The 144,179-nt window shown below is 41.6% G+C and overlaps 2 protein-coding genes across 3 annotated transcripts; one reads left to right on the top strand and one right to left on the bottom strand.

The window, feature by feature from the left end:
- The first annotated feature begins 43,683 nt into the window (after positions 1 to 43,683).
- Positions 43,684 to 116,184, top strand: SNAP91 (synaptosome associated protein 91). 2 transcript variants are annotated; one of them, XM_075145403.1, is made up of 30 exons: positions 43,684 to 43,836; positions 62,803 to 62,945; positions 64,028 to 64,103; positions 65,901 to 66,003; positions 67,935 to 68,028; positions 69,249 to 69,360; positions 70,813 to 70,919; positions 72,259 to 72,300; positions 75,888 to 75,958; positions 76,375 to 76,380; positions 77,329 to 77,356; positions 79,314 to 79,423; positions 80,567 to 80,667; positions 85,657 to 85,671; positions 85,817 to 85,987; positions 93,585 to 93,692; positions 94,218 to 94,472; positions 94,680 to 94,757; positions 94,865 to 94,936; positions 95,400 to 95,483; positions 96,344 to 96,427; positions 102,578 to 102,715; positions 103,974 to 104,123; positions 105,496 to 105,526; positions 106,735 to 106,846; positions 107,705 to 107,728; positions 109,876 to 109,959; positions 110,026 to 110,130; positions 113,951 to 114,051; positions 114,851 to 116,184. In XM_075145403.1, exons 1-29 carry the CDS (start codon positions 43,707 to 43,709, stop codon positions 114,041 to 114,043), a joined length of 2,727 nt encoding a protein of 908 aa, XP_075001504.1. In that variant the 5' UTR covers positions 43,684 to 43,706; the 3' UTR covers positions 114,044 to 114,051; positions 114,851 to 116,184. The 2 variants fall into 2 exon arrangements, with proteins under 2 accessions (XP_075001504.1, XP_075001505.1); XM_075145404.1 differs by lacking the exons at positions 76,375 to 76,380; positions 93,585 to 93,692; positions 94,218 to 94,472; ... (3 more) ...; positions 96,344 to 96,427; positions 107,705 to 107,728.
- Positions 116,185 to 134,987: 18,803 nt separating this feature from the next.
- Positions 134,988 to 136,466, bottom strand: PRSS35 (serine protease 35). Its single transcript, XM_075148039.1, has one exon. It carries the CDS (start codon positions 136,449 to 136,451, stop codon positions 135,210 to 135,212), a length of 1,242 nt encoding a protein of 413 aa, XP_075004140.1. The 5' UTR covers positions 136,452 to 136,466; the 3' UTR covers positions 134,988 to 135,209.
- Between the last annotated feature and the right edge of the window lie 7,713 nt (positions 136,467 to 144,179).

The following is a 144,179-nucleotide window of genomic DNA, read 5'->3' as shown; positions in this document are numbered from 1 at the left end:
CAAATATATTATATATAAAATATATATTATATAGAAGAATATATATATTCTTACCATCTCAGAATATATATAAAAAATATATATATAGATGCTGTGAATATATGTATGGTATGTTTTTATATATATATCGCTATGAAATACATATATGAAATACATATTAAATTCACTTTTACCTGAACATATATGACCTCGTTGGAAACTGACACATAACAGATCTACCTTGTCAGATATCTCTTCCTAAGTACATAAGTTTTGACAAATATATATTTTTTAAAATGGTGCTGTTATTAAGAAGAAATAATTTAAAATGCAAAGAATGTTCAGAGTGTTTTCCAGGTGAAATGCAGAGCTCATAATGGAATTTATTACCTTGGGTATTCATTATCTCAGCCTGCAAGAGATCGCTCATATTGTCCATGACATTAACATTCGGCAAATACTCCAAAATAAAATATTGTTTGATATGCACGCCAAGTAGCTTTTTGTCTGAAATAAATATTTTAAATACATTTAAACACATATATCTGATGGCGGATTTATTTATTCACTGATTTACTTAGAGAGGATTCAGAGGACATGAATAGGGAGTGCTAGACGCAATTTGTACAAATATTAAATGAATTCTCTGTTAAAGCAACTTTTGTATATATACGTTCTTAAACACCTTGTTGAAACAAAATCTTTTTCTTTGAATTTGGACCTGTATTAGTAACGGATGAAAACCAGGGCTATGTAGTAACTACAGAACAGGTGGAGGCTTCTTTTCCTGGTGCCTTTTCTGCTTTTATCAGAAAAAAATCCTTGTGTTGACTGGCATCAAGCTGGCAATCTATAAGGGATTCAATGGCCTTAAAAGGAAAGGCAGTTTTAAAGCCTGCCCTGGCTCCCTCTGCTACCTGCAGCAACTTTACTTTGCACTGCAAGGGAGTCGTGTCAGTTCTCAGCTGATGCCGCAGTGCCGATAAACACCTTCCCGTCGGTGGGAGGGAAAGAAAGCATCTCTTGACACTGCAAGACCTGTGCCTGCTCAACCAGACCAAGAGAAAATGCCAGCTTCTGAGGATCCATCCTTTCATTTCAGTTCTTCAAAGAACTGTAGAGCTGAGATGCCCTTCACAAGATTGCTTATATCTATGACCAAGGAAACAGCGGAGGAGCCGTGCTTGTTTTTCCCCACACTGAGGCCAAGAAAAAATTTGTCTGAAGAAAAATTGATGGAGCTTTTCTGAAGAGGTTACTATTTTTCTTCCCTTTTCTGCTGCAGTCTCTGTTCTCTCTCATTGCTCTCTTTCCATGGCAGGAGAGCAGGTGCAAGGCAGACACTTTGGCAGATAAAGATGTTCTAGTACTATAATTATAATCAACATTTCTGTGTAAAATACCCAAGGGTTTCTGCATCCACAAGACATATAGGAAGTTCCACACAGAGTTTTCAATTCCTTGCTCTCAGTCATCATAAATACTAATAGCTTTAATATTTCAGAGAATTTCAAATGTATTATTGGGGGGAGGTAATATCCCTGGGAAGTACTGGCTTGACCAGGCTTAATCCTTCCTTGCATCCAAGATGCCCTTGGTGTAGCGGAATGGGAGAGGAAGCATCGGGAATATTCTGCAAAGGCTGAGATTTATGAACAGCCCCAGCCTCCCAGCACATCCCTTAGGTGCCTGTGGCAGCTTTGTATGTAAGGCTGATGGTGGAGAAAGAGCAGAGGCATGCGTGGCCTAAGGCTTTGTTATTTTCATGGGTTTTATGGGGACATGGGATTTCCTGTCGCAGGCCAAGTAGCAGGACAAATCTGGATGGATCTCAAGGACAGAAAGCAGTGGTGGCGTAAGCTTTCTGGGAGCGCTCGCTCCCTGGAGCAGGAGGACACGGGGTTTGTGTCCTCCTCTGTGCTGTGCATGCAAACCGTAGCGACAGTTGGGGTAATGGCTTTCTGATGCAGACACAAGAAATTAGTTCAGCTTAATAGCACGCCTCAGTGAACATCGGAACTGAGGATATAATTTTCAACAAATCATTTACTTCAAAAGGTTCATCTCTGTGTGTGCGAGTGTGCACGTTTCTTTACTTTTGTAATATAACTGAAGAAGCTGAGGAATACTTGAATTTTGTTTGTTTATTTAAAAACATTCATCTCTATTTTTAATAAATTATGCACAAACTGGTTTTGCAGTTCCTCCTAACCAAACTGAGATGTGTCAAGGAAGTCTGTCAGTGAGATGGACAGACTCACCACGTCTCTCTGCTCTCTTGTTGGACTGCTATGATTAAGTTTCCCATGAGGACATTACACACATTCATATTTATCGGTTAAGATTTCTTTCCCCTGAACATCTCCAGTATTGTGTTTAAGGGTCTTTGTTTCCATAAACCAGCATTCCAGTAAACAGCTGATAAATAAAGAATAAAGGCAAACGCAAAATGTGTGAAAACCCCAGCTTTCAATGTGGAGCGGAAGGAGTCTGCTAGCACTCAGGATTAAAAAAAGACCGTAGGAGCGTTTTTAAATGGAGGATTGAGGACAAGATGACAAGTGCAGGAGAGCACGCCAGTCGGAGTGACTCATTATCGAAAGGGTGTAAAACTGAAAACACTCTGCGTGCCTGAGAGAAGATGACAAAATCCAGATAGGAAGCAACGCAGATTGGTGCAAACGATCCAAAGAAAATCGGGCATACAAAAAGGGATTATATTAAGTGCTCTGTGTGAGTGCTGGGAGTCTAAGGATGGAGATTAGTGAACTGGAACATTTAATTTTAAACGTTTGTAATAGTAGGCATCTGCTAGAAGATAATCATTGGGGTACTGTAATACAGTAGAGTACAAATATATCTGAATGACAGAGAAGATTATGCCATTAAAGGAGCAGTAGTCCTTGTTAAAAGAAAGTTAAGTTTCAAACTGGTAACAGAATGAAAATGTACCATAAAATCAATTTGGGTTGAAATTCCCTAGTCGAGAAGGAATGATAGTCAAAACCCAGTTGTCCTGTACTAGAGGACAGCCCACCCCATCCCAAGGCAGTGGAATGCCAAACAGTGGAACCAGCCCCGCTCTGCAAGTGCCCGTCCCTCTCTGCTGACGACAAGCTGAGGAGCCTGCCTGGCAAGCTCTGACAAAATTCTCACTTGTTCAATGAGTAAAGTTAAGCATGATAAATCCACCTGATGATGGAGGCTGTGCTGCTAGTGACTTGACCGGATGGTGACAACCGCTGCAGAACACCCTCAGATAAAAGGCTGCAAGGCTCAGGTAGGTGCAATGGGAGACTTCAGCTGTTTGCAGGAGGATTAGAAAAAGTTTGTATCATGGTATTATTCGGACATGACAGTTTTAGGTAGTTTTACTTCTTGGCCCAACTAGTCAGATGATCCACAAAAGGAAAAGCCGCTCTAGATTTAATCCTGAGCAGTCTGCAGAAGCTATTTCTACATATGACTACAGAGGAATAACTCTGTAGCGGTGAGTCTGAGGTATTCAAATCCAGTATCCCTGCAAAAAATGGAAAAGGCGGCAACATCCCAAGTTCAGGAAGAGAGCTGCTTACAAACGATGAAGCTGCTCAAAAGTAAATGACAAGAGTCATAAAAGAATAAAGTAAAGGTAAATGTTTTATACGAGGGGGAGTAAGCATGGCTTGTATAGGTGGAAGTCACACTTCACAATGTACTTAACATTGTTTAAGATATCAACAACTCATTAAATGCAGATATGAAAATGAAACAAAAACCATGACTATACCAGCCTGTGAGCCATTGGTGAAACTGTGTCTTGAGTATTGCATGGACTTTTGCTCCACTGATGCAGTATAACTAGAAAACGTACGGAAAGGCAGCAATTAGGATCAGAGACTGGAAACACCATCTAGGCAAGGGGAGGAAACATAACAGGACTCTTCAGCTTAGAAAAAGGTGACTTAAATAATTTTGTTGGATATCTGTAAGTCATTAATGATATAGAGATAGTAAACAGCTATTTCTCATAACCTAAGATCTAGAAGCATCATATAAAATGGCCATGTAGCAGGCTTAAAATTAACAGAAAATGCTTTTTCATATAACGTGTAATTAAATTGAGAAACTCATTGCCACAGGGTGCCACAGAGACCAAAAGCATAGAGAAGTTTTAAAAAGTATCAGACATAGATAAGGTAGATACATCTGAGCCTTCTCAGCATCCAGTGTCAGAGACTGAACTGGGCTGAAGTGGCGCCCTGCCTAGCCGGGGGTAGCTGTTCTTACGTTCTCACCAAAGTCACTTAAAAGTTGGAGTGAAAAACAGGTTATTATTTTCTCCACTTCTACCCATCAGATAATAACCTTTGATTATTGCAAACTGGGCTGGATTCCAAGTGATAATTTCAAGATGAACAGTTCCAGCTAAGTTATCATGTCCTAGGGGCTCTCATTTGTAAATGGAAAATAAACATGAATACCAAGTCTTTCTTAACTGAATGAAGCACAGTGGCCTCCTGTCTGGTTGTTTCAATGAAGATAAACATCTTTAACTCGTATGAAATATATCCCTTTCAATGCGCAATTCAATTATTTCCACTTTCACATTCTTCTGTTATAGTGAGAATTTGGTAAGAAAAAACATTAACAGTAACAGGGTTATTTTCAGACCGATGCTTCCCCTTGTCGCAGTTGGTTACTCAGAAAACACAGAAAATAGTCTTGTGCTTATCTGCCTTTTTCTGGTGGCTCGGTGCATTCTGTGACTTGTCTTGAGACACCATGAGCCAGGAATGATAAATTTAATTAAGCTCCTTAAGCAACAGCGTTCTGACTCAGTAAACATTAACACTTCCCCTTATGCCTGAGCAAACACAAAGATCTGATCTCAGCTTGGGAATAATTCAGAGTGCTAATACAAACAACACAACTTCAGCTATTTTTACAAATGGTCCTGAAAGGTTTTCTAGCAAGTGTTGATCACACGTCTCACTTAGGAAGGTAATTTTACTCTGTTATTCTGTATCTTATGAGTGGAACCTCTTGTGTGAATACATGAAATTATTTCTTTGGGATAAGGAGGGGGGATCTGTGCTGAGAAGCCTCTAAATGGTCCTACCATAGCTAAAAAAAAAAACAACAAAACCCAACCCCCCAAGTAACCACAACTCAAATCTGCAGGTATTCCCCCGTGACATGCAGTAGGTTGGATTTTTTACAGCCCCGCCGCTACGGTCTGGAGGGGCTAGAGTTACTTTTGTCCAGGTTTATATCTGGCCAATCTACATTTTACATGGATATATAAAAGTCACACGTACACAGGCATGTGCATGGTTATACATGAGTTCATATATTGATTAATGAGGGCCAACATTGGCATACCAGCTTTTCCTAGAAGTTTCAGGTGGCCATATCAGCACAGGGATTGCATCTCTGTACCAGGCCACTCACTTGCTCACGCTGCCCCAGCAGACCTTTCTCCCCATCTGAGGGGCTGTGTAACGCTCCACTCTTCCGAATTCACTTTATTTGTGTTGTTTTTTTAACCGCTGGCGGGTGTTTGATTGAGGTGGGCAGGTGGGGACGCAGAGGAACCGTACAGGAATTGTCCATCCTGGTACTGTGGAAGCGCTGTACGATTGCACACGGTTGGAGCTCCTGGGACTCTTGGGGAAGGAGGGCTCTGCTCAGGGCATACTCAGAGAGGAACAGCATTGCAGCCATTAACCCTTTAACTCATTCACAAGAAGAGGATTTGGAAGCAACGATGTGGTAGAGCGATGGCTTACCAGTGGCAGCACGGCTGAGGTCCTGTGGGCCTACTGGAGGGTCTGTGATGCTTCCCTAGGGGTTTGGGCAAGGCAGCTTTGGAGCGCTGTGGGGATGCGTGCGTTGCACACTGGCCCAGTGATGCATCAGAAATGAGTAATTTTAACTTAGAGTTATTAAGACTGACCAATGAAGTTGGATCTCGTTTCACTTTTGAATTAAGCCATGTTTAATCTCAGCAGTGAAAATATGGTAAAATGGCGTTTTTTGTTGTTGTTTCTTATGCCTTTGATTACAATGTAGAAAGAAAGCTGAAGGGGTTTCTAAATTGTCAGTATTTCTGTAAAAAGAAACCAAAGCACCTGCACCCATTTGCACGGAAGACATCAGGTCTCGGCCTGGTTACTTGCCTTGATACTCTTTATTATTTCTATTTCATCCAAACTGGACGCAAAAAAAACAGATTAACTTGTTGAGGTTTTGTGCTTGTCATTTTGTGTTCTACCGTTAAGTGGCAAATTTCATGCTGCAAAATCTGAAAATAGGGAAATGCTTGCATCCAATTCATTCCACATGAATTACATGAATACATGTATTTCAAATGTATTTTCATTTGAAATACAAGACAGGAATATTATTTAAATAAGTCTTTGAAGTTTTATGAGCACTGAAGGCTCAATTGACCCAATTAATGTTCCGTTCAGTCAATACATCATCTAGTCCTTACCCTTTTCCTGACTCCAGACTACATCTTGTTTACAAATACATACATGTTTAGCAATCAGCCTTTTTGGCCTATGTGAATTTTGTGTCTTGTAGGTTCTGCGGGAAAGCGCCGACTGGTTTAAAGGATCCCTATTATTTCACTATCTTTGTTTGCAACTGTGTTTTGTTTCCTCTTAGGAGTCCCACTCTCATTCATCACGTTTCTTTTGTTCCCTTTTATTATCAGGCTGTTGTCTCAGAGAACATGAGCTAAACACCAAACGCCCCTTTGTTAGTTAGTTGTCCTTATCGTTATCATCAGGATCAGTTCCCTTTCCATTTTCACATCTGACCAGCCTTCCTGAAAGTCAAAATTATATTACAATTAGAAATGCCCGTAGACGTAATGTGCACAGGAACTTCCTATTCGTATCCACAGAGTTGTGTATCTTGAACTGAGCAGAAAAACAAATCATTGCGTTTGGAGAGCTAAATTCAGGGATAAGGCAGGGTGGGCCACAGACTGCTGTGGGATATGTCCATCTTATCTGCCTTATTTATCGGCTGAAGAGGGGTTGGTGATTCTTATAAACCAGCTGGGAGATCTCAGCTGAGTTCTGCCCCAGGATATAGCTGTTTAACTCTTCTCTCAGGCTGAAAGAACTGAAACTTAGGTCTTCAACTTCCCCAGAAAATGGCCTAATCGGGAGGCAACAGGCCATCCTGATGGGGGAGGGAGAAGGTTTCTGACTCTCCTGAGGACACTCTTTCTGTTGTCCAGAAAAGTATTTCAGGATTCGCTGGCCATAAGGTAGAGGAAGGGATCTCCTGAATCTGCAGAGGCGAACAGGTCACGAGAGGACAGCAGGAGCCCTCTCAGCACCTCAGCTGCATCAGCCAGGGAAATGGGTGTAAGGAGGGAGACGCAGGGAAAAACACCTGGAGGGTCAGGGGGAAGAGTGGCCGGACAGGGAGCAGAGGCACTGGGCTGGCAGGAGGAGGACACAGCCATCGGGTGCGAGTGCCTTACTGCCCAAACCTCCGCCTGCAGTCCACGTGAGGAGGTTGCTGTCAGATGCATAAACGTAGCTTAAATCTATTGGCATGATTATCCTGGGAGTAGGAAAGTCGCACTGTTCTCAAGATCCTCATTCACAGGTTAGGTAGTTAAAATGTACTTCGTAGTTCAGATACGTATGTCTGTTTTTCCTTTGCTTTCAAGACTTCCTTGTGCAGAAACATTTCCGACACCATCTTTTTTCCTCCTTGAGAACCTCCCTTGCCAACCATGTCACTGGTACGGTGGGTCTCAGAGCTGATTTTACCTTATTCTTCTGCTCACTTACCTTCCCTACATTCAGTTTCTGAGTTCCAATCTTAACTCCGCCTGTCAGCATTTCTTCAATATGAGAATGACCTGCCTTTTCTCCAGAGATCAGGGGAGAAAAGAAGCCGAATGTGTGCTGGCTGAATCTCTTCCCTCATTATCTCTGCTGTCAGTATGAAACCTTTCATTTTTTTCTTCCTCACTGTAAACCTTGAGAGTGTATTTTGATAACCTCAGCAATTCTCTGAGCAGATCTGGCTGTACCTTCAATCGACACAATGCGCAAAATGAGGCAAGGAAAGTATAGAGTTTGCAGGTACAATTACTTGTAATTATAGAGACTGCTTGTCTTTTTGTTGCGCAGCACCTATGGAGAGACTCAAGGTAAGCAGTCTTTTAGAGGATGATCTTTACGTTCTCTCCTAACCCATGGAGATTTTGTGTAACATTCTTCTTAGGCTGCATATTTCCATAATGTAAAATAAAAATAGATTGAAAGTACATTCCTTGCTCCAGGTGCACAAAAAGCATAGCGGGAAATCTGCAGATCATTATGTTGCACCCAATACCCTGTATATTGTTTCTCATATAACCTTTCCTTTCTGATGAAGATTTTCTGTGTCTATAAGAAAAATTCTGTAGAGTTATTGATGTTTTGATTTATTTCTTTCCAATTTTTTAATAGATCAATATTAGATGCCAACATTCATAAGCCAAATTTCACTGCCTGTGCTAATACTGATTTAACAAGAGGGCAGTGGAAGAAAACAGCAGTTGGGATCGAATAAGGTCAAGACTTCTTAATGATGAAATTATATCAAAACTGGAGTCACACCCTGACAAGAAAGAAAATGACGTAAGGCTGGTCCTGGGGATTCATTCAGTTCCCAGAGCATCCCATTGCATTGCCATGAACCATGCTAGGCTGAGCAGTGCCGGTGCCTCTCTGACCGCGGGATCCTGCTCCGCTGCAGATCACGTGCTTCTGCAGGACAGTTTGCACAATCTTATGCAGAAAGCGTAGAGCCCCAAAATTACGAATTTTTGTTCATAATCTCTGATTTTGTGTGTCTCAAGCCTGAAGAGCCTTACATAAGATATTTGAATGCCTTGAGCCTGGTGAATAGACTAGTTTTCAGTAAGTAAGGGATGCTGACACTTTTTAAGAATGCGTGACACAGAAACAGATCAATTTGAGGTTATTTTTCTTATACCTAGAACAATTGCATTCTAATTCTTTTCCTTATTTGAGAACTGACTATTTTACTCTTTATCCCATTTGATACCTTAGGGCTGACTCTATATCATATAAACTGAGGAAAGAGATTATACAATGTGGTTGCTGTGTTCCTAAGTCAAAGTGAGTTTTGCCATCAGTGAGAACGGCATCATATCATAATTCCCACGACAGATTGTGATGACAAACAGGATTACAATCTGCAGCTTAGTGTAGGAAAGAAATAGTGGAAGGAAACAAAGTCTTAAGAAACAAAGATCCTGTTTTCTTTCAGCTAGATTTAATAGCACAAAATAAAGCAATGTCCTGAGAATTTCAATTTGGGGGTCCCTGACAGGCATCCCTGAAGTTTTTCATCATCTCCTGTTTGTCACAATCGCTAAAGCATCAAAGTTGGGGTTTGCTGGCTGTGCAAGTACAACTATATGCGTTACATTTCATTATACGAAGGAGGAGAAATAAGAAATCTGAAAAATGGAAACCTAATAACTGAATCTAAGGTAGAAGAAAAAAATGTAGGTCCCAGACCTGTGATTAAATCTCCCCTAGTTAACTTCAGTGGAGACCAGGACTCACAGGCGTTCTGGAGCATCTAAGACAACAAAAGCTGAAGCTCTGTAATGTCACAAATCAGGAGCCATCTTTAACTTCTCAGCCACGCAGAAAGCCTCAGAAAGAAAGCCACTAGAAACTCTGTTCTAGCGCAGATTTATTTACTCTGGGCACTTGATTAAAAATCTTTTTAATGATAATGTTTCATTTGAGCATATTCTGCACTTTAATGCTTGCTTATTCTCTTTCCTGCTCTACTAGCTTAGACATGTTAGAGATGAACATCTTTTTTTAAACTTTCTACAACCAAGTCATTAGTTCAGAACCAACTGCCAGTGAGGAGCAACTCCTGAGTTAGGGTCTCACACCTTTTAAGTAAAGCACTGCCCTTTAAATAAACTGTACCACATTATAGCTATAATTCCCATATGGGTATCCCCTGGAAAAGCATCATCAAAAAGATATTATTCTTCCCGTGTTCAGATCAGCTCACTGAAAGCAACTGCCTTTGATTTCAGACTTTGCTGACCCTTCACTCAAAGTATTCTTGGGGATCGCCGCCATTTCAGGCCAAGGTCCAAGACTGCAGAAGTCCCATGACCTCTTGAAAGGATCTGGGGACAAATCCTCCCTATCGCTTGCCATCTTTTGTGGCTCTGCTTGAGCACTGTAAGTTTTTGCATCCTCCATGCTACCCACAGAAGGGAGTAAGTGACGGTTTAGAAAGCTAATTGCATTTCTAACAAGAAGTCGGGGAAATACACCCTCTCTTCTCAAACTGCGAGGTGTTTCATTCGATGTTTTCTTCATCCCCTCTGTGTCTCACGGAAAGAGGAGTGGAGGAGCTCTCACACAAAGCAAATGCATTTACAGATTTGCTTTATAATAAAAGCAATGCTTTCCCAGTCGTACACTAACAGTTTAATTGCACTATGAATGCATGTGTGACTTGTCTTAATGTATCTATTGAATCACTGCTTGTCTAGGGAACCTGTAATTGTCAGGTATAAAAGGCAGAGTGATCTAAAAAGGCTCAGCTGTGATATTTAGTTGTTTTGATGCTGTGCATCTTTGATACTTTAACAAAATCACAGCTCAGCTGAAAGAAGTATCAGGCATGGAGGACGATTAACTGCTCTCAGCTTGTGCACGGATCCAATGTTGGTGAGACTTCCCAGGTCTTGCAGTTCTGTGAAGGGCTGGCTTGGTTCCCTTAGGATGTAGAATTCACATTTATTTATATGTTTATGATTATATTGCTCTTCAGCTGCTTCACATGCTTGCCCAACATAGGCCAGCAGTTAACCAACATATTTTAGCATTTCTCATCTGTACTGGGGACACAGCTATTAATTGTAAAAAATAGGTTCATGTTTAATATTTCTCCTTAGCATTATATAACTTCCTTGAGAATGTGTCTCACTTAACAGGAGTGAGAGATTATATATGAATGCTCTAACATCGTAAGAATGAGTTAAGCTCACACGTGTGTGCCTTCAAAGGTATGTTAACTTAGAAAGATGCTGTCAGGTAATTTAAGTCCAAAATAGTATAATGCAATATTTAAGTATATCTGAGCATATCCCTTTCTCTTAGCTGAACGTGGTTTTGTCTACCTGCTTAGCTCTTGTGGAAAATTTGGTCAAAGCATCAGAAGTGTTTTACAAAACAAACTGACAGCAGAAAGCCTTTAGGATTTATTTTAATATTTCAGATAAAGCAGCTTGTGCTGAGGTTCACATCCATAGTACCTGAGAACCAAACCAATTCCCGGTGCTTTCACATCATGCCGTGAATTTTGTTCTTCACATTAAGCGAAGCTTTCTGAAGCTTCTGGAACGAGTTGCCCAGAGAGGTGGTAGATGCCCCATCCCTGGAAACATTCAAGGATAGGTTGGATGGGGCTCTGAGCAACCTGATCTAGTTGAAGATGTGCCTGCCCATGGCAGGGGGGTTGGACTAGATGACCTTTAAAAGTCCCTTCCAACCCAAACTATTCTATGATTCTATGAAGCAGCAAGCTTTTCGTTGCAATTTTTCATTAGCAACGATAGTCCAGAGAAAAAAAACCTACTGGCTCTCATTGTGCAATATGACAAGAAAGAAACAACCAAAGATGGTTGTAGCTCATGTGGAAACCGCTGGAGTGCACTGGGCGATCCTGACCCACCCCAGCAGCCGCCTGTTCAGGGTTACTGTGGCCACACTGTGATGTCTGCCCAAAATCCACTCCAGTGATGGATGTAAGCTAGCCGTAGGAAGCCTATTTCCACACCGAAGGCAAAGGGATTTAAATAATCTGCTCCCATTTATGTAATTTAAAATTCAATACGCTAAAACTGATAATTAGTATTTGGTGCAATCTGAGAACAAAATGCCCTACCGCAACAAAGAGGCAGAGTTCCCAAACCACAGTCATCAATAACTTCAATATCAATTAGGGTCTTTAGGGAAAGGCCTGATATAGGTATCATAAGTAATAACTGTGGAGAGAAAACAGGACTGGTAATGCAATTACTGCCAAGATACACAGTAACTGCTTTGCAATCTGCTAAATTTTGTAGGGCTTAAATACACCCTGAAGATCAGAATTAAGTGTTGGTGAGAGAAAAGCTGTAGATCATAGGGAGAGAGTAAAGGCACAGTGAACCATTTAACAGTGGTTGGGGTACTACAACCAGAAATGCTGCTTTCTTTGCAACTCTCCGAATGCTTAGAAAAATCATCTGCTGAATCACATTGTATCTGATCAGGATGCAAATCCAAAAACTGCAAATCATGTAGCTGAAAGGGAATTTGATTTACGGCTGCTTGTCAAGAGGAAGCTGAAGATGAAATAGCCATGATGTGCTGTGGGCGCTGGTGACGGTGGCAGGCACCAAGGGATGTGTGGTACAGTGGGTAGCCCCGAACACCCACTGCCACAGTGGCAGGGAGGGCTCCCCAAAGCCGCTGCCTAAAAGCCTTTGGGTGAAGTTCTCACATGAGGCTCAGATTTTCTCCGTAGACTTCAGGAGCATGAAAGAACCAGCTCTCTGCTCAGCCTATGTAGAGAAAAAGAAAAATACAAACCACAGCAACAATTTTTCAGCTGGCACGGAAGTTTTCTTTTTCATTTTTATAAAATTAACACAGGAGAATGCAAAGTGGTGCCTACTAAATTTAAACATTTTCAAGTGTACAGGCCTAGAGATTTCACACCAAGGACTTTAAAGGAAATACATGAAAAGATCTTATAACCACTAACACTAATATTTCCATGTATTGAAATATTTCAATGTATTCATTTGCAATATTAAATAGAGGGGAAAATATATGGAAGGTCATCTAATAGGCAAAACACTGGAATGGTTTCTATAAGACTGTAGCAGCAAAGAGGTAGAGGCTAAAAATACAAGTAATCAGTGGCATGGTTTCATGGAAGGTAGATCTTCTCAAATGAAATTTTACTGACTTTGACTCGGCTACAGTTTGGGCAATAGCAACAATGTGTCAATACCATCTCTTTGGGTTTCCGCAGAGCATTTATATATAATTTTATGTATATATATAAAAAATGCATATATTTATATTTATATATTTAGACCTAAAAGCTTTTATCTGGTGAAATTAAGAAGGCAAGTGGTAAATCCAGACGTTCATAGACAGGTCTCAAGCTAGATGAGAATGGAGACCGCCGATGAACCGGGCTGGTTTTGCTGGGTCTCCCAGCATTCAGTTTCTAGTCCAAGGCTATTCAGCATTTATGTTGATGATTCACAGGGTGAGTCACTAAGTCTTTGCTGACAAGATTTTGGATCTCAGTAGATTGCATCAATAACACGTACTAGGAATCGGCTACTTAGTGCTCTGGATCTGCTGTGTACATGGTCCTGATGCAGTAGGGTTTGTTCTAACATCTGCAAAAGAAAGATTCAGTTATTGGGGGGAAAAGCTTATTTTTACACTTCTTCAGTGTGAGAGAATATGCTGGAAATGAGCAACTCCAAGGAGAACGAAATAGGAAAGGGAAACATGGGGGAGAAGCCAAATCGTGGTGCTCCTGCAGCCGTAGGAAGGAGAGGTCACCTGGGGAGGGATGTGGCCTGTGAGCGAGGAGGCAAACCTGCCCCCCATGCAGCCCAGCTGGGAGAGCGCCCGCACTGCACCGGCCTTGAGAAGAGACCCAGAAATAATTCAGAGATTAGGAAAAACCTTTCACAAAAAGAAGCTGGGAGGTGACTCGATAACCATGTCTCATATGGAGAAGCTCCTTGGAAATAGGAGCAAAATGCGGTCCAGGAATTATCAGCTGAGCTTAAATGAAATGAAGATTCCTTTGAACAGAAAGAGGAGTGAATGACTGAACACTTCACCCAGGAAAGCAATAGATGCTGCTCACGTGCTTTCAGATGAATTAGCTGTCTCCTTCCTGCTGGTGACTGTGGTAGGGAAAGCTGTGCGTGTGTCTGCATGTGTGTGCATTTGAAATCGGGGGCTCACCCCATATACCCACTGGTGGTCTTCTATAGAGAAAAGGAAACTCGCTGCTGTGCTCTTAATGCTCATAAATTTTGCAGCTCTGCAATGGGACAATGATTATAATAAAATCTCATGCTTCAAGGCTTCAGGGTCAGGAAAAAATAACACCCTCCATGCCACCACCAGTACATGCTCCAAATCCCCCTGGGACTTAACGGGAGAGTTTTTTCATTTTCCACAAGCTCAGGCATGCTGGGCACCTTGGGAACTTTCTGCCTGCCTGTGCAAATGGAGATGGTTTTACTGCCTGAGTCATACAAACCCACCCACAGTGCTGCTAAGTTTTGGAAAACGGGTGATGCTCAGCCTATCTAAAAAGCATCAGTTTGATATTAGGTGTCCTGGGATCTGCAGGAAGGCAGGTGAATTTATCTGGTACCCTGCTTTGGACTTAATTTCTGTGAAGAAGATGATAGAAAACAAATTCCAAACCGAAGCTGAAAATATTCTCCTTTTTTTATACGAATATTAATTCAGAGGGGATCATTGGTAATACAGAAAAGCAAATCAGAAGAGAAAAAAAAGACTGAATGGCTAAAGGAATGGGAGGACAGATGAAGTTCAGGGAAAGCTATAAAATAAAATTGCTATTACATTATTAAACAAACAGAAAGAAAGATAAGATACAAAATTGTTATTTAATTCCAGCAGGCTAGATAAGGGTAGTGGCCAGTTTACTCATCCCACCTCTCCTTTCTGTTTTCCTGTAGTGAGCTGACATTAATCAACATTTCATTCCATTGGACAGTAATGGAGAAATGTACTTGAAAGAAGAAAATATACTAATACAAATTACAGAAAACTTGTGAACATGGAATACAGCTGTTATTTAGACGTATCATAGTAATCATGTATGACCAGTAGCAAATATGTTAGAAGAGGGATGCTTAGGATATTTTACTTTGTGCTAAGTGAGAGAAGAAGCTGTGATATCTGAGCTTGGATATCGGTTTATCTATTTTACATATAATTTATGCATCTGCTCAAATAAATGTTGGTGTTAGTCAGAATCCTTGAGACTACATTAGCTTTGCCACCACCTCATGGTCAAAAGGAAAGAAACAGATGTCAAGGACATGAAATGTCTAAGCAACAAGAGCTACTAAACCCTCACTTATTTAACAAGATGCAACTTCTCAAAGTGCATTTTGCTACAACGTTGAGATGAGTTGAGCATAAGCGGAACATGAACCAGAACAAGATCCAGACTCCTGAAAGCTGCAGATGTAAAGCAATATCCCTTTATGTTCCCCCTGTCTTTTTGCCTTCTCCTAGTATGAAGACTCTATATGAATTTTTGGGCTGAGCCAGCTGAGCCTTTTTTATATTCTAGTTCTGCACTCTGTGTTCAATCCTTACTGTGGCAAAACTCCCAATAGAATTATTATTGATTTCATAGCTAAAGCGCGCTACAGAATACACAAGACAATCCTTGATTTCTGGAGCTTATAATCTATGTTTAATGAGAGACCTGTGCTGAACAAAGTCTTAAAAGTCTGAATTTGTGTTTGCAAAATAAATTTGCCCATTCTGTTTCCATATCCATGTGGTACTTTCCCCTTCTTAGTCCCAGAAACAATCACTCAGTATCAGTCAATATTCATTGACTAAAATGAAATGGAAATGTAATGGATGGAGAGGAGTCCTCTCAGATGTAATACTGCACGTCTGAGTTGAGGATTATGAAAGCAGACATTCAGACCCAGCAACAAGCAAACTTCCCAGCCCCTGCTCTTAACTGAGGATACACAAAACTTCACTTCAAAGTGTACATTTAAGTTTGCAAAAAGAGTAGTAGAGCTGGACCAAAGTATAGTAGCTATGCTTGGGGACAAATTGCCCGCCTCTGGGTAAGTACTGCAAATGAACCTCCAGTGTTGTCAGTACACCACTTTGTTGTTTAATCTTAATCAGTCTCAGTTTCCCCTTTTCAAAATAAATGACCTATTTCAGAGAGGAGAGAAGCCTGACTGGACCTCTGCAAAGTATTTAATAAACCCTCCAAAAAAATATTAGCTCAACTGTACAAGGAAGGCATGGTGAGGGGAATTTCAAGGTGGCCATAGCGGAGGAGGAGGGAAGGAGAAGGAGGGATGGAGAATAACAGAACATTGTGCTTGAAGGCAAGCAAATGATTTGAGGGAGGGTATTCTGAGAAATGCTGGAGGATCACCACTGGGATCCAGTTTAATGGCCAAGTCTGGGGAATGCACTAGCGGGTCAGGGGAGCATCCGGCTAGCAAGCTGGAGGAGATTGATGACCCTAATAGCAAGACTCCAGGACAACAGGTAATAGTGTGAAATGAATTGAGAGAGGCCTTGACCTCACGTGTGGTCCACAATGCCTGTTTTCTAGCCTCCCTGGTATGCTCATAACAAGCAACGGCAGAAGCCTCCAAAGCTAGTCGAGAGACACAGTCTGCCCCAAGCCACCTGCACCATTGCTCAACCCCCTCACCCCTTCTCCGGAGATCCCATCCCCTCACTTCTTTCCTTGCCTGTGTACTCCCTACTCATCTTTCCCCTAATCTCACCTGGCTCATGCCTCTGGATGGCCCTCAGCAAGCTGATGTTTATAAGCCCTTTACCCTTTACCTGCGATGTTCTAGCCCCAATGGCAGCTGGGCATTTTGTTGGAAGCCAAGGAGGGAAAAGCTCTGGGCCTATCTTCAGGGTAGGGAGGTGAAGGCTAAAAGAGCACGTCTTCCTCCCAAGCCTGTGACCACATGGCTGGGAGTCACACAGTCTATTGGGCCTGATGGGAAGCTCTGTTGAGCAGGAAATACCAGGTAGGGAGAAGAGCTGTTTAAGCTAAAACACAATGTTGGTACAGGAATGAAAAAGGATAATATGTCCACAAATGAATCTAGGCTGGAAATTAAAATCTTTCTAAGCTTCAGAGAGGCACAGGAGCAAAACACCATCCTAATAATGGTTGTGAGAATAAAAAACAGTAATTAGATTTTAAGATAGAGCTTCATCAGTTTATGAATAGGATTACTTTACCTAATTGCTTGCAAAAGCAAAAATTAGGCTTAATGCCATACGATCCTATGCAACAGCCTATTCAGACTGCCAGGTCTTCAGAGCAGCAATGGTCCCTTCCCGTGCTCTTTCAAAGAGCCAACATACTACATCCATGACCGTGGTAGGGCTTTTTTTGTGCTGCTGTATTTTAAAAAAAAATCACCGGCAGGGAATTAAACAGGAAAAAATAGTTGTGAAGCTCAGAAAGGCTATTTGATTTTGAGGGGATATACAGAATCGTGTCTTGGAAGAAGAAGTTGTGAAATCTCTAGCACCTCATGGCAGACAGTCTGTTTGCTGGGGCTGCCCCGGGGTGCAGCCACAAGCCAGCAGCCTCAGCCGAGCTGCTCCAGCAGCAAGAAGGGATTGCTCCGCTCGTGGTTGTTTGGTGCCATCTACGGCCCGATACTCGTTCACACATCCCAGGATCATTTTACGAAGGCAAGATGCAGATGTGTTTTAATGAGATCAGCAACTACACTGATATACAATGCATCTATAAATACATCCATGGATATTCATGTATCACTTCTCTGCCAGCTGTTGGACGCTACCAGTGAGCTCCTAAAGACTGTTAGCAGCTTCTGGAGTTACTTAATACTTTTCAGATTGGCCTTTGTAGCCAATGCACAGGATATTAATTTGGGGTATGGAGTTAGGAAACTTTACTGGAGAAAAGGAACCACGGTGCCGGAGAAGATACAGCGTCTGTTTTTCTACACGAATGATGTATTCATTACAGCCATCAGTTGCCGTGTCAACCCCTTCTTCCTCCCATGCATCCTCAAGGACGCGCAGCAGTCAGTGCCACGGCCAGAGGTCGTTGTGTTGTTTCGGGGGATGCTGTCTGGCCGTGCCCATGGCTTTGCAAAGACGGCTTTCAGATGTAAAAACTACCGAGTGGCTAAGCAGAGGCCTTGGCAGCATCGTTCATCCCCGGCTGTGCCACAGCATGTCTATGTGTCCATCTCTTGGTGAGCAATGTCGGCAGTGCTGCCTATCGACTCCCTCCCAGCAGCAGCTCCTCGGCGGGGGGCAGCCAGCGGTGCCGGCAAGGGCATGTGCACAAACCCAGCGCTGCCTGGAGAGCTTCCCCATCCCGAGGCAGAGGTCTGTGTCTTCTCTCTCCTCCCTCTTGGTTCAGTCCCACTGTCTGACTCTGCGTTTGTAGACAGCTGTGAGGCCTCCCAAAGTATCGCTGGAGAAATTTAGGGCACACCAAGGCTAGAACCAACCCTGGGGATGCCTAAACATCCTCTTGAAATGAGTCTCTCTCCCAGATGACATACAGGGAAGGATGCAAACACCTGCATGTAGATGTCTGCATATCTAGGTCTACATGTGGGCCAAGCATCCAAATTCCTACCACCACTGAGAGAGGGCATGAGTGGGATGCAGCGCCCACGCACAGGCACCTTGTGCCATTCGAGATGTCCCTGTGTATCTCACTCATCCACACAGAGCTGCCACACATGATAGCGGGACCTGCAGGAGACCCAAACCCTTCTGCAGCAGGAGCTGGATGTTCAAAAGGCTCTAGATGCCTGTGTGTGGGCAATAGCAGGCACTTAAATTCAGGTGTGTTGACCTGAAGCTGAATCCCACTGACCATATTGCTATCTTTTCAGAGCTACTGAAAACACGCGACCAGCTGGTGCAGTCTCTATATAAAACAGACCTCTGAATTTCCTCCAATTACTCATAATATTGTGCCAATAATTTCTACTGACATAATTAACAGCTACAATGCCAGGTAGTCAGTTTAGATTGTGGGAACTTCTACTGAATTTAAAACAAGAAGGATATTTTAACTAATTATTTAAATAGCCAAATGACTCAAAAATTCTCTACAGGTCCGTATCTATAGTCTCAATCTCATGCAGTGCATCTCCTGACAATATCAGTGAGGTTTCTGATGTAATACTCAAGTGAAGAAGGTGGTGTGCATCCGTATGTTATCTGTGTGAGCCAGAGAACGGCAGTGAGAGATGCATTCCCGTATTTTGACTAAGATCAGCTGTTTCACAGTGATAACAACATTGCTGTAGACTACAGATGAGCCAGAATTTTACTACTTAGAGATTTGAAGGCTCAAAATTTGAAAGCCTCTCACTATTTGTGACGTTTACTTTGCCAATAGGCCGTAAATTACTTTGTTGGATTTTAGAAAATGACGATACTTAGAAAGAGGTATTGCTTCCAAGTACTCCAGCATCTGTAGGAACCAAATGTCATGAACCAATGCTAGTTATCTAAACTGTTTAAGAGATATATATAATAGAAAGCAATAAATGTAGCTGGGGAGTAGGGAAAAAAAAAACCAAAACAGTTGTGTATTGCCGACATACAAAATATACAAGAATATTAAAGAGAAAAAAAAGCCAACTGTGAATATACCAAAAGCGGGTGCAGGATCACTGAAAGAGAGAGTTTAATGCGATGAAGCTGTCAAATGACAAAAACATTGTAGTATCAGGACTCAGTATCAGGACTGGGACTTTCTTCTCAAGGTGAGTAGATGTAACATTGCAGCAGCACTTATAAAGAATTTTGATGGCTTTGGTAATATTGAAAGTACAGGAAATAGGATTGGATATGGCACTGTCGAGAGTGTCTGAATTTGGTCAGTAATAGTAAAACTGTCCCCTAATAGTCTCATAATCATAGCAATTTCTTAAGAGATCTTTTACTCAATTATCCTCTTATTTTCCAACTTAGGCCAGAGACAGAAATAAGGCTGGACCAGGCAGACCTCTCTGACATACTGTCATTCTCCTCCTGCCTGATAGAAAAGGAAGAAAACAGAAGAGGGGAAAACAAGGTACAATGAGCTTTAGAAATACAGATATTTTCACTGAAATGACCATGTCGGTATGCTGCAACTGGCATTGTTTGTGGTTTGAGTATGGTATATAGAAGCCTTGAAGAGGTGCCTGGCTTTGGAAAACCAAATAGTCAGAGAAATAACGTTTTAAGCTTTACAAGTGCCATTACTTTAAGGGTAGTAAACATTGCGGCCAGCCTCAGCAACATACACCTGAAATGATGGGTTTGGTCTTCTTCAGACGACAGGATTGTAATACTTGGCTCTTACAAGTGCATTTATTTCAACAGGAAGGAAAACCTTTTTCAGTTTTGGTTAAGGAGATGAAGAAGCACTGAGACTAAGTGAATCCTTTGGATCATAGGTCATGTCAGAAAAAGCAATGCAGAATTCGTACATCCTGGGTCTAATTATTATGGGAAAACACGGCAATTTTATGCAAATCAAACGTGAAAGTAAATGCAAGTATATCAATGCTGTGTTGTCTTCCTTCCTGTTTCGATCTCAGCATATTCATACCATTTTTTTATTAGGCTGGTCACTATAGTATAAACAGGTCCTAAATCCTTGCAGTATATGTCCTAGATTTCTTTTCTGGATTTATGGCCTGACATCTACATTCCTGTAATTAGATGATGAACTTTTTAGCCTAGCCATTTATAAGGAGTTTATAATTTGCCTTCTGCATGAGGGTGTCCCAATCTGGGATCTGTAGCCCCAGCAGAGACTCACAGAAGATCATACGATGGTATAACATCCGTCGGCTCTTTCACAATATTGCTCTTAATGCAGCCTACCCTTCTTTTGACATTTTTCACACAATATAGACCCATAAGAGGATGGAGGAGGGTTTTTCCCATTGCCTCAGTGCAGTGATTTAAGTTGGCTGTCTTGTCTTCCTAAGCTCTGTCTCTGCTCAGCGGCACCAGACAGGCCCCAGCATCGGTCACTCCTGGGCAGAGGCCAAACTAAGGCACTGTGGACCAGGTCCTGAAGGCTTCTGCCTCCCAAGAAAGACCAAGAGGACCAAGCTCTGCATTTGGAAGGCTAGGGCAGAGGGGTATTCACATAATCTTTGTTCCAGAGTGAGGTTGTTACAAACTCATTTTGGAATTTAAGGGTTTTCTGAATGAGAAAGGCATATAGCGGGGGGGGACAGGGGTGTTGATAACTTGGAACCCACTCATGTATGCATTTTTTTCTCTCCATGCTCACAGGAGGAACTGGTATTTTCAAAGAGCTAAAGCATAAAATTAATCATTATTGTTTGACTGTTCTGATGGCTTCACTGTGCATACTCACTATCATCAAAAATATTTGAAATATTTGATGTTGAAATCCTTTTGGGGGATACTTCATGGACTTGCTGATCAATTGTACGTTTGTGGGTTTGCCTATAGGTGTGCATTCATCTTGGATGTATGTCCATATTTTACTGAATTACGTTTGTACCTTAGAGGGACCTCTTGCATTTCATGATTCGGTGCCTCAAAATGAAAATCTAAATGAAAACAGGAAAATCAAGTGTGTGCTTTCAGTAACTGCAGCCTTATCAGTGTATTTGCTGTACTTGACCTTTAAACCCAGAATATTTTTTATTATAGCAAATGTTCTAGCTCTTCTTAACATGGAAGGGGTTAAATAACTCATCAGCCTTTTATGTGCAGGGTATGCTGCAGAGATAGAAAGGAAAAAAAACATTTGCAGGTTTGTAACATTTGAACATGTCTTCATTAAAAGAAACTAGTACGTAGCCAGCAGCCTCACTTCTGGCAAGGCATCTAAATGCAGCTATACAAATAAGCCAGTTTCTGAAGTTGAAGCAATAGTCAACCCTGCTGAAGCAGAAGAATCTATCTTTTCTCTTGGCTCATTGACAGAGATGCAGTCATCTCCAAAGCCCAGAATTATCGACTGCTGTTAATCCTGCTTCCCTTCACTGAGAACGCAGATGACCTTCAGTTTGCCCCATCTTTGACAACTTTGCTCGCCTTCAATTACCAAATTTGCATCCGTTCTTTTGGCGATATCTGGATCACTAGGATCTCCCCTCTCAATCTGCTGTTTTCCAAAGCCTGTGATGCAGCCCTGGTTCCCGCTGTACGTGGGGTTGTGTCCCAGAAGTGTTCTATAATTAGAACTGACCACACAGATGTGCTTCAAGAGACTATGCAGCTGAGAAGCAGAAAATACTCATTTAAAAAAAAAAAAAAAGTTGGTTTCAACTTGCATCATTGCTGCTTTCTGTTGGCAGCTTTCCTCCACGATATTGCACATCACTTGCCTCCATTCATTTGAGCAGAGGTAATTAATACCTTCTCCATTATTAAAGCCTCGAGAACAGAAGATGAAATTCTGCCTTCGTTAAAGTCAATGGCAGAACTCCCATGAACTTCAGTTCCTTGAGTATCAGGCCAAAAGGGTTCATTAGATCGACCTGTATATCACTGATATTGATGTTGTGTTGGACTGCTGCCTATCCTCCAGATGGCATCCAAGCTGTGAATCCAAAGGGACAGAAAATCCACCGCTATCTTTGGTGGTGACATGTTCCCATGATTAGTTACCATCTCACTAAAAAAAATCGTATCTTTTATCCTATTAAGCTTGCCCAGTTTAAAATTCCAGGCACTGAGTTTTTAATAGCTTTTTAATAGCTTTCCACATTGAAGAGACTTATCCTACCTATCGTATTTTCTCCAGAAAGATGCTGATTCACTGTAATTAAATGTCTTTTTAAAATTCCAATATCTTTAACTACCTCAAGTAATGACTGCAATTTCGGGCATTTTGCCAGAAATTATCTCGTTTCTGTGTCTTTTGCCTGCACTTTTTTCCATTCTCCCCTATCTATCTTCTGAAAAATGTGTACAAAGGACTGTGTGGTGTTTCAATATCCATCTCACCAGCTCCACCTACAGCATTATCTGCCCACACTTCTGCTGACTGCAACCCCATCCAAGCATCCTGTGTCTTCTCACGTTGAGCTGCTTGTCTGCTTGTCCTTACATCCTCTCCTGGACACATCTCCCTTATATAGACACAGTTTGAGTACATTGTTCCTAGAGGTATAAGACTGCTTTGGGCTATATTAAGATATATTTTGGTGCAGTTAATCAAATAGTTCAGATCAGTGTGTATGATAGCTCGGTCCTCATCATTATTTATCATATTGCCAGTCCTCGTCCTCTGCAGACCAGGAGCGTTACAGATCTGTTACAGATCACGGAGAGCGTTGCGTACGCTGCAACCATGCATCCCATGTAAAGCCCCGTTAGAAATACTTAAATTTGATAGTAATCCCTGAGGACAATTCAGAAATGCTCCATTTAGCTTGTTCTCAATCCTGTTTAAATAGTTTTTATTGGTATTTTGTGCTACTTAACCATACTCAGAAAGCCAGGTGAATGTCCTTACAAAAGTCCCTCAGGTGGCGATCACATTGCTACTTTTATCAACTAAAGTTAGAGTCTCATAGAAAAATGGAATATGTGGGGCCAGGCTCCTGTAGCCAAGACTCCTATGAAGCTGATGAAGATAAGGCTATAGCAGTAAATGGAAAAGGTAAAGAATTTGCCAGAAGTGGGCAAATACGGAAAACTAGAGAAATGCTGTTTGGACTCCAAGTCATCCCAGTTAAAGGCAAACTATATGTATTTACTTGGTGTTCTGTATAAATACAGTTCTGAAGTCAGGCAGCAATGCTTGACATTTTATACTAGCCATCAGAGCCTTGGTACCTAATCATCATGGTCAGGTTAAGGAGAAATAACGATATGAATAAAGATATCTTGTACAGCAGGTAAACAATTTACAAAGGCTTATCTCCTAATACAATTATACCATAATTAGCATTTCATAACACCACTTTGTGTTTGACACTTCTATTGCAGCTGCTGTTGCATAATACTTCACACTTTTATAGCAAGTTCCACCTGAGAATCAGACCCTCTACCAAGAATAATGAGTCGAGCTCCACAAAACTGCCCTGAAGCAGACCCTGTGCTAGTCCCAAACTCAAGATGATGAACGGGAATGACAGCAAGAATAAGGAGTGCCCAAGGTCACTAAGAAAGTCTATGGCAGAACCGATTCTGGAACTAAATTTTCTATTTCCTTGCCTTAGGCTTTCACCACAAGACTGTTCCTCTCCAGAGCATAACACTGGAAAAAACCCAAACCCCACCCCCCCTGCCTTTTGTTAAGAAATAATTTCAATATTTTGCATGGAGATGCCCCCAGGATGTTAGTGCATTAATGTGCTAAAGAAGGCTTAGGTAGCACACAGAGTTTGCAAAGTCAGGCTCTCAATATTTGCGAAATGCTAGAATGAAGGTTTATGTGCAACCAAATGATGGTATTTTTCTGAAGATCATTCTTTCTGTGCACTGAATAAGTGCAAATAACTGGAAAAAAAAATCATGCGCAATCATGTAATTAAAGAGTGTTTCAGGGTCATGTAGCCAGTCTAGTTGTTGTCCGTGTGACTCCTGCTTCACTAGCTCCAGAAGTTACAAAATGTGCGGCGAATGAGGCAGGGGACTGCAGGCAATTGAATGCTGCCCTGGAGAGATTGGTGCTATCTCTCCTCTGTCATTTTTCATTTTCTTGTGGCCCAACGGGAGACATCTGGGTCTAAATTAGAAAAGGGCTGAACATTCACAGCTGCACTTAAAATTGCTAGCTGCAATTTGAACACATGGAAAAAATCAGGCTCTGAGCTTCTAAAATTGGGCACCCAAAATTAGACAATACTTGATAATTCCGGGTTTAACATCTGTTCTTCAAGTCTCTCTGTCTCAGGTCCCCGGGGCATAAAACTGAGGGAAGAGTAACCTCAAAACAGAGCTGTAGTGATATATTAATTAATGTTGGTAAACAGTGATGATATTGCAAAGAGATCATCGTAGTAAATCTCATGAGGAGATTAATAATTCAATAGAGGATTTGAATAATTGTGTTAATAATGTGTAAGTAAGGCTTGAGCTTACTGACAGTGGAATATTTGATTACCTTGCCCCTCAGTGACATCTGTCCATCCTCCAGACAAAATGAGGCAGGAGTGCTGTGGGAAAAAGATGTGACTGTGTCATTAGGTACAGTATTATTAACTGCACTCACAAGTGAGCTAAAATCGAGGTACTCTCCTAATTTTGGCACTCCCTAACTTTTAAGAGGCTGAATAGCTCTTTAAAAGCTTTACCTTTTTTTTATTATATGCCTCTGCATACTAAATTCTATGTATACTAATTTTTTTTAGTGTAACTTGGGTGTAATTGCCATACACCCAATGGCAAACAGCAGCTCCCATGAACTTGCAATTTATGTGACGAGTACAGTGAAGATATAGAAGGTAAGCCAGACTGCTGTTGTGAGCAGACTGAAATATCACGTACTCGTAATAATCAATAACACCCCTTTATTTTAAGTATGTACTTTTTGTGCTGCTTTCCTCTGCTCAGGCTTATTATTTACTATGAAAATCACATGTTGCTGCTGCTCCTGAGAAGCTGCTAAACTTTCCATATGGAAAAATCTTTGGTCTCATGGTGGGAGCACAGGCTGTTACACACGACATACAAACCGCTGCCTTTAATTACACAAGCGCTGCCTTCACAGCGTTACAGAGCAACATGCAGAAGGTCCTTGACATCCCACCGGTGGGTTTTGGCAGACCGCACCCCAGGAGTGCCGTCCCAGCAGCAAAACCAGAACACGCTGATTTTAAAGGGATTTTTGCTGACCAATGCAGGGATATTGTGTTTCAAAATATGCATGGCGGAGGGATGCTAACAACTGCTAACCACCACCGTGCTGCCGTTCCTCCGCCCCAGGAAAAGTCCTTGTAAGGCTTTGCCACCACTAGCTTCATCTTGCCTCTTCCACGGGCCCTCCCTATCGCCAGAGGGAGTTCCCCGGCAGTCTAGTGATGCAGAAACCCCCCTCCCATTGTCAGAAAGCACCAATATAATAAGGCTGGAATTTTTTTTCACTGATAGTCATCAGCCTGTTTACCGGATAGCCCTTCAGCTGCTGCTTGAAAACCAGGCTATGCAGACCTGTGGCCACGACAGACTATGGGGTAATATTTCGAAGGGACGATGCAGCTCGATGAAACACTACATTTCTGGTTTATCTTCTCTCTAAATGGTAAAATAATACGAGCTCCAGTCGATTCTTTCGACGCCACCAGCCAGCTCTCTTCAGCTGCTTCCAGGTATCGGCAGCCCCCGTTTCAGTTTGGGGCCAGACCTTGCAGACCGACTTCCGTATCACTAGGAAATCGTGCCAGTACCTTTACTGATTTATGTCTACCCAAATAAGAACAGGGCTTTTTGCTTTTAAAAATCAGGTTTTTATCCACATGCAAAATTGCATAATGACAAAAACTAGAACCCTGTTATCTATTCCAACACCAAAACAGGTACATAATATAGCTTAATTCTGATGCCAGCTTGTAATGAAATAATCTGATTTATATTATTTCTGGTCTAACGTCATACAATAGATTTGAATAGGCTTTTTTTTACAGTATGTGTTTTAATTTGGAGAGGAAAGACTTTTTCTTCTAGCTTCAGAGAACTTTTAAGGCAGTCAGCCAATATAGAAGGTGTATTTGGAAACCTTCCCTTTGTTCAATTAAGATAGCTGGGAGCAATCCAGATTCAATGCAATGCTTTCTTTAACCAGCTCTCATCAAATTTATTATTCATTTTTTTAGCCTAGCTTTCAAATAAAACTGATGAGGATGTTAAAAAAACCATTCAGATGAAGGGCTGACTTCATCTCTCAAAAAGCAAGAGAGCCAAGGTTAAAACTGTCACTACTAGGAGACCTCTATGATATTAAAGAGACACAATAAGAGCAAGCTAAAAATGGTATTTCAGGATTAACTCCATTTTTTTGTGTGTGTTTGCAGATTTGTTACAGAACCAACTCCTACTTATGTTAGGTGACTAATCTCATTGCAATGTAATAACTCGCATAAGTAAGGCAAATAGGACTTAGCCTTCACTGACTGTTAGCCCACTGAATTAAATTATAGTTTATTTTAATAACTCTTTAAATATATATACCCTTATCTTAACAACTGCACTGATTTATATTTTCGATATTTGGTCCTACCAGTGACAGAATGAGTTGGATTTTAGAGGAAAAAGTCAGGAAGAATAACTATGTAAATAATGTCAAACAAGCATTGCTTGGCATGCTCTGAGCACTGTCATCACAACTGAGACAGAAAGCAAGTATATAAAATCAATGTCATATTTAACTCTGCTCTTACAGATTTTTAATTAAAAAAAAGTAAAAAAAAATAGCATCTCCCACATGTGCACAGATTGGGCTCAATTCAGGTGGTGAATTGTTCCATGATTGTTTTTTAATAGCAGAATTAGTATTATCTCTAACTGTGACTTCAAAACCTGTAGCAAGGATGCTGGCTAGCTAGTGATAAAATACCAGTTTGTTTTATTACAGAAACATGACATGGTAATCTGGAATGAAATATGTACCTTATTGGTCATCCATCAGTATGCAAAAAAAAAAAAAAAAATCAGAAGGTAAAATAATATTTATCAAAGTTTTATATTGTAAAGAGTAATATTTATCAAAGTTTACTTCCCAGAAGTGAAAGCATCGCTTTTTTAAACTAAAGGAACTAAATACAAGAAATATATGTATATTAGTCAGCAATCAAATGCATCATGAAGTCACAGAAGGTACTGAATTGCAGAGAGAAACATTAAATGAAATGAAGACTATTTTCAGTTCTGACAGATTATGCATCAGCTAATCGTTGCAAGAGTGTTGGAGCAGTGTATGTCGTGATGATCTATGCCTGCCACTTCTATGCAAGTTCAAAAATCGGGGAAAGGAAATCTAAACAGGAAATCTAAATATTCAGGATATTCTCTTAGATTTAAATTCTAAAACTTTTATTCACATCAAAGAATAACTTATTGCCTTCGTAGGACCATTGTCAGCGGTCACCTTCCACAAGGAACTTTTCAGTAGATACACACAGTGACCTGTATCTTTCCTACTAGTTACTTCCCTGGTGCTTACATATAAGCAAATTAAATCCTATTCTCCTTCAAGGAAAGATTTTTTTCCAAGTTTATATAAGCTTAGAAAAAGCACCGAGGGCCGCTGTCCGGGCACATCTTCATATACTTCCTATGTGTGGTGGTGCCTTCTTGTTTTGTGTGATCGTGATCTCTAAAATCTCCCTCGCATTGTGTGTGCTTGTTTGCACACTTGTGCACATGCACACGCACACAGAGTCCCTCACCAAATTTTCTTCTGACAACCCCGCTAGCTAAAAGGCACTAGAGCTGCCACTGGGTCTAAGCGTCACCAAGCTGGGTACAACAGTACAGAGCGTCTTTTCTAAATTTTGCAGACAGTTTCTTCTCCCAAGATAAATAACTCTGATTTACACTGGATGAAGATCTTAGTGTTGTATTTCGAGTAAAATCTGTCATATTGAAGTCGACTTGCTGAGGGAATGGGATGGTAATATTAAGGTAAAACCCTTTTACTTATCCTACACAGCCACATGGACGGGGTGGGGATTAGCCTGTGGGGTGCCTGAGCAGTGTGAGAGAGGAGTCCCTGAAACAGCTATGTAGACAGCTGAATAAATCACAGTAGCTTCCTCTGCTGTAATATTACTGGGTCATGTAAGTAGCGGGAGATAAAAGGACATGGCACAAATAGGTCAGAAACCCTCCTGACCGTCTCTTGCAGGGAAGCAGCCACTACTGCAGCCCGCTGGAGGAGCAGATGTCCTGTTCCTCCTCCATCTGCGTCTGTGAAACGGAGGGGATTTCCTTTCCCTTCTCTTTCCCTGCCTCTCCCACTCAGTTTCAAGGAAGAATATTAGAGCCCATTTACTCAGGATTTGTGGAGAGCTCTAATTTTGCTTCCCCTAAAATCTCTTTTCCTTTTAAAAGGGGACTGCAAAGAAGGACAACCTGAAGTATTTTCAGCAGCTCAGCAGGTCTCTGGTTTTGTGACCTTTGATACAGCCTGGAGCCTTTATTGCTGCCAAAGACCAGGTGTTCATCCTGCACTTCAGCAGCCTCCAAAATTGTCAGCATTAGGGAACTGGTTACACTCTTGAAATCCCTGGTGGAAGTGTATGAAGACACTGGAGAGGTTCCAGTATGTTATGTGCTTTCCAGAGTTAATACCTGTCAATTGCTCTATCCCATTGACTCTGCTTCACATCATTCATTCAGGGATAACAACTGTATTAACAAGGAAGTAAAAGCCATGAATTTTTAATTATATTGGTGAAGCCGGGACTAAGATTAATCTTAGGTCACTTCAGATGCCCGCACCATGGATATGTGTGTGTGAGCTTGTTACCTGGCTTCCCTTTGGTGTCAAGGGAGAGAAATATGCGGGATTCATCTGATCTTTATGAAGACATCTATTTTATGATAAGATGGATTGTACCTCAGCATTGCCACTTCTTGGCTAATAAGCAGATAAATAGCTCAGATAGATGTCCCCCTTTTGACAAATGAATCGCATTCCTAGAGCTGTATCTCCATCTCTTCAAACCTGTGGTATTGCCAGAGCAATGTACTCTGCTGTAATGATGACAGGAGCATAAATGAGAACTAAACCCACACATAACTTTGAAGGAGGTTATAGAATACAGAAACAGCCAAAGACAAAAGACATCACCCTTCTGAGTGAGAACTGGAGAGCAATGTTTCTGCAATGATCTTGTGTTTCCCCAGTTACAGGTGTCTAGCTTCTTTTCATTTTTTACCCATGTTTCCCCCCCCACCCCGGCAGTAATTATTTTTCTAAGGAAATTTCACATTATTTACTCTTTTCAAGATAATATTTACATGTTAGGTACTGTAAAAAGCAACATGAAAGTATTACTTGTTTAGGCAACCCCCTCTCAAGAAACTATCCCCGAAGTATCCTCAACTGATTTCAAGCTGAGTATGACTCAACTCATCTTTTTTAGATCATTAAATGTTAAGTAGCTGGTTTTTTACTTGTCCATCGAGTGGGTACTTGAAGCAGATTCACTGCAATTTTTATTATTGTTTTAAGAACAGCCCATTTTATTTTCTCTTTGCTGTGAATTTTTGTAATTTAATATTGTCCTTTTGCGAGAACAGAAATATAATGACCCAAGCTGGAATGTATCCAAAGCCATTCAAAAATATTATCTAATTCTTTATTTGCTATGTATGTTACATGGAGAAGAAATGCTTAGTTATCCTTGCTTTAAAAAACCCGCAACCTGAAGATGCATTATGCAGTTGAACAGGTATCTTAGCTATCTAATTTTCCTCCAAAATGCCAAAAGAATTTTCTTGTCGCTGTGATTGAACATGAGCCAGAACCAAGTTTATGGACTCACAAAGCTTAGCGATCGTGAAGAATCCACCTCATCCAATTGTCCAAAATCAGCAAATTTCAGTGCAAAACTTAACGATGTCTCAGTGAGTTTCAGAGAGAATTTTTATTTGTTTACAGCTTTGTGTCAGGGTTGACAGCAAAGGTTATAATTAAACTTGAATTCCAGACCCGTGAATAAAGGAATTTCTGAAAGTTTTGATAAACCTCTGCAGCAATGCCAATGACAAAACTGTAATAAAAAAAACATTATTGTATCTGGGTTCTTTGGATTCCTGCGTTTGTGTAGGATTTTGCATCGTAAAGAGAATGTGCTTGACTTTCATGAAGACTTCTGTCTTCCTTAACCCCCCTCTGTCTCAGAAGAATCATGTCATTCTTACAGAGCCTTTGTGCAAGGTCTTACACTTATTGTAATTCAGACCATTGATTATGAATTAAGACTTTAAGACCCAGGTTCTTTTACATCTACATCAAACACATACAGAAAATCTGCCAAATTCTAACATTTTATATTCTGTACTTTTATATACCCTTCTCTTACATTCCATGCTCTCATAAAGCATCTATATGAAAACTTTCTACAGGAATACTGGGCCAGAGCATGGCTGAATTGTAAAACAAGGCAACCAAACATTAACCCTCCAAGGTAACTAGTGCAGAGAACTGTAAGTGTGCAAGGGATGCACGGGCAAGGCTGCCTGCGTCTGATTTATTTGGGTAAGGAGGTGTTACCTCATGATGTTTTGCTGCCAGTGCACAAGTAAGCTTGAAGAGTTCTGGTTCTGTTTTTCCCAGTTTGTGAGCCAGTGATACAGGAGCAAACTTCTTTTTCTTCCTTCAGAATTTTTTGAGGCAGTTCAATAACATTTCAAGGATGTCTGAGTGCAGTGAAGAACCAACACACTGAAAATCAGACCACGCAGGGGCATTCCTGCATTTCTCATCTCATCCAAAGAGTCTAAATGCTATGGTAATCTCTAACAGCTTGAATTAACTCTACAAACTGCTCTGGCATTTTAAATAAACGCTTACCACATAATTTAGGCCTAGCTTCATCAACACGGCTGAGCTATGGTTTATTTGATGCATTGCAGTGACCACTAAAATTCTCTTTGGTGCCTGATATAGGTTAGAAAAACCATGATGAAAGGCTGCAGTGTCCCCCTTACTGTCATTCATGGTTGAGATCAACCATCTTTTCTACCCAAGGCCTGGAAACAGCGTGCCATCCATATATTGTTTTTATTCCAATAGAAATACTTGTGGGATGATCCTGGTAGGTTTCCAGATCCTTATGAGTGGCAAGAAAGGGCGGCAGCAGACTGGAAATCCAGCCCCGCTGTTCTGCTCAGTTCTTTGTTTGCCAATGTAGATCGTCAACAGCTACTTTTAATCTTCAAAAATGGGTGTTTTAAATTAATAATGATGTTGACAAGATGCAGTCTAAATGAGTTATTCCACTTCATTACATCTATTCCAAAGTCATTATCGGAGATCAGAATGATTATCAAGCATTCTGGATATCAAACTTTCATAATGGAGTCAGTGAACCCTCCAACATCAGTCTTGAGAGAGAAAGAACAGTTCATCCCTATCGAAAAATGTCTTTAACAATGATACTACTATTAATGTACTTAAAATGCATACATTCCAGGTTTAAAGGAATGGTATGCACCTTCTGTCTTTTTCATGAGTATTTATCAAATAACTTTATAATTCCAGTGAAATTCAGTGTAAGTAAAACGCAGTGTCTAATCCAGACATACAGAAAAGGCTGTTTATTCCTATGAATGCTTACTAGAGAGACATAAATGCATATCATTAATTATTGAAAAGACGTATAAATATAAGTATGTTAGCATTATGCAGTGGGTTAGCCTCCCTCTACACTCAAACTCATCAAGATGAAACACCCACAAATACTGAGTGTTCTGCCCTGATCTGCCAAGTCTGACACTGTAAATGCAAAAAAGATGCAAAAGGATAAACTTCCATATTCTCCTGTTAAGTACAGCTGTAAGACTCATTAACTGCCATTTATACAGCTGAAAGCCACACGTATGCATCCATGTGCTTATTCATACTGTCTGTACACCAAAATCTAGATAGAGTATAACATGGCATATGTATTTTCTATGTGACATCTTTGATGTGTCTTTTCAAATTATTTTTTTCACCGAGCTGCGTTTTCCTGCCCATTTTTAAACTTACTGCTTAGAGACTTACTAGTAGAATTGTTTCACATTAAACAAAATAGCCCTTCACTGGTTTTGCTCCTTAGGTTTCTAGCGCCGCAAACAGCTTATTATAGAAGGTCGCTAGCAGTGCCAGCAATGTGGTAAGCACTTCCTCGACATAAAGAGAAGGCAGTCCCTGGGGGTAATAATACTTACCTTCCACACAGTGAAGCTGGGAGGTTAAATTAGCATTTGTAAAGCACGTGGAGCTCTTTGAATGGAGGACTAAAGCAAAGAAATGAAGGCTAAAGCAAAGTACATTGTGAAGCAAAAATGTCAACAATCAATGCTATTCAATAACGGCCATAATTTTTCTATTAGCAACACACGGAAATGAGACTGCTAGATCTGGATCACTTATTATTTTAGACTGAAGTCTTCAATATAGGCACTTAATTATATACCCAGGGATATGAATAAGTAGCCCAGTAAACATAGTCAGATAGGCAATCCCTGTCCACTCTTGGTCTCAATCCATGTTTGCTTCTAGAGGCTGTTCCTCTCTTTGAAGCATAAGAACTTCTAATCATCTTTAGCCTCCTGCTCCTGCAGGCTCTACTATGCTTTCTTTTTCTGGCCTTACTCTGGGAGAATATGATTATCAAGCCACTTCCCTTATCACAGCTCTTCCTAGAGATCATTTTCGCCATTTTGCCTGTCGGAAGCAGGATTTCTTGATGAAACCATGCATGCATGCATATGTAAGTGTACATGCTTAACAGCATCGCATTTTCTAGTTCTAGCTTTGAATTCCCTACTTCACCCCAAATTTAGTACAATATTAGCTCCCACATATGTCATTTCTAATCTGAGGCAGTGTAAATAACTTGCTCCTGTCAATCTTTGGATCTTAAAAAAACGCCACCACTTTCCAGAGCTGCAAGATGCTCATAGTACCACCACTTCCAAGGTGAGCGCTGGCACTCAGCACTTCTAGAAAACAGCCTGTCTCTCGTCAGATAGCTAAACAAAGATTGAAAAATCTCAATAATACTGGGCTCGTTCTTCTCATAGGCTGAACTCAACATGGCATCAGGAAATGTTTGGCTCTTTTTCTGAACACAAAGTAATTAACAGGTAATTGTTTTCCTCTTAGAGTGAGCATTCTATAGCAGCAGGATAAACACAGTTTGGCTTAGTTAAAGATGATGTTTAAACACCTCTTTTCGTATTTGGTATATTTTTGTATATTTTGAGCAGTCAACATTGTTCTTACCCAACTGGACAAAACTCAAGGAGAAATTTACTTTGATGCATATTGTTTAAGTAGTATTTTAGTTTACTAACTAAGGTCAGGTCCTGCACCTGTTGTGAAAATTACGCTTTCTTGTGATAGCCTACGAGGAAACATTCCTACCATTGTTTTAAGACTAAAATAAACTCATCTGCCAAATCCATGACTCTGTTTTTTATAGTCAAGAAGTTGAGGGCTGCTTTTCTGGATTTCTGTTCCAGTATAAGCAGCTTTGCTTAAATAAGAAAATCATCCCACAACCAGAAGATACAAGAAAAGAAATGGGGAATGCCCCATAGGCAAGCAAACATGGCCCAGTTACGTGCACTGGATAGAATTGCTGAAGGAAGAGCAGCAGTGAGCATCAGCATTGCACTGGGCAATGCCTATGCTAAATGCTCACCTGCATGGTGTGTGTGCAAACATAGGAGTGGCCAATTTTCCTCCTGTGCTGGAATATACGTTTTTTCCAAGTAAGTTGTCATTATCAGACTGCACAGTGAGCTAAGGAATGGGCAGGGGAACTTATACTTGTCTCTGTTCATGACAGTTCTCTGCGTCAGGACTGGAGATTGCAAACAGCCTGAGTACAGTCCTGACCCTGTGATAGCCAGTGGAAAATCTCTTCTGGCTTGGCGGCAGCTTGAGCCAACCATCCTGTGCAAAACAATGCATCTCTCTCTCTACAGAAATAGTAGCAACATCTACAGCTGGGCAGAAAAAAATGCCAGAAATAAAATCCTACCTCTTACAGATGCTCCTGACAAAGAAAATTATTTGTCCTCTTCTGCTTCCTCTTTTATCAAATGATTTAGCTAATTTGGAGAGGTAGAAAAATTCTTGCCCTTTATGGAAAGCAACCTACAGCCATGGTCCCCATATGTCTATCGTGAAGGGATACATGGACCTCTCTATCAAGAGGACAGAAAGAGCCTCCTAACATTCCAGTCCATTTTCTCAAAATTCTTTAAAGAGGACATGAAAATCAGAATTTAAGCAGTCTTGTAATGCCAGTGTCATCCATGCCATACATAGAAATGAAAATCACACCCCGGTCCTGTTGGTGATATCTGATTATAAAGTCGTAAGTCTGACCAGGTCTTTCCACACAGTATCACACTGGAAGTTCAAATATGTTGTTTGCCTGCTATGACCCCTAATCCTTTTTCAGAGTAAAAGCTTTCCAGCAAGTAATCTTATAGGATTTGCTTCTAGATATATGCACTTGACTGTATTAAAGTGTTGGTAATGATCCCAGTTTACCAAGCAATCCAAAATCAGAAAGGCTTAGTCCTTTATATGGTTGTGACGCAGTCAACATTGTGCAAGACCAATTAAATGTATAATGCATGAAGCCAAGAAGAAGGAGTTGACTGACTACATCCCACCATGGAAATGGCCCTTAGGTTGCCACCTGAGGTCAGTACAATCAAAAATGTCCTCCTGTGGCTGGACAGAGTCAGTTAAAGAGCAACTTCAAGCTTGGAAGAGTAGGGAGTGAGAACATATCAAGCCATACCGGTCACGCTACCACTTCAAAAGCACAGCTGAAGAATTTGGTCTTACATTAGCAGACTGACCTTTATGCTCAGAGGCCTCAGCAAAATTATAATGTGCACTGAAAATACCAGAACTATTAAAAGATTAGGGATTAAGTATTGCTAAAAACATAGGAAAAAAATCACTGTGATTGATATACATATCTGTATATGTAAGTTTTAGCATACATTCATGTATCTAATTGCCTAATCCAGATTCTTTGCAAGCGAACAGAGGTCGTATTTGGTCATAAGGTATTACAAATCATAATCTCCTTCCCCTATTAAATATGTGCTTATCTTTTTTTTGCTTAAAACATATTCTACCCTCTGGGTTGAAAATTTTACTTTTATTTGACATGTATCTGACATCTATTGAACCTCTGCTGAACAAATCTGTCACTGAAATTATAACTTCAGAAATTTCTTAGCAGACTTTGACAATACTTTGCTGTCACTTTACTGTACGGCTGTGTATTTCTGAGCCTGGAGCAGCAGTAGATGGGGCATGCGGTGTGTGGCTGAAAGCTCAGTCCTGGAGTTTAAATGGTACCGCACTTCCACCGACTGTGAGGAAAATGCATTATGCTGAACGCCAGCAACCTCCTCCTTGTAGTTCAACTTCTTTCGACAATACACCAAGTTCTTCTTTGGTTAAAACCTGCTTTCCGGATGCCGAAAAGCTCAAATAAACAGTTCACGTCACCTAGCAGTGCTCTTGAATAGGAGGTGGGTCGTCCTTCCTGGCCCTGACTGAAGGCCCACTGTCTTAATAGCTTTTGCCTAATACTCTCTGTCCATCAGCTCCTGCAAGATACTGGACAACATGTAAAACAAAAACATGCTGTAAATGCACATAATTTACCGAAAAGTATTCAGCACGTTAAAGTTACTGTTTAACAGCAGCCCCCCTTTTGCAGAAATGGACAATTTGCCACCTAGATTTGCTGCCAAGAGCCAGAGAAGTAGGTGAGAGACCAGGTTTAGGCTTCAGGACAGCAGCTATGCTTTACTGATTTAGCAGAGCAAAGAAATGAAATTGCCTTCTCTGACAGCCTTTTCTTTTTGAAAGAAAATAGAGAAGCTTTCTCCTTTGCAAATCATTGCTAACTGCTCCTCAGCCATAGTTTGCGCCACTTGTGCTGCTTCCCCTCAATGTAAGCTACAGCAGCGTAATGCTTGCACTGGCAGCGCAGACAGAAGCCGGACAAGTGACAGCCAATGAAGCATCCCTAGTTCTGTACATGATGGCCATAGCCAGGATACCAACACTATTGTATTAAAATACAACTATTACAATTGTACATTTATTGCAATTATTAATACAACAGCAACTCACCACTGACAGCAAAATGCTGGCACTTTGTCAGTATGAATGACAAAATAATGCACCTTTACCAAAAAAAGTTCATTTTGCTTGAACAGAAAAATTTAATGACCACAAAGCCAAGATAGGTTAAAATTCTGTTGTCTGTTCCATGGATCACAATTTCTATGGCACATGGAGAAATGAAATTTGGACTTTATTTCATACAGCATCCTTCCTTCTTTGAGGAAATGATGCAGCTGTGATCAATGCCTTCAGAGTTACTTTGTGTTCGAAGACAGGACCGTCAATCAGTCAATGAGTAATAAATTTTAAAAGTCAGTAAATTAATCTGTTTCTCTATACTCCTGCAAATCTATTTCATGCTAATGTCTGTGAAGAGTAGCATGACTTCACCTAAATTGTTTGACAGATGTTCCCCTTCCTACTATCAGCAGCTTCAGTGGAATATTAAATATTTGTATTTAAGCTGACCTGTGGACTTTCTTCAATTAATTCTCACATCTGTCTAATATCAATATAAAGCTGCTATTTCTATTGAATATATTAGAATACACATTACCTATAGAAGCCGCAAGTTAGGTAGCTGTCCTGGTTCCGGCTGGGACAGAGTTAACTTTCTTCCCAGTAGCTTGGGGGGTGTGCTGTGTTTTGGGTTTGGTATGAGAGGCGCGTTGATGGCCCAATGATGCTTTGGTTGTTGCTGGGTGGTGCTTGCACCGGGGAGACTTTTGGTTTCTCTTTTCGGCCTCCCATGCCCTGCCACGTGCAGGGGAAGCTCGGGGGGGCGGGGAGCACAGCCGGGGTGGCTGACCCAGCTGGCCAATGGGGTATTCTATACCATGTGACGTCATGCTCAGTGTAAAAACCAGGGGTCAGGGTGGTTGGGGGGGTGGTGTCTCGTCCCCCGTTCGTGACATGCGGTCGGCAGTCGTGGGCAGTTGCATTGTGCATCGCCTGCTTTGTATATTCTGTTATTGTTGTTGTTCTCATTGTTATTATTACTGTTCTACTTTGTTTTATTTCAATTATTAAACTGTTTTTATCTCAACCCGGGAGTTTTCCTACTTGTGCCCTCCCGATTCTCTCCAGGGGGAGGAGGGGAGGGGTGAGCGAGCGGCTGCGTGGGGTTTATTTGCTGGCTGAGGTTAAACCACGACAGTAGCTTTTGGTACACAGACTTGTTTAAATAAATCTGTAAAATAAGATTAGTGCTCAGTATAAAAGAAAAGGTAAAAAAACCCCCCAACTTTAAGCCTAGCCTGAGTCTGTTGTGTGGAAGTGCAATACACTTCAAAACTCCAGACTTTTGCATTGGAGACTCTACCAAGATTATAAAATTAATGACCAAAATCAATACCAAATAGTGAGGAGTTTCACGGGTACTGACTTTCATCGTTTCAAGACTTTTGTCCCATTTCTGATGTGTATGTCCATCTGTCCCATTTCTGGTCTATTAACCTTAGTGTTATTGCCAGACCCAAGCCAAAAGCTACTCCAGCAGCAAAAGTTACCCTTGTGATGTGGATGACTGGGTCTGCTAATGCATCAGACAACAGAGGTCTCTAAGATTACACAGATTTTAAGGTTGTCCTTGTGGGAACCAGCATGATGGATAAGGGGAAAGAATATAGCTGGTTGCTCTGTACAGAACAGCACAAAACGTGGCAGTTACCACCTTTCTGTAACCATCAAGTCTGCAATATGCCAATCGCTCCATATTCTGCAGAACGTGACCTCAGTTTGACATGGTTTATGTCAAACATGACCAGTAAAAGAGTCTGTTAGCTATTCTTCGTATAACTTTCTCCCTCATATTAATTCTCTCCCTTATCTAAATTATCTTTCTAATTTCTGAAGTTCTTCAAACACACAAAAAAGGCATTTCCTATGGGATGTACTCACACCTCCTAGCCTGTACCCTTACCACTGTGTATTGTCATTCGCTTAGATTCACACATAGGAAAAGTAATTCAAGTGGTCCCCCAAAATTTAATGAATACTGTACTTGGGATGTATGAGCACACCCAGGCTACATCCTTCTCGAGCCATAATTCTGACTGCAAAATTGGCAGCCTGCTTTAATTTCTCAATCATGCTTTTTATCACAATAACCAAAGGAACTACTGGAACCGCTGCCAATAAGGAGAGTGAGTACAGAGGCTGCATGAATTGTCACGGACAGAAGCCACACAAGACCAAGCGATGAGGTTATGTTTAACAGCAGAAGCATAGAAACTCCCGGGTATTTCATAATTTGGGCATCTATTGGTGTTTTGCAACTTCTGCTGCAAGTGCCGTAGAGGGAGAATACTGCTACCTACTTGGCTCCATCAACCTGATACAAAGTTAGGAGGATGCTCCTCCTTTGAAAAGTCCTTCCCCCCCCCCTTCCCAGAGCTATACAGACCTGTTCAGGACTGCTGCTATCGCTATGGTTACAGCCAGACTCTCCAGGGTGTCTGTTTGTACCACTGGCCCTAAGAGCAAGAGGGAGAAGCAAACCAACGGCGCTGGGCCTGACGCTGGCTTGGGCGTAAACAGGATGGGGTCTGAACCTCTGCCTGGGCTGTGAAGGCAAGAGGAAAGGACATCAAAGCTGGCTGAAGAACTGGAAGACCCGAGAGGAAAAACTGGGAAACAGGAGAACAAATGGAAAACAAGAACTTAAGGAAATACGGTGAGAAAACCCTAACTTAAAGTGCACGAAATAGAGTCCTACATGCTTTACATCACCTGAGACACGGGCACCTGTGGTGCATAATTCCGGTGTGAGGTGTGATGAATCAGCCTCTAGACATGCCTCCTTCCCTCCACGTGGGTGCCTGAAGGTGAGATTAACATAGACCAACTCTTTTTTCTCATTTCAAAATCACTTAAGAATTACCTTTGAGCACTTGTCTCAAAATGGCTGTTCAGCTTGTCATTAATATACCTTCTTTCCTTTCGGGTATTCATTATGAAGTTGAAAGCACAGTTACAAGAAAAAACCCACAATTCTAGGTTATACTTAACAGCAAGAACCCTTTCCAGCTGCTTATATGGCCCTTGTCTAGACCTCCCGGTGCATCCCACCAGCCAAGCTGCGAACCTGGGATTCATAGAGCCAGCACTCCAGGTGACTTCTCAGGACTGAGTCTAAAACTACCTTGTCAAACGGCAGCCCCAAGCCCCTCTCTATTTAGGCCTGGGCAGCTCCCTCCATGGTCTTTCCTTATTCAGGATGGTTCCTATTTCCTGTGTGGCTTTCATTACAAATCTGAACTCCTGATTTGTGGAGTTGTTGGGGATTTTTTTGGGTGGTGGTGGTGGTTGTTTTTAAATCCAAAAGCAATACACTTTCAGTAGATCACATCCCTTTACTTTGAATTTTAAGAGTACTGATGTTGTCTTCTTGTCTCACCCTCTTAAAGCATCTTAGGTTTTCAGAAAGATCATCATGCACCAAAAATTCAGACAACATGCTTGTCGAGAATGAGTTTTGTCTGAAATACCTCTTGAACCTCTCAGGGTCAAGTGATCCTGGTTTTGCTCAACAAAATCTTTGTATGGAGTGGTCAATGGAAGTTCATCCACTGACTTTAACAATAAATACAGAGGAGCCCCATGTAGAGCAGTACTGACCAAACATGATACAGATGTAAATAAGACACATTTTCATAGTGGTTTGTATTCATGACACCAGTTATTTGTTGCTGAATATGGTAGATAAATTAACATCTTAAAAATGCTTCTGAAATTACAATCTTGCAATGTGTTCCTTTTGCATACTCCAGCTCATGACTTAGCAACCTGCTGGCTTATAACCAAAATACTGGAGGATCTCTTTTTTCTTTGCATTTAAATTCAGTTTGCAATACATACATTTTAAGGCAATAGTACACATTGTCTAACTTATCTTTTGCTTAAATATTTTGACAATACGAAAATCTAAAATGAACTGAGTTTTAACAATCATAATTTTTGGTGACACAGCCGAGAATCTCAGTGACAGAAGCTGCTGAAAAGAATACGGACTAGTCCAGACCTTCACATTAAACTTGGTTCAGAAGATGTACACTAGACATTAATAAAAAGTTGCACCACTAATTAAATACTTTGCCTGACGTAAAGTTGAAAACTATCTTGCTTGGGGAAAGTAAAGCTACTCTAAATTTCTGCTGGGTGAAATCAGCAAACTCCAGAACAGTTTGTGTATTTTTTTTTCCTATAATAGATCAGTTAAAAAAAACCCCTCCTGTCTTTTTGAAAGTCAAGCCATTCTAAACTCCTGTCAGTATTACCAAGAAGGGTTCAAAGTCACTTTTAATGCCAGTAATGGAACATGAAGTATCTGTAGATCCCAACTGTTTCTTTCCCCTGAAATCAATTGGCACTATGACCCCAATCACTGACCGTGAAGTACAGAGGGAAAACTGTGTGTGTGCCTCTGCTAAGACATACTTCTAGCTCCCCCAAATCACCCCATTAATGATTAATTTCTAGGCACAGAAGTTAACATTTCTGTGGTAAATGAAACATGATTTCTAAATATTACTAAAGTTTGTCTGTACTTAAACAGTAGACTATAGTAATGCTAAAGAACACAGTGTTATATTGTCTCTCTGTGCAGCTCCAGCATTTATTCATTTGCCGCTCATTACTGAATGGAGCTGACAAGCACGGACACTGTGGTTATACACATTCTCACTGTTGGAATATGGGAGTCTCACTTATGGCAACATTCAAAGTTGCAGACCCCTAATGCTTATTGATAGCAGTTAGCGACATACACTTTACGCCTTTTTTGAAATGAAGTCCCTCTCTGTATTCAAACACTGCATTTGAGAAAACATCTGAGCCTTGAAATCCAAGTATCTCTATCTGCTCTGCAAAAATGAAGGAGATTTAACCAACATCGAAAGCCTGAAAATTCAAACACCTTTCTTCAATGGACACAGGCACCATTTGAACAGTTATTTTGGAAAAGATTTTCCATAAAAACGGTAACTTGAACTTTTGAGCATTGTTTTAACAGGATTCCCAAGCTTTCAGGCTACCTCGGACTTTAAAATCTCTTGGTTGTTAGGTAAAAAAAAAAAAAAGAAATAGTAAAAAAGCTGCTGTTTCATGCTGTCACAGACCACAATCCCTCGTCAGTATTCCGCTCCTGGCATAATAAATGAAAATGGTGCCGTATGTCTTTGTATGCAACACAACCCAATTATCACATCATATGCACAAATCTTCAATACTGACTGTACGTACTGTTTTCTTCAGCTAATTAATAACACGCGCTTACATCGTCTTCTGAAATTTGTTCTAACGGCAGCTCGAAGTAATTGCTAACAGTACCATTTCATTTAGACCCCACCCACTTAAATCACTTTACTCGAAACTAAGTTCAGCCAATTTATGGTAATGTATGTACGCCACATTTCTCAATACTCCACAGATCACTCCGTTAGGCTTCAATTACACAATAAAATTGTGGCAATATATCCTCCCTAGCGTAGCGCTGCCTTGTAACCAAGACCTTTAGGATATCCTAGATAACAGAAAGGGGCATAATTCGGGTATTTTTGATAACAACAACATCATCAATAAAAGGTTCTGGAGAGATCTAGTGTATGTGCAGTTTTGGGAGCCCTCAATGCATTATTACAAGCGTTAGGGACAGGACCACGCTGGAGACAGGGGAAGCATCAGTGGCTTCGGCTCCCCCCATCCTCCGGGCCCCGCGCATCCCCACCGGGCTCCCCCAGACGGCACCCGCGTGGGAGCAGCCCCGGCCGCCCGCCCCCGCTGCCACCTCCGGGAAGCGGGAGGCGAGGGGGGGGGGTGGCAGTGGCGGCCCGGGCCGCGCCTCGCCCCACACCTGCGGGCGGGCGGGGCGCGGCGTCCCCTTTAAGAGGCGCGGCCGGGCGGGGGGCTCTGCCCCGCGGTACCGGGCGGCCCGGCCCGGCTCGGCCCGGCCGCACCGCGTCACCTGACTGCGCCGGGCCACCGACCTGCGGCGGCAACGGCAACGGCAGCGCCGCTCCGCTCCGTCCCGCCCTCTGCACCGGGGTAGGGGGCGGCGCTGCTGCGGCAGTAGCGCGGGGATTAGGCTGCGGGAGGATTAAGCCGCCGGCTGGAAATAGCAGCGGCGGCTCCCGGGCGTGGACGCCCAGCGCATCCCCGGCGGCGGGAGGGGGCAGCCCGCCCCGCACCTGGGGCTACGGGGGCCAGGGGGAGGGAGGGAGGAAAGGAGCGGGGGGGGGGGGGCTGCTGCTGCGCCGCCGGGCGCCTCGCCAGCGGGCAGCGCGGCGGGCCGGGCCGGGGAGCGGTCGCGGCGAGAGGCGGCGGTGCCCTCCCCGGAGCGGCGGCGGCAGGAGGACGGGAGGGAAGGACGCACTGACAGGTCGGCCGCTGGCGCTCGCTTCATCCTCTTCTCGCCGCGCCGCCCCGGGGTGCTGCATGGCGCTGGGCGCCGCCGCATCCAGCGGCGCCCCGTTTCCCGGCGCGGGGGGGTCCCCATAGGGGCCAGGGGGTGGCGGGGGGTGGCGGGCAGGCACCGGCAGGGCATAACATGGCGCAACGGTGCCATAATCTCCCACCGGGGAGGCGGCGGGGCGGGCGCTGCGGTGGGGCCGGGGCGCGGCGGCGGCTCCCCTGCCGGCCGGCTCGGGGGCCGGGCGCTGCCGGGGCAGGTGGTGGTGGTGGTGGGGTCCTTTCCCCCCCTCCCGGGGGCTCGTACGTTATTTGTGTGCAGCCTCCTTCTGCCACCATCATTATTTCCCCTTCATTCTCTCCCTGCAGCGTGTAAAACACCCTTCATTTTTGCCCCAGGCGGCTTCTAGTGAGGCGAAGGCTTACACAACGGGGCGGGGGGGCTGCGCCTCGGGAGGGGCCGGGCTGCCTGAAGGACCATTGTGCGTGTGGCGTGGCTGTGTGTGTCCGTGCGTGTGCGTGTCCCTGCCGTGCCCCCTCCCCCCCCGACGCCTCCCCTCGGCGATAAACCCGGAATCTCCCCTTCCCCTCCCGTGTTTTCCGCCTCTGCAGAGCAGGCAGCAGCAGGCACGGCAGCGAAGATGTCGGGTCAGACGCTGACAGATCGCATCGCAGCTGCTCAGTACAGCGTTACGGGATCAGCCGTAGCCAGAGCCGTCTGCAAAGCCACCACGCATGAAGTGATGGGGCCCAAGAAAAAGCACCTGGACTGTGAGCATCCCTTTTTGTTTCACCAGCGAAGACCCGGGGCTGAGGAGGCTTTTAGTGTGCCTTTGAGCCGTCTGACTCTCGCGCTTGCTGTAATCCAGCTCGCAAACCGTAAGGGTTATGAGAAATCTCCAGGAGAGGACGAATTATTATTGCATTTCTTCTCTTATTGCATAATACTGCTCTTTCGGCCATTTTTTTTCTTTTTTTTCCTCATGACCTCTTGTCTTTTATCCATGAAGGCAGTGCGAAGCGTGCCTTGAGCAGCAGGGGGTTGGAAAGAGGGGAGGGAATTGGACACAGGGCAAAATGGACACGCGCTTATCACTGCCTGCTTTGGTCAGGATTAAGCTAGGCAGAGACATAAATGCTACTCCAGGAGGTGGCCAAGCACTGGTAGGAGTGCGGCCGTCTCCACAGCAGACTTCTGAAGAGGTTTAGGTGGTGGTGTGCTTAAATGGCAAGGCACTTGGATAACGCTACGGTGTAGATTGGGACAGCCTTTGGAGAGCTTAAGGGCTGTTGTTGAGGTCCCAAATATCAGAGAGCAACTTCATGAGCTGCCTGATGGTTTGCATCATGTTTCATTGAAGATGGCTGTAGCTTTGTCTCAAAGATTTGTGATCTATTCTGGACTGGCATTAGCTAGTTAATGCATGAAACAAGGTTGAAGTCAAAATGTTTCTTAAAAAACAATGAGCTAGTGATGTTTTGTCTTGACAATTTTATTTCTTTTCAACCCACTCAACTGTCAGTCCCTACTTAGAGACACCAAGGAATAGAATGGTGAAAGAATGTAATTGCATGATGTTAATTGGCCTTGTTTACGAGTAGTAACTCTGTCCAGCATTGAACTCAGTAGATCAACAGCAGGTTTCAATGTCTAAAATTAAGTGTTTTTCCCATTTTTTTTTGGACATGGTAAGAAACACTTTGAAGTAAAGATCAGCAGGTTTTATACCAAGCAGTCTCTTGGCTGCTGGCCATTACTAAGTAATGCTGGTGCAGGTGCCTGTGAGTACAATTCTGATGATGCTGTATTTCTTAAAAGGAGGTGGTATTACTTCTGGAGAATAATTCCAGATTTCAGTGCTAATGACTTCATAGCTAACCCTTAAAGTGGCAAACAGCATGTTGGTCTTCCAGTATATCTAAATACTCTTGTATATATGTCTAAGAGATGCTGATGTAAGCAGCATTGATTGAAGACTGACTTGAGTCTAAACCGTTGTTTAAATAGATTGGCTGTCTTGATATCCTGTATTCTCTCTTGTTTTCTTGCATATTTTAAAAAATTATCTTGGTTATTGATGTCTTATGTTGCTGTTCAGTGGCTGTCGACACTTCTTAATCTGTAGGCTGTGTCTGGACAGTCCTACTGTATCTGTTACTAGAAGCTTTAGCTTAAAAAAAAGCCTAGCTCATGTGTTTAAAAGCATGCTGTGTCTCTGTGTGTGTATTTTAATATATACATGCACACACACATACACACACACACACACATATACATAAATAAAAGTACTATCTGGAATAGGCAGGATTAAAGTGAGGTAGAAATAATTTACCAGTGCTATATTAAGGTCTGGAAAGGGATTGTGTTTGGATATTGGTGCTAATACTACTACTTCAGAAAATGAGCGTGGGAGAGACTGAAGCTGGTAGCATTCCATGCAATTTCATACCCACCTGCATGTAAGACACACAAGAGGAACAGAGATGATCATTTCCTGGGAAGATACCTCCCTGATCATTTTTCCTTCTATTTTCCAAGCTGTATATAACAGTTGAGAGTTTAACTAACTGGTATCATTAAAGACAGAATCTTGTCAGCGGGAGATAAGCACATTCAAAATTGTGGACTATAAATGAAAATCAAGTTCATGCTTTAGAAGAAAAAATATTCTCAGGCTCTTAAACCTGAGGCATCTCCTCAGAATGGTTAGGCAATTCCTTGGAACTCTGACGTATATCTTGTGAGCAAGTGTTTAAATGGGCCTTATCTATTGTAATGAGAGAGTAAATTAAAAGTTCATCCTCTGAAAGAGCAATACCCCCATGCATGCAGGACGTACTACTAGGTGGAAGTATATCTGAGCCATGTGTCTGCATTTCAAATTGGATAAGTAGCGTTTAAAGATGTGGAGAAGGGAGAGAAAGATAAAACTTGCCAATGCCTTAAGATAAGTTTTGAGTCAAGGTGCGAAGGATTTAATGATAAAAACTTAAGGTACCAGAGCGCGATGGTTGGAGCGATGCTTTATGAAGAGCTGTAATTCTAGCATTGGTGTGGGGGGTTCTGTGTCCTTGGGGAACTCCATAATTTTACTTGGTGTCCTAGTGGCCAGGTGTCATGTCACACAACCTATCTTCCACTGCTCTGCTTAGCAGATGGGCTTTGTAAATTAAATGGAGAGATCAACTATTTAACATGAGTTAGGTAGGCCTGTGGGGATGGGACACAATGATGCCTGTCCTCATATGTTTTCTTACAGAAGATACTAGTTCCAGAGGATTATAGAAAGATGATAGGTGACAAGGTGTGGGGTGGGTTTTTTTGGTTTAGGTTTTTTTAGTGAGTACCACTTAGAGGGAATTTGCTCTGAGGAATAAAAAGCATGATTTGGGTATGAGTACATGTGTGTGAGGAGAGGAGGAAAGAACAGAATCAATGTCTTCTGTGAACAAAAGCTGAGCTGCTACGTGTTTGCCTTTGTGCAGTTTTCTGTACTTGCCTAGCTTACACATGCAGGCTTTAATGTGGATGCTGCATAGTGGCTGTCCTTCGGCGTGGACTCTGGGTGCTGCACAGGCTTGTCATGTGAAGAAGTACTAAAGTATGATTAGGTTGCTATCCTGTACTCATTACTAAGATTTACCATTTTCTTGAATTCCAGCTCTCGTACTAGTGAATTTCAAGCAACTGCGGGAAGCCATGCCAGATGGCATTAAATGCGTTTTCCAAGTCCCTGTGGGGAGAAAAGGAATGTAAATCTAGGATGCTCTGATGGTTTGGGGCAAGCAGTTGCAGTTGGCACATTAACAGCTCTGCCCCTTTTGGACTTAACAAACTTGTCGTCTTGAATCCATATCATTGTGGCGACTTTATCTCCCTCAGCTAACCATGTTGTGTTACATAAATTACAATTAGATACAGCAAATGAGGAAAGGATTTCCATGGAGAAGTGGGCATTAGAAACTTGATTTTGCTGCAGTGAGAAGGGCCATTGCAGAGTGGGTGAATGAGATATATGGGCTATGTTAAGGATATATGACCTATGGTAATTCAACTGGGAGGACGACCTTAGTGCATAGCATAGAAGTTTCATTATCGCAATTGTTCTGAAAGGTATGTTAAGGCTTCATGGAGGGTTTAATTATGTGGGGCAAGTAAAAGCCAGCTTCCAGCCTCGAATGGGGGCAACTCTGATGATATCGCCAGGCAGAAGCTTTCAGAGAAGGGAAATAACTTGACTTTGAAATGTTAAAACACATGATAGATGAGGGAACAATAAGTAGATCTGAACTCAGCTGCTTTATAAAGGATCTCGCTCAAGCTTTCATTTAGGGAAGTGGATTGGAAACCAGTGAGGTTGTTGCATCTGCAGTTGGTCGTAACAAGTTCCTGTTTCTGAAAGTGATCAAAATGGCTGGGATTTTCCTTGACTTACTTTGTTGAGGGAATTGCTTTGCAGCAGGAGGAAGTTTTGGAGTGTATATGCTAAAAAGACCACGTGGTGCCTCCTTACTTCTTCAAAATAACTCTCATAAGGTAGAAGGCCCTTCCGGAGGCCTGATCAAGAGCTGGGAGATTTTCATGAAATATGGGAACAAAGCAGATGAACATCAGGACTTGTTTTTTTTGTGGCTGTGGAGATGACCTGTGTATCTGTAGTAACATCTTTCCGTCCCAAGTCTAATTTTGCACAGTTGTATGTGGCTGACAAACAAAGGCTCTAAAAGGAAATTTATAGCCTAATTCATGCTGGTAACTGAACTGCAGAGCTGGCATCAGTGGTTTGTTTATACAGACACTTGTCCCTGCAGTGTTTTGCCTTTCTCTTGCAAACTGGAGGGATGACCTAACAAGTTTGGATCACTGTGGTCTCTAGTGTTGAAACAGAAGTGGCTGTTGACCAAAAGCAATGGGTTAAACTTTTTTCCTAGGCTCAGTAAATATAAAGGTGCTAGATCCCACAGGTTAGTCTTAGAAGCCCCTGTCTTATTCCTGAATAAGAATATGTCTGTCTCTGTTTTTTGGGAGAGGTGGGGATCAGTGGAGCTATCTTGAGTCACTAGGCTTCAGTGACTACTAAGGTTAACTTGGATGTGTATTTCAGAAGTTGTTTGCTGTTGAAGTGATTTGGGGAGTGTTCCAAGTCTGTTGGCACTTGGGGCCCTTTCCTAGCGGGAGTTGTGCAGATGTACGAGTACTGCATTGCTCTGCAGTCCAGGTGACACTTTGTCTTTACGACTGTGGAAGAAAATTGCCAAGAGTGGAATCCCTGTACAAACTGAGCTTAATCCATCACACTTTACTAAAGAAACTACTTCTGTATGTCCCACTGTATCTTGTATTGCAGTAATTTGTCACAGTTTCCATGTATGAGAGAACTGACCTTGTTTAAAAGTTAGCATTGATCAGCTGTAATACAGTGTCTTTTGGTTTTTGTTGACACAGCTGGGGTGTATTCTAAATTGTGAACTCCTCCTTGTCACCCCAATGAATCTCTTCCACACCTGAAAAGAAAACATCCCAAGCAAGCAATTCTTTTCTTTAATTCATTAATGGATATTGGATTAGCACTTTTTTTTTGTGTGTGTGTGTAAGGATTCGTCATTAGTCTCTATGTTGAGTAGCTCTCTGTTTCTGTGGGCTTCTCATGCCCTTTCCCAAAACAATATTGAAGACTCACTTCATTTGGAGGTGTGTAGATCTCTGAATAGGTGTAGGAATGTCTGTCATGGGTAAGGGGAGCTAATAAGACGGCTTTTTAGATTAGTTGATCGCGAGTATTTCAATGACATTAACTTTCAATTCCTCCCTGGCCCCATACTGTTTTTAAGGCATGTGTAGTACCAAGAGAAGGCTGCCCTTTTAATTAAGCTAAGGCTTACCTAAGTAATAATTTTCCAAATATGTTTGAAGCTGGACAGAAGTTTGAATTCATGTTAGGATACAAAGATTAAAACATGGGGAGGATCACTTGATCTTGTGCGTCTGAACTGTTCTGTGTGTAAGTCTTCTTTTGGTACAATACCTAAGGAAAGGAAAGGGAGAATGAGGGAACAGAAGAGTGGGTAGATAGTGTAATATTAAACTTTCTTTCATCCAGACAATGTTACTTGATCAAGTAAGTTGTAAACTTGATAAAGATTTAGTCCTGCCCTTCTTCCCCTTGGCTTTTCCTCAGCTGAAGGCATGTATTCTTAGTCTGTTTTCAATAGTCATCAAGATCCTTCTGTTAAACATGCTTTGTCATGGATGACAAATTCTGGGACAAGTCAGGTCTTTCTGCTGTGTTGACTTCCATTAGCAGACCTTGATAATGGAGTAGCCATGTCTTTCTTCGAGGCCCCTTGTGAGATGGTCAATATGACAGTGCCAGTCCATAGTTCTAATCACTTCTATTTAGTATTTGAATATGTTTCATAGCAGTCTTATAGTGTTAATCCCTTAGTTCCTGGGTGGCAACAATTGAACATCTTTTAAACAAAAAAATCTGCTGTTTGATTTTCTGTGCTTTGATTTGTGCCTCTGATTTCCCAGCCTGGCTCTTAAACCCTCCATCTTCTGTGTGCCTTAACTGGGCCTGTCCCACTAGTGAGGAATTCTGTGAAGTCTCCAAGACAGTGCTCTGTTGGTGTAGTTGGTCCATGCTTCTGTGTCTCTGCTCCATGAAGAATCCTCTGAAGTGCTTACAAGTAGATGACAGTCAGGATAACTCTGAAGGGCGTAGAGCATTTTGGATGCTATTCGTCTTCCCTGCTTCTTGCTGGATGGAGAAATTGGTAGCCGAAGAGGAGAATTCGCTGCCCTCTTAGTCCCCACATCTGAAGAAATGGTAATATAACAGAGGCACACCTGCCTCTAGTATTTTTCTGCCTATGTTCAAGATACTCGAGACTACTTCGCTCTTCCTACCCTGTTTACCTTCCCCCCAGTACTGGGTGTCCATGGCAAGGTGTTGGCTGCAGGGGTGGCCTCTGTGAGAAGAAACTGGGGAATGCTCTGTGCCAGACACAGCTGGCTCCACAATGGACCCACAGCAGGACACAGCTGAGCCCATCCACCGAGCTTGTGGAAAGCCCATCCACCAAGCTCCAGGAAAACAAACTTAAAGGGTAGAAAACACTGGACAGGCAGAGGAGGAGAAGGGAAAAACTGAGAAATGCCAGAGGGAACACCAAGGTCAGAGGTGGAGCTGGAGGTACTCCATGGTGCTGGAGCAGATATCCCCTGCAGCCTGTGGAAGAGACCGCTATTCTCAGAGGTCACAGCTGCAGCATCCCCCACTGCTACGAAAACCTTGCCACGTGCACCCAGTATACACCCTGCCCCTGAAGAAAAGAAGGGGAGAGGCCTTCCTCAGTCAGCTGTGGACACATGGTATTGCTGAAGGAGCTGGCTCCAGTGTTTCCGGGGGTGGGGAAAAATTGGGGGTGGGGGGATGACATTATATCCCTTCCCTTAGTCTTACTGTAGTCTGAAGATGAGTCAGTGGTACCAAACAGTATCATTAAGTTAACATGCCCTGTTCCTTTTTGGAGCTTCTTTTCAAGGCATAGTTCAGGATGCGGGTAAGGGTGGAAAAGCACAAGTTCTGGTATATGCCTAGGGGAAATACAGTAGTCTCACCAATGAGTGTCTGATGAAACTTGAATCTCCAAACTTCAACACATGGTGTGCAGATTAGGGACAATATTCTGCCTGGCTTGGAAAGATGGGTTTCAATTACCAGGAAAACTAAAAAGCAAGGAATAAAGCAAGCGAGGAAATCAGGGTCTGAATCTCTCACAGGATGTCTAGTGTGCTGAAAGAATGGGTCATCTAGCATGGGGCTGAACCCTGAACTCAAACTAAATAATATGACAGAAGAAGCCTTCCTAGTAGCTTTGCAGACAGTGATCTGTAGCACAGGGCTTGCAGCAGTACTGTTGTTCCTCTGAGTCAGCAGTACCAGCAAGATTGCAGTGTGAAGCTTCATTGGTAAGTTGATATTAGAGTATCCCACCCCATCAGACTCAGCATGGTTGCTTGATTTTCTTACTGGCCAAAATTTTGCTTGGATGAGAGCTTGGTGGCTTAAATAAAACTTGAATAAACCAGATGTTGGCAATTGCTAGAAGGCAATCAGAATACTTGGCAGAGGCTAGCTTGTCGCTTTGCGGAGTGTGGTTAAGTCTGCTTTTTCTGGAGTCTTGCAAACCGCATGCTAGACCCTTAAAACTGTTTTTAATACTTTTAATCTTGCTATTTTGATCATGTTTACTTCTGCAGAGCTGCTTGGAAACTCTGAAAATTAATACAAAAGTTTTGCAAGGGTGGGCTCAGAGGTATATTCAGTAGTCATAGCTGGTAGCCGGTAAGCTGCTTGTGCTCATAAAAAATTCTTCTCTTTAGGTTGTGAAACACATTTGCTGAAGCAGTTGAGAGTTGTAGTCCACTAAGAGAGGGAATATACCAGCAATCTGGACTAGCGCCACAAATGGTATCGGACATCAGCCTTGAAATGTCACCATGGATGTAGGTGGAATACTAGAACAGTGTTTTTTAGGCTGCTGGCAAATGGTGCATCCACTGGGCGTCTAAGGCTTGCAGCTTAGTCATAGGCACAGTATAGGAAATGGCAGCGCACTGTATTACCACTGACTTCCAGACAAACCAAGTCTAAATACCCTTCTGTTCCTCTTCCCTGTCCAAGATAATGCGATCTCATGCTTTGTTTTAGATTGTATCTGTATCTTAACTTAGTTTAATGAAAGAGATTGGATGCTGAAAAGTCCTGCTGTCGGGCTGATGTTGTGTATTTAAGTAATCTGTACTTTGGCCACTTGAGCTGAGGCAGTGTGTCAGTTGGTTGCCTTTCCTAGAGTCTGTTTTTTCTAGCTGTGATAAAACTCAGATGTGTTATAATGTATTTCTTGTAGAGGAGACTTTGCGAGTACATAGGCATGATCACGCTTGAGAGGCCACCTTGCCTCTCATATGTACTGAGAACTGCAAGTTGCTGACAGGACGTGTCTGCAGGTTGGGTCTGACTCGTGGCAATCAACTCTTTTCTTGGTCATAAGCCAGTATGCAGAATTACCACAGGTAGAAAGCAAGTTGGTAGGAACTCCTGTGTTGTAGTTGGGCCACAGAGCTCTAACAAGTCAGTTGAGCCATGTGCTTTGCCAAGGTGGCTTTACTTTCTCAAAGAAGGCATGAAAAAGAAAGCAATGTTCTTTGCTAGTTGTTTCTAGGTATTTAGGAGACTAGGGTATGGCTGAGATGTGAAACACCAGTAAGGATAGATTGGAGAGTTTGGTGCCCACTTGAGCTAAGATTGTTCTACCATATATTTAAAAGACCAAAGAACATGTCTTTTCAAGAAAGTGTCTTAAACTTTGCTGTCCTAAAGAGGTGGGACAAGACTGTGGCTTGACAGTATAGTCGATCACTTCAAACTGACTCTTGGCTTGGCATGAGCACGGATGACACAATGGCAGCGGGTGCTTCCATAGCAGATGGTCAGCGGTTAGCCTGCAGAGCCTGGCAGGCCTCTAGTCCCCCTGGCATAGTTTTGTTATGTCACTTAAGTCTCTCTGATAGTTTACAGAGTGTTCTAAAATGGTCCTCCATAAAAGTGAGAGGAAGACATGACTGCTCAAAGCATGAATAAAACATGCTGACTTGTCGCCCACATTCTTAAAATGTATGCGAGTTTACAAGTTTAGAGGGAGGTCCTCAAAATAAGGCAGTGATTGGTTATCTTGCCACAGCGCAGGGCTGCACTAGCTAGAGCATACATCTTTATACGGAACTGAAGAGCCCACATAGATGCACTTAAGTGGGAGTTCAAACTGTTTTTAAAAAGACTCTTCCTTCACTTCTCTTTTCAGAGAGTGTAGGACTTGTATGAAAGGGGGAAGCCAGTTGGCCTGTTTCCTGGCTCTGAAGGCTGCTATCTCTCATTACGTAGAGGTCAAATATAGATGTAAGTTTTAACATATCATTGCATCAGTTCTTCAGCAACTCTGGAGTTTTAAAACCTAACCTTTTCAAATGGAGACTTGGGTTTGGATCTTGCTGCATGACTCTGGAATCCAAAGTACGGTTATTGTGCCTGTAGCTCTTAATCTAAGTTTTATAGCTTCATCTAAACCTATTTATAAGAGAACGTACATTCTGTTAAGGGGTAGCAAGCCAGAGGAAGCCAGCATATCTAGTGTGCCAGTGTTTTGAAAACATGTACATTTTATCGTGAGTGATGTTTCGTTACTGGCATCTGAAGCAGAATGCTATTTTCGTATGTAAGCCTTGCCTGTGACTTTCCGATCTTTCCTTCTAAGCCATTTAGAGTCTTTCTAGTTCTGCTAAACTTGATTTAAACTTCAGATTGCTCTGTTATTTGTGAATGGCAAGAGTATTAACAGGTGGAGTTTGCTATGTTTGGAATAGGTGTGTTTAAAGAACTTCCTCTTGTTTATCAGGAAGCTGGAAGTTGCTTAGGCAGTATTATGAGAAGCTACCTTTCAAATCTCACCTCCATAGCGTGCTTAGGAGTTTAGCTGACACGTCTGGGTGTTCCAATCTAGAGATCTGACTCTGCGCGAAGCTTTGCTGCCTGGATGTGAGCCTTTGTGATGGATCCCAACTTCCCCACTCATCAGTGGCTTGATAGGAGACTTCCACTGCCAATGGCAAACGCATCTTCCAGAGGCATTGGTGACTTTGAACTGTTGGATAGCAATTTACTACTGTCAGGTTTTTTTAAATGTTAGTAGTCCGAACTGAATCTTCCGCCTCTCAGGTGGATGTTCCATTGAGTTTAACAGAATTTTTTTGCAACATCAAGAAATCTGCAGTATATGAAAGGCTGCAGGCTCATGTTGAAGAATAAAGTCTACTGGTAGTTGATGTTAGTGTGTTCAAGATTTCTGAGACTTAAACTCACCTGTCTATGTGGCAGAAGCAAAGTATTCTTGTTTAACTGGGTTAGTACAGGGGAACATAAAGGAATTGTATGTTTGGTTTCATTTTTTTTTAAGCAAGGAGAGAGTAAAGCTCCATCTAATCATGAGGGATATTAGTTTGTAAAAAAAAACTGTTTTAAGGCACAGCGTTCACATATGAGGTAGCCATCTGGTTTTAGGAACTCTTATGGTCTTTCTGTTACATTATAGATACATAGATACAAGACAAAACGGATTTAAATTGTTGTACCCATGTTATAAAGTACTTGCTGTTTAGTTGCAACTGCTTCAGTATGCCTCTAGGAGGTCATACTGTTGCACCGACTGTATGAACAGGTTTGCATTACCCTTGGTTTCTTTTTCCTACAGATATGTTCATGTTTTCAACAGGACAGTCTGCATATTTGTGGGCATTTCATTCCCAGTTAAGAATTTCAACCCATGCTAAGCTTCTGATGGCTTGTCAGCTCAACTGAGTGCATGGGCTCTGGCCTTGTTTGGTTATTTTTCAGGCTGACCCTACTGAAGGTTAGGTTGTCCCATGATGTCCACTGACAAAATAGCTGGACTTTTAGAAGAATCTGGCTGAAACAGTAGAAAAAATGCAGACCATGGTCTGGATATTGAAAGATAGATTTGTCAGCTGCCTACTGTCAGCCTGCCTACTCGACTGACCTGTTTCTAGCATACAAGCTGTAGCTAAATAACACGTCACTGAAGTTGCTTGCATGTTGTCTCATCCCCACCCTTTTTTTTATGTATTCCCAATGTGTAACAGTTAAGTAGTGCAGCTGAAACATCAGGCTGCTTCTATTATATTTTCAGTCTCATTCAGATTTGTAGTGGATTACAAATTGCTGTTCTGGACAGAGTTGATAGGCTAGCGACAGCTTCACTTCTACAAGTTTATTAAAAACAAATGATTTTCTGAGGAATGTAGATCATTTGGGGTGGAAAGGACTAACCAGGGTTCATTCTTCTCAGAATAAAAACGACAGCAGCATGGCAACTGAAATAGCTCATGTACTGTGCCTCAGTTGATTACCACTTTCTGCCAGATGTGGTTGGAGTGTAAGATCAGCCCAACATGTAAAGGCTGATTAGAAAACACTCTAGTGCAGAGATTACAGTAAATGACCCCATGCTGCTATGGAAAACATGAAATCCTTACTTTTCTAGTGTAACTGTGCTATTCTGGATAAAAGCTGCAGCTGATCCTGTTACTGATATGCTAGTAAACAGCCAAGTGATAAGAGTTACAAATTGATATAACCAACAGGTAATGTTAGGGGTTGTTCACCCTCATGGAAGGATAATCACAGGCCACGGCTGGAATTCTGGTATCCAGTTACAGTAGTCAATTAACTAGATCTTATTGGCTTTTCTCCTTCTAAGCAATAATTTTGCAATGATATACCCCCTTTAAACTTGTTCTGTTGTATGCAGCAAGACCTAGGATGCAACAGGACTGTGGCTTTAATGCTTGCATGGATGGAGAAAACAACTCTAGCCTTTAGAGGAAATTGAATAAATGCTTTGAAGGCTTAGTAGAAGATTGGCTGATAGCTGCAGTTTCATATTTCTTCTCTAAATTAATGTGTATTTTGGTTAAGGCTTCCAGGTTTGAACTGCTGAAGGAAATGGCTTGTAGAATGAGGTTTGCTGTTCGGGATAAAAGTTCCTTTTTCTGCAAAAAGTTATTGTTCAAATGCTTAACACACATGCTACTTCTAATGTTAGTAGGGTTTTTTCCATGTCCCTGCCTCCCCTAGTGTTTGGCATCTAAGATGCCATATTACCACAGGACGGGGAATATGATTTCTCCAAGACAATTGCTTTTATATTTTAGCCTTGTAACCATCGGTTGGTGTCCACCAAATGCAAATGGCATTTTGTACATCTTAAACTATTGAGAGCTGTGCAAAAAAGGTGGTACAATGGTGATTTGTGGCTCAGCTGCTACTTGCAGTAAACAAATAAAATAGGGAAGTGGCACATCTAGCTCCAGAATTACTTGATGTTTCATATCGACATAAGCAGAACTGCTCAATTATTGTCTTTGAGCAGAAAAACACACATACCTGAGCTATTCATGGAGCAGGATTTGGATAGAGTGAGAGTCTGGAATGGGGTCTCTGGGTGAGAGGAGAGGAACATTAGAGCGGTGATTTCTCCTCTTCCCCCTGCTTTGCTGAACTTGTATTCTTGCCCGAGACAAATTCTCTGGTATTCAAAGAGTGAATTCTGTACAAGCCTGAGCTTCCTACTACTTTGGACAGGGGAAGGATTCCATGCTTAATAACTAAGGCTTTTGCTACAGTGAAGCTGCTTGAAGAAGATGCGATGACTGTGGTCGGGAAGAAACCAGGCAGGATTCTTTGACCATGGGGCTTTTTCCCCTTTGCTTAGTGTTCTGGCTTCATGTGTGTGGGGCTAAAAAGCTGCTTTCCTTAGTACATTTGTACTAGGGAGTTTGTGTAGCCTGTCTTCTGGATGACAGTTCTATTGTTCCAGATATTTAATTCCCAAGTAAAATTGAAGCTTTTATTTTTCTGAATAGTTGGATCATGGGTGTCAGTAAGGTCTTGGACTTTGCCCATAAAATACATTCATCACTAATTAATTAGCAGTCTTAAAGATCATACTTAAAACCCCAATGACTGCTGCTTAAATTTGAGCTTCTGCAGCTGGCCTGAGTGTCATCTTTCAGTTGTATTACCCTCAAGGAGAAAACTCAAATGTAAACACTAAAGGTAATGCACACTATTCTTCCCTGGTGTCAGTGGAGCTATAAGTTTTTGGGAACTTTTGTTTTAAGTAAAAGGTATTCATAGTTCATGGAACTTGAAGGAGTTGCTTATGGCAAGAATTTTTTAATACGTTATAATCACACTTTTTCCCCATTATTAGTACTTAGGGAAACAGCTGCCTTAGTTACATCCTTTCAGATCCAGTAGAAGACAGAACTGACAGTTGGCTTCCATTTTCCCCTTTCCAAGAGAGCTGGACCTGAACCTCTCAGGAGGAAAAGCCACATGTATAAATCATTAAGGACCGAAAAGGACACAAATCCAATGTAACTGGTTTAATACTGCTAATGAGCTGGGGTGGTTTTTGCAGATGACTTAAAGGCAAACATCTTGCCTTGATATGGTGGGGAAGGAGGGGTGCAGACTATACAAAAGTGCATTGGAATAAAATCCAGCAATGTGTATGGGCAGTAGATTTTTCAGCTTTATTTTCAAAACAGGTATTTGGTGATATAGGAAGTGGTTTGTATTTAAAAAGGAGTAGTGTGATAAGATGATTCTAAGGCTAATTAAACTCTCAGTTTGAGAAATTGGAGGAAGCTCCAAGAGAAATTTGCTGGTACTCAGTCATCTGCCCTGTCTCTCTGGAAACTCTTCATGTGATTGATAGGGAAGAAGAAAGGCTTCTTCTCTTCTGCAAAGCACTTAATACTATGGGTAGTATGAGTATGCCTATGAGTAGGCAGAGAGGAAGAAACTATATATAAAAGGTTGTCTTGGTGTGGGATGCAGTTGTGTGGTTCAAAGAGTGACTGCCATGACCTCTCAAACTTCAGGATCTGCAGCAAATATTTGTCCTCACAGGAGTCTGAGGTGTTTGGGAAGAAGGTCTGTGAAGTAAGGCTGGAGAGAGGAGGTGGCAGTCCCCCTAGTGATTTATAGTCATGAGGACTATAGCTGCATTACTGGGGAAGTCTTTATAGTATCTGGAGAGCATGCGCTCTGCGGAAGATTGTGTTTAGGTTTATTGAGTTGACATAGGCAATATCTGGAAGATGCTGGACTTTGATAAAGGGTAGGCTTGCTGGGTTCAAGGTGAGATGTAGTAACTCTTGAGGTGGACTTTTGGGGAGGAAGGAGGAGACAGCATGAATTGCTGTTCTGCTTGGGGAGATTATTACAAGCCAGATCATGATACATGTTTGTGGAGACAGGGCAAGCTGGGTGTGAAAAGAATAGATGGTAAACTTTAACCCCACAGATAAATTCCCTACTCTCATTTGTGGAATTGCTTGATAGTCAAAGTCAACAACATTAAAATCATCTAATGTTCCATGAACAATTATCATAGAAGCAGAAACGGGTAACTTTGTTCTGCTTTCCAGTACTGTTTTGTGGTCAGACTTCTGTAGGCCTGGAAGTTCAGCTCTTGCGTTGGTTAGCACAGCGGTGTAGTAGCTTCCTGATACAGTTCTGTGCCTTGCAAAGGAGGACTTCTACTGTTACTTGCCTATTTAACTTTTTTGGTTGAGGCTTTTAAACTCTTACTTTAGGGCACTTCTTTCTGTTCTTGACTAGCCTGGATTTGGAACGATCCTGCATTTCCTTTTCTGTAGGTTCAAGGTGTTATTTAAATACTTATAAGCCAGAAAAATAACTTGTGAAGACCATTGTAGTGTTCAATGTACTAGGAAGGGAGGTCTGTAAGGGGGTTACTCTCAGATTGATTTGGCAAAGTTTAGGAACTGACTGTATAAGACAGCTCAGATGCTGAGGCAGCTCGCCTGTTAATTCAACCTGGAATGACAGCTGCTCTTAAGTTGGCACCAATACCCCTCTGAACAGAGAGGTCTTGTGCTCTGCTGCTGTTCCTCTGCATACTGAAATGTAAATTGTGAATAATTAACTTTGAACTGGGGAATCCCAGGTCTGTCTGTTAAACAATTGAGTAAAAAGAACCCAACAAAACCAAACTAGAAAAAAACCCTGCCCAGATCCAGAATACAATCTGAAAAGGTAAAGGAATAAGATTCTTTAAAGTGTTGTAGATTCTCTCTCATTAAAAAAAACCACCTCAAAATCAGGAAGTAATTTTTAATGAGCCTGAGGAAGTCTGAAATTCTTAAGACAGTGAAACTTTCTTGCTGTTCTCTTTTTTTACCTTAAGCTTAACAAACACCAAAATTAGTTACATCTTTTAATGGTCTTTTTAAAAGGTCACAAAGAGCTAAGGTGTCTTAACTTACTTTGGTCTTCCTCATTGAACCCTCTGCTGATCTTCCTCAGTTTGGCAGGTTTGTCTTTTTATCAATGAAAGTGTTAATCATACTCTAGCCTTGCTTCTCTTCCCTGAATAAGTTGCAAATGTCTTAAGGCTGGGTCAAAAAATTGGCTAGTCAAAGACTTTAAAGGCTTGTGTTTAGATTAAAGTTCTGTTGTCAAAGAACTGACAGCCATTTATTCCTTTTATGTGCATAGGTTTTGTATCTGAAAATTTAACTAGAAAAAGTATATTCAAGTCCAAATTAAATGTATAATTTAAACAAGGATCTCTAGACTGAAGGAGTGTTCAAAATAGCAGCTAGCAAGATGTGAGGAGAGGAAATGAGAGAAATCATGTACTGTGATTTGCCAATTATAATTTAGTCCCATAGTAAAAGAGATTCAAATGAAGGGTATAGGTCTTCATTCTCCAACTTCTCCACTTGTGTGAAAGTCGTGGTGAAAGCACTGGCTGGTATTGCTGTACCATTCCCGGTTTCTTACTCTGCTTGGAATTTGTGTTTGAGCTCAGGTTTTGGGTTTGGGGATTAGTTGTCAGTGTATGTGACATGGATGCCTGCAGTAGCAGAAACTTCATCAGGTAGGTGCCTTTAATCCTTGTTTGTGCTACTTCTGTGTACCCCAAACAGAATCACCTTTGTAAGATTGCTTCATATAGCTTCTGATGGGCTGTGCTTCAGCTGGTACTTCTTAAAATGATCTCTTTTGTATTAACAAGTCCACCTGGGATTTGTTTGGGAGACTCTGAACTTCATTGTCTCTTTTGAAAACTAAGTTTCTGTCCCACCAGTAAATGTCTGAATCTTTTGAAAATGTAGTTTCTAGATTTTCTTTTTTCTTGTATGCGTTTCTTTTTCCTTGTACCTGTTCTTCCCTACCACACTGAAGGCAAATGAATTTTGCCAAGTCTTATTTTAAAATTCAGCTTAGCCACCAAACTCTGCTGCTCAGGGTTTGTTAAAGTTAGCTGTGCTTCTGAGTTGCTCCAGATGCTGATGATTGCTGGTTAAGCTGAGACTCTATGGTATTGGGGAAAGAAACCCAGGAAGCTTGAATTCCTTAACTTTGTGGTGTGACTTAATGGGAAACAGCTCTGCAAGAATTAAGCCCCATCTCCTCCCCCCCCCCCCCCGATGATGAGTAAAATCTTCATGCATGGTTTAATTCCTTTCTGTGCACTGAAAGTTGTAGGCTTAAATTTAATCATACCTCTCTGCTCAGCACGCTATAATTACTTGTGTCCTGAAACATTCAGAGCTGCAGACTGAGATGCCGTACCCTCCAGCAGTTTGGAGAGGAGGCAGAAATGACCGAGTGACTTCAGAAGCAGTGCCGCAGTAGTGTATAGGAGTAGTGCCTTGTGGCCTCCGTTGCCAGCGTTGCTGTGGGTGGACTCCTCTGAGGTTTCATTAGCTAACATCCACTGATGGAATACACAATGTATAGCACCCCTCTTCCATAGTGAGCTACGTACTGAAACTTAGGACTGAAAGTTTGCAAATTTGATGCATGTTTCCTTATACTAAGGACAAATGTTATTGTCTGCAGTAAAACCTCTGAATGAGGTAAACAGTGAGCAAGCCACTTGTGACTTGCTTCTAGGCTTTTACAAACCACTGTCTTCTCTAATGCATTAATCAGCAGTACAGAATAAAAGATTATTGGCCTGTTTGTACAACAAGATCAAGGAGAATTGTTGGAGCTCTGTGAGCTTGAACTGCTGTCATTCAATAGCATGGCTTTACTACTTTGTCTGCAGAACTACCTCCTTCAGAGGTAGTATTACTGAGGTTATAGAAGTTAACTTTACATTTCAGAAGGTGTTCTGCAAAAAAAACCCCAGTGCCCACACCAAAACAGCACCCTGACAACAAAAACTTTAAAATCAGAACAGATCACATAATTTTTGTCTTCTGTCTCATTACAGAAAATCATTCCACTGACCTGAAACTGAAGACAACTTGCAGCTTTTATGCCCATACAAAAGACAATTTTGAACACAAGCACTGCAGTTTTCACATGCTTCTGACTGAGCCATAGATTTCTTGTATCTTAAATGAGTCTGTTTAATAGAAGTAAAATACCTCATAAAAGTCACCTGCCATGAATTAAAAAAAAAAATTAAAAAACTTCTGAATGCTTCTGGTACAGCAGTGTGGATTTCTGAATACACCAGGTGGTTCTCAATAGCTGATGTGACTCATTGGTCTGTTTAGACAGACCTGTCCTCTGGACTTTTCCTGCCCTGCAGAGACAGAGTCAGTACTTTCACAGCAGTCTGAACCTTGGCTTTCTGCTCTTAGCAGCATTAATGCCCTCCATTATATGGGGTTGTGTTGGGGAGGGAAAGTAAGTCTGTAAAGTGGTGACCTTGCTGCCCAGGTGAACTGAACTCCTGTAGAGTGTTTACAGCAGACTCACATAGTTTAGGTGTGCAGGGATCAGTTAAGAATAGCCTGTCTGCTTCAAGGGTAGAATATTTGTCATCACTGAATGGCTTGAATAGTTGGATGAACATTTCTAGTCTGGGGGGGCGGGGGAAGAAGTAAGTGGAAGATCATTAACAATGGTTACTGTCCTCTCAGGGAAAGTAAAAGATGAGTATTTTCATTAGTAACACAGATAATGCTTAGTCTAATAGTTAAACTTTTTAATTTTTAACTTTTTCTGCTTAGGTCTTCAAACTTTAAGCCTCGACTCTACAATTAAGTCTGTATTCTCTGCTCTTTGTGTTGCATGAAGTCTTCTCCTGAAGTCTTGCTAGGGCTGTGTTTGGCATCACATGGGTTTTGGTCATGCAGTTACAGTATGTAGTTTCCAACTGTGTCTCAAAAACTAGGTAATAGCTTGTAGAAGGTCATTGCTGGCTGCCTAGCAAGAGTCTGTAGCTAATAGGTGATGTAGTAAATCAAAGATCCTAACAGCAGATGTGGGATAGAGATGCTAGTGGAAAGCTTGCTGCCCTACTGTTTTTGTTTTAAGTACTTATCTTAATTTCATGTACTCTCCTGTGCAAGTCTACATCTTCTTAATGTACAGGATACAAAGCTGTATTTTATTCTTGTTCCCTAAGACAGTCTAATGTCTTATTTCTTCTATGTAAGGTGCAGTTGCTTGCAGAAGACTATTATTCTTCAGTATAAACTAATATCTATCCTTGCCTTCTTTCCTACTGTTGAAGAGGTCTTAATGCATGGCTGAATGCTGTCTAGGACTGTAGAGACTCTAGGAGGTGTGCTGTAGCATGCTGATGAAACTCTAACCTCTGAGATGGCTAGAGTATCTGTTTCCAGTGATACCTCCTCTTCCTGATGTGACTGGGTTCAGTGTGCTTGGCATATTACCTGTAAGTGAAGAATTCAATAATACTTATTCATCTAACCCAGAGGTAGTGAACTGCCACAATTAACTTGAAAACCCATAAGCAGTACAGTCATGAGATGTTGTGCACCCTAACTTCATCTGGGATGAAGATGGAGAAAGGTTGGGGCATAGCTCAGGGCAGAATTGTTGGAAAGCTAGTACTGTTGGATGAAAGAGTCAGACCAGTGTTGCTCTCAGCATGTACTAATATAATCTCAGTTTTGGGGTTTTTTTTGTTTTGTTTTTTTTTTTTTTTTTTAGATGTAGAACATAAGTACTGAACTTGCTGTTTGTCACAACCATGGCCTGAAGCCTGGTGGACTGAGAGCTTGGCTGTGCTGTGAACTTTTTCATCGTATTTGTAGCACCTAACACTTTCCTTTTCTCTCTCTTACAGACTTGATCCAAGCAACTAATGAAACAAACGTGAATATTCCTCAGATGGCTGATACGCTTTTTGAGCGAGCAACAAATAGTAGCTGGGTGGTCGTATTCAAAGCTTTAGTTACCACACATCATCTAATGGTTCATGGCAATGAGGTAAGTGTAATCAGCTTTCTCTTGAGACCACATTGGCACGGAGCAAACTCCAAGCCAAAAACATTAGTAGTGCAAAGGCATCTCTTCTGAACCAGTAAGGACCTGAGAACAAAGGGCAAGAATGATTCTTGATGAGGAGCAAACTTACCTTTAACAACATAGTTGGAGGCATGCCGATTATCTGTCTCTTCATTTACAAAACCGTAGCATAAGGGCAAGCAGCAGCCTGTTTCAGGATGTTGACAATTTATGTGCTATCTGAAAACAGAGCTATGCAGAATTAAAGACTACCTGGGACTTTTTGACTAGAGTCAAAGCTGATGTTCTGGCACGTGTGTACTGCCATCCAAATAGCTGCCCTCTTTGCATGAGCATTAACATCTTCCTAGAGCTGTAAATTCAACTTGATAGCCTTTTGGATTGTGTCTTCCTTGCCCTTGCTTTTCATTGACCTGTATAGACTGGTATGTCTGTGTAAAACCAAAAAGCATACTTAAAGAGCTTTAGTATGACTGTGAAACAATTCCTCCCTGGCTGTATATAAAGTGTTTTCATGCAATGAACTTCTCCAATGTCACAGCATAAATTTTTACTCCTGTCCTATTTTTCCAAGTTCCAAGTTTTGGCCAATATTCTGATTTGCTTTCTGTAACTGTTTCAGTCTGTTAGTCCCTGTTCTTGATGTGGGGCCTGCTTGTTATTAAAACAGGCCCTTGGCTTGGCTGGAACTGAGGGCTGCTGGATTGAAAAGTCTGGGACTAGCCTGGATATGCTGCTTTGCAAGCAGATAAATCTTGTGCTTCCTCAAATCTTTTTGAGAATTAACCATTTTTACTGCTCCTTCCACAATCTGGTTTGTATTTGCACAGAATCTATTTATACAGTAGGCTATTCAAGTAGAGATTCAGGCTAAACATAATTAATCTGAATGGATGAAAAATGTTTTAAGGAAGGTATTGCAGGCTAAAACAAAAATCTGGGTTTTCATGTGTGTATGCTGGAGCTAGACTGGTAATCTTCCTGCTAGGAGGTACAAAGCCTTCAGATACAACCTGTGATAAGAAAATAACTTTGTGTTGCAGAGATTTATTCAGTACCTGGCATCTAGAAACACATTGTTCAATCTCAGCAATTTTCTGGACAAAAGTGGATCTCATGGTAAGCCTGCTCATGTCTATAATCTTAACAAGATTCCAAATAAGATACTATTGTTAGTTTCATTCATAAGATGCAAATAATATAAGAAAGTGCTACTGAAGCCTTTTTATAAATCCTTAATGAATACAGGAGTTCAAGTCAACTGCTGGACAACTTCAGAACAATGTTTCTCAGTTCCTGCAAAATTTTTACTCAAGAGGTGAAACTCTACAACTCCCTTAGAAAGTGCTGGTTGAAATCAGGGCTGGGCAGGTCAGCTACCTCCTTAACTGTTATGGGAGTTAAGGATGAAATGGATAACTTTCCTTTTAGTTTTTTGGTTCTTACTCAGTCTTAAATGGTAATTTGGTTGCTTGGGGACACTGCACTTTTTAGGAATTGTCTATACAAATGTTTAATTCGGGGAGGCAGGGAGAAGGCACCAAAAGAACTAGCTGGTTTTGATTTGAGTAGTGAATTTGGAAGATCTAGGTGAAAATTAAGGAGTTCTCTCTAAAGCTTACAACTTCTGCTTCTCTACTTTGACTCTGGAATTATTAGTGAATTTTCTGTTGCTTCACTTAACAGAGAAAAAGCTTGTTTCATGGTAGCTCTAGTAGAGAAGAGAGGAAACATAATTCGGCAGCTGTCAGACAATATTTGTAGACTGTATGCAGAATGCAGGAATGCTACAATAACGGGCAAGATTGAAGCAATGCCGTGTTATTCCATCTCTCAAGGGAGACGTATGACATCAAAAAGACTTCAGCATCTTTTAGAAATGGTAACACAGGGCAGGAACAAAGCCAAACAAGTATTAAAACTGTGTGTGTCTAAGCAAAACACACAGTTGGTATTTGGCAACAATGAATTCTGTTAAATGCATGCTTTTGTGTTCTTTGCCACTTGCTTTAAACTTAAATTGCCATTTCATAGATAATACAACAGTGTGTCATAGATAAGGAGGCATCAGAGTTGGTAGTGTTAAGCCTGAGTTGTCAGAGATACTTAATGTTGAGAGATATTAAGGAAAAATACAGTCAATGACTAAGTTAAGGGATGTGGATTTTAACAGAGGTAGCAAAAAGGGACTTGTACTGAAGAGGAGGATGAGTTGCCTTCTGCACACGTTTCTATAGCTTAGAGGAAGAAGCTTTGAAAGAAATACCTGAAGGATAGACCGTAATACTAACTGTTCAGAAGTGTTACAGGCTTGAAGGTCACTGAAGTTTGAGGTTGCTTGTACAGTATCATGTGCCTTGAAGATCTCTGGTGTGACAGTTCAAAGAGGGCACTAATCTCTTTGAATGCCATCATAATTTCTTTGTTCTGATAAACCAAGTCAGGGGAATTTCGAAGGTCGATATAAGAGTTGAAGGGACTGACATATGTAAAATAGCGGGAATGTTTAAGTTGAAATCGATCTTTAGCCTACAAGTCATGTACCAGTTAAGTATAAACTTTCTGTTAACTTGGCATTTTTTCCCATTAATACAGGGGTAACTAATTTCGCCACCAAATAATGTTACCACATAACTGTGTAGGAGCCACTAGCGGGTTTCCCTGGGAACCATGCCACTGGTGCATTGGATAAATCTGTTGGAAGCAGAGAACAGTGGTAGATTGTTTTGGTGCAGCACTACTGCTTTTTCTTCAGAAGCTGGAAGATGTCTTGTGATTCCTGTTCTGTATGTGTGGTTGTCTACTGCAATAGAGATCACATAATCTTAGGGCCTATTGACTGTATATTATCATTTACTAAAGAACCTCCAAACAAGCATGAAAATTAAATGTAAAATATGTAACTGTTTTTTGCAGGTTATGACATGTCCACCTTTATAAGGCGTTATAGTAGATACTTGAATGAAAAAGCATTTTCCTACAGACAAATGGCATTTGACTTTGCAAGAGTGAAGAAAGGGTAAGCAAAGCTTAGATATATAAACTGATAGGGTTGCCTGACCCATGGAAATCTTGTTTGTGGCATTACACTTAATTTTAGTGTCTCAATGACTCAGTTCTTATGTTCTTTGTTTAGCCACAATGAAACACCAAAATGGTTGGATCTCTTAAGTATTTGTAATGGGTTAAAAATTGCACAAGGAGGGGAGGAAGGACTGTGGGTAGTAACGCAAATACTGAAGACTAAAGTAAGGTGCCTTGCAGAACTGGGAGCTTTTAGTGCTAGGGACTATTATTAAATTGTGCTGCAGCGAGACTGTGTTTAGGATTTGGAGAAGGAAACACTCTGAAACTATATTTAGGATGTTTCATTACTCTTCAGACCCTTTCCATAAGAAAGATGACTGATTACAAAGGAAAACTGAAGTGAACACCTGAAGTTCTTAGCAGACAACACAGCAAACAGTTATAAACAGAACAGAATAAGGTTGTAAACTATTGGTTTTATTTCCCGCAAGGACTGTGTTTAAAAAAAACCACACAAGGACTGTGTTAACCCAGCCCAGAGTAGTATGTTGGTATTTATCAGAACATTTTTTTGGTCTGTCTCCTCTAACTTCAATGGCTCTAGATTCTCTCTAGAAGCACAGACAACACAGCAAGTGGCTTAACACCCACTGAAGGTGCAGCTTAATTGACTGCATGCTAAAGATGTCCCTGCTAATCATTGGTTGCATGCAGGATCGTTCTGGCAGTTCTGGTGTATTCTGCAGCTTGGGATTCTGAGCTGCTAATGCAGGCATCGCTGCCAGGCTTTCCTCTCCTGCTTTTCAAACTGTTGTGTAGCTGGATGCCATTCCCACAGTGGGGACCACAGTAGTTATCTCTTGAACCTATCTGGAATACGAATCATTAAGAAGTTTTTGACGTGAAGACTAGCAGCTAGTTGGATTGATATTTCAGGCATGGTTTGATCCAGCAGGCTGCTGTAGTGCTAGCATCTTAAATTCCCTTTGTCACCTAGTGCCTTCAAACACTTCATGTTAAATAAACATAAATTTGAGTTGCTGGAAATCCTTCTATTCCTGCCTTGCTATATTTTCCTGGAAAAGCTTTCTGTGTGTGTTATTTCTGGTGCTGAAAACAAGATGCTGCCTCAGAGTATAGCATAAAATAAGTAAAAATAGTAGTATGCATTCCCCGAGAGGAGATGCTGTACTTGTCAGTGGCCAGAACAGGGCAATACATAGTGGTGGTTGTGCAGGTTTGTGATATTCAGAGATAAAAATGGGCATGCGTGAAGACTGGGCAGTTAAGGAATGCTACACATCCATGACTGCTGCATGATCCTGTTGGAGTAATGGTTCAGGACTGATAGGGCAGGTCAAAGTCAGTGCAAGTGCCATGAAGGAGTAATGGAATTTAGTACCCAGGAATACTGAGGAAAGAAGCTCTAAGCAAAGATTGCCCTGATTTAAATTGTCACTGAATTGGCATGCATATATTGTGACATTTGATGGGGGAAAAAAAACAACCTATAGAGTTTTGTCGTCAGTGACCACAGACGTGTCATTAAAAAGTACTCTTAGCAATGAGTTGTCATTAGTTATTCATAACAAACTTAATGCACAAAGACTATCAGTTCTCTAAGTACTTCTGCAACAGTATTTCTTGTCCAGTTGTTTAAACTCTGTCTTCTTTCCATAAAAAGATCAATCTCTTGCATTCATCACTCTAACACAAAACCCTTCTTCACCTGCTGTCAGGGAGGGTCTGCTGAATGAAGTATTTTCCATGCCAGTTCTTGTGATGTTGCGGGAAGCAGGGGAATCAGACAGTGCTCCAGATATTTGAAATGGGTTACAGCAGCTTTAAGCTTAAATTTAGACAACAAATCAGTTTGGGGAGAGGGGAAACACCATGGCTTCTAATCTGTATTCCCTCTTGCAGAGCTGATGGTGTAATGAGAACAATGGCTCCTGAAAAGCTACTGAAGAGTATGCCAATATTGCAGGAACAAATTGATGCACTACTTGAATTCGATGTATGTATTGAAGCTGACCCAGCATTAACACTGGGCAGTGACTTATAAATGCTGCATTGTCATTAAAACATTTCACCTTGTAGGTAATGCTTTACTGATCATCCCATTATGTGGGCAAAAAATCCCCTTTTCAGTATCCCACTGAGGTAGAGTGAGGTGAAGGATAGCCCTTTCCTATATGTACAAAATGTGCAGATTCTACTTTTTTTTTTTGTAGAGAGGGTAGGGGAACAGTTTGGGAAATGAGCACTCTTGAGGAATGCTGGCTCAGAGAAAGAAATGGACCAAGCAAGGAGACTGAAGAATCTTTTTTTCTGTCTCTTGGCAACCAACTTCTTTTTGGGGGGAGAGAAAAAGCCGTTAAAATATCACATGTACATTGTTTGGCTTCCTCAAAACCTTCATCTGGTTTTCAGCTGTAAACTGGATTGGATAAACTTTAATCTAGACTATTCATAGAAATAAGTGTCTGCAATATATTATAATGTAATAATGTTATGAATGTTGGTGGGATTATTTATCTGCCTTAAGGATAAAAACAGGAGTCAGTTATTGTAGGAGGTACAGTGTAACATTGCGAAGAGGTCTTTGAAGGAATCCATCTTGAAGTTGTTCTGTTCTTGGTGGGCAGAAGGACACGCACCCAGATGGAAAGCAGGGCCCACTACAGCTTTCAGAGGAAAGCCTTAGAAATACATGTCTTGCTAATGTGTGTTTGTTTCTTAAATGGCATAGGAATTGTGATAATGGTGTTGGAAGAGGAGATATTTTTTAATAAAACAAAGATCTTTTAATAAATAAGCACTTATTTTCTGCCCAAGTTAATGTGAGAACTGGAAAGGTCTTGACATCATTAACCCAACTGTATTACCTGGTAAACCACTGAGGCTTTGTTTAGCTCTGTTGTGAACTGACATCTTTTGTCCAGTTTCATTAAAGCTTTGTTAATAGCATCTCTGCTTTCCACCTCTGTGATAGGTGAAGGATTCAAGACTAAGATGTTTACTGTTGATGGGGATACTCCTCTGCTGTAGTGGATTATTTTGGAGTGGTGAAGAGAGCAATCCGTGATCTGCTAACTGAAACCTTTGTTTGGTTTCTTTGTGTGAAAGCTGGTAGTCACTGCTTGATTCTATAACAGCATCAGATACCTGGTGCATGTTAAAACTTCTGATTGCATTCAATAAATCTGCTGTAAATAACTGGTATTTTATTTGTAGGTTCATCCAAATGAACTGACAAATGGTGTCATAAATGCTGCATTCATGCTTCTATTTAAAGATCTTATCAAACTTTTTGCTTGCTACAATGATGGGGTTATTAACTTACTAGGTAAGTAATCTGGTGTTTATATCTCACATATCATGAGCAAGTGAAAAACGAGTTTCAGATCTGCTTCTTTTTTTTAATTAATTTTCATTAAAACTTAATACATTTTTTCTTGACCATTCTATTCTGAAGTAAGAGAAAACTTTAAGCTATAACCTCTTACATTAGTGTTCATCTGAGGCTGGATTGTCATATGCCCTTAAAATTGTACAGAAGTCTACTTAAAGGCATTGAGCATTTCTGTGCCTAAAGAAATGTACAGTGCTGTGTGAGCTTCCTTAATGTGTCCTGCAAGGTTAGCGAAGCAACTTTTGCTATTTGATTGTGTTTTTAAGATGCCCAGATTCTTCTGTTATATATGCTATGTGATAGCCTTATATGAAGTAATGTACTCGTGAATAACATTCCTGATCCATTCTATGATCTGAAAGCATGACTGCCAAAGCTGGATCGCCTCCAGAACCCTACCTACTGTCAGCCTACAAAGTCTATAGGAGCACATTCTGAAGCTCAGACAGCTTGGCACGATCACCAGCATAACACACCTTAAACTGTCCCCGCAAAAGGCTTTGTTACGAAGTCTAAAACCAGGAGTTGCTGTAAACTGCAGGAAATAACATAACTGACCCTGTAGAAAATGAGCTTCAACTATTAAAACTTGTGAGCATGTCAGCTGGTCTATAAAGACAGCTAAAAACTGAGGTTGCTTGGCCAGTGTGACTGACCTAAAACTCTGGCTGCAACTACAACAGGAAGAAACAGAGAGGTTACAGGGACTGAACAGGCAAAAAGATGTTCTTGAGCTGTAAAGCTCAGACAATTTTTTTGTATCCATGTTTATCCATGTTGCAACACTTTCTATGGTTTCATAAAAGTAAGTGCCTGCTGTTTTGACTGAAACTATAGGCATAGGAAGCTTATGGAGCAGATACAAATGTGTTGGGCCTAACAATTGCATTAAGATTTCGCTGTCTACTGCTACTTAAAGCGTAAGCTCGGGTTGAAATATGTGGCAGTTATGCTTGGTAATGGACACGAACCAACTTTAGAGAGCTACTCAAGTGGAAAAAAAGTACTGTTCTTTGGAGTGAAGACAACTTGGGAGAGGACATATATTAATATATGTTTAAGTATCCTTAATTACTTTGAATTTTAACTTTGGTAGCTACTTCACCCGCTTATTTTTTGTCTTTAAAAACCTGATTTACATCACACACAATGCTATGGCTGGTTGGGGAGCAATTTTCCAGTCTATATAATTCTTCAGCAGCTCAGCAAGCCCAGCTTCTAAATTCTACTAAGGACTAGGAATGCCACTAGATTAGTGTCCAAGTAGAAAAATGTTAATGGAGTGCAATATTCTTGAAACGTGATTTTCCTGAAAACTAGAGTTGCTGATGAATGCAGACCTAATGTAAGATATCTTAACTGAAATTTGCCAAATTATTTCTCTAGAGAAATTTTTTGAAATGAAAAAGGGACAATGTAAAGATGCTCTTGAAATCTACAAACGATTTCTTACTCGAATGACCAGAGTATCAGAGTTTCTTAAAGTTGCAGAGGTAAGTGACTTCCAGTCTTCTGGAGTCTGGCACTTAAGTATTTTGTGAAATTTTTTAGCCTATATAAAATATTAATTGCACATGTTAAGCATTTGACTCACTGTGTATAAATGTGAGGCAGTATAGAAGTTCCTGGACCTGCTTGTTCAGTTCTTCTTGAACTAGTTAAGCCCTGCTTAAGACTTCCACATGTCTCTACTGTGCAGCCAGCCTCAACTTTCCTGGTAATGTAACAGGTGACATGACTTCAACTGTATCAATATTTCTTGGAAATGTTGTAATAAATGCATGCTTCTAGGACAGAGTTGAACATTAGAAGAAGATATAGCCATTAGGAATAAAAGCACAATGGTTTTATAAGTATGCTTTTTAACTCTTTGCAGCCAACTACAAGTTAACTGGAATGTGAGATCTTCCTGGTTTTGATCCTTGTTATCATCCTCTTATGTGGATAATACAAGTATTACATGGTTAATTAACTCTTTTGCTGGGCTCATTTGTGGTAGTTGGCTCCTTGGCACAAGATGCACATTTTCCATGTTTTATGCTTCATTATAATGGCCAGCAGTAATGAGCTGAATAAAAAGTTTGTTCCTTTGCTAATTTACTTGACTATTTATGAAGGAACCTGCTAGACTCTTGAATGGCATGTAATGTCTGATGCGAATGTTGAACTTGAGGGAGTGAAGTACTTTAGACACCTATAGGTCAGCTTTGCAGGACAGGGATTATAGTGACTATACTTCAGGATTACTAGATGCAGTGGAGCTTGTTCTTCTGCAAAAGCTAAACCAACAGGCACTTTGAAGAGCCACAGTGAAGCAACAGGACAACTAATAGAAGATTGCAGACTTAGACCTCATCTTGCGGTATTTGAAATGCTAGGAGAGAAGGGCAGAACAACAAAGTGACTTGAGCCTTAGCAGTTTTTAGTGATGTCTTCTGGGATTTGCTCACTGGCTGGATTTCAGACAACTTCATTAGGATAGTCAGGTATCTGGACAGTATGTGTTTGGCAGTTCACTAATGCTGTCCTCTGAGACAACAGTGTATGGCCAGAAAGGCTTGCCTGACTTGCAGTATGGAGTATGAACTTTACCTGGGTGGAATCAAATTCCCTTTTTTTTTCTTAATGGATATTTTTCGTTAAAAAAAAAAGCTGCTGCAGGTTGTTGAAGGTAGCTACCGGAAAGATGGGCATCTGCACTTGCTAACTTTGTAGTCTTTTTCTAAAAATAAAGTGCATTATAGGTTGAAGAGCGTACCACAGTTCTAGTCAAAATTAGTGCCTGCTGCAGTGGAATAACGCACTTAGATTTTACCTCTTTTATATCCACAGCAAGTTGGAATTGACAAAGGCGATATCCCTGATCTTACACAGGTAAGCTTCTCTTGTAGTCTTTTTGGATCTGTGTAATAACTAAAAGTTCTGTAATTAGGAAGCACACCAGGAATGTAAATGTTGGTCGGAAGTCATACCACCTAACATCTTAAAGCCCTCCCAACTTGCAAATAAGAACTGCCCAAAGCTATTTTTGAAGACTAATATAACTAAAATGATGTCTTTCACGATGTCTTCTGACCTATAGTTGAAGGGTAGACTGTTTTGCTCTTTCCTTGCTAAAGGACAGATTTTTGCAGCTTGTAGCTCAAGTTCATTTTTGACGACAGACTGCGTAGAGATTGTGGTGTGACTTGCTTCATAATCTCTCCCTGACACAGTCTTGGTCCAGAGATGAAATTGAGCCGTACTAGCACTACTGTGTTGGTCTAGGTACAGTGAACTTGAAGTTTAAATGCAGAAGTTGTCATTTGATTGCTGAACTTCTCTGTCAGTATGCATCAAAACTTTTAACATCTGTCAGTATGCGTCAAAACTTTTAACATCAAAATTCACTTATGCTGTAGCTGCTTAAATTCTTTTATGCTGGTCCATTTTCAATATCGCTTGCAAATTGGCCTGGGTGCCTGGCTTTGTGTTTAAAGTGAAAAGGATATTTACTTGGAGGAAGAGATCCATGCTGAAGAGTTCACTTGTGGCAGTTTTGATGCCAGTAAAATTGGAACTGAAGAGCAGCCCAAACTGCCTAACAGTTGTAAATCCTAAGTGTTCATAACCTATGAATGTGTAGTTTTTCAAAGCCTCTTGAAAGCTTGGTTTAAATCAGCATCAGAATAGTGGTTCTCTTGGTTAAAAAAGCCAGTTAAAAATTCTTAAAGTGAGACACGATGTGAAGGTGGAGAGTTTTAATCTTTATGGGTTTCAGATGCTATGGGGCTATGAAATCTGGCCACTCCTTTCAGCAGAGGAAAGCTTAGACTTCTAGCAGTGTGTGGAATACCAAACCTAATTCTGAAATAGCTGAAGTAGTATGTTCACCTAACTCTGTACCCCAGGGGCTCATTTTTAACAAGGTCCAGTCAGTTATGAACTGAGTCCTTGAACCAGAAGAACTCACCTTAAGCTCAGTTAATGAAATAAGCTTTATAAATTCCTGTAGCACTTTTATCTGCTTCTGCTTGTGTTGCATCAGCCTGCTGGAAAGGCTGCCTGCTGGGACTGCACAAGCCCTGTTCTGCATCATCAGTCAGTGCTGCACTTGCTCAGTGGCACCTTAGTTACTGCTACTGGAGTGTCCCTTTCACCTCATGAACCAATGCTTTAAAAATATAACAGTCCCTCTGGGGGGAAGAGATCTACAATGATCATCTAGTCCAACTGCCTGACCACTTCAGTGGTCTTCACAGGTAGTCCCTCATAGCTGTATTCTCCCAAAGGTTACTTGGGACTCACTTGCTAAGGCTAATCTGCAACATGCGGTAGATTGTGTATAAGACCTAGGCAGTGTACTTCAGTGAAAAATAAATAAAAGGTGAATAATAAATCTGAATTTCAGCTAATAAGTAATATATAATTGTATATAATGTCAATGTTATACCTAAATTTCTAAAGCAAGCCATGGCAATAGTCAGTAGTATTCCACAAGAAGCTGGTTGTGTTGACACTTGATATGCGCACGTACTCTCCAAACAAGTCGTCACAGTACTGAAATACAAGTTGATAGCTGTCATCTTTGAACTTTCTAGTTTGGCTGCAAGGTTTTGGAGGCTGAGGAGGCATCTTGGCAGCTAAAGAGCTTGGCTCGTTTCTATTTATTAGCAATTCTTAAAGTATGGCAGTTTTGCCCCAAATAGCTAGTGGGCAACCCATATCTAAGGTTCCACCACATTGCTGACTGATAAACTAGTCTAATGTTGAAGCAGTATCTAGAAGAAATTAAGCAATGTTCAGTGTTGCAAATTGGATACCAGACAATATTTAATTTCCAGTTGTTGCATTGTAGAAATTTTCTGAAGCTTCCTCTGTGAATTCTGTTTGATAGGCGAGTTTCATATTACCTTGTTGGCTTTTAAGAAACCTGTGAATAATATATTGGAAAGCTATTTAAAGTGTGTAGAGGTAACTGGTAACAGCAAAGAATGGATTTATTTTTTTTAAACATAGCTTTCTGCTGATACGATTAAGTAGGCACAACTTGTATCTTATGCTATAACCTTTTTGAATATGTAGAACTTTTTTTTTTAAGCAAATGAGAGCCTTTGCTCATCTTTTTCGTGCTGCTGGAGAGTTCTTGTAACTAAGTCACTTGTGTTTAACCAAATTCTTTCTTGTGCTCAAATTAGTTGAAAATTAATAAATATGCTTATAAAGTATATTTAAACTCAAACCATCATTTAAGGATTTTTTGAGCATTTTAAGTTTCTGCATGTGTTAAGTTACCTTACTGCTCAATTTTAATGCCAAAATTAATATGCAGACACTGTAAGTACACTTAACTGTGCATTGGTGTTAGCAGGTACTAAGCATCCTGAAACATCTGATTTAGCCAGCCAGCTGGTTTTCAGCATACTGTACATAGGAGCAGTGGATAGTCTGTTTTGAAGCTTCGCAAACAGACTTTTTTGATGCATATGTATACCCTAAAATTAAAGACATTATTTATGAAAAACACTGTAGGTATTGCTGTCAGGAATTGTGGTTGATCCGAAAGAGACTGATAAAGAGAATTCACCGTTTAAAGACTGTACCATTGATGAACTGGTAACCCTGATGAAATAATTGACTATTATATGCTACTGTATCTCTCAAGGGTTTCCTCCTTGCTTGTTGATCTTATAGGAGTCTACGTATCTAGACTCTATTTTTATACTGCAGTAGCTAAGCACACTCGTTTGCATTTACAGCTACTTTTCTTATCTACCATCGTAACAGCAAGTGCATGCCTGGGGGTATTGCCTGACCACAAAAAGGATGCTTAAAATAAAACCTAAGGTCAGGGAGGCTTGGAAAAGCTTAGTTTTTGTACATGTCTAAAATAGCGATCTTTCCGAATTTTGAGTTAGCTGCTGGGCTCAGTAACCTGTGCCTGTCTACCATTTTGAGAAGAAACAGCTATAAGTTTTTGTGATATTGGGAGTCTTGAACCAAAGGTAGCTGCTTTTGGGGGCATTGGAAAGGCCTTTTAATTATTTGTTTTGTTTAGACTGCAAATATTATCTAACCCTCTGGTCATGAAAGAGGTGTTGGAGGTCTGACTAAAAGCAAAACTGAAAGGATGACTTTGAACCCATTACTCTTAAAATTAACCCTGTGGATGCCTGTGCTGTTGTCAATGTTTAACACTGACTCAAAGCATGATCAGCAGCACATCCTGGATTTAGGCTTCAGGCACTGTTTAGTAGAGGTAAATGTTTTCTCTCTGCAAATTTGGACACAGTATTATCTTTCAAAAGCTGTCTTTGCCTGAGTACTTCTAGCATGGAAGTCCACTGTTTTCACGGTGGTGTAAATAAAATAACAGCATGAGCATGCACATGGTGGACTTCAGGGAAGTTAGTGCTGGATTTTGAAGTATCATTAGGTCAATGTGTTGTGTTTAGAAGTGTAACTTTCTCTTTGCTTTCAAGGCTCCTAGCAGTCTCATGGAGACCCTTGAGCAACATCTAAACTCACTGGAAGGAAAAAAACCTGGCAACAAGTAGGTATATATGTTGTACCGTGTATCAAGGCATAATAGTAACAATGTGAGACTGCTGATGTTTAGGTTTGCCTCCCCCAACCGCCTTTTGTCACTTAGCTGGAAAATAAGCTGTGGTAAGACTAGGCTTTTCCTTTCCCTTACAAAGGTGTCTTATGGCAACGTTTTTTTCTTACCGAGGGTGGGGGGAAACAATACCTCAAACAACTAGACACTTTCCAAAGTGAAGTAAAATTAACTATGGAAAACTCCTAGAAGGAACTGTTTTTCCCTGCTGCTAAGGCTTTTATCATCAAAATTGATTTGTTTTCTAATGACTTTGCATCTTCTTACTAGATACTTGTCATGGCTAAGTCTAGGAAGGATTAAGCTAAACCTGTGTTTTCTCTTTTACTGTTGCTTTCCTTGCAATTTAGCGAAGGGTAAGTACATATATTTACATATCACTTGCATGCAGACATGGTTATCTTTTTTTTAAGATGGCTTGAACAATTCGAAATAGATATCTTCTTTAAATTGTGCCTAAACTGTTGCTTGCTTTTGTGTATAGTCATTAAGTTATTTTTAGTCAGTTCTGTCTTAGCTCCAGATCTTCTAATCAGTTCTACAGCTCCTTGGACTTATCCAATTCAATAACCTATAGGATGGATGCTAGTTCAATACTGGTGCAGTTCTAACTTCAACTCCTCCTTTCATCTCTTAGATCAAAGCAGCTCTAAAAATATGTAGCAGTATTTTCATACCTCATAATAATGAAAATAAATAAATGCACTGACATACATTTTAATTTACGATTAAGGCTCTGTCGGTTAGTGTGATTTTCTTGCATGTGGGAGAACTTTCAGCTTGGACTTTCCAACTAACTGTTTCCATACTTCTAAATATTACTATTTTAAAGTAACTCTGACTTTCTGTAAAAGAATAGTAGACTTTGAAAATTCGCTGACACATCCTCAGAAGACTTATGTTAGATAACTGCTTCCGTATGGGTCTTATTCTGCTGCTGTTGCATGATTTTATAATATGGCGATGTCTTGCCCTGATAACTCTTTCCTACTGGCTCCTGTAGGCCCTAATGCAAGACACTTGCATGCATCTCTGCCTTTCCTCCATTTAGTAGAGCTTATTTAAGAGGCAAAATAATCCTGTGCTACCAGTTAGGTTGAAAGATTCATTTAAGCTTTGAAGTAACAATTTGCATTCCTTGTCTGAAGTGACACATGAAAGTTTGAGAAATGGGGAGGGCATGCGATTGTAGAGATCTTCAGAAAGGTGTCATGCTTAGCTTTTGGTCTTTTTGCATGAATTTTGATGACTAGAAACATAGTTTCCAAAAGTATACTTATCTGAACCCCCCCTTTTTTTTCTAGATCTGGGGCTCCTTCTCCTCTGAGCAAGGTAAATACTGTCAGTTGCTGTACTAGTTAGTTCTTGTTTAGGTGGTATGCTTTAGAACATCTTAAGGGCATAAAGAGTTAAATTTCCATCTCCTAATCTGCTTTGTAGACTTTGCCACCTAGGCCCTACCTAAGTGACGAAGTTGCATCTTTAAATGGCCTTGTAAATAATGGCCCCATAAAAGCACTTGCTGGTCTGAAGGGCCGTAGTACTTACACCAGTGCGGGATTTGATGGTCACGCTTTGTGAAAACATAAGATACCCATAGCTTTGTCTCAACTTTTTTTTTTAATCCTCGTGTCAGTGAGCAACTTTCTCCGTACTATTTCTCCTCCAAATTCTTCATTCCATTTGCAGCTTTTTAGGAGGAAGTGCTAACTCTTTAAAAACCATATTTTTGTGAAAAGCCAAGACAACTTTCATCTGATATACCTAATTTCAGAATTGACCTTTATTAGTGAGACTGCTCACCTTAATCTAAAGCAAGAGTTGCCAGTGAAAATGTCTTGGTTTGAGTGTCAGATAAACTAATGAGCTTTACGGTGTTAGTAATAGTGGTTTCTGGTATCCCTGAAGCATTGCCAGGTGCCATAGTTCTGTGTCTAATAACAGGTGTTGTGAAGGAAAAACTCAATGAAAACTTCTGAGTCTGAGGAAGATGGTTCAATGGTTGATTCTAGTGAAAGCTCTTAAATTTCTTTCCGAAGAGCAATTTTTTTTTTTTAAAGAACAGACGAACAAAAAAACCTCTTATCCAATACAGTAGCAGTTGGTGAGAACTACATTATGGCTCAGAAAGTGTTCTTAAAATGTTAAATAACGCCTTCTTCCTTGGTTCACATGAGGAATTCGGACCAAACCTTAGTAAAGGCTTCAGGAGAGACTAGAAAGCTTATATCCATCTCCTGCTAGAGTTGTGATGATGGGATGGCGGTAGAAGAACTCAGAAGAAAAATCCCTTCAAATTTGCCATTCTTTTTCTTTCTTGGAAGTGGTCAGAATGGCAAACAGTACTAAACGTAGGACTTGTTTCATAGGAAAAGGATATCTCTAGTGTGTGAGATACTGTAACAAAGCTTGTGGTATCTTTCAGAATTAAATTGACACTCTTCAAGGTAACTTGAGTCTTCAAGTGCACAGAAGAGTTGCAATATACTCTCCTGGGTGTCTGTCCTTGCCATGCTTAAGGTATCTTTATCCAGAATTGGAGGAGCTAATGAAGCAAAATCATAGGCTGAGCTGCCTTTATATCTTCCCAAGGACTTAACCCTTAGCACTGTTGATGGCTCTTTAAACTCTCTTCAGTCTGAAGGTTTACGTACACACTTTTAACTTGGTTTCTAACCATTTCTCTTCTCCCACCATTTCTATGGTTAGAGTACTAAGGTCCTGTTGTGGATTAATAGATACTTCATTCTGTGGACAAAATGAAGGGTCTGACAGATGTAGAAACAATCTCACAAAATACTTTGTTCCTCCCATCTTCAGTGGTCTTAAAACTGAGAGGAGGGACTTTGCTGGGGAGCCAACTATTTTCTTGGAACTTGCTGAGAATCCTTTGACACATAGGTACTGTTAGTTATCCTACAGGGGATTTTAAAAGGCAGGTAAGGCAACTCCAGATCACAAGTCTGAGTTAGTTGCCCAAATGTTGGGTGAGCCTTGAAACCAAGGGACTAAAGGTCACATGAGACGGGCCGCTGGTGCTCTGAATGCATGCAGTAGGCATTTCCTCTTGAGCCAGGCATTGCTAGGTGGAGTCACCTTGGAGTTTCTCTACTCCACCACCCTCTGAAAACTTAGCCCAGTCTTTGTTAAATTCTTTCAAAGGGGGGAACAGTTCACAATAAGATGACCTGATGTCAGAATTAAATTTTTTAAAGTATGTGAATCTGTGCTTGAGTTGTTTGTGGAGAAATGTTGGTATATTGAATGTATATTTAAAATATTTCTCCAGTCTTCTCCAGCCACAACTGTTACATCTCCTAGTTCTACTCCAGCGAAAACTATTGATACATCTCCTCCAGTTGATCTTTTTGCAACTTCATCTACAGCTGCACCAGTCAGGTAAGTTAAAAAGCATATTTGGGTTACTGAGCTTGATGTAGATGCCAAAGTCACACTTGTAACAGGAGGCTTGCCTGCAAGATTTTGCTTTACAGGTAGTGTACATCAGTATTGAATGGGCTACATTATTCTACCAGTAGAGATCACAAATGAGCTGTAACAAAAAAAAAAAAATTGTGATTACTCTGATTTGCTTTCAGTGGAGTAGTGATGTTGTACCATTCCCAACATAAACTTTTAATAGAATAGATTGAAGTAATGTGCAAATCCAAAGTAATCTTTGCTGACCTTCAGTATTCTGTTTCTAAAACTGCTGAATTAAGATTCCTTTTTCTTGCTGTTCAAATCGGTTAATGAAGCACAAAAATAATGAACTTTTGGAGGTTAAAATAAAAAAAAAAAATTGACCAATGAGAAAATCTGAACCTTGCTTTCAAGTCATAACCAGAACAAACCGCTGTTGCTTATTGTAATGAGCAGAAATGGAATAACTCTAGACATGTAAAAGCTCTGAGCTTGAAGCAAAAGTCTGAAGACGTGACTAACTTCAGTTAAACGTCAGGTGAAGTACTTTACTGAAGAAAGAGCTTCTATTGTTTATTATTTAAATGTTCTGCGTGAACAAGACCTTGTTTCCTAAGCAAATATCTGGCTCGCTTAAGCCATAGAAGTTTTACCAACTCTCTTCTACCTAATGCCTATTTATTGCCTGGAAATGCATGTTTCTTGCTTTCTGACATGGCACAATGAAATATTGAAGTAGAACGGAGCTGTTTTCAGTCGCAGCAGTTATTCGCTTTGTTCTTAGGAATTACCTGGGATTTTGGTTTCGGGGTTTTGTTTGGTGTTTTTGTTTGGTTTTTTAGGATTGTAAAAATCTCATAGATCTGTTATAATGTCATTATCAAGTAATGGAAGTAAGTTAAGGTCCTGTCCTGGGGGTAATATATTGTTGGCACTTACTGCAGTAAAGGTGTTTATGGCCACTGCTCTAATCCTAAGGCCTGAAAAAAAAGTCTCTTGATGGTTTCATCAGTCATCCAAACTAAGGGTAATTCCTACAATCCAGTAATGATTTTTTTAACTTGATTAAAATGGTCAGATTCCTCCAGTGTTTAATATCTGTCTTCCTTTCCTTGGCAGCTCTTCCAAACCATCCAGCGATCTTCTGGATCTTCAGCCAGATTTTGCCGCTACTGGACAGGCAGCTCCAGCAGCCCCTGCTGGAGCCACTTCATGGGGAGGTAGAGAAACTTCACTGTCAGCACCTCTTCTTGCAGTCTCAGTCTCCTTGGCTGGCTGAACTGAAACCTGGCTCTTTCTCTGCTAGCACAGGATGTTCCCAGCTCACTCCCAGGCTTCTGCTGACCTGACAGTCAGGCATCCCTTCGCAGCAAAAGGCTACTCCTTTTTCCAGGGATATGCATAATAGTATAAGCTGCTTATAAGGGCCTGACTGCAAAGCTGGGGGGAGCCAGGATTATGTGACTAAAAGTGAGCAGGAAGGAGATGGCTGAAGGTGAACAGGTAGGGTAGACACTTCAAAACAGAAGAACTAGAACTGCTCATGTGCTTATTGGCAAGGTGAGGGCAGAAACCAACTCTTCTGTTCGTAGAGCAAAGCCCACAGATCAGTAGGAGGAGGAGGAGTAAAAAAAATCTTTGAAAACAAAAAGGCACTTAAAGCCAATGGTGGCAAATTAGCTCTGCTGCAAGTGTGATTATCTCTGACAACCCTTAACGTATTTTATTAAAATCTTCCTTGTCTGCTTAGAATAATATTATGAAAATAGAAGTAGAGGGCTAACTGCTTTCAAATAGGAATACCTAACCAGCTCTGAAATCTGAGCTCTGTGGTGAACTGAGCCTGTTGTTCCAGGCAGCACCAGCAGCTGGTGATCTGAAGAGGACCGCAATAAATGTAGGCAATGTTCACTCCTGTCCTGTGAAGACAAGGAATTAGGCCAGTAAATGTGATTTAACTTACATAGTTGTAAACACACTCTGGTGTAATCTTAAGAGATCTTCACTTGTGTGGCAGCTTAATGAGCTCATCAGCCTGCTCATGGCGGGAATGCTAGCTGAGTCATGCTGACTCTGCTGTGAATGCTAATACTGGGTACTAGTGGCTTCTGCATTCCCTATTTCTGTTCTTAATTTTAGTTCGTTAAAGATGACATTGTATCTCAGCCACTTCATCATGAGAGGATAGCTATGGCTGTCATGTAGGCCATGTTTTGCATACTGTTTAATCTGTTGAATTGAATTCTTTTTTTTGCAGAAATGTCAGTTTTATTAACTGAAATGTAATCTTATCCAGAAAGCAAGACCAAAGAGTCATCTATTCTAGGATGTTTGGGACTAATTATTCTGCAATTTTTGATTGTGTCCTGTTTGTCTTGCTTTGTCATTGCCAAGTACTGGAACACAAGCTTTTGAGATGTTGGAAAGAGCTCAGGCCTCTCAGCTAACTTCTTTAAGCAGTTGCTCATTTATGCAGAGTAAATAGCCATTAATATTGTAAAATATTGATTCGCATTGCAATTGAAAGCTGATTTATTTGGTTTTTTACTTTGCTTTTTTGGACAAAGCACCTGTAGTTTGGAACTTAGGTGTTTTTATTCTCCTGAATTACTGAAAACTTTAAAATTTACTAGTAATGCACTATTCCTCTTACTCCACAATGGAAAAGGACAGCTAACTTTTTTCCTTTGGCCAGGATTATCGCTAACCTCATCAAGTATACTTCAGTCTTATCTTTCAGAATAGCATTTTGGTAACTTAGTAAGCTTCAAGTTTGTCTGCTTTACTGCTGGCAGGAGTCCAGGTATGATGACCTGTTACTGCACTGGAATCTTGCTGCTTTTTTTTGCCTTTTTTTTCTTTTTTAAACTCTTTTAAATAATTGCCAAATACCATGTCAGACATGCATAAATTGAGAACTGGAATGGCTTTGTTGTAAAAGTACCGAAATTTCCATTAATGTTTCATCTGGTAATGAGAAGACCTTTGAGCCTGTGTTACGGGTTGTTTTTTTAATTTACTTATTTAAACTAAGTCTACAGGATGAAGCTGGTAGTCATTATAAATTGTGTGGTCTCATAGGTACTGCAGAGCCTTCTAACTAGTGCAGGTGAGGCCACATCAGCAATATTGCACCTAGTTCTGGGCTCTCCTGTTTAAGGGAGAGGGGGTTGGCAGAGGGGCTACCAGGACTCCAGGGATCTAGAGCACATCTGCAGAGAGAGATTGAGGGAGCTGGACCTCTGCCATCTGGCAAAGAGGAGGCTAAAGGGGACTCTTAATAGTGGCCTACAACTATTTGAAGGGGACTTACAGAGCAGAGGCAAAATCTTCTTGGGAATGATAGTTGATTATAATGAAGGGTAATAATTGCAGCTTCAGAGGTTGATTGGACATGAGGAAAAAATTATTTCACTTGGAGGGTAGGGCAATACTGGAGCAGATCCCTGATACGAGCTAGCGGACTCTCTATTCCTGGGGATTTTTCAAGACCTGACTAGGCAAAGCCATGACTGCCCTGATCTGGTGTTGGGCATAATGTTCTGAGCAGGAGGCTGGACAAGATGACCTTCCTTCCACCCAGGGCTTTTGGGAGGATGTGTAAGAGTGCCTCCCTGCTACTTGTGCTTCTTCGTCTTCTTCAAAACTCTTCTGGCTCACAGCAAGTTAACGTGGGAACTCATGAGAAAGAAGTAGTAGGGGGAGGAAGCGGGAAGAGTTGCTGCAGTTCAGAACAGATAGGAAAATGTGAATATCAAATACTTCAAGATGCAGCATCAAAATGTCCTCAGGACATAAACCTCAGGAATACATGTCACCAACAAACAATCCTGCTTTCTCAGTCTCACTGGCAGTGTAGATTCTCTGTATTCTGGCATATACTGTATATTCAGTATAGTACACTGTATATTTAGTGCTATATACAGTACACTGTATATTTTGTTGTATACCTAGGACATTTCTGAATACAACAAACATTATCTAGCAAATTAACTGTAACTTGTGAAAAATCTACACTTCTGTGCTAACAGGTGGTGATCAGGGTAGGGTAATAAGTTGCCTGCAGCATATCGCAAGGTGAATAGATAGGCATTGGCAAGCAAACTAGACTAGTATTACAAAAAATACAGTAGGTCAAATTCTGCATGCTCGCGAGGTTTGACTTTTGGATATAAAAGCAAATTGACTTGAATTTCTGCTCTGAACTACCTTGCAGTGTGCCTTAGAACATGGATTTGCTACTAGTTTTGTTACTTTAATATTACTACACAATAAAGCATTGGTTTTAATCCTTCCCATATTAAGAGTAAGTGTAGACTGCCATGCTGGATGATTGTAATTTCACTCTATTGTGATCTATAACATAACTGGATAACAAAAATGCATTGAAGAATAAGCTAATGGAAAGTAAAAGTTTGCCAACAGTTGTTTATTTCAAGTCTAGCTGTGAGACATCCACCTGGTGTGCGGTAATGAGATACCAGAGTGCTGCATTTTTAATATACTGTTATGCTCTTTCAGAATGGTATTTTGACTTACCTCAGCTTGTGCAGTCACGCTCAAGTAGAGCTTTCCCAAGGAACCAATTACGAAAATACCTACATGTGGTTTCTTGGTGCCTTTTTAACAACTGTTGTAAAATAAAGACAAACTTGTGAAGATTGAGCTGTGCTAGCTCAAAGCATTTTGCTTCCTACATACTGACCCATAGTAAAGCATCTGGACTCTGTGCTTGCTGTTCAGTGTGGATCAGATGAACCCATGACCCTGTTACGTGTACAATGAATCTAGGAGCAACACTGAGCTGCTGGTTAGTAAATAGGTAGTTGTTGAGCTCAGACTATTCTAACTGCAGTATAAAAATGTAATAGGCCAAACTGGTTAGTTTTAACTGGTTTTTATAGCTTGTAGTTGGTTTTTATGTGGGCAAAGCTTCCTCTGTCTTTGAGCTCAATCTGATCTCAGAAGACATCAAATTGTAGGAAAGTCTGTCATTAAAGATGCTTCATTGGCTTCCAAAAGCAGTTGACTAAGGAACCGAAGTTGCAACAGAGCCAACCTGCTTATGCTGTCAATCATTCATACTCCTCATAGCAAGTGTTAACAGGAGTAGTTGTTTTTGCATAGTATGCTTGCTCTATCACAAGTGCAGGAAAAACTTTAAATAGGAGCTGCTCTCCTATTTCTTTTTTTTTTCTTTTTGCTAAACAGTTGTCTCAAGTACAAGAACCACAGCCTGTCTGCCTCTCAGAATATACTTGGGGCAGTAGGGATGTATTGTATCCTGAAGTAACTTAACACTGTATTTGCAAGCTACTCTCTGCTAGAGTACCCTGGCTTCAGTGCCAGTTTTGTGAAGGGTTCTAGGGCTGATGGATGGATCACAACAGCTCACTTTGGCAGAACAGTAAGCTGAATTCTGTCCACTTTTAATGACTGTAATGTTGATTTTGACTGTTTTCTGACTACTTTGGTCTAGCAAATATTTGCAGCTAAGCAGAATTATCTTGAGATTCTCTTTGGTATCCGAGTATGTTCTGCTAATAGCTCACTGATTTAAATAAGCTTCATCTATGCCTGTTTACTGTATTTACATGTGAGCACTGGGGTTCATTGGGGCTCACTCTTCCCATGTATGCTTTTACTTGGTGAAAGTCTTGAAACTGTGTGCTGTTACGCCCAGGAACTTACATTTAAAATTTTCAGTTCTTGGGGGATGTTAGCTGTTCATGAACTTCAAAGTCGTCTACCTACTTCTGGTCTTACTCTCACACTGCTAAGCCAAATGCAAGAGAGAACTAGTATAGTGGTGAACTGAACTTCTAAAGAAGTGGTTCTTGGCTTTACCCTGGAGTAGTGAAAGGTAGGACACCTCCCTGTCAACCCTTACAGGCCACTACTTGGTTCTCTCTGTTACAGTTTAAGAAAAGAAAACCAGATGTATAAAACAAAGTGATAAATGCTACCAGTGTTTGAACATCTTCCTGATTAAATATTAAGGAACTTATCAAATATGTACTGGTGCTGTTTTGAATAGAGCTATTAAACAGAATGAGCTTTGTCATGTAACAGTAACTTCTTGAATGTTGGAAAATCCTAGACATGTCACTTAGAGAATGAACATATGGCTAATGAACATCTTCAATCTGGCAGTTCTACTAATTGGTCTGTTTCTTTATTCTGCTGTCATTTTAATGGACAATCACTAGACCTCTTGGGAGAGGGTGAGTAATATTTTTGATTTCTAAGACTTCTGAATGTTAAGACTCCTTATTAAAAGCTCCAACTTTCTGGAGTTGGGTGATTGTGGTCTCTCTCCCTCTTCCCCTTACTTTTCCTGTTTGATCTTCATTATATGGTTGCATATAGATAATCTGGCTGCACTTTCCGGTGTTACCTCTGAGCCACAGATTTCAGATCCATTTGCCCCAGAGCCTAGTGCAACTACTGCTGCAACTACTGATACTACAACTACTTCAGCTGCTGCCGCTACAACTACAACTCTTACTGCTGCCACTGCTGAAGTGGATCTCTTTGGAGGTTAGTTTGGGTGCTCTAGTGCTCTACGCCAGCTCATAAGGTAGATGAAGCAATATTGAGTTCAGCTATTGTAACAAGGCCTCTAATTTAACTTGCTATACCAGAGGCGCCTGTGTGTTGGATGCTAGGTGGAACAGCAAATGTAAACTGTCCAACTACCTCTGTTTGCTGTGCTTTTAGCTAATAGACCTCTCTGCATATATATGGAAATGGAAAACTGTATACACTTAAGACTGAGTTACCTTATTGCTGAACAGCTAAGAACATTAGTTTTCAGGTCCACACTGGGGTAAGCAGGTATTCTTTCCACATTATTCAATAACTATACACTGTACTACAATTTCTGCGAAAAGCAGTTGTTCTTTCATAGTTATTGCACTGCAGAGGATGGACATGGCAGCTTCCTGCCCCCTCATTACATGTCACGCTTGAGCTGTGTTGTGTTTCTTTTGGATCTTTCCTGTAAATATAGTATTGAGCCAGCTGAAATTACTATATTTCAGCATTCTTGAGTCTGGGTTTTATTTCACATAGTATTAACACTAAATTAAAGTGGAGTGAACTTGTACTGAGTGCCAGCTACACAACTATGTATAAGAAACATATTCTTACGGTTTAGTTATGCTCTTTCAGTCTGTGATGTTAGCAGCTAACCTCTTGAGTAAGCATAAAGTCACCCCTGTATGTTGTCAGCTTTCTTGTCACTCTCATGGAGCAGGAGGCTTCTCAACAGCACATCAGAAATTGCCAGGTTTTCAACACTATACCAGCCCAGGTTAATGGAGAAATGTTCTGATTTACAAACTACTGAAATGTTTGAGATCATCTGACCACTGTGTTTTTCTAGTTGTCTCTTCCTCTGATGCATACTTCCAGCATGACAGTGGATGTCAGGAATTAGTGATAACTTACTTGCTATCAAAACTGAATTCCAGTATATTCTCTGTGGGGCTGTGTTTATCTATTGCCTCTAGTGACAGGAGTGCTGGAGAGGTCTCCTACATAAACAGTTTGACTGCAAAGGTGTTTCCTAAAGACTGAAAGTTCCCAGTTAGAAGTTTTGTTTAGGACTGACTTCAACAGGATTGTTGAAGTCCGCAGTAAAACTGCTGAGAAGGTGTAAGAAAGGAGTACAACTGCTACCTGGTACTTTACCCCTCCTTTTACAAAGATGGATAATAGTCCAAGTGCTGCACAATGAGGCAATTCAGAAGCAATTTTAAAATAGTTGTGGGCAGCGGATCTGGACACCACTAGGAGTAAGGGAGTCTGATGTTGGTTACTCTCAGCAGCCTGTTGCAGAAGCCAAGGCCTGTGCTCATTAACACCTCTGCAGATGCATAGCGTGTGAAACTTCTGGTGTGTAGATGTTGGGGTCAAGACTGTCTTGGATACAGCACTTTCAAATTGCATTATTAATTTAGCATAGATATGTGACTTTTTAAAAAATCAAACAATAGTTAAATGTCTAGAAATCACTGTAAACTTGCAACTGGATTAGAAAAACACCTACCCTTGCCTATTCTTCCAGTACTACAGCAGCAAGATGTACCCTTCTTTTTTTCTACCTTTTCCACTATTCTGTGCCTGGAAAAATGGCTGCTACCAAATCATGTGTCTACTTCCATGTTTATGAAGTGGCAAAGAGCTGGATGCCTTTAGTTTCTAGAGATTTAACTGATCGTTAGATTACTTAGTGGCACATGTTAAGAAGTGGAGTTGCCTTCATCTTCCAATGTGGAAAGAATTTTACTTTTGCAGTATCCAGACTTCCATGACTCAATCTTTTCTTTTAAAGAGAATGTATTTTGTTGCTGAAATACTATAAATCTCCAGTGGATTGTATATTAGATGAATACTGACACTTTCCTAGAACACTTCAGGAAGAAGCAAGGTTTTATTATTTACAATAGCATCAAATTTCTGGATTTGAAAACCTCTAATTCTCAAGAAGAAAAATCTCTAAACACACTCAGCAGTGAAAGCACTTTTGCAGTGCCTTCAAGGCACCCACAGGCCCAACCCTTTTAAGATCCTGGAGTCCATACTTGAACTTCTATCTCTCTATTTATGTTTTTTTTTTGTTTCTGTTTTGATTTTTTTTCCCTGATGCCTCTGCTGTAAGTGATGTCCAATACTAACATTCCTTGTTACTTTAACACTATGTACACTGCAATAAGCAGTAGTTTTTGGGCAGACACTGTTGCCCTCTAGCTTTTGCGGTGCTAGGCATGCTGACACTTAATAAGTAGGTATTTTCCTTTGAGGTCTGCTAGAGATACAGTCTTCAGAGCACCTTAACTTTTTGCAGCTTGCCAGTTCTTAGTTGCCTTACACTGTTTGTTGGGGTGAGGTGCAGTAGGGGAAGGTACAGGAGCAGTCATCTCAGGAGAAAGAATGTAAAGACTCTGCAGGGAGTGGCTGAGTAGGGAAGGGAAGCTGAAAGCTGCAGGAAAAAGGCAGCCAAGCTGATGGAAGAAGCAGAAGAGGAGACTTTGCAGGAATGACTGTTGACTGTTGCTCTCTTGCACTATATTGCTGGTACTTTAGCCGATAGGAGCCTGCATGCTGCCTATGACTGGGCTTTGTCTTTAAGAGGAAAAGCAGCTCTGCATTATGTCTTCATCTCTAACATGGTCTTGGAAAGCAGGTGAGAAAGGCAGGATTGATCCAGCATAGCTTTTTTGAAGAATTCTATCATCTGATTAATGGGCAAGCTTTCAATTACTTGGGCCAGCTTGAAGAGTTCCTTATCTTGTTTGTAAAAGAAACAAGAGGAGGCTGTTTTCAAAGTGCAGCTGGAATCTTTCCTGAGAGGGAGAAACCTAAAGGTAAAAGAAAGGCGAAATATCTTGAAATGCCATGTATCTTAATAATAGAATTTGGACACAGTGTTTTGGGACAGAGTGATGTGCTCTTGAGTTATGTTCTGTTGTGTGATTAGATGTTAGCAGTGCAAGTAACAAGTCATGGCAGACACTGTGCAAATGTCAGTTATTAGGCATTCAGATGACATGAATTGTAAGCGGGCAGGAGAACTATGGTTTTCCCTTTAAAAAAACCTAAAGGCAAAGTGATCAAGACTTTTTGGCACTTGAGGGCTAATGAATGTCCCTTATGCTGGAACATGCTGGTGTAGCAAACTAGTGCTTATTTTAAAAAACAGATTATGACAAAAAAAATCCCATAATTCTTATGATTTCTTCCTAGCACTGAGCCTAGCGGAATATTTCTTGTTAGCTCAGGTCAGGTTCTCCATGTCAAAAAGTAATGAAGGATGACTGAAAAGGAAAAAACTGTGGAAACAGAAAAAAAAAATCTTTTCACCTATACGATTTAATTCTATGATCTTTCCTATACTTGTGACTTTCCGTAGGGTTGTTTCACATGTTGCATAATACATTAAATGATTATAAGTCAGTGGTATCATCAAATGTGAGTAACTTTTATCATGCATTGATGCCATGGCATCAAATAAAGCCTGAATTTATGAAATTAAACAGATCACTCTTCAGGAACACTTATTTTGCTGCAGACAAGATGTATTGAAGCACTACTTCAGTATTTCAGGACTTTAAAATGCCCTTGTTTGCACATCATTGTAATAAGAACTATTTTTATTTAACAATTTAGGTGTTACACAGTACATAGTACAAACTTATTCCTAATAGATGTTCCATGCAGTGTGAACTTGCAAAGGTTTCAGCGACATTTCTTTAAGTTTCCAGGCTGTCTATAAACCCAAGTGAGGATCATGTGCTACTTGATTCTAGAAGTCAAAAGCTAGATTCACTTTTGAAGTAGAAGATGCACAAATGTAAGGAAGTGGCATAAACTGAGTAAATATAGTAACTGCTTTAAAGGGGGTGTCACAAATGAGTGGTTTAAGGCCGCATAAAGAATCACTGGCAAGGTATTGGCAAAGGGTGATTTTAATAGAAATTTATAGAAATGTGACTTAACAGAATTTGATGGCAAGGTTCACTCTATTACTTATTACATGGATTAAGTTACACAGGGGAAAATCATATTAGAATTGTGTTGGAATGATTTGTACAGAGATTAAGGGTAGAAGGGTAAAAGGTAAAAGGGTAAAAAGGTAAAAGGGGGACCCTCCCGTTGAGTCATGAGGTTCAGAAGATATCCAACTGGACCCAATCTTAGTCTCAGACCTGGGCAACGGTTTATGACGAAAGGGTTAAGGGTTTTTTTAGCAGCTACTTAGAGTCTTACAATGCTTAAACTTTGATCAATTTGACAGCTGCACAAGGATTAGTCAAGTTGCTACAAATACTACAAAGATTAAAACAACTTAACTACAGGTTATACTTGTTAGTAACTATATAGATAAGCGCATAAAAATATCTAGATCAATTTATACATATATATAACTACAGATTATAACTGTAAGCACACGAAAGGTCTAGATCAATCAATAACTACAGATAACTGTAAGCGCGCAAAAAGATTTAGATCAATCAATAACTACAGATAACTGTAAGCACGCAAAAGATCTAGATCAATCAATACATATATATGTAACTACAGATTATAACCGTAAGCGTGCAAAAGATCTAGATCTATCAATACACATATATATATATGCATATGAATATGGTACCACAGCTAAATGAAAGGCCTAGAGTTAGTTAATTTATAAAGGTATACCTGTTAAAAATTCCCCTCGAGTCCTGTGAAATACTCACGTTAAATGCTTTGGCATTTCCCAACGGGCAAAGAGTTGAGCCCCGAGGAGTATCTTAGCCCAAAATCTCGGGGATCCTCCGAGTATCGCAAATTCGAGTTTGCGGACTCTGAGAAGTGTCCCACTCAGAGGGAGATTCTGGATGCAGCCCGCTGTGGTCCAGGAGAGCTCAGAGGGTCTCACTTGGTACCGCTGTTTATAGGTTTGCAAGATGATTGGCTTTAGTCATCAGTTTTGGCCACTATCCGAGGTGGTCCAGGGTAGTATTATGGTATTGTTCCACGGTAACAATGGTATTGTTCCACTTGAGCTATGATCCAGGTAGGGAAAGCTTCAGAACTGTCAGAGATGACGAATTATCTCTTGTTTCTGTTCTCTACCTTGATCATGTAGCTCGTGTCCCTGGTACGATCAGTGTTGTTCCCCACCTTAGCCATGCAAGAGCGCTTGGTACGGCCAAGGGATGCTTAACTGCCCAACTCATACACAATGGCTAAAGCTTAACAGAAGTTTCTGAGATCGTATCATGGCCCAGAGGAAAAGAAGGGGGAAGGAATGCACCACCACAGGGAGAAGATCTCTTACAGTGCTGGATATGCAAATGTAGGGTTACTATGCCAATATGGAGAAACAATGATGCTAGATTTTTAGCAGAGGGCATCTGTGCAGGAGCAGCAGAACATTTTGAAAGGCTTCAAAGAACCTGATAAGCACTAACTTAAAAAAAAAAAAAAAAAAAAAAAACAAAAAACAAACCAAAACCAACAAAAAAACCAAAAACAACAACAAAAACACCCTTAGTTTGAACTGTGAGTTGTAGGGTCACCTGTCCAGGTTCATCTGTCTCTAACTCATACAGGTTTCTTTAATTTCTCAGAGTCACTAATATTTAAAGTTATTAATATGGCATTTTTCCTTTACATTCCATTATGAACTTAGGTGTTTATTCCACCTACCATTTAACCCAAGTATGATGATAAAGAAAATTATAATGCTTAGCTAGAACCTTACTCAGAAGTGGCAATAAATAATAAAGCTGGTGCCAAGCTAGCTAGTGCCAAGTTAGCTGTTCCCGTCCATCTGTGGGCTGGAAGGAATTTATGCCCACCTGAATTTCTGTGGCTGTTGTACATGGAACTTCGAATCTCTACATCTGGACAGGAATAGGTATTACTCTAAGGCTGAAGTGGTCCCAACATAGAACTTGTGACTAACTCTATGCATTCTGAAATCCCACTTGATATGAAATCTGGAGTCTACCCTTTCATCCTGGGAAGTTATTATAAGCAGTGTTGACTGACTAGTGTGCTGTTGGCCTACAAGCTTGTGTGGATAGAATTGTGTTCTTTTGAAAGAGCCCAGGGTGACCCTCCATCTGAAAGCTGGCCCTGTAGAGCAAAACCCCAACACACGTGACCATACGTATAGCGTATTCTCAAGTAGTATAATTCAAAACTCTTCAGTCCAGTTCTGTGTTTAATTTCTTCTATGCAGTGTGTGCCATTGTCTGGTATACATACAATACTGTGATGCTTGACTAATTATGGTTTTTTTTTTCACTTGGACAACTGCCATCCAGTTTTGTTGTTGTACCCTGTTACGTGAAAAATAGAATTATATTTGAAATGGCTTATTAGCCGGCCTCTTTTTGCTACTAATTCATTATAATTCTATTGTACAAGACTAATTGGCTTTCATCTCTTCTGTTGAAGTTTCAATGCATGTTCTTTTGAGCTTTTTACATTAACTGGCACAAACTTGTTTTTAAAATGGTTATTTTCATTTTAAAATTGACACTCAAGTTAAAGCATGTTAAACTTTTTCCTGTATTAGTTTGACAGTGCAACTGCAGTATTCCCCAACAGAATTTTTTTTAACTTGCTAACTTTGTAGCAGTAGAAAAATGGCCTTTATGAACATCTTGAAGTATTTAATCTTAATTGCACAGTGTTTTTGTGAAGAAAATTCTTGCCTATGAGAATAGTCCAAATGGCACTGTCTATTAGGACTACTTCATGGAATTAAGAGCTACAGATGGTGGTTTAAGCCTAGGAATAATGCTGTAAAAGTTCAGAGCTTTAAATTTAAACATACCACTTAGCAAGTGGCAAACAAAAAACGGTCAAAGAAAACTCATGAGCAAGTTGTTCCAAAAGCCAGTTGTTTTCCCTGACTTGATTGGTTTGGCTTTAGAGGTGATCCTCAAAAAAGGAGAGACAAACTATGGCTGGCCAGTAGTTAACATGAACATTCTTGATCTATCAGAAGCAAGCTGAGTAAATATAACCTATGCATCAGGTTATGGCTTCAGAAAGATCGATTGGAATACTGTTAAGAAACAAGTAAGTTCAATTTCTCAGATGTTGCATGACTGACTTGGCTCAAAAGCTAGAAATGGTAGATGCAGATCTCTGCCGATGTAGTTGGATTGTTATTTGTAACAGTGCTTAATTTTGCAAAGCACTATGCAAGTAAATTCACAGTTGCAGATTAATCACGTGTATTGCGGGCTTTAAGCATGCAAGTTATTAATACCTTTATTAACACCAACTTATTGCCATACTTTTGCTCTTTCTTCATTAGTTAATTTTGGGTAGTACATGAGCATGCTGCTCTGAACCCTTATACAATGAGAATAACGCCGCCTTTTACACTCACTGTACTTCCTGCGGGCAGGCCGAGAAGCTCCATCTTCAAACCCTGTCTAGAACCTGCTTGTGTGGGGTTGGGGGAGACAGTGTTTTGTGTTGCATGACTTGTCTTGCTGTCAGAGTAACAGCATTCATGTTGTATAAGGGGATCTACCTGTGCAATTTAACTTGGTTCTTTTACTATATTTTTCTTCTCTTTATCCTTTTTCCTTTTAATTTCTGTTCTTAAACTGCACCCAAGATGCCTTTGCAGCTTCTCCTGGGGAAGCCCCTGCAGCAGCTGAAGGGGCAGCAGCACCAGCTACCCCAACCCCTGTAGCAGCAGCTCTTGATGCATGTTCAGGAAATGGTGGGTTTTATGTCATTAGATAGTCTCTTCTTTTGCTGTTTTTTTTTTGTTTAAACTACATGGCAGTGTGTTTTTCTGAAATTTTCATAGTGTTTGCAATTGGTCAAAACAAACCTTAGACTGAAGAGCATGGTTAACGAAACTGCCTGTTTCTGAGTCCCAGTAACTTTATGCTTATTCAGTAGTGCTAATAAATGATTCTGGCAGTGCTGAGTTTTGTAAGCAGTAACCTCTTAAACTGGATATTCTTTTGTCATATTTCCTGTCTTTTTTGGCCTTGTCAAACAGCCTTTGAAAGTTCTGCCCTTTAGTAACTAGACTGCTCAGCCTTTCAGATGGTCTTTATTTTGGAAAAACATAAGTAACATGTCTGGATAAGTAGGTTAGATGTTAGAGCAACCTCCCCTATGTGTGTGCGCGTGTATTTGCAGTATGTGCATTGCCTGTAGTTGCTTTGTTCTTGACTTCCTCCCTCACTGATCCTAAGTATGCATACACATGTATTTCCCCTCTCCTTTTTACAAGACCCCTTTGCCCCATCCGAAGGTAGTGCAGAGGCTGCTCCTGAGCTGGACCTGTTTGCTATGAAGCCAACAGAGACTGCTGTTCCTGTAGTTACCCCTACAACTAGTGCAGCCACTCCAGTTCCTGAAACAACTCCTCCAGCTGCTGCTGTTGCTGCTGCTGCTACTGCTACTACGGCTACTGCCACTACCACTACTGCCACCACTTCTGCTACCGCCACCACCTCCGCTCCTCCTGCTCTAGATATCTTTGGTGGTAATTTTGTTTTTAACTCTTGGATTCTGGTGGATTGATCTTTCAGGAGTACAGAACAAACAAATCGTTGTTGCATGCATGCTGTGTGCTAGGCTTTCAAACCAGAGAGCCTATTAACTCTAAATACGATGTGCAAAACTTGAAAGTTCTGCTTTCAGTCCTGCCTTTCAAAATTGAGTTAAAGACATATTATGTTCTTGGCCTTAGATTTATTTGAATCTGTTCCTGATGTACCTGCAGCACCTAAACCAGAAACTACTCCTAGCATAGATCTCTTTGGTACAGGTAAAGAGATAATTCTTCCAATACTCTGCTGCTTTGATGCTGTGTAATGGTGTAAACTGACTTGAATGATATTTAATTCTCCTTGGTTTTTCTTTCATTTCTGGAAGATGCTTTTTCATCTCCACCGCATGGAGCTTCTCCTGTGCCTGAGAGTTCTCTCACTGCTGATCTCTTATCTGGTGAGTGCTTGTCTTCACAGGCCATCCTACAGACTTATGGTTTTGTGTTTGTTTGGGTTTTTTTTCTCAAGAGTAAAAAAAAAAAAAGACTTATTGCCAATTTACATCTTTAAGCTGAAATACTAAGTTGTGGGTTTGTTGACACTTTGGTCACAAGATTAGCAGCTGCTGAAGATGCAGACCGTGAAGTAGCAGACACTGAAGTTAAGTAATGTGATTGTGAGAGAGTAAATCCTCCTCTAAGCATAAGAAAATTCTTAATAAACAATGCTTTCTTTAAAGTACTGTGGTTTTCAGTTGCTGTGTGAGAAATGTAACACTTTCTGTTTGCAGTTCTGAAGACTGTTACCTGAATTTACCAACCCTGTGGTTCTAACTGGTGGAGCCCATGTGGCTTTGAAATATTTAGCTATCATTGTTGCCTTGCTGATACTAAATATTATTTATCCTATGCTTACTGCAGTGGATGCATTTGCAGCCCCCTCTCCTCTACCCACTGCCTCTCCAGCAAAGGTGGATTCTTCAGGTGTGATTGACCTATTTGGTGGTGGGTATTTTTCTTTTCTCACCACTTCAGAGTTGAATCACTTCATTTTAATTACCTTTGCGCTTGGCTAAAGCTGCAGTTTCCCCTTCTCACAGCTTTTCTATGTAGCATCACGGCTAATACTAGCCCATCTAGTTCTTATTGCACAATAACGAACTGCAAATAAGCTGTCAGTGTGGTCATTCTGTTGTCATGACATTGCCATTCTGTCTTCAGTTAATGCACGTATGGCTCTTCCTCAGAGGTCCAATGAAAGTTTGTTGTATTCTTTTTTTCTTCTTTGCAACTCTCTATGGTCATGTTGTTTTCTCTCAGTTCCGTTTCTCAAAGCAGCTGAAGTTTTGAGGGTGACTTGTCTCAAACTGGGTATCTGAATCACAGGATCTTTGTTGGATGGAAATTAGGATGGGCACAACCAACTCTAGGAGTGTTGTAGAACAGGAGTGTTGTTTAGAAGTAGTGAATTTTCAAACATTAGTGAAATATTCCTCTAAAAAGACTTAATGTGAGTCAGTAGGTTCTGGCTGGAATTACTCCAGTCTCTCATCCGATGCATTCATCACTAAAGGGCTTAACCCTCTCGTCCAGAATGCTGTGGTTTGTATGGGTTATCTGAGAAGAGACACAACTAAAAGAAAAGAGGTTTCTTTCAAGTGCTGGTTTGTTGCACCTCCTTTTTTCCACCTGAGCTTTGCGGCCATAGTACTGCTCTGCAATAAAGATGGCCAAGCACTTTCATTTTCTTCTGATGAATGAAGTGGTTATCCTTTTGTCATCTTTTGTTCATGATAAGTGATGAATTGATGCATTTAATATTGAGCTCTTTACCTTTTCTTGATGCTTTCTGGAATTCCCTTTAGATGCTTTTGGAAGTAGTGCTTCTGAACCCCAGCCCGCAACCCAGGCTGCTTCTAGTTCCTCAGCTTCTGCAGACCTACTTGCTGGTAATAAAGAACTTCTAAAAACTTGTTATTTTAAGGCAAAACTAAGAAATGGTCTTTGAAATCTTTCATGTTCCTTGGGTGTAAGTGGACTTCTGCAATGGAATGAAATTCTTGTTCACAAGATTTCTTAGTACTTTAGACATCTTAAATTTAAACTACAGTGACTTATAATGGAGGCACTATACTGAAGTACAAGTTAACTTCCTAGATTATCTTCTTCTCGTGCTCTTCATTTTCCTACCTCCTGCACAAGCCTTATTTTTCTGTACTGTTCACTGAATAGGAGTGTGTACATAAAGTTTCTTTGGCTGACTGTAGCAGTACTTAAGTCAAGCAGTATTGCAGGCTACGCTACTTATTCCTTACTGCTAATTCTCTTTGTTTCTTGGTTGATTTAGTTGAGGCAGGTTACACACTTAAACGTTAAGGGCTTGAATGAATGGCTTGGTAGTAGCCTTGCATTTAGCCAAGAAGAGTGGGGTAAAGAGAGGGCACTTTTCTGAGCCCAAGGGCATAGAAGTGATAAGAGACCCTCTCCTTATACCGGGTGGGATGAGGTCTCTGCTAATGCTGCATGTGGCATCACTATCACACCTATTTCAAAGGTTGAATAACTATAATATTGTTGTAGTCTGCATCCTGCAGGTAAGCAGCTTCCACTGAATTCTGTACCATTCTCTAAAATTTGTGCTATACCATGTATAGTGGCTATAGTGATTGTGCTAAACAGTTGTGACTCCCCCCATCCCAGTTTGAAGTTTGTAGAGAACAAGATCCCAGCATGTCTTCCTCACTTTTAAAGGAAACTAATGCACTTCTGGTTTGAGGAAGACTTGGCTTAGTTTCTGAAAGGTGAATTTGTAGTAGAATTGGGTGGTAGGTTATCCTTCATGAACTTCAGTGATGATTGTTAGCTTCATGTTGTACCTTTGTGACTTTACTTCTGAGCTGGAGTGATAGTCTGCCCTTTATGCAACTGCTAACCACTCTAGGTATGGTGGTCCCTGATGTCAGTTGCTGTCTGTATGTCTGCAGGTCTCTCATGCCAACTTATACTGTATCAGAAGTCCAATCCTGTGTATGTTTTGCCTTTATATGCTCGTGAGAGGTCCTCCATTGTATGAGGAATACATAATGTAAGTGAGATACGTCAGTATGGAATCTGCTCTAAGTGCTGTGAGGTGATACAAGTGGGTGCTTGCACGCTGAAGCCATCTCAGAAGAGGATGCATTTTCTAGTACTTGCTCCAAGTGTGGGGATCGCCTAGTTGTGCTGCAGGAAGGTAGAAGTAGTCTAGATAACAATAACGTATATGTCCATTCCCGATTGGTTCCAGTGCTGGCAAGCCAGCTGCTTAAAGTGGGACATAATGCGTAAATGCATGCTAAAGCTTTAGTACAGGCAGCTTCAGGAATTTAAGGTAGAAGACCACCTTTTGTTTTAGTATTTCATCAGTAGGTCTTTGTATTAGTTAGTCTATGGATAGCTTAAGGCTGGAGATCAGGCTTTAACCAGTAGATTCTAAAACATACCAGTCATTTGCAGTTGTGTGTGTTATCAGGGGACTGGGTGCAAAGACGTTGTTGGGCAGAAGCTAATTCTGCTTATGCAAACATTACAATACAAAATATTTTATGTCCTTATCTGTAACTAAGCTTAAATTCCAGTAGGAATTATGCTCCAGATGGCTTAAACTTCAGCAGTGTGCTCTCTGAATCTGATGAGTCACATTAAATCAAAGCCTAAATTAAAAAGGGATGTTATAAGTCTAAATACTCAAGCAGACCTAAAGCAGTTGGGGTGAATAGATGATTTTTTTTTAATTTTATTTTATTTTTGCTTTGAATATACATTCAAAAGGGGTCCAAGTAGGTTTGAATCTTTTTTTTTTGGCAGATACAGAGTCTGTAAACATCACGGCATATTGCTAAGCATTTGTTCACCCTAGATAACGGCAGATGTATAGCCCGCAGTGTAATCCAGTTTTAAATTTAAGAGTGTCCAGAATTCATATGGTGACTGAAGGCTTGTCCATCATGGTTTGAGTGTTTGGTGGTACTAAGTGTTTAAATGTATAATGTTACGAGTATACTTACTATGCATCATTGTCTTAAGTGTTCTGCTGTCAAATAAGTTTCTAGTCTCGTCTTGGCTCACTTAGAAAATATGGTAGAATTTTTTTCATACTCTTCTAAGCCTCTCAGCAGACAAGACTAGAACTATGCTGCTAAATACAATAGTCTAGCCATTTTCCCTTCTAGATCTTTCTATCCAATTAAACTGTGTGCATGTGTATCCCAATACGTACTCTAATAGCATGTTCTTATAAGAAATCTTACTTGAATGTGTAAGTAAAAGCAACCTCAAAATGAGGCGGTTGGGGATGTCCATTCAACACATCCAACTCAGTTGCTGCTGTTTCTGCAGACTCACTCTGGGTCTTGTGGAAGGCCTAGACAACTAGGAACTTAATCTGTTAAAGCATTTTTATGGTTTCTGTGCCTGATGTTGCTGTTAAATTGGGCAAGGCTAAAAGCTGTGGAATTAAGACCAATCGTTGTGCAAACTTCACCTGAAGCTGGGGAGAATGCTTTTCTGTAGCTGGAGAAACAGATGCTTTATGGGGCTTTGCAAAAGCTTACAGAACTTCCTAAAGTTATGTAGTCTTATAAATGGATATTAAGTCCAGGGAGCTGCCAAGCTCCTGGTTCTAACTCAGGAGATGGAAAGGATCTAACTACACAGGGTCTTTAGATGGCTCCAGTGCTTTAGGAATTGCTGCAGTCAGCTGCCATTGTCATCCCTGTATCTTGTCAACCTGCTTCTGGTCTGATTCTTTGGAGATGAGTCCTTGTCTGCAAATAGTTGAATGTGTGGAGCTTTGCCTTGGGACAGGTGATGAATGAGGAGCGAGTTTATAGGTAAGGATCAGAGGGCAGACCAGCACAGTGATGTTATAGTAGGTGTCTGCTACAGACCACCTGATGAAGAAGAAGTAGAGGAAGCCTTTTTTAGGCAGCTGGAGAAAGCCTCACTATCACAGGCTTTGGCACTCATGGGCAACTTTAACCTCCATAGCATGTGCTGGAAGGGCAATATGGCTGGGTGTGGGTAATGCAGGGGACTTCTGCAATGTATTAAAGAATCTCTTGATGTGGGTGATCAAGACGTACCAGAGTAAGTTCAGTGGAGGGCCACCAAGATGGTGACTGGTGCACATGACATGAGGAGAGGCTGAGAACTGGGTCCATTCAGCCTTAAGAAGAGAAGGCAAAAGGGAGGCCTTACAGGTATCTAAACTACCTCACTGGAGAATACAGAGAAGACTAGCCAGGTTCTTCTTGGAAGTGCACAGTGACAGGAAAAAAGGCAATGTGGGTGGGAAATTCTGGTTAAATACTGGAATTTTTTTATTTTTACCATGAGGATGGTCAGATACGACAAAAGGCTGCCCAGAGAAGCAGTGAAATCTCTCCTCTTGGAGGTGTCAAGGCAAATCTCTGGGCAACCTGATTTGAGTAGACCAGTTTTGAGCAGGGTCTTGGGCTGGCTGACCTCCAGAGGTCCCTTCCAACCTAAATTACCTGTGACAAACCCACTTCAAGAACAGACCTTGGGGACCTGAGGGCAAATCTGTGATCCCGGTGCGTTTGTCCAGATGCGGAGTTAGCATCTGAGAGCACGTGACTTCCTGTGGAGTAAGATTTGGGTGGTAAGGGCTTCTTGGTGCCAGAACCCTGAAGGAGGCCTAAGAAACACAGGGAAGCTCACACAGGCTTTTAAAATGCTCTTTCCTTTGGACTGCAGAAAGCAGGCTGCTCTGCTTCCCACTCCTGCTTCCCTGGCTCCAGCCAGTGCCCTTAGCATCTGAAGGGACCGGTTTAAGTTACGATCTGAGTGTTTTAGGTTATTGCCTGCAATCTGGCAAGCTTCAGCTGAAGGACGTAATTTATGAGGTGTTTCTAATCAGATTGTGTTCTCCTGAACCGATGGTGCATGGTCAGGTTTGCTCTCCCAGCTCTCAGGTTTGTCCTCTCCCAGCTGTGTCTGGGGCCAGTGTGTTTGTTCATATAGGCCAGGCATTCCACAACTAAAGCCTTCTCTGCTGGTGGTGCAGCAAATTGCTGGCCTGGTGCCCAGGACCTGGTGATGGCACACCACTCTCCTTTCCCTACTGAGGGTTTTGGTTTGAATACAGTTAGCTACTGCTAATTCGCTTCTCTTCTAAAATATGCATCTGCCTGGTGTGTAAATAAGACTGATGCTTGCCTTGAGTGTGTGTGTATAAATTTTTCCTATTCTTTCAACATTTGTTAAGTGTTTAGTCTTTGTTCTCTGAAAAAGCAAAGTTTTTGGGGAGAGTGTCTGAGATCTCACGGTAACATTTGATATAACTGATGCTCACAATTTGAGCACAAGTTCTTTATGTTGAGCTCTAGCCTGTCTCGTAGTTAACTGTCTGGCAGATGCTTGATTTCATAGCTGGGAAATGTGCTGTTGTCACTGTTTGTAAGAAAGATGTCTGTGTAATGTGCTGTAACCCTGTGACCATGGAAAGCAATTCGGTTAAGAAAGTGGTTAGAAAATCTTCAAAATTTTCTTTTTTTTCCCCCTTTTTAAAAAGCTGACTTCCCCAATGAACTGGTAACTAAAGAAAGCTGAAGAAAGAAGACGAAGAAAGGAATTAGTTGACTGCTTAAACAAGAGTGGTACAAACTATCTCAGTGAAAAGACAGAAAGTAGTGATAAGGGTTTAATGTAAATAGGTGATCTCTTCTAAATTGATAAGTTGTATTTGGTACTTAATTTCAACAATGTGACTGTTGGAGTAGCATTAATTTTTCAGATTTCACCCACATGAAAAGATCTGGTTTTACTTTGGATGGGGATAGGCCTTAAAATGCTCTCTACAAAGTGGAGAAAATTATCTAAAGGAGAAATTTCAAATGAGTAAATGTTCAAGCTTCTGTGCATAGGCAGCAATGATTAGCTGGATAAATAAGGACAGGAGACTGTAAGGCAGGATGTTCCCTGGAAAGAAACTAAAGGCAGTGGTAGAGTGCTGGCTCGTCACTGTCTTGTGCTCAGCTGTGGCAAAATAATATGCTTTCTACTCTGATATAGGTGGGGAAAAAGTACAGCCTGCAGGGTTTTTGTACAATTCCTGCCGTATTTGCCTAGTCACGGTTGAGCACTGAGCTCAGATGTGATCCTTTCTATGCAAGGGCAGCTGAGAAAAAACAAGGCTGAGAGGCTGAAGATGTGGTATAGAGGTCTCAGACATTACTGTCAAGAGGAGATTCAATAAGGGGAATGGCTTGTAGTCTAAAGAGAATTGAGAAGGTGTCATATGTCTGTTCTCGTTTTGACGGAGTCTTTGCATATTTAATCAGTTTCCAGAGTGTGTAGATAATACAAATAAGCTTAAATTGCAAGGGAGATCAAATTATATAGTGGGCAAGGGAGGGATTTTAAGAATAGTCAAGCATGGGAGCACATTGCTTGTAGGCTAGAAAATCTCCATGAGTAGGGTTTATTTATATAAATATAGGGTTTATAATATATACGTTAACCTTAATCATAGAGATTCTCCAACCTACAAGCAGGAGACAATGCTGTCAATCCTGCTTTGGCATGGGAGTGGGGAGGGGCAGCAGCTTGAAGACATCTTGATGAGGGAGACCAGGATGTTTTAAGATGGAGAGAGAGGCTAAATTGGATTAGTAAAACACTACCTTCTGAATCGAGATTCGAAAGTAGTTGATGGGTGATCATATGCATTTCTCAAGTTAGTCCTCTGTTTCTCTTTTTCTGAACTGATTCTTGTTTGTTGCATTTTGCATGTGAGATTACTTACCTACAACTATAGTGTGTAGTACTGGAAGAATTGTATTCTCTACTCAGTTGGTCTGCCTCTGCAGAAATCTAAATAACAAACATTAAAGTGTTTATTGGTGACTCTCATAAAAGCTTAAATTCCCTGGGTCATACCTGGCATACCAAGGATGCTTGTGTAGTACTGAGTTATTTACAATGGTCTAGTAAGAATTGTCTCTATCATTTTGCCTTCTATAGATTGAGCTTTTGTTAAACATAGCCCAACAAGACTGACTCTAATGTCCATACCTCTCTTATGTGGCTTTTTCAAGGCTTTGGAGGTTCTTTTATTGCTCCTTCTCCATCACCATCCCCAGTCACTCCAGCTCAAACCAGCTTACTACAGCCTAACTTTGATGCAGCCTTTGGGACAACAGCTCCAACGACTGCCAGTTCGTTTGATGCATCAGGTGAGCCACAGGGTTTCTTCCTGTGAATTTTCTAATGTGTTTTATGTGTTAGATGAGTTAATGACACCATACTCTGACTACAAGCAATGTCAGTAATTTCCCTGTTCCTTCTCTACTGGAAGAACTCAGGGTGGTATTTAGGCTGTTGTGTGCTCAAGAGCTCTCTGTACCCATTTCTTATTCTACCATGTCAATAAAAAACAAACTAGCGTGAACATCATCCTTGCATGTGCTTGATTGCATGAATCAGGAATTACTCAAGGAAAACACTGTTCCATAAATCAAGTATATAGACAAGTTGTCTTGCTGCTGCTGAAGCTGTTCTTGAGCTTGCATGGCACCTGGAGGTACAGAAAATGGAGACTCAGGTTGTGTTCTTTGCCTGACTATAAGCTTAAACTTTCATCACTGCTATCATTTTGTTTGTATCTTTTCCATTCTATATTTTCCATGCTGGGTCCTTGCTACAAACTTAAAATTGGTGAGTTCTGCAACTGTACAAAAAAAAAGGTTGAAGTAGTACTGCTGCTTGGTTATTTGGTTGCTTGCCAGAGCATATGCTACCCCTTCCTGTCAACTTAACGTTAGCATGTACCTCAAATACAGATCAGAAGATAGAACGCTGGCATGAGATGTACCAGGCAGTTTGACTTCAAGGGATCTAAAAAATGAACTTCTGAGTTAAATGACTGGACTAAGGAGGCTAGCTCTGTCAGTGTGGATGGTTCTGGTTCCTTCTGATCTCGTAAGATGTTAGTAGGTTTTCCCGACTCCCTGCTGCTTGCAAGTAACATCTTGAGACTTTCAATCCTATTGCCGTAAGATGTCAAGGTATAAGACTGCCTTTGCCACAGTAATTCTGACTGGTCTTTACTGTAAGATGTTCATTTTAAAAGCCTTTAAATGAATATCTCCTGACAAATGTGTGTGCATCTCTTTAACGATGGCTGTAAGAAAAAGTTTCATGTGGACGTGGTGCTGTATCTATGTAGGTTCAACTCTCCAATTAAAGACCTTTTAGGGATGTCCTGTCATATTAGTTCGCATTGATATAGCTCTTTCAGGATTACTGTACATTCAGTGTCTAGTAAAATGAAATGCATGCCCTTGTTGGCATTGCTTTTAATGTCAAACTGTGTTTTGGTAAGACTTGTGATGTGGTTGTCTGTGCTATGTTTGTTGGAGCAACAGTGAAGTTGCAGGTAGCATATTTCTTACCACCGCGTCTGTTTCTAACCCACTTCCCTTTCACTTCCAGTGTTTGATGGCCTAGGTGATCTTCTTATGCCAACTATGGTTCCTTCTGGTCAATCTATAGCACCTTCAGCTACAGCAACAGTCACTGCTTCAGCCACAAGCAAAGGCCTCGGAAGCGATCTTGATTCATCTCTTGCAAATTTAGTAGGCAGTAAGTGACAAATTTCGGTTTTAAGTGGTGTGGCATACAATTCTGTTACTCTTCTGTGGAGCCAAATACTATTGGCTATTTTAGCTTGCTTCTTTCAATGTCCTCCTGTTTGCCTGGGCAGATGGGGGAAATTATGGGCAGGTATAAGGCCTGATTCAGATCGCTGGTGGTCTGGGATCATAACTCGTCCCTCTTTGTGCCCAGGATCTGAGTCAAATAATGGGATCTGTTTGGTAGGTATTATTTGTAACGTGTGAATGTCCCAGGTACACTCAGAGGCACATCAGGCTCTTCATGGATGTTCTCCTGTGTAATAACAGATGGAAAGGTGAAAATTGTCCAAAGTATCTGATAGCACTGTGGAATTTAAGCAGAAAAGCTGGTGGACACAAATAGCTGACTTCTTGCTTAATGAGAGGAGGAATAGCAGTGGGGTGAGGTGTGCACAACAGCCAGGAACAGACCTTGTCTCACAGTGAACTTTCCAAAACATGTTCTTGAAATGCTAAACTAAAAAATGTTCTCTTTACTGTAGTGAGAAAAAGGCTAGAGCCTTTATAACTAGAGATCAGTAGCTGCAGCCCCCCCAAAAAAACTAACAGAGGCCCACCTAGGCCAAGGTATAATACTACTGAAGTCATACCTTGGAGGACTGCATAAATGGAATACTCTGTTAGTATATGTAAACACACCACAGCAAAGATATAACTGATCTTATGATGCAAACTCTTCTGTTAGGTGTGTGGGGAAACTACCATGCTTAGAAGTCAGCAGGAATCTTAATCACTTGAAACCTCTTCTGTAAGTCATTTGGTATATACAAGTTTGGGGGAGAAAATCAAACTTAGCAATTTGTGACTTACAGGACTTGTACTGGTCATGCAAGAAGAGTATTCTTTAAAACTATGCTTAAAACTTCTTCCAAAGAGTAATTAAGGAAACTGCTTGGAGTTCCCATGTATGATAGAGCAGATAAAACAGTGCAAAACTTCCAGGTAACATTCAGATTTATGTGTATAAAAATAGGGTTTTTTTCAGTATGTATAATGAGGAACAGAAACTAGTGTTGTCATTCATGGTAAATAGTTTTAGTGCTCTTAAATAACTTAGCTTTTTGTAGACCTAAATATATTGTTACTTTGGATTGCTTATGGAGCAAAGATGGCTTCCTCGAGTATAAGACATCCACAGTGTTTCTCAAAAGTTTGTCCTGAAGAAAGGGGTAGATGTGACCAATCCTCTGATGCTTTATAAATGAAGACATCCAAAACTTTATTACTCTGTGTAAGTCCATGTGGAATGAAATATAAGCTGTTACTTTGACATGCTTTAATTTAAACATGACTTTTTTTTTTCTTATTACAATTTTCAGATCTTGGAATTTCTGGTACCACTTCAAAAAAGTAAGTTCAACTTTGTTTAAAAAAAAAAGTTTTCAAATCTGTTGTATAGTCTTACATCTATTTTAGTGTTTATTAAGAATCAATGAATTGGTCATGTGCCCCCTACCCCCCAAAAATAAGTTCAGAAAAATTCTGGAAAAAATACTCTGTTCACTGAATAATTAAGGTTAATTGTTCCTGCTTTTAAACTTGCTGGCTTTAATCTCAGTCTTTAAAAAAAAAACCAAAATCTGTAAATCACTGTCTTCATATCGGATAGCTGATTTCCAAACAACTTAAAATGAACAAATAGTCCAGATAATAAATTGTATAGCTGTCCTCAGTAATCTAGGCTAATATGTAATAGTTTTGTTATCTTTTTACAGACGCTGGATGTGCTTATCGTATAGGCATTGGAATACTTGTAAAATAGAAAAGAAGTTCATTCCATGCAGTGAAAAGCTTCTTTTTGAAAGAAGAAATATTTACAGCGTTGCATTTATTTTTGAATGTATCTTCTTAATCTAACTGCTTACTTCTGTACTTCTGTGCTGAGTCTTCCTCTGTATGCAAGACCAGTTTGATGTGTGTATTTCAAAATGTGTTGTGCCTCTGTGGAGGCGATAGGAGCGATATGTATAAACACATCATGAGGTTTATCCCCAAAACTTAACTTCCTTTAATCTACTTCATTCAAATGGTGTAGCTTATTCTGGATAGAGCGGCCTCTAACAAAACCTGGTTTTGCAACAGCCCTTTTATTCTATAAATGATTTGTTTCTCTTGTATCTATCAACTTTTTTCAGAACTGAATGCTTTCCTCCTCAGCTGTCCGAGCAAGATTTCCAGCAATGAAATGACCTTTCAAAGACTTCTAGCAGGCAGCTCTACTGCCTGGCCCCAGTAGAATAGGCAGTAGCAGTCTCTCTTCCTACTTTGCAAGGGTATATGCAATAATACGTTACCTTTGGTCAATACTAAGTAAAACTTCTCCTTAATTCTCACCACAAAGGCCATAACCATGTAACTGACATCAGTATAGAGTGTAGTGGTGTCTACCGCTAACAACCCTTGAAACTGAGTGGCACTAGAAGTGTATCTTTCTGTTAACTTAAACTGCATACAATATAAACTAATGTAGCTGCAAGCTTAACATTAATGTATACTGCAATTGGTTTTCATTTTCACTGTATGTAAATAATAGCTCTGTCTTTCTCCTTCTCTATTAGGGGAGACCTTCAGTGGAATGCTGGAGAGAAAAAGTTAACAGGAGGAGCCAACTGGCAGCCAAAAGTAGCACCTGCAACATGGTCAACTGGTGGTGTCCCAAGTGGTCCATTGGTAGGTGGTTAATCCATCGATACTACTGGTATTGAAACCTCGATATCTTAGGAGACTATGCAAGCATACATGTAGGCACAGCTCCTGTCTACTTCAGCTAAAGAGTTGGCATCTGTATAAATGATATGATTGTTTCAAGTCACGTTTTTAAGACCAGATTTACAGCTGGCATAAATAAATCATTGAGTTCAGGTCAATGAAAATACACTAGCGTATCAAGATGTTACTCTACGTGTACACTTAATACCTGTGGCTAGCTGCATGGGTCTTGCCAGCACCAGGCCTGGGTTGATTGCCCAAAAGACAACGGTATTGATCCAAAGCTGAAGTACTGGAAGGAGAGAAGTTTTTCTCAAGGTTTCCTGAAGTAGATCAAAAGACTACACAGTATTCAGACTGATCAGGTGATTGATGTTAGATTAGAAGTGGGTAGCTTGTTTAGCAGAGTAAAGCAGTCTGTGGAAGAGTTAGGATTGCCCTGTAAAATGTATCAGAAGGCACTAACTTTGAGAGAAGAGGGTTGAACTGAGCTAAAAATCTAAATTTGGCACAAGAGCAACTTGATCATGAGTAAGCTACAAGAGTAATCTGAAGAGGGGTCATACCTCATCTCGTCAAAGTCGCACAGGGCATAAAACAGCCTCCGTTTGAAAAAAGTTGGGTTGGGAACGGAAGGAAAGGAAAGGACTGTCAAGGGGGAGCATGACCAGTTCAGTTCCCTGCTGCCACAGCCAGATGTTAATGTGACTGTAAGCATGTTCCAGCTTGTTCCTTAACCTTATGGAAGATACAAGAATTCCCTGAACTTGATATTTCATTGAATTTATTAGTTGTAACGTCAACTTTTCTTCTTAATAGAAAGGCTGGGCAATACTGTACAGTGTAAGTGATTTTTTTTTTTTGATCTCTTATTGTACTTACTTACTAAACACGAAGATACTAACAGCACCTCACCTGCACTACAGTTATTACCGCTGGCTTAAAACTAGCTAGAAGCTACCTAACATGGCTCTTCTTGGACTATCTGTCCAGCACACAATTCTCGGCAATGTGTTGAATATGGTAGTAGTGATTAACCATTTCTGTGCTGTAAGCTTGAAAATAATGACTTCAGACTGTCTTTGCTTTCCTTGGATGTGAACTATCTGATGACTTGTAATACCTGAAATTTCTAACTTCTGTAACATCAGCCTGATCTTATAGTGATTTTACTATCTTATAAGTAACTAGCCTTTCTGGAAAGCTGGGTGGCTTTGATAGCATTTTGTGAAACATGGGTGCTATATATATTTCTTCAAAATCATGCACTTAAGTATTCTTTGAAACCAAAGAAAACCGGATCTGCAGGAAAAACAAATGCGGAGACTAAAATGAAACTTTCCTTCATGTCACTGTTGAACCACTTAAGTTTTGGTCACTTCTTCCCTTCCTTGTGGCCTTTCACCTTCTGGATTAAAATCAGCAGAATTTTATAAAAGCCCATTCCCTTGAGTGACCCTAGTGCTTTGAGGCAAAAGCGGATTCAGTTTGTGTGGCCATTTTCTTGGCATCTGCCTAACTGGATTTTGAGCTATGGTGTGTTCCTGTGGCTGCAGTCAGATCACTACATCTGATGTCATTAATCTGTGTTTTTCTACTCCTTAGTTTCCATACCTGAATGTCCAGATACTGGTTTTAGTTTGGGGACAGCTGTGCTGCTAGCGCAGTACAGATTTTAATTGAAATGCTCCCCAGAAAACTTTCAGACTGGCAAAGAGGTTCATAATTATTAGCCAGAAACTGTAGGGTGTTTGCTAGTTAATGAATCTGGAACAGGTTATCTTGACTTGTGTCCAGTTTCTTAAGAAACTGGCATATTTTAGTCTGGAAGCAAGGATCAACGAAGGGCACTAAATGCAGCATTCACAGAAGTGGACTGTGCAGTGAGTAATTCCAACATATTTCCAGAGACGCACTGTCCTTTGAACTGAAAGTGTGCTAGCTGCTCTCCAAGTGCAGTGGGATATAACTGACTCAAGGTAGGCAGTAAGGATGTGGACGCTCAGGAGCGACCCTACAGCTTCTGTAATAGCTTGAGAAATTGTGCCAATATACTTAGGCCATACGATAGCAGTAATGAGATTCCTAAAAATCCTAATACCATTTTTAAATCCTTTCCTTGAATGCGTCCTGCTTCTCTTCAGAGTTAATAATTTGGATTGTATATACTTCTCTGAAAAGAACAGACTTCGATGCTTTCAAGGCCATAAGGAGACTCTGTGCATGGGCAGTTACAGACAAGGGAACCAAAAGGGATGATGTATAGATTCTGCTAGATAAGTGAGGCGGCCTTGTTCAAAGATGCTGTTGTGCTGTATATCCAGTCAGACTACTAAACTAACAGTTCTCTCTTCCTGAATCCTGGTGAAAGATCACCTTTTTTTTCTTGTGTTACTTGAATGACAATCACACAAGTTAAGCATATGAATGAAAAGCATAATAAGATAAACTGAACTGTCCTTAGTAAAGTATATAATGGTTGTGATTGTGGCTTAAGTATGTGAGCTTAAATGAATGTCACTGCATAAAAACACTATTTTTTTTTAATTGGAAACTAATTATAGCAGTTTTTTCCCTTAGCTCTACAATCTGCTTAAGCTTTTACTAAAATACAGTGCTACAACAAGTGCAGTAGTGTGTTGGCTATTGATTATGAAATTGGGATGCTTTTTTACACTACGTAGAAGCAGGGGGAAGTATATATTTTCTTGGGCCTATTTTGAGTTGTATTCAGTAAATGGACTCCATTCGTGAAGAGAATGCAGTCTGTCACCATTGCTTTCTTATGAAAAAGCAAGCTAAGCATCAGTGTAAGGACTCATTCAACTCTCTCATTCTTTGAAGCATTGTGGTTTTGAGGTTAGGTATTATCTGCTACTTAAGTCCTACTTTCCAGAACAACTTTGAGAATGCTGGAGACTCCGTGCAGTTTCCAGATAGTTGATGTTAGAGATTCTTGCATGTCTTAATTTTTTTAAAAAATTTTTTAGACGGGAGCCGTGCCTCCAGCAAGTGCTGTTCCTGCCGCAGGAGGTACTCCACCTGTCCCACAGCCAGGAGCAGCATTTGGGATGGTGAGTCTTGTTATGCTGCTCTCCTCTCTTCACCCAGAACCCTACTCACACTGCATTCATTTACAGCCCCCAGCAGGCACAGGCGTACCCATGATGCCCCAGCAGCCAGTTATGTATGGGCAGCCTATGATGAGGCCACCATTTGGAGCTGCCACTGGCCCTGGTGTACAGGTAAGTGTTACTGCTAGATGAATGTTTAATTGCTCTCCATTTCTTTAGAAAGTAGCTTGTGTGTTTGCATTATCTCAGTTCAATTCTAGCTGTAGGACTGTAAAAGAGACTTCTTACAGTATCATCTGCCTGACTTAGAATCATAGAGTCATTTAGGTTAGAAAAGACCCTTAAGATCAAGTCCAACCATTAACCTAGCACTGCCAAGTCTACCACTAAACCATGTCCCTAAGTACCACATCTACATGTCCTTTAAACACTTCCAGGGGTGGTGACTCAACCACTTCCCTGGGCAGCCTGTTCCAATGCTTGACAACCCTTTCAGTGAAGCAATTTTTCCTAATACCCAATCTAAACCTCCCTTGGCACAACTTGAGGCCATTTCCTCTCATCCTATCACTTGCCACTTGGGAGAGAGACCGACATCCACCTTAGAATCATAGAATCATTAAGGTTGGAAAAGACCTCTAAGATCATCGAGTCCAACCGTCAACCCAACACCACCATGCCCACTACACCATGTCCCTAAGCGCCTCATCTACACGTCTTTTAAATACTTCCAGGGATGGTGAGTCAACCACTTTCCTGGGCAGCCTGTTCCAAGGCCTGACCACTCTTTCAGGAAAGAAACTTCTCCTAATGTTCAATCTAAACCTCCCTTGGTGCAACTTGAGGCCATTTCCTCTCGTCCTGTCACTAGTTACTTGGCAGAAGAGACCAACACCCACCTGGCTACAACCTCCTTTCAGGTAGTTGTAGAGCGCGATGAGGTCTCCCCTCAGCCTCCTCTTCTCCAGGCTAAACAACCCCAGTTCCCTCAGCCACTCCTCATAAGACTTGTGCTCCAGGCCCTTCACCAGCTTTGTTGCCCTTCTCTGGACACGCTCCAGCACCTCCATGTCCTTCTTGTAGTGAGGGGCCCAAAACTGAACACAGGATTCGAGGTGCGGCCTCACCAGTGCCGAGTACAGGGGCATGATCACCTCCCTACTCCTGCTGGCCACACTAGTCCTAATACAGGCCAGGATGCCATTGGCCTTCTTGGCCACCTGGGCACACTGCCGGCTCATGTTCAGTCAGCTGTCAACCAGCACCCCCAGGTCCTTTTCCTCTGGGCAGCTTTCCAGCCACTCCTCCCCAAGACTGTAGCGTTGCCTGGGGTTGTTGTGGCCGAAGTGCAGGACCCGGCACTTGGCCTTGTTGAACCTCATACAGTTGGCCTCTGCCCATCGATCCAGCCTGCCCAGGTCCCTCTGCAGAGCCTTCCTACCCTTGAGGAGATCAACGCTCCCACCCAACTTGGTGTCGTCTGCAAACTTACTGAGGGAGCACTCGATCCCCTCGTCCAGATCATTGATGAAGATATTGAACAGGACCGGCCCCAGTACTGAGCCCTGGGGAACACCGCTCGTGACCGGCCGCCAACTGGATTTAACTCCGTTGACCACAACTCTCTGGGCTCAGCCGTCCAGCCAGTTTTTTACCCAGCGAAGAGTGTACCTGTCTAAGCTGTGAGCTGCCAGTTTCTCTAGGAGAATGCTGTGGGAGACAGTGTCAAAGGCTTTACTGAAGTCCAGGTAGACCACATCCACTGCCTTTCCCTCATCCACTAGGTGGGTCACCTGGTCATAGAAGGAGATCAGGTTGGTCAAGCAGGACCTGCCTTCCATGAACCCGTGCTGGCTGGGCCTGATCCCCTGGTTGTCCTGGACATGGCTCGTGAGCGCCCTCAAAATGAACCGTTCCATAATCTTCCCCGGCACCGAGGTCAGGCTGACCGGCCTGTAGTTCCCCGGATCCTCCTTCCGGCCCTTCTTGTAGATGGGCGTCACATTGGTGAGCCTCCAGTCGTCCGGGACCTCCCCAGTTGACCAGGACTGCTGGTAAATGATGGAGAGCGGCTTGGCAAGCTCCTCCGCCAGCTCCCTCAGTACCCTCGGGTGGATCCCATCCGGCCCCATAGACTTGTGAGCGTCCAGGTGGCATAGCAGGTCGTTAACTGCTTCCTCTTGGATTATGGGGGATTTATCCTGCTCGCTGTCCCCATTCCACCTCGCTACAACCTCCTTTCAGGTAGTTGTAGAGAGCGATAAGGTCTCCCCTCAGCCTCCTTTTCTGCAGACTAAACAATGCCTGTTCCCTCAGCTGCTCCTCATAAGACTTGTGCTCTACACCCTTCACCAGCTTTGTTGCCCTTCTCTGGACACGCTCCAGCACCTCAATGTTCTTCTTGTAGTGAGGGGCCCAAAACTGAACACAGTATTCAAGGTGCGGCCTCACCAGTGCCGAGTACAGGGGCATGATCACTTCCCTACTTCTGCTGGCCACACTATTTCTGATACAAGCCAGGATGCCATTGGCCTTCTTGGCCACCTGGGCACACTGCCGGCTCATGTTCAGCCGGCTGTCGACCAGCACCCCCAGGTCCTTTTCCTCTGGGCAGCTTTCCAGCCACTCTTCCCCAAGCCTGTAGCGTTGCCTGGGGTTGTTGTGGCCGAAGTGCAGGACCCGGCACTTGGCCTTTTTGAACCTCGTACAGTTGGCCTCAGCCCATCGATCCAGCCTGTCCAGGTCCCTCTGCAGAGCCTTCCTACCCTCGAGCAGATCAACACTCCCACCCAACTTGGTGTCGTCTGCAAACTTACTGAGGGAGCACTCGATCCCCTCGTCCAGATCATTATTAAAGATATTAAGCAGAACTGGCCCCAATACTGAGCCCTGGGGAACACCACTTGTGACCGACCGCCAACTGGATTTAACTCAATTCACCACAACTCTTTGGGCCCAGCTATCCAGCCAGTTTTTTACCCAGCAAAGAGTACACCCGTCCAAGCCAACTGTTGACTTGCAACAGATCGCATGAACCACCTTGATTTTTTCAATTCCCTTGTACAAGACTAATAAAACAGGTTGGAAAAGTCTCCTGTATCTAACTACTTCCAAGATTTGTTTTTGGGGAGATTTGAGTAAAACTCAAAGTGGAGCTGATGGGCATTCCTATTCTGTTCAGAGCTTGTCAACATTTACTAGAACTGCACTCTGCATCTTCCCTCCCAGCCCACCAAAAGGATTCTTCAGAAAACTGACCTTCTGCTTATGAACAAGTTACGGTCTCAAGTTCCTGGATGACAGCTGTTTCTCAGTGAATGCAAGTTTAACTGGTTTAGACTGGTAGCTTGCTGGGTTTCTTTCAGTGTAAAACCTGGTTCCCTGAGTAAGGTGGAGGCAGGGGGTAGTAAGGTCAGGATGGGAGAATCATTTGGCTCCATAGTGAAAAGGGTTGCATGGAACTTGAAAAACTGACACCTTCTGTGGAATAATTGATGATTTTTATACCTACCAGAGGAGGAACAGGGTATAATATAGTCACATCTCTGGTACGCTTCGGGCTATAATTTACACTACCAATGTAGAATAACTTGTACTTAAATACCAGTCACTGGGATTTTCAGACGTACTCTGCAGCACGCACTCTGCTTATTCTGTGCCTTGGTGTTTAACATCTAATAATTGCTTAACTTCTGTCTGGGTTGATGATCCTAACACCATTCTGTCTTACAGGGAGAGAGTGATTTGAAGCTACAATAATTAGAATATGCAGTTTCAGTAGCAGTGTCCGTTAAACCAGCCAAACATTGTTAGCCCTGTAGTAAGAATGGAGTTTAAACAATGCTTTAGCAAAACGGCAACACACTGAACTTAAAATTTAGAACTTTGTATGTTTGCAATGTGCTTGTGTGGGAACCAGCTATATCTACCTAATGCTTGTGTATCCTTGTCTGCTTTGTTTTTTTCTGCCTTCCTGGCTGATGTCTGTTAGCTTTCTCCAAGCCCAACTCCTGCTACTCAGAGTCCCAAGAAACCTCCAACAAAGGACCCATTAGCGGATCTTAACATCAAGGATTTCTTGTAAACGATAAGGTATTCTGTGGCTGCCTGCCTAAGCATGTTACACTGTGGTACATGTCTGGCACACAGATGTTGATTAGGCTGGTAGATTGAATATGACTGATAAAATTGTAGCTTCAGAGATAGGTAGAAACATGCACTGATAATGTGGTGGTTTAAACAGAAACCCGAATTCTCTGTCCACACTCTTAATTTTAGCCTAAAAGCTTGACTTTTGGCTACTTTTTTTTGCCAAAAGTGACTGCCAGGAAAAGTTATCTTCAATCTATAACTTCCATTTTTGCCTTGTTTCCATTCAATCCAAGGGTTCATGTTTTTTCATAATGCAGAAGTACGGTAGACATTTTATAATTAAGACTAGAGTAATTTGCCAAGTGAGGAGATATCATTACATATCTTCAAAGCGTTCTTCATAAGTCCCTTTTCTTTCTACCTAGAGCTTAATTCTAAGTCTTGTTCCAAGCTTCTTCTACACTGGAATTAGCAGCAGTGGATGGGATCAGGCTGCTCTTAGCAGACACCACTCAGTCCCACTTCCACCATCTCCAGATTCCAGCCCTGGGGAGGTATAACTAGTGCTTGGTGGAGATGGCCAGGAGTGGAGATGCACCTTCATTGCTAGGACTCACAGCTTTTGACTTGGGTTTGTAGTAGACAGATTCATAACCGTCTGTGGGAAGACTGCTGCTTCACTAAAAACTGATAACTCCTTTGAGGTGTGAAGTGATGAGCAGATTGGTGTTTTTTCTAGAACGTGCTTTTATCTAATCCATTATTCCAGTTTTCATCTAATACTTTTCTGTTTTCACAGCTGCAGTTTTTCTGACTGGATGATAAAAACGTGAGTCTGGAGTCTACAAACAGATGCTCAGAGTTTCAAAGTGAGCCACCGGTACCAAACCCAGCGCTTACTCAGACTTTCTCTTTCTCCTGAAACGTGTAGCACAGCTGTGAAAGTGAACATTAGGAATGTGTACTACCTTAGCTGTTATCCCTACTCTCTCGAAATTTGTGTACTTGGGTTAGTTGTGTTTTACAATTTAAACAATGGATGTATGTTTCTGATGCCTTCTAGTGCTTTTCTGAACCTATCCCACAGGGGCAGACTACGCAGCTGTTGTTTGGTGAGCCATTTGGAGCGATGTCTGTGGTTTTTGAAGGTTTCAATGTATATAACTTTTTGAGGACACCTAAAATTTCCCTAAGACTCAATTCCTCCTTTATCTGTTATGAAACATAGTGTGATAATACCAGATAGTAAGGAAAATACTTATGAAATTGTGTGGAATACATTTCCCCCCCCAGTCACAGGAATCTGAATTGTTGTGGAAAAATGTTTTATTTTTGTGGCACTGTATATGTTAAGGTAACTTAAAGTAATATAAAGGTAAACTTCCATAACAAATACTTTTTTGATGATTTACCAAGAATGAAAAATCATATCTGAAAGAATACCATATTTATTGCTGTTTTTATTTTAAAATCTATTTTAATTATTTAAGTTTTTGCATTTAAAATTGGCATATTTATCAGTTCTTGCTAAATGCACTGAAAATAAGTAAAGGGTCAGTTTCTCTCCATGTAGTTGGAAAAAGCAACCATAGTTGTGCTGGCATTAAGGGATTTCAAATACGAGAGCACTCTTTGGTATATCTGTAGTCAAAACATCACAAGTGATGTTACTCATCTCTGTTCAGTTCTTACGTACATCTCTTAATTTAGTGCTTACCTGTGTATGCCTTAGGCTGGTGTTTTCTCCATTGCCCCGAATGCGCTGTGAGTAGCTTTTGTACTATAGTGATTAGATTTAATTCTGATCCAGAGATCCATGCCCTTTACTGTACATACTGTGTTTCTTTGATTTTTATTTGTTCTCATACTGTTTCTGCTGATGGCTTGGTGTAAGATCTTGACTCTTCAGTGAGGTCACTGTTGATCAGTGTTACAAGTGGCTTGGCAGTTCTCTGTAAAAGCATATTGGGTTGGAAAGATATTCACCTAAAGTCTTTCAAATGAACTATTTAATCAATGTATGGTACCATTAAAAGTGGTTGTATCTGAATTTGCTGTGGGGGTGACATACACCATAATGGGAAAGTTCTATAAAAAGCTAATTTCAAAATGGCTCTTCTTTGTATTTCAGTTAAAAAAAAAAAAACAAAACAAACAAACAAAAAAAACAAACAAAAAACCCCAGTGCATGTGTGCCCTTTGAGATGCAATAAACACCTTGATCAAAGTAAATATCTTGTTGCCAGCTTCATGATCATTGAGATGTTGAGCAAAATAATACACTTTGAGAGAGGAAAAATGTGGATAGGTCCTGACACTGATTGCTGGGTCTGCTGCACATGGTAATGACTTTTGCTGATCTTCAAGCAGTACAGGAGAGATCCATACAAAGCTAGACTGAGCACAAAGCCACAAGTAAAGTGGGGAGAGGGAGAGGAGAATTCTCTGGTTTGACCTATAACACCTCAGGAGGCTTCATTAAAGCTCTTCATCTCCCTAAACTAGAATAATATTGGAACTGTGAAAATTTATAATATTGGTCCTGATTTCTTTCCTATGAGGTATCGTTCAACAGCTTATTGAGAGCTAGCACAGCTACGATGCTACAGGAATTTCTTGTGCTATCGTTCACCTTATGGTTGCATGAAAGGAGGAGAAAATGTTTCATACAGTTTAGTACATATTAAAGTCTTTCTGGAATGAGGTGACTAACTAGAGACCACCTTGATTTAGTAATAAAATGAAGTGATGAAGCAGTACTGAATGCCAAGGGCTGCTTCGAAGTACTTTATAAAAAACAAAACACTGAAACGACTTTATCATGCTCTGGTAAGGTTTGAATCTTGAATTGGATTTCAAAGACATTTCCAAGTTGTGCAACCAGTAGGGGAGTGCCATTGCTTAAGAGGTTTTATTATTCATTTGGTTTTTTTACTTGCTGCTATGTTAGTATTCTGAATCTATCAAGTTTGGCCTTGGAAAAGTTGATTTTATACTTCAGCCTTAGGATGAGTTCCCTGTTGGGTCAGGGTGTTCTGGGTTAGAAATCTGTAAGGCTCAGCAAATCACTGTGTTTTCTCACTATTTGAGCACGAAGACCTGAACAAGGTCAGTAACTGCACCCCCAGAAAGGCTCACCATGGTTTTGCCCATCCTTCCTGTGTGCTATGTGTTACCAAATGCAGGGAGCGCTCGACTGCTTACCACTGTGTTGTGCGTGTCTTCTCAAAGTAAGGACAGCGTTTTCGGAGGACAGTCATAACCAAACATGTAAATATATTCAGACCAGTTCATTAGTGTCTCATTCAAATTAAAACAATGAACTACTACTTGCTGAATTGCAAATGAATGTTTGCAACGTTACATGTTTCAGGGGACCAAAGCTCAGTGTGAGGGCTTTTTGTTTGCCATGTACATGCCCCTGCCATGCAGTCATTGCCTTTCTGCATCAGCTTCATGCGTGTCCGCAGCCCTTGGTCCTCGTTCTTGTTAGTTTTCTATAGATCTCATGGCCAACAGCTCTGTGCAAACCTATGGTGTCTGTGGCATTTGGTAACCTGTAAGGAAATAGAAGCCTGGACAGAAAGCAAACTTGGTGGAAGAGCAAGCAGCTTGTGCACTGTGGGAAGTAAAACCAGTGTATTTCCCCAGGATGCTGAGTAAGGCTAAACAAAAGTGACTCTTGTTCTCCCTGTCACAAAGGGGTTACAAAATCTGGCTTGCAAGGAAAACAAGTGGTTGTCTCCTGGCCTGTAGACAAGAACATGTTCTTGTTATCATCTGAGTTTCATCATCCAGGCATGAACGCATCTGTGTCCTGCTATGACTAACCACTTCTCATACAAGCTATAGAGAAGAGTGGGTGGGGAGGAGGGCTCACATCTGTGGGAGGAAGAAACTGTCTCCTTCCCCTGCGTTTTTCATGAGGGGAGGACAGGTTTCAGGCAGCCGGTATGTCCCTTACCCAAGCTCTTGCTGTTCTGTGTGCTGGCTTCTTTAGAAGCTGGCACCTCTGGCCACATGAGACTTTTGTAGCTCCCCCTTAAGCCTTGGGTGCCTTAGGTAGTGGAAGATACCTGAAGAACATGAACTGAGCTTACTGCAGAGGTTTGAACAAAAAATCCCAAACTTTTTCCTCAGAACTGACTCATTTTTTGAATGTTTGGGGTTAGCAGTGTCTCCTATTCCTCTTCCCCATTCATTTGTCATTAATTTTAATTAGCTTTATTTGAGATTTTTAGCTGTTTTATAATGTATGCCTTTCAAAATGTACCGTAGCTTGAGTTGAGGGCTTCTGGATTGATAGTGGTATTTCCCCAGGTGAAAGCCTGGATGGTGAGAACTAAACTGTTCTTGTCTTCTAAGATCCTGGGGACCACCATAGCATTTCAGGCTGGTTGCAAAATCAGGCTGCTACCCAAACTTCCATTCTTAAGATTTGGTAAGGCAACTGCAAAGGCTGGACATTTGCCTTAAAAACCAAGCAGGGAAGTCTAGAGCAAAAACGGTAGGCGGCAGGGGAGGAGGGGAAGATTTCCTTTGTAAATGCATTTGAGGCTTTCGTAATATGAGGTGCTACTTACTGGGGGGTGATAGTATCTAGCTCATTAAATGTCCAGTAGCCACAGTTGACATTGTTTTGTCTTTTTGGCATGAATCTTTGCTCCTGCCCCTCCTTCCCCCTCTCTCGCCCCAGAATTAGAGCTGCCTGCTCAGCCAACTTATTCTGCATGGGAAGAAAAGTCCCAATAACTCTTAATGCCTAAAATGCCCATGGAAACTTTCTGTGGTAGAAATAGTGGCAGTGACATAAAGATGATACCCTGAATTAGTGATCCAGCTCTTCTAGAACATGAAATATATCAGAAATTTTATTAAAAGAGAAATCCTTTTTCCATATATCGTATACTGCTAGTGCTCTGAGCAGTGTGGGAAGTGGCAGACGCTGAGTGGTAATGAGAGGACGACATAAGAATTTCAGAGATGGGATTACAGAAGAAGAGAGGCTATACATATTTTAAAGCAGACAGCGCTGCCTTTTTTTCTGTTCCAGATCCTGGCTCCTAAAGCTTCACCACCTCTTCCCTTTACCCTTAATTAAACTCTGCAAATTATGGTGGTAGCAAAAGCCTGATGCTTGTTCTGTTGCCCAAGACATCTCTGGATGCAATTATAGGTGTAAGAATAGTTGCCTTTGGGAGTTAGCAAAGGTGGTAGAGCAGAAGCAGAAACTGAAGCAAGTGAAGAAACGTGTGTGCAAGGACTAAGGAGAGCAAACCTCTTCTCTGGCGGTGTAGGGGAACCTGTGAAGGGTCTGATGAACGTCCACCCTGCAACAGCACTGTAAAGCACCTACTTCCAAATGTTCATGGTTGAACATGGTGAAGTTTGACCCATATTTTTGAAATATAGTTCAGTATGATAGAAAAGATTTGTCAGTTAACCTCAAGATCATAAATACCTGAAGTAGCCATCTTTCTTGAAGGTCTTGCCGAAGCACTAACTCACTCTGTGGGAAGCAGAGATTTCATACCATTGAGTGCAACAGCAGGTACGTTGAAGGCACATGCTGCATGAAGCTACTGTAAAGATGCAAAGATCCGAGGAACTATGATCTCAGATGAGAGGGAAAGCTGAGTCAGTCTTTCAGAGTTAAACAGGTATTCGGAGACAGGCTAGTTGTTACCAATGCTAACTATGCAGAGGCTGGTGGGATCTCTGTCACGCAGGGACCACAGGAGGGACCCTCCCCTGCCCTCTTGAGAACATCAGGTTGCTCCTTCCCATAGTCCTTGTCTGTACTTTTGCCCACCCAGGCCTGGGAAGAGGCCGCTTGTGTGGGAGTGGGGATAGTTTTGCACTAAGGAGGGGAAAGAGAAGTGGGCTAGGATGGATGCACAGGGGAATGGCCGTGGGGGATAGATGGTGTGTTCTTCGGGCTGCAGGTTGTCTGTAATTGAGGGAGGGGGTGGGTGATGGAGCAGTGGGGGTACAAAGTGACCCCAGGGAGTGGGCAGCTCTGTGCCCTCAGCCTTGTAAGCTGCTACAGGCCTGCAGCTTGGCTGTTAAATGTCAGCAAACTGATTCTGTGCACAAGAGCAAGGTACAGGTGCAAGCAGACACCAGGCTTTAAAAGAAGCAATTTTTCATACTCTGTGTCTGTGTATAAATAAAAGGGATTTTCTGAAACACTACTCAAATGTAAGAGTAGGACAAGTTAAATACATAAAGCATAGTCTTACTTAACTTTAGAATCTATGATGTGTCTATAATTATACCCTGTCAATCTAGGTTGATAGTCAATCTAGGGTTTTTGGTGATTCCTCCTTACTGGAATAATCCCACACTGGCTCCAGCCAACTGAAAGAGCAGTTTCAAAACCTTGAAATTTGGCTTTATTTTGAAAAATCAAGGAGGAGAATAGATCACTTCTCCTCTGAAACATGGAAAAACCAAGTTTAGTAGATTAGCAAGGGAAGAAACGGGGGAAAATTAGTAATATTGAGACCAGCATACTGTATAAATAAGATTGTCTTACTATACAAATTCTGGCTTAGGTATTAGAGCATCTTTGAATCTACTGATGTCTTCTGAACCTTTCCACTTTTATAGGAGAACCAAATTTTAGGAGCTATTTCTGTGGGCACAGCTTTGGGATAGAGCATGCCATTCCCTTTGTGCTTGGAAGAAGAGGTTTCCAGCAGTGTATTGAAATGCCACTTCCCAGCGCACCTCCACCCCACCTTGATGGTATCTAGCACCTGCCTAGCATCCCTGCTGCTCAGGGATGAACAAACACGCCAAGCCTTGCTCAGCCCTGCACTTTGTGGGGCATGAGCTGTCCTGATTTTAAATATATATTTAATCATACAAATACATATGTGTAATTAAATATATATAAGAATTTGCAGGCAGCTAGCGACTTTGCCTTGCTGCCTGGGTCCTGTGCCACCAGCATCGCAGTCCGCTTTGCGTTTCTTCCTGTGAACCTTTGCAGCAGCGTGACTGAAACACTCTCCCTTAGCTCGATACAGCGTGCTCGTTTCAGAAATGGTATTGATGGAAATCCAGCTGCTTACCTCATTATGCTTTCCTGAAGATCTCGTCGTAAAGAATTTGCTTATAGAGCCCTTGGCTCCAAGGCAAGTCATGCTGGAAATTTGCTTCTCTCTCAAAATATTTGACTGACTGTGATGCCTGTAGGATGGCTAAAATGTTCTGCTCTCTAAGGCATGGTCTGGGCCCAAACAGGAGAGAGGCAAGGCAGCATTCAATACATTGTAGCTACTTTTTAATTGACACAAAAGCTCCATTAACTCCAACTGCATACACATCTCCCAGCAGCGCATCTGGTTTTGTGCATGGGATGGTTTTAAGCATCCTCCTAAACTTATGTGAAATTAAATTAGGCTAATTATTTGGCTAATAAGTCATTCATTTATTTTTTTCTCTCTAAAACTTCCCTTTATATTTTAAAAACCAAGATATGCAGATGAAACCACCTTCTTACTACCATAGTCCTAGTACAGATTAGAAGGAGTTGATTCCCATTTATCAACGAAGAGACCATACAAAAGATACTGTTCTTTTTCAAAGTAATGTAAATATATTACATAGTGACAGTAAGCAGATTTTCTATTGAAATGCTCAGCTATTGTTTAGGATTGTAAGTAGTAATTATAAAACTAAAATATGTGTGTGTGTAAGTCTGTAATGCTCCGTGCACTTTTTAGTCTGAGATACTATTAAGTAAACCTATTTCTCCTGAGCAGCTCTATAACCGTGTTACTGGAGGACAGCTAATCCTTGTTTCCATGTTCGCTCAAGCCTTCCTGGTTCCTCCAGAACCTGATATCTTCAGTTATCTAGAAATGTGCACCCTGTGGTTCCTAAGTGGAGTATTTATGTTCTGGAGATTTTAAAACATAACCTGACAGATGATGTTCTTGATGGTTAGTAAGATGTAACATTAGGTTTTGGTGTATACATCTCGCACATATGTAATCCGTATAGTTAAATGTAATTTAGAAAAGTGTTACACTGTTCTGTCCACCCAAAATATAGTATTTTGTATCCAGGATTGATTTCCCCAGGATTTCAGGATCCTGGCAAATATTTATTGTAATGAAGTAGCTTATGTACGTGTTAAAATATTTTGCTTCATTAGACATTTGGCTTCGTGACTGATCATAAAGATCGACTCTAATCCTACTCTGTCATTTAGCCTGGCTTGTGGATTTTTCAGACAACTCCTTTTTTTTTTTTGCCAACAGATGTTGAGGGCTGGATTTGGGTTGTTTGAGCTTTTAACAGCTTTTCGAAATACCTCAAAGAATTTGCTAACGTATCACTTACAGCCTCCATCTCTCTTTAGATGAGGAGTATATACTGAGAAATGGGCAAATCATCTATATTTCATTCAAATGCAAATTTTAGAGGAACAGAGAACTGCACAAGAATTGCAAGCCCTGGGTGCTGCAGTGGTACCTACGCCAGGCTGTATCCCACAGACACTTTCTGTCGTTAGCAAGGAAAATCCCCCATCTCAAACCCGCAATGTTGTCTTTGCTGTACCTTTACCCCTTTGGGGCTAACATAGGAACAGCCCCCACCTACATTTTAAGTAAAACACTTTACACCAATGTAGTATTGCAGGTGGTTGGTCTGGAAATCTTAAAATGAAGTAGCTGGTCTCGTGTATGAACTGTTTACAGTCCAGTTCAGCAGAGTTTGCATGAAGAGCCTGTCATGGATGTGCTTCTCTCGTTTAATGTCCTTTAAAATAGCTGGCAGGCTTACAGAATATTATTTTTCTAGTTGTACAGTTCAGCTTGCAGCCAGGCTTTGCCATTTGAGACTGAACTTACAGTGGCTGGGAACTTTAACTGGTAAGTCCAGTATTTTGATAGATCTGTCAGAGATGGATGAAAGATGCAACTAAAGTGAAATCATTTTCCCCTAGCCAAACTGAAGAGTTAAGCTGATTCAATCTATGCTGTACTGGAGCAGACTCTTGTGTGAAATATAATATTTTTCTCTTGGCCAAAGCATTTTATTGCCAACATAAAAGTTTTGTATAACTATGCACGCTGTTTCACTTAAAAGCTGGCTCTCTGCTACAGATAAACAAGACCAACGCAGCTTGCTGCACTCCACTGCAAAGGCAATGCATTCAGAGCATGTGAAGTTTCCACTTCAGACTGCTGGGTGGGATCATAAGATAGAAATTGCAGAAAATAGAAAGCCATCTACTCTATTCTCCTGCTCTAAAGCCAAAATTGTATAATTCCCAACAGATTTTTCTAAAAGACCTCCATCGCACCACAGCCTTTCCAAACACCACTGCAGGACATCACCACCTTTGCCCTGAGAAAGCTGCGGTTACTGTATTACCTGATTCTTCCTTGCTGCATGTTGAACTGTTACTTCCTCTGTCTGTGGGGATACTCCCTTTGTTCTTTGCAGCAGCAAAGATGATATTTGGATGGTTACCACGGTCATTCTTCTGTCTTATGCCCTCTGTCTTCAATCTTTCCTTGCCAGTCAAGTTTTCTAGATATCTGATCAGTCTTGGTACTCTGCACTCTCTTCAGCTGGTCCGTACTTCCCATGAAGTGCAGCATCCAAAATGGGACCCAGCAGTGGAGTGAAGGCACGCCTGTGCTGCATGTCACAGAAATGCTATGTCCCAGGGCTTGTGAGCCAGGCTCCCAGTTATAGATCCCAGCGTGGCATCTGCACTTTCCCCAGCAGGATTGCGTTGTTGGGCCGTGGTCAGCCTACGCTCCTCTATGCTCTTAAAGCCCTTCCAGAAAAGCTGTGGTTTAAGCAATTGCCCTTCAGCATACATTTGTGCATAGAGTGTAGCCATTGGGGGAAAAAAAAGAAAAACAGGAATAAAAATTTTAAAAGGAAGTAATTTTTAAAAGGAAGAAATTTGACAGTTTAAAGAATTTCAGTACTGAGCATTACTGTTTGGCTCTTTGTGACATTAATAAGACTCAGCATACTGTTAAATCTTTTCAGCAAGGGAAGAAATTTGGGGAGGAGGAGGGAGGCCATGGGCTGAATGTCTCTCCGCACCCTGCTTTTCAGCTGGTTGGATCTCTGTGTGGCAGGGGGAGCTGTACTGGGAGAATTCAGTATACGGTAAGGATGGCAGGGCAGAGCAGCTGTGCAGGAGATGGGACTGTCTGTCCTCCCTCAGCCCTTTGAATGCAGGATCCTCAAACTCTTTCTGCCACATGCGGCTTGCTCAGGTGCCTGGCTGGAGAGGCAGAAACAAGAAGCGGCTGCAGGTCTCTGGAGGGTGATGGGAGAGGTGAGGGAGGAGACAGCGCAGGGTGTGGGCGCAAGATCAGGGTCTCAGGTGCTCTGACAGTCTCCTTAACTCCTCTTCAGATACCGTTTGAGTATCATGTTTACAATCACACTACTGTGTATGTATTGTACATAGTTATATATACATACAGTGTATTCACTGATGTACCACATGTATGTACCATATATATGTATATATACACATGGTACACTTGATATCTAATTTTCAGCGGGGTCTCTAAAATCTGCAACTGTACATTCTTTGTAACAAAGCTGCTATGTACAGATTGGAAAACGTAAAATACCTTGTTTGGTAACCCTAGCTGGCAATAGGGAGAGGCAGAATACAGCTACCAGCTGTAATCTGGCCATGACAGAGGTCTGAATTGCTCTGCTCTCATGGAAAGTTTCGTGAGTTTAATGGCCATAATATCTGGAAGTTGTTTAGATATCTGCCAAAAGACCCTCTCGTCAGTAGAAAGTTGATCATCATCACCAACGGGAGCTACTGCCTTTGGATTGCCCCAGGGCATGTAACACTACCTGCTGAACCCCTAATTCTGTAATTGGTGGAGCTGCCTAAAAAGCCCTCTGCTGAGAGGAGAATGACAATAATATCCCACTAAAATAAAAACAAAACACCCTAATTGCTTGAAAATTTTCTTTCCATGCACTTAGTCAATAGGTAGTAGAAAAAATCGTGTCTTCTATTTTAAAAATGGCCGTGAATCTTGCAGTTATTTTAGCAATTATCTGCTTCATAGGTAACCTTGTTTCCTGCTAGTCTTGTATCTCTCAGCTGTATCTTTATCGTGTTTCTACCAGGGTGTACTTGGTTCCACAGTGACATTGCCAGACAAGCCTAAAAATTTACAAAAAGCTTGCTTTCAGATTAGGAGGAGGGAGCTGGCTTCTAGATCTAGAAATGTGACTTTTTATATGTCTAAAAATACTTTCTTGAAGCTTAGCCTTTGCCAAATAAAAAAAAAGCTGCGTTGTGGCCTGGAAAAGTACGTGGCTGCACCCCTCTGTCGCAGGACCGTGTAATTTTGGCTCTGTCCGCGGGCTCTGATTGATGTGGCAAGAGAGGAGCACACGAAGGCCAGCATGGGCTTGGCAAACAGGCTGCGCTTACAGCCCTGGCTCCACCTTGCACGTTAAAAAAAGGGCTGGTATAGGGATATAACGAAGCATGGAGTTTCCTAAGTTCTTTCCAATATTTACAGTGTTTGAAATTTATGCTGTTTAATGGTATTGAGGGGGAAAAAAGGCAGGTGCTCTTCACTGTACATACTGGAATATGAAGGCTTTACCCCTTCCCTAGAGTTGTGATTTTCTCTTTCGCAAATGGTACGTAAAGAAATGCTGCAGATAAGACCTATCTACAACATCTATAGCTTTTCTTTTCCAGGCTTCGTCCTTGAATTAGCCCTAGAAGGCTGTGCTTCTGCAACGAGACATTACTTTGGCAGCAGGCTTAAATAACTGGTGTGATAAACCTCACCCACAGCCAGCTACCGAGAAGGTCCCTGCCGAATTTCTCCAGGCGCTGAGCAGATGTGGCTCCCACACAGGCACATCTCCCTGCCGGGGATCGTCCACTTTTTGCTTGAAACTGTTGTTCCAGTGGATCTTGCGAGGCTGTGGGAGCCATTTACAGCCCAGTTAGTATAATCTGATTAATAGCATCAAATTATTGTTGGTTTTGCAGTCAGTTAAATCAGTGAAATCAAATAAAGCTTCCCCTGGAGAGTAGGATGTGTCTAGGAGATTAAACCCCCTAAATGCTTGCTGCTGGGGTCACGAGCCTGTGACCTCTCCCTCGGTCAGCATCCGCAGCAGGAGGAGCCGTCAGCTGCCCAGAGCTGTTTTGTAAGATCACAAGATTGCTCCTTCAGCTGGCAGCCTGCGTTTACATTGACTCAGAGCTTATGAAAGCATTTCCCAAGGCTGGCTCCATATTTCATGCGTTGTTTTGGAGCTATGAACGCTGGTTTGCTTGCAGTGATTTTGCCTTTAGTTCTCTGTTTGCAGCTGTTACCATAATAGCACTTTGAAGTGGTTTCTTGGACAGAAAGCCAAGTTCCTCACTGTATAGCACCAGTGGTCAGGCATTATTTATGTAATTTAATTTTAGCTTTTTGGTGTTTAAGTAGAAAACGAGGTGAAACCCCAAAGCGAGCACAATTAGAAAAATTAAAAAGTGGAATTAGCAACAGACAGAACTCAAGACAGGCAGGGAAGCATGAGATGAAGTTGCAAACGCATTAAAAATAGCTGAAGGACGGAGAGAGAGCCTAGCCCCACTCCAAAGGGCAGGTCCCCGTGGAAGCGTGGGCACAGTGGGACTGTGAAGGTGCTCTGGTCAACCGAGGCGCTGAAGGAGAGGCTGGAACAAGCAGAGCCCTGCAGGGACCCCCCCCACACCAGTGCAGCTCCTGGCTGGGACCCTGGCTGGCACTGTCCCACCCAGTCAAGGAGCTTCCTTTCCTGGAGGGAGTTTGGGATGGGATGGGATGGGATGGGAGCGTGCGCTGTGTGTGGCACAGCAGAAGATTCACAGATCAAAGGACATTTGAGCCTGTACATCAGTGATGGGGATATTGGGAGGAAGGGGTCTGGCCCTGCCCCTTCCAAGGTCTCTGCAGCGGAGCAGGGGACGGGTTCCCCAGCCGCCTTCATCCCTCGGCTGTGTGCATGCCTGATGTAAAGCTGTTTGAAGGCTAAGGAAAGCAGTCTGAAGCAGCACAGCAGCACCCAGAAGTGAAGAGGGAATTGATGGAGTTTGTTGCTTGTAGGACTGAGGCCTGGTGGGGAGCAGCAGCATCAAGTCTGTATGTTGCTGGAGCAGGGAGAGCCAGGACTTTTCCCCACTATAAAAATAGTTGCTGTAAGATAAGAGTCAAAGGCATGAAAAACAATTCCTAGGGATAGTATCAAGGTGAAAAAAAGCACATCGGCAAGTTCGGAAGTGGCCTGTATGTAAACTTTCCAATATGTAAAAGAAAATCAGGAAAAGGTGCTTCATTAGCCTGATGATAAATGGGTAGAGCATAGGGTGGGGGCAAAGTTGATGTCGTTAATGTGAAGGATGCAAAGGTGAAGGCTGAATTGAGAAGAAATACACAAATACTGTATGGCATGTCTTTTATGCTTGTAGCCGGAGATAGCTAAGGCAATCTCCGCGGAGCTTTCAAGCTGAAGATGAGTATAAAGTTGCCCCTCCTTGTATGTGTGCGTGTGGTGTACCATGGATTTGTACATCAAAATAACTGAGCAAAAACTGCTTCCAAAGTCATAACCCCGTAAAGACAATTCTTTACCAGTTTAAAGGTAATAAAATACAATTAGTGGCAGCTGTATTTTTTTTTATAAGCTTGTGGATAGTGTTTTCACAGTATGCATAGAAAACTAATCTCACATTGGTCATTGCACTGATGCCTGATTTTTTTTTTAGTCCCAACCAGTAAGGAAAAAAACAATAAGCAAGAAGTGAAGGACTCAAGCACGTCAGTTGTATAAGCAACATTACTTGATCACAGGTCACTGTTGTAAGAGGTTAATTTACAAGCAATAAAGTACTTATATCTAAATTGAACACTGTCAAAGCTACTTTCCCTTTTGGTTTCCTTTTTATTTCTTTCTAAAAGAAATAAACCTGTTTACAGATCCTAAATGCCTAGTGCATAACACTCTATAACAAGTAAATACATATAATATACAGTGGGACAAATTTCTCTAAGGTTCACTATTGGAAATGAGAGGAGAATGTGATGCAGAGTTTGTTTGGTTACTGGAGCTTACTGTTTCAACCCACCATTATTAAAAATTACTTCATACATCCTCCATGGAAACATACAGCAAAATGTATAAACCCTAAAATGTCAGTGGGCACATGCCTGGAAGCCTCTGTTTATGTCCACCATTTAAGAAGACCAGATCTGAGCCCAAACTCACAATAAGCAGCAAGCGTTTGGAAGCACAATAAATCCCTGCCCCGTGGGGAGATGGTGGGATAGACAACCAGCAACTGGTTGTTCTTTTGCCATGTAACTCACCGCAGCTCTGGAACGAACAGACGAGTGTGGCAGAAAAACCCATATGCCATACCTATCTATAAAGTCTGCGTTGCCTTTACACATACATATTTTTCAAAACATCCCTGTTTTACTTAAATAAAAATATGGTGCTTTTCTTAGAGATTACGTTTAAATTTTTTTTTTCCCTTCGTATTACTAGTAAATCCCCTTTGGGGTAACTTAGCATTCTGGTTTTTTGTGTATTGGGGAGGGGAAGCCCCTGCTGGCATTCGAGGGCATGTTGTACCCCCACCACTGGCTCCTGTACAAGGGTCAATAGTTAGCTGATGAGTTAATCATCCAAGAGAAGGCAAAGGAATGTAAAAACTAGGATTGCCTTTCACTGTAGGAAAAACAGAAATCATGTTTTCTTCCATTCAGTAAGGCACTGTGCTTTTTTGCTGTTGATCACGGTCTTCACCTTTGCCTTCTCTTGTCCTCCTCTCCCTCTGGGGCCTGCCCTGCTTCACAATGCCCACAGGGAGGTACGGCCAGAAAGGGTCCTTTGCCATGTGCTGTCTCCTGGCTGCTTTCGTCTTTGATTAAGGAGAGCTGAAACCAGCATTTAATCCACTAAAGTTGAAAATTAAACGGGAGGGGAGGGGTGGGAGAATGCTGCAACTGCAGCCAAAGGGCAGCTGAGTAATTTGTCTGAAAACCAGCCCAACTTGGTTTCATCCAATGTTTTCAAACTCTTTCACATGGAAAAGAAGCAGAGCCATAGCAACTGCAATAGCTACGGTGTGTACAAAATTGCCAAGAGGCACAATCTTTGTGAAATATTTGTGTAGATTTTCCAGTATATCTGATCTTTTTTCTTAGCAATAACGGTGGAAGGGTAAGGCATTATCAAGGCTTAGAGACATATTCCAAGTAGGAGGAATGAATGGCTCGTCGGGAATACCTGCCTAATAACCGGCATTAGATGCCACTTCTCTGGTGGATTTGAGTTGCTGTTATTTGGTGAAGGCCTTCTGAGTATTAAGTTAAAGATGATGGGAACTGGAAGTATGACAGGAAAATACCTGCACAAGGAACTGGGCTGTATCCGAACATTTTAGGACTGAATAGATGTTTGAATAGGATGTCAGTTCAAGCCCCCCAGGGCCCATGGGAATGTGAGACCCACAGCACATCCTGGAACGCATCTTCCATCGGAGCAACCACATCCCTGCCGGTGGCTTGGGAATGGCCTGCAGAGGACACAGCTGTCACCCCCTGGGTCTCTGTTTGTGTTCCCGGGATAGGGTCCGAGAAACATTTTTCGGGCACCAAGACATTCTCCCAGAAGGTGGCAAAAAGTAGACTCCAGCAATGAAAAGGTTTAGATCCTGTCACCAGTCCCAAACGGACGTTGGTCCAGGTGATGAAGCTGTCAATCCTATTTATTCCCCTGTGGCCCTTACTCCTCCCCCATGTAAGGACCACCAGAGCTGGTGGGGAAGCCCTTGCCAGACCCCTGTTAAATATTGCTTGTATTAGACACACTGTTAATCACCGCTGTAATAATTTCTAAACTTTCCATTAAATATTTCCAGCAGCTTTTGTTCTTGCCAAAAATCTCTCCTTTTACTGTCAGTGATCAAATCAGCACCAGTTTCAAGGGCACAGAGTTAGGATAATGCTGAGAACCAAGATTATAATATTTTACGCACTTCTAATTTGGCCTGGTTCAACAGCTCTCTGGGGTAGAAAATACAACAACAGCAAATAGCAGAAACAGAACTAATTACTTATTTCAGAATTAATAAGTTGTGGCGTAGTCTGTGAGTCATTTCCTTGCTCCTTTTTTTACTCATCAAATTTGCTCATGGAGTAATTATCTTGAAGACAGGAGTAGACAGGGAGTTTTTTTTCCCAGAACAAATTTAAAGAGACATTAATATCTTGTAAGACCACGTCCCAGATGATTCACTGATAACCTTTTACAAGCGTTTACAGAATGGAGTTTGTGTAACACCACCATAGCTAACAAACTACATCGTGACAGAGGAAAAGAAAAACAATAGAAAATATTTATTGACATAGTGTGTGCATCGTATAATATCTTAATATAGCAAAGGTTTGCATTTATTTTCCCAAATGAGTTGTCATTTTGTGCAGTTAAAAATATTATAAAAACACATTTTTTGAAGTTTGCTGTCAGTCTTTAAAAAGTTAAGAACATTAAAGAATCATCACAGTTACCTCTGGAGGTTTTAAACCTAAAAGCTGTCTCACACTTGGAGCAAAAGGCTGGTGCAACAGGGACCCAAAAATACTTCCAACTCCCTTGAGATTAGTGTGCAATTTTAAACTTTCAGTTTAACAATATTCTTTATTTTTTTTCCCCATTCATACTTTAATCCAGGAATTTGTAGATGGAAGTATCTGCAATATTCTGTGCTTGAAAATTAGAAGCAGTTGGTTAAATTTCTACAAAGATACCAAACACAAACTGAAGGTATTTGAAAAAATTTATTGGCTAGAATTTGTAGCTACGTACAAAAAATGGAGCCAACATTTAAATGCTTCAAGTCTGAGATTTTTCGTTTGTTGGATTTGTTTTGTTTGTTGTGTGTTTTTTTTTTTTTCCCAATGGGGAACAGCCTTTACAGGAATCCCAACAAAATGTCAGGTTTGAGAAACTTTCAAGTGAAAGAAACTCCCTTTTCCCACTACACTCTTGGTGAGCCAGTGTGCTGGGAGGTTCACACTGCCAAGTCTTTTGGCCAGGACAAGGATCTGTTGCTTCCCAAGGACCATAAACAAGCACAAGCGTAATCCTGCGACTTCAGGCAGGGATTGTAGGTCAGGGTCAAAAACCCCTGCCTGCTAGTGGTCCCTGCCAGAACCTGAGCCCTCTCACAGCCCTTTCCTTGATGCTGTTGGCTGGGAAGAACAGCCTCATCTTTAACAGCGAAAGGAGATTGTTCATGTAACTTGTGATTTTTACATCTTAATTTATACTGTTATGCCTTTACCAGCTGCCTACTCTTTCTTACAATAGGTCCCTCTGCTACCTCGCAGCCATTTCATCTGTTACTTTTCACACTTTCTTTATCCCTTGCACACCACCTCCACCTTCCTGGTCTTACGTACCATCTACTTCTCTTGCTCTCTCTTTCTGTATTAATTGTTGTTTGCGGCCAGGTCATCCCTTATCAGCAGAATAGGAGGAATTCCCCAGCTGCTTCTGTCCTCCATGTGTAGATGAATTATTTTTTTACTTAAGCCATATTCTCTGCTGATTCATACTCCATACAGACTCATAAATCTGCAAAATTTGCATGGTAAATTATAAACTGAGTCAAGGAGTTTCTTTAAGCAATTTTTAAAGCATCAGGTACTCTATACCTCATACAACAGAAATAATTTTGCTACCTAACATTGTGTTTTTCTTTCATTAAGATAATACAAACTTAGACTTAATTTTTCACATTGCAGATAATCCCCTTGAATTCCATCGTATGTCTCAGAGCCCCAGATTAAACGCATGCACAAATGCCTTGCAGAAGCTGGTCTGGGTGTGTTAGAAGTTTGTATATGATGTTTACCTTTGGCCCAGGAAAAACTTACTTGTTAACTTCACAAATTGCCAGTAGTCCTCTAGCAAAGGAATTTGACTGAGTTTGTTTTTTCCTAAAGCCAGGAATACCGTTAAAGAAAAAGATTTACTATAGCAACTCTTATGGAAAAGCATTAGTACTGATGAAAACAAATGATGTACAGCCCAGTACTTGGAAGAGGGAAAAATCCTTTGGAGAAACATTACAAGGGCTCTGTCCCCTTCTGGGCTGGGAACCCAGCCTTGATGCTGGTGGCCTAGACAATAGCAGATCTGAACTACTAAAAATACCCCCTCCTCGTATTTTTTTATTGATAACTAGATACTAACTGCAGTTTTTTAAAGGAAATCTGAGATGATCACAGCTCAGAAATTCCTGTCCCATTTGCAGTGGCTGGTACCAAGAGCTCTACGTGGGACATCATTGACCTCCTGGGGTTGTGTGTAAGTACTCGATTTATGAACTATTTCAGAAGTCCCTGTAGTAAGCAGTCACAATGCCTACATAAAGCATTTCCTTCTCTGTTAGGCCAAGTGGCAGACTGAAATGTTGCCTGGCATGCAGATACAACAGGAATAACATTTTGTCCATGTCTTCTTGTGCCTGCATTCCGTTGCCTGAAGGTGCTGACCCAGTCAAAACAGCACATGCTCTACAAGCCCGTATATTTGCATATGTTTGTGCATGTGCACTCAGACACAGAGGCTTGAATATATATAGGTTTAATTAATTTTTATGTTGCTCTGGCCAACCTCTCTAATCTCTTAGTACCATAAAATGAGGCACTGAGCATCTAATATTTATCCTCTGAGGACAAACATTTGTTATCAGCCTGGTATGAGAACTTCAGGTCGTGGCTGAGGTATTTATAGCGGATGATTATTATAACAAGACCATTTGAAAGCTGACATCAACATTTTTCATTCTTACCTTGTACCTGATTCCCAAACTAATAAAGAAATAGATTACATTTCTGCTCTTAAGGCGTACATCTAAATAAGACTCACCAAAACAAGGAATTTACTAAGCCACCTTATCTTGATCAGTTTTGGACCCAAGTCAACAATGAGAATAATTGTGACAAAATCCACGGACTTAGGTTGACTTGTATTGGATTAACGATGCGGCACCTTACTTGTCACAGTAACTATGGAGAAAGGCACTTAAGAAAAACATTGCTGAGCCGACTTAAGAATATTGTAGGCCCATTGCATGGAGTGAGAGTATTAAATACTGGACTGAGGTGATTTAAAATTACTGTCAGCAAAGCCATACGTCTTAATGTTAACAACAATAAAAAATAATTAACCTTAAAATCTTAGACATTAATTTCTAAACTTTAAAAATTATTATTAGTTTTCTGCAAACAATCACACAAAATAAAAAAAAAAAGAAAGGTTAAGTGTTCCCTGGAAAGGCTGACATTAAAAGAAATAGTTTCTTTTAAAGTGAGATCTCTTCCAATTAATGAAATATTGCTAGAGTTATGGTATGGAAACAAGTCTTAAATTTTTATTGCTTTGGCAATAATAAGACAAAGAAAGTTGCCTGCACATTCGAAGTGTCAGGTTTTATACTTCCAATCATCTACAAAAAAGTGTGTTGTTAAAAATGATCTTATTTCATCAAAAGATATTACAAGCGTATTTTAAAGATACCAACAAACAAATAGTATTTTAAAATCTTGTTATATTGCTTTCTTCTGCACAGGAAGAAAATGTATTTTAGTCAGCAAAAACTTACGATCAAAAAAATGAAAAATTGTGCTGGTGAATAATAAAAGTATTGAAACCCAAAGGACATGACCGGAAATACACAGTATCATTTTATGTTATTAGATTCACATAGCACCATTTTGCGCTTCAAAATCTTGATATAAAATAAAAGATATAGACTTGCGTAGCAATCAACAATAATTTTTTAAAAAGTGATTTGTATTTGAAGGTGTGTAAAAGTCCAGCTCACTTTGTGTTTTCATTAAATATATGATTCAGCAAACATATTGAACCAAATTATTTGCTAACTACTGCTGCTACCTAACAAGATATCTGTTATAACATACAGGATAGTTCTTCTACCATTCAGAAGGTGGTATAATTTAGTTAGGAGAAATTTTTAGTTTAACCTTGTAACTCATGTTGAGGTGGAGTCTGAATATGACATGGTTGCAAAACCGTATAAAGCCAAACTAAAATATTGCTTTCCAATTCCCAGTCTAATACATACTATCCTACCTATGAAGCTGAACTCATATAAAAGTAATTTATAAAAACTGCAAAAATGGTTAGCACCCAAAAAATCTGTCATCTGTGAAGCTCTAAATGATTGTCAAATAGCCACTTCAGAAGTCAGTGACTTCTCCCAATGGTAAAGCTAAACGTTTGACTAGAAACTAAACCTACAGCTCTCCAAATACTAATTGGAATGCAAATGCCTGTGTTTAAGACTTCTATAACTTCTCAAAGAAGATTTAAAGGCATTAAATTATGTCCTGATGTTTCTTCTTCTTCCAAACATGGAAACTTCTACGTTCATTGATTTCTTTTTGCTGTTTTCACTGAGCAATGAAGTGAAACTTGTCTTTAAGGTCTAACCCTCAGCTACAGAAATTTGGGGGTTCCATGGAAGTGTTCCTGCAGCAACCAGAGGAGGAAGTTTTCCAAACTAACAAGTATGAAGTAGACTGCTGCTTCTCAACATGGAACTGTGGTCTTTAGAGAATGCCAAAATAATGTCTTGGTCTCATGCAGTTCTCTGGATCATTCTGCACATACAGTAATGTGCTGTATGCACAATTTGCATTTGAAGAATTGGAACAGAACCCTGAGAAAAGCAAATCCATTGGAAAAATAGATATTGTTTAATAATACCAGTTTGAGGTGTTTCAATCCTTCCCTTGGAAAAAAAATGACAAACAAGTGTAGTCATTTTTTTTCTGATGTGAATTATTTGAATTTATCACAATTGCAAACATAAATATAATTCGGGATTTTAAGTGCATACCTAGGGTTGATTTAGAAATTAGAAATATTTTGTTTGGCGATTCTACCCATCCCCCAGCAATTCAGCGTTCCTCAAGTCACCATAACATTACTTGTGAGCTTTGAGTTCAAAAACATCCTGACGTGGAGTGACGTTCTTCCAGTAACTGCTGCAGCAGACTTTCACTCTATGGTAATACGGGTGCTAAGCGAGTCAGGTTCAGCTCTCCTTAGCCTTGTGTGCAATTCTCATCATTCCCATGTATCCAGAAGCAAATCTGGGCATATTTGAGAGGAGTAATTCGTACTGCTACATTGTAATCCTGCTGTTCACCATTGACATCCACCCACTGATGGCCTGAGTAAACCGCGATGATCTTGCGTTTCCACTTCTTTTTGTTCGGCTCCTTAAGACGGAGATAGACACCAGATCCAGTGGAGCCGGGCTCAGCATCACAGTACTGATAAAAGAGATCATTGGACTCATCGGAAATGCTACAAAATCTATAGACCAGCTGCCCAGATCGATCATTGTCAAAACCTGAGAAGTGGATCATGCTCCCAGGCATCATTTTGATTGTTGGGCTGATTCCCAGCTCCATGTATTTCCTTTTGTGGGGACGCTTGAGCTCAAGAACAGCATAATCATAATCCAGGGCAATATCCCCAGAGACACCCTTAAACCAGCCTTTTGGGATGTGAGTACTCTTCACTCTGGTCCACTGGAAGGAGGGCATGCCATCTGAGGTCCCCTGTTTCCTCCCAGCTCTCCTCTGCTTTCTCCCACCACCTTTGGATTGTCGCCTTAGTTCTGTGGCAACTTCAGGATCCTCTTGGGCCGCAGAAACTTCTCTCCTACTTCTTTTAGCACCTTTGCGTTTTCTGCCGTCGCCTCGGGATTTCGTCTTCATCAGGCCCACCCTCAGTCTTTTGCTGCCCTTAACATAATCCTTGCCGTTGTGCAGACAGTGGGCAGCTGTTAGCACGTGCTTAGGGGAAATGAGAATGCCACTACAGCCGGTGGAGATCTTCACAGCTGTGTTGAACGGAAAGTTGGTCATAAACCGCTTGTCGTAGATGCTGAACCTACTGTCCGTTCCATATATCTGCCTCTTCTTTCTCGAAGACCTTCGTGTGGTTGTGTTTCCAGCTGGGTCAAGCACTAGTCCCAGGACATTCACTTCAGTCAGGGTCCGTGTGCCGTTTTCAAAAACGGTCTCATAGGATAAGAGGTCCTTCAAGTCAGACGAGCTTGGCACCGGCAATTTTCTTTGACATTCAATTCCACATACACTGTTCAGCTCTAATTTGGTTTTTGCTTCAAATTTAGGGCTGTCAAGGGAGAAAGTTCTTTCGCTCACAATCTGGGGAATCTTCTTTAAGTGCCAAGTAAAGTCTTGTTCAGTTTCTGTTCCATTAGTGAGACCCAATATAGGTATGAAAAATATGAATAGCAGTAACATGTGCTCCATTTTATCTATTTTTTTCTAAAACAAGAAAGAGAGATTTGAAAATACGCATTGGAAATATACACAGTTATCTTAGTATCTTCAAAGTATAACCATGCACTATTAACACTGACACCAGTGGAACAGAATTTAACACTCTGCACAAAATAGAAATGCCTCAGATATTCCCTGTATTGCCTCTGACGCTTCCAACGGTCTCCAGTAAGATGGGCGCAACAAGTCAGCCAGCATCCATGCTGCGCTACCTACTGGAAGGTGGAAACAACTGAGTTTTACCCGCTTTTCCTTCAGCAGGGCAGTAGTTTGAGTCATTCCACTCTGTACAGCGCCCTGTTTTTGTTTACCCCGTAGGAATGCAATTACGTTTTACGCTTCTGCTTCTCTTCTCTATAGCTACCGGTTGTAGGTAGAACATGGTTGAAAACCACCAATGTATTCAAAAGTCACATTCAAAACTTGGGATCCAGGCAGAAGTGGACAGACAGACTACACTCGTGAGACTTAGGAACCCAGACCAATTGTGGTCTTTCATATAATGGCCAAAAAGTAGGAGCTTTAAGTGACCTAAAAATCACCAATTGTTCTGCATTACCCACCCAGCTAAGACCTGTGAACCTGCCTGCTATGGAAAATGACACTTTGCTAATTGCTCTCCCACGGAACCAACTTAGAAAGATCTCCTTTCCCCTTTCAAAGTTTATGTTGTCTGGATGTGACAGATGGAGCAATTTGGGCACCTAAACAAGGTGGCAAGTCCCATTTTAAATGCTTTCAGCTTTTGCTGCTCTGAAAGCACAGGTCTCCTGCAGATCCTGCGTGGTATCTCCCTGCGTGCCGTGGCCACCAAAACCTATGTGTGGATGTCTGAATCTCTCTCAGGGTGTCAGAGAATTTCAAAATCCATGGTTGGAGGGGCCAGACGAGTGAGGAAAGTAGAAGGTTGCTGGTCTAGAGGACTCTCCTGGTTATATACATGCAGGAAAGCCCAGCCAAGTAAGAGGGACAAGTCTGCTGACTCATCACATGCCTTTTTCCTGCAGGATCCCACAAAGGCTGCATGAACCATGCTGTCTGGTCACATGTGGAAAGCCCGACCTAGGTGGGGTGATGGACCACACAAAGAACTAATACTTTAAATGGGAAAGACAAAAAGCAGCATTATTCCCATCTATAGCTGGGAAACATGCAGAAAGAATGTAAAATTGTTAGAAGTCTGTGGCAGAGCCAGAAACTGAACCCAGAAGTCTTGATTCCGAGCTCAAAACATTACTGAAAAGACCATTCTTCTCCTTTGGCAGCAGTGATGTCAGTGGCATTAACCAACTACTGGCCGCTGCCATTGGGAAAGCTGCGCTCCGTTCTCATATCCTTCATTCCAATTACATGGAAACCTCAGCTGTGCAGAGAGAAAGGGCCTATGATTAAACTTTAAAAGCCAAGCAATTCAAGGGTATGTCTGTGGTGAAGCTCTCAGGTTTACATTGTAATGGCAGTGTAAATCAGGGCAAAGATAATCGCTTTCCTTTTCTTGAGCTTAGTTTAGAATAATACGAGTACTGCTATCCAGTGAAACAGCCTGGTTACAAGCTAACTAAAGATCTAGCATGAAAAAAGAGGAGTATGTGTGCAACATGGAAAAAGAAGTGGTAACATCACTTTAAAAGCTGACCATGGACCAACGACTCCCATAATTTTGAGGCATCTTCACCATACAGACATAGTTCTTGTCTATAAGAGGTAACAATTGTCACTTTTTAGCTAACTAAGCGCTACGGTTCAAACACAGCTTGTGGCTTCTGATGCCAAATTCAGAGGGTGTTTTTTTCTTTTAGAGTAATTTTTAATGCTTTTCACCTTCGCCTGCATGGAACACCAACTTTGACCCGGAGTTTACTTATTAGGATATATAAAAAACACATTTTACAATACAGTATAAAGATACCCACCCTGGCTTTAAAGTAGCTAACTCAGGTTTTGGAGAAGATGTGCGGACTTTCATAAGACATCTGGAGATTACAGTGACTCACAGGCGTAAGCTCTGGGGTGTATATGGTCATACTAAAAGATATCTGAAGGTTTTGAAAGCAGAGCAGAGTCATCCTAGGCACAAGATTTTTTAGAGAGACACCAATTGACCGTAACAGTCTAGATTATTGGTATAGCAGAAATGCACATATTTAAACATTAACTTTTGTATACAAAGTTACCTTCAAAGTATTGTTTTGGTTATTGATCAGATCTTCAAATTTGAAGAGGAATGATAATTTTACATATTTATGGAAAAATGATAAGGTATCAAAATAAAGAAATATTATTATGAGAACACAAGAATAGCTTTCGTAGCCTGACCAAAGATCCACCTCACCTAAAATCCTGTTTCTGACACTGACCAAAGATGGATTCCTAGGGTAGAGCACAAGAATAGGGCAACTATGTATGTCCCTCCTCCCTCAGGGTCTCTTAGCTTACAACCAGTTGCACCTCATGGACTTTAAACCAGAGGTAGTTTCTGTAGTGTGAGGAAACCTCAGTGGATTTCTCTTCCATAGTTGCCCAGTCTTCCCTTGAATCCATACAAAATTTTGTATCCAGAATGTTCTGCGTCAAGAAGTTCCACAGTTTAATTACATGTTGTATGAGAAAGCATCTCCTTTTCTTTATTTTCAAACTGTCACAAACTAGCATGGTTTGATGATAAATAATGTGATATTAATGCAGAAAAGCTGGTTTTAATTTGCTTTGCTGTTATATATAGCTGTTGAACAGATAAAAGGTATTAAGAAACCCAGTTCTTCTGTCAGGCTCGAGAATGCCTTTTCTATGTTCTTTCCTAGAATACTCCTCCCTTTCTCAGCCCTTCCTCAGGGTCTGGGTATTTGGTATTTCTCTGTAGCTGAATTTTGTAAGCCATAAGGAAAGTTCATTCACTAACTGCTAGTTCATATAGAAAGTCTTAGAGGTGGCTGAGTTGATATCATTCCACTGCGATGGCTGAAGTCTACCTAGCTGGACCCATAACTAGCTTCGCTTTATAGAGAGACTTTCTGCAAGCAAATGGGTGGAGTACTATGGCTCCCTTCCGCCACTCTTTAAAAAGAAAAACACCAAAACCAAAAGATGCATTGGAGCCTCCCGTTTGAAGTACTATACTCAAGTGCTCACTACTTACAAAGGCAGTCTTGGAAGCCAAAATTTTCATCATTTTATAATGAACCACTTGTTGCATGTAATGAACTAACTACGCTTGAGTAGAACTGGAACAAGTCCAAGCCGAGGAACTTGAAAAAAATGGTAATTCTCATTACAGACCAGAGCAGTGGTCCTACTAGGCAGCATTGTCATTTACAGCCATGCACTTAAGCTCTGTTTACTAACCTGATCTCTACCATTTAAGCAAGGCCAGCTTCAAGCATGGGCAACGTCAGCGGTTGCCATGGCCCAGTACAGGTTGCTGGCAAGGGGGAACACAGGGGTTCCTCTTGCCAGATGATAGGGATGGAAATGTGTAGACAGCTGCAAAGACACCTTTGCAGGGTGAAAGAAAGGCAGAGAGAATACATTCTCCAGAGGAAGGAGGAAATGCCTTGAGAAGGCTACAAGCTGGATGCAAGAAAAAACACTCAATATCTTACACTTTCTGCCACGCTGTTCTCCACTCTTCTTCCAAACCCCAAGCTGCTCTGCCCTCTTCTTTGCTTCGCTCCTTTCCCATACAAATTTTGGGTTGGCTTACAGTAATTAGAAGCCTTCAGTCAGCTCTGTCTTTATGATAGGATGAATTGCTTCAGAGAAGACAGAAGAAGATGGAAACTAGAAAGTGAGAGAGACATCCCCAGCTCCATGAAAATGTTGAAATTTTTCCTCCAGTTTCCAAACCCAGCTGGTAACGGTGAGGACTCCCGGTTTGGTGGCATTCCAGCTGCCAGGCATATGTATATAATTAAAAGTATTTTCAGTTCTTCTAACTTCTTGCTTCCAACATCAAATCTTTCTGCATTCACAGGACAAAACCTACCCATGTCCTAACTTTTCAGGATATCCTTCAAATACTTTATCAGTATAACCTATCTTACTCCAGCAGAATGCATCTCAAATGCTTAGGGGAAGGCTTGTAGTCAAGGAGAACTAGAATATGTTTCCCTTCAGGCTACCCCAGAGTGAATTTACACGTCGGTGTAGCTCAGACAGAAGAAAAGTTGTGTCCAGCTACCTGACAGCGTTTTATCTTTGTCTGTTCAGTGCAGCCTGTGCTCTGGGGTTTCCTTCTTATTGTAGGAAAGTCGGCACATTTCAAACTAAGCTTACATAATTTTAAATGCAGTTTTCAGACCATAAAATATTAGAGGTTGCTACACTAACCAGCTCCTTTAACTGCTTTTGGCCTTATTCTTGAAATGGCCTGAAAGTTGGAATTCACAGTTCTACTCTGACAAAGCAAAATAGAGAACAAATTTTGGAAATCTCACACTCCCTGGAAGAAACCATTACCCTAACCTTATCTGCCACTGCGCTTTTCACTCCTCTGGGTGTGCTCACTCTAGAGATTGGTGCATAGATTTCATCCTCCACTCTGACTTACGGAGAAAACCCCACTGCAACTCCTGGCTCTTACAAAATTTAAGCAGCTTCAGTAGGCGTAAGAAGAGCTAATTTCACACGGCAGGTGTGACAGCTCATTTCTGAAATCACACACGCGGGGGGAAATAAAGAAAGGGGGGATGAATGGCAGTGGGGACAGGGGCTTCACCTCCGACGACGCGGTTTTCCCTCTCCCGGCCGCCCCGGCCGCGGCCGCGGGGTGGCGCGCCCGGACAGCCGGCGGCCCAGGAACCGCCGCCGGCCCAGCCGAACCCTCCGCCTGCCATCCCGCGGGTCCCGGGCTGGCCCCACGGCAGCCCCCGCTCCTCCCAACCGGCCCCGCCGCCGGGCTCTTCTCCCCGCTCCTCCGGGTCGGGGGGAGGCGAGGCGGGGAGGTCGCGTCCCGGCCGCTGCTCCGCCGCTGAGCGGCTCCGGGGGTCGAGACCTGCCAGCCGGGGCGGCCCCAGGCAGCGGCCCCCGGGACGGGAGCGGGCGGGCACCGGCCGGGAACCAGCCAGCGGGGACGGGGGCGCTTTGCTGGGATGGCCGCTTTTCCACTGCCCGCTCCGCTTCTGCCGGCCGCTCCTGTGCATTACCATGTTAAAGCCCAGGGGTTTCCTGGAGGACGCCGAGGGTTTGGAGAGCAAGGCTTTAACTCTACAGCTCTTGACCCATCCCCTGGTCCTGCTTTCCGCGGGAGGCTCTGCTTTTCCGCGTCTGATCCAAAGGAGTTCCCTTTCTGCAGAGCCTGCAAGATAAATACCTTGGCACGGCTTTTTTTGCCATTCCAAGATAAATCTGCTTCCAGCAGTGACGAATCTGGATGAAATTAGTGTCAATTCCAGAAGAGCGCAGGGATGGTAGCGCGAATACTGAGGGGATGAATCAGAATTAAAGGAGAGGTTGTTTTGAAGGGTGAAGAGGCTCCCTGCCTGCTCCCCGCAGAAGACACAGCACAGAGACGAACCCCTGAAAGCCCAATCAATATGCCCCTTGCTTCCGTCCCGTTAGCCGTCTTGTGAAACCAGCTTCAAATAAAAGAAAAAAGGACCAAAGAAACGTGTCACGTTTTAGTTCTATCAAGAATACATCTATCAGGCTAAAGGGGCAGGAGCTTCACACAAAACTCTTCAGCTGCCAAGCCCAAGGTACTGACATCGCTCAGCCTCATCATTTTTTAAAACGACCCGTGTAGGACGGTGGTTAAAAAATCACCTTACGGAGGTGACCTCGGACTGCCCGGTCTCCGGCCCCGGGCTGCCCCGACCCCGGCCCCGGGCAGCCACCCTCAGCCCCCATTCCCAGCTCCCAGCCTGCCCACCCAGCGCTGCCCCGACCAGGTCTCTCGGGACAGCCTCTCCCCCCACGGTTGGCGTCGCGAAGGGTTTCTTTCATACCTGGCACCCCGCAGGACGAAGGGAGGGGAAGGCGGCCGCAGCCCCGGGGCGCAGGCTCCCGGCTCCCCGCTCCGCGCCGCCCGCCCGCCGCCCAGCGCCCGCGGCTACTGAGGACGGGGCGGGGGGAGCTGCGAGGTCTTCCCAGGCGGGGGAGGGGATGGAAAAAGGAAAAAAAAAAAAAAGAAAAAGGAGGCGAGAGGGAGGAGGCCGGGAGGGCGAGAGGGGGAGGGCCGAGGGGAGCGGAGAGGCAGATCCCGGTATCTCCTCGGATGGGAAGGGAAGAAGGGGCTCTGCCTGCGGGGCGGGGAGACGCATCGCCCCGGGAGAGGCTTCCTCTCGGCGCCGGGCGGAGAGCCGGGGTGACCCGCGCAGGGACGGGGCGGGGGAGGCTGCCGAGCGGGGGGAGGGGAGGCGGAGACAAGCGGGGGGGCGGAGGGACCCCGTCCCGGGGGGAATGGCGGGAGGGCGCCGCGCCACCTGCGTGCCGAGGCTGCCGGGCACGACGGGACCGGGCGGCGGTGGCAGCGGGGAGGGCTGCTCCGTTCTGACCCGCCGTAGGGCTCCTGGGGAAGGCGAGGGGCGGCTGCCGGCTCCACAGAGGGCTCCTCGGGCCGGGATGGGGCTTGCGGCTGCGGGGAGTGGCGTTCCCCCGACCCGTGGCCGGCCCGCGCCTCCCTCAGGGGCGTCCCGGCCCCCCGCCGCCCTGGCCCCGCTCCTCAGGGCCGCCCCGCTCCTCAGGGACCCTCCTGGCCCCACTCCTCTGGGGTGCCCTTCTCATACAATCATAGAATAGAATCATAGAATCATTAAGATTGTAAAAGACCGCTAAGATCATCCAACTGTCAACCCAACACCACCATGCCCGCTAAACCATGTCCCTAGGCGCCACATCTACACATCTTTTAAATACTTCCAGGGATGGTGACTCAACCACTTCCCTGAGCAGCCTGTTCCAATGTTTAACCACTCTTTCAATACAGAAATTTTTCTTAATATCTAATCTAAACCTTCCTTGACGCAACTTGAGGCCATTTCCTCTTGTCCTATCGCTTGTTACTTGGGAGAAGAGACCAACACCCACCTCACTACAACCTCCTTTCAGGTAGCTGTAGAGCGTGATAAGGTCTCCCCTCAGCCTCCTCTTCTCCAGGCTAAACAGTCCCAGTTCCCTCAACCGCTCCTCACAAGGCTTGTTCTCCTCCCCAGCCTGGCTCCTCAGGGCCTCAGAGGCCAGGTGAGAAGCACCTCTCTCTTTTTCCCATCACTTTTCACCCCTCTCTTTCTGCCTTCCACTTCCCTTGGTGTCCCTTTTGTCTCCACTCCCAAGGCAGAAGGCTTTGGGTGGTGGTCTCTGCTCCGTGGATCAGCCCCTTGCACTACAACAAGGTCCCCCCCCCCAAGCTTTCCACGGCTACATAGATGCACAACGTGAAAAGCTCGTTCACTAACCACTTTTGCTTAACCTGAGTAGTTTCAATGAACTCATCTGCTGAAAACTCGGCTCACAATAGATGAGGGCCCACTGATTTGCCAAAACCAGCAGGAAATTTGTGGCATTGCTAGAGATCAGACTCAGATCTCCAGAGAGTCGTTTCGTTGTCTTAATCATAGGCATATCCTTCCTTTAAAAGACTTAACTTCTGAAATTTAGTGGAACCAATTATATAAATAGGTTGGAAATAAGGCTTTGGCCCACAACTGCACCCTGCAGTTGCATTTTGAAGACTGAGGTTGATTTCTTCAAAATGTAAATTTT

This window comes from Calonectris borealis, chromosome 3, assembly GCF_964195595.1.
Source record: "Calonectris borealis chromosome 3, bCalBor7.hap1.2, whole genome shotgun sequence".
NCBI classification, from domain to species: domain Eukaryota; kingdom Metazoa; phylum Chordata; class Aves; order Procellariiformes; family Procellariidae; genus Calonectris; species Calonectris borealis.
This window is presented reverse-complemented; position numbering and strand designations above follow the sequence as displayed.

Coding starts and splice junctions, on each gene's coding strand:
- SNAP91 (XM_075145403.1), top strand. CDS start 43,707: ATGTCGGGTCAGACGCTGACAGATCGCATCGCAGCTGCTCAGTACAGC. Junction 68,029..69,248: donor ATGCACTACTTGAATTCGAT/GTATGTATTGAA, acceptor TTTTATTTGTAG/GTTCATCCAAATGAACTGAC. Junction 69,361..70,812: donor TGGGGTTATTAACTTACTAG/GTAAGTAATCTG, acceptor TTATTTCTCTAG/AGAAATTTTTTGAAATGAAA.
- PRSS35 (XM_075148039.1), bottom strand. CDS start 136,451: ATGGAGCACATGTTACTGCTATTCATATTTTTCATACCTATATTGGGT.